At 43.8% G+C, this 144179-nt stretch overlaps 3 protein-coding genes and 1 non-coding gene across 8 annotated transcripts in view; all 4 read left to right on the top strand.

Moving 5' to 3' along the window:
• Positions 1-18536: 18536 nt before the first annotated feature.
• Positions 18537-59108, top strand: LOC139186646 (ankyrin repeat domain-containing protein 26-like). The gene is made up of 7 exons (XM_070801943.1): positions 18537-19677; positions 20401-20568; positions 37072-38279; positions 41175-41245; positions 41995-42088; positions 51636-51778; positions 58669-59108. Exons 3-7 carry the CDS (start codon positions 38181-38183, stop codon positions 58670-58672), a joined length of 411 nt encoding a protein of 136 aa, XP_070658044.1. The 5' UTR covers positions 18537-19677; positions 20401-20568; positions 37072-38180; the 3' UTR covers positions 58673-59108.
• An 8070-nt stretch (positions 59109-67178) lies between these two features.
• NANP (N-acetylneuraminic acid phosphatase) lies at positions 67179-75413 on the top strand. The gene is made up of 2 exons (XM_070801942.1): positions 67179-67353; positions 74099-75413. Exons 1-2 carry the CDS (start codon positions 67264-67266, stop codon positions 74753-74755), a joined length of 747 nt encoding a protein of 248 aa, XP_070658043.1. The 5' UTR covers positions 67179-67263; the 3' UTR covers positions 74756-75413.
• A 4282-nt stretch (positions 75414-79695) lies between these two features.
• On the top strand, positions 79696-79767 carry TRNAE-CUC (transfer RNA glutamic acid (anticodon CUC)). The gene has a single exon. It is a non-coding gene; the product is annotated as a tRNA-Glu (tRNA).
• Positions 79768-90971: 11204 nt separating this feature from the next.
• Positions 90972-144179, top strand: part of LOC139186644 (ninein-like protein) — a 96657-nt gene continuing 43449 nt past the window's right edge. Inside the window, exons 1-4 of one of the 5 annotated variants that reach the window (XM_070801939.1) lie at positions 90972-91148; positions 101920-102107; positions 128287-128700; positions 136653-136749. In XM_070801939.1, the coding sequence (XP_070658040.1) occupies positions 128518-128700; positions 136653-136749 (280 nt within the window). In that variant the 5' untranslated portion in view covers positions 90972-91148; positions 101920-102107; positions 128287-128517. Of the gene's footprint in view, positions 91149-101919; positions 102108-105325; positions 105371-128286; positions 128701-136652; positions 136750-142550; positions 143942-144179 lie in introns of those variants that run through there. The other 4 variants (XM_070801940.1, XM_070801938.1, XM_070801941.1 and 1 more) reach the window with 4 other exon arrangements.

Genomic DNA, 144179 nt, shown 5'->3' on the forward strand with positions numbered 1-144179 from the left:
AAGGCAATGCCAAAGAATGCTCAAACTACTGCACAATTGCACTCATCTCACACACTAGTAAAGTAATGCTCAAAATTCTCCAAGCCAGGCTTTAGCAATATGTGAACCGTGAACTTCCTGGTGTTCAAGCTGGTTTTAGAAAAGGCAGAGGAACCAGAGATCAAATTGCCAACATCCGCTGGATCATGGAAAAAGCAAGAGAATTCCAGAAAAACATCTATTTCTGCTTTATTGACTGTGCCAAAGGCTTTGACTGTGTGGGTCACAACAAACTGTGGAAAATTCTGAAAGAGACGGGAGTACCAGAACACCTGATCTGCCTCTTAAGAAATTTGTATGCAGGTCAGGAAGCAACAGTTAGAACTGGACAATCTGAACCAGTTAGACTAGTTCTAAATAGGAAAAGGAGTTCGTCAAGGCTGTATATTGTCACCCTGCTTATTTAGCTTATATGCAGAGTACATCATGAGAAACGCTGGACTGGAAGAAACACAAGCTGGAATCAAGATTGCCGGGAGAAATATGAATAACCTCAGATATGCAGATGACACCACCCTTATGGCAGAAAGTGAAGAGGAACTAAAAAGCCTTTTGATGAAAGTGAAAGTGGAGAGTGAAAAAGTTGGCTTAAAGCTCAACATTCAGAAAACGAAGACCATGGCATCTGGTCCCACCACTTCATGGGAAATAGATGGGGAAACAGTGGAAACTGTGTCAGACTTTATTTTTCTGGGCTCCAAAATCACTACAGATGGTGACTGCACCCATGAAATTAAAAGACGCTTACTCCTTGGAAGGAAAGTTATGACCAACCTAGATAGCATATTCAAAAGCAGAGACATTACTTTGTCAACAAAGGTCCGTCTAGTCAAGGCTATGGTTTTTCCTGTGGTCATGTATGGATGTGAGAGTTGGACTGTGAAGAAAGCTGAGCACCGAAGAATTGATGCTTTTGAACTGTGGTGTTGGAGAAGACTCTTGAGTCCCTTGGACTGCAAGGAGATCCAGCCAATCCATTCTGAAGGAGATCAGCCCTGGGATTTCTTGGAGGGAATGATGCTGAAGCTGAAACTCCAGTACTTTGGCCACCTCATGCGAAGAGCTGACTCACTGGAAAAGATTGTGATGCTGGGAGGGATTGGGGGCAGGAGGAGAAGGGGACGACAGAGGATGAGATGGCTGGATGGCATCACTGACTCGATGGACCTGAGTCTCAGTGAACTCCGGGAGTTGGTGATGGACAGGGAGGCCTGGCGTGCTGCGATTCATGGGGTCGCAAAGAGTCGGACACGACTGAGCGACTGATCTGATCTGATACACCTAGGTGAAACTCTTCCTCAATGTTTAAAAGAGATGAACACCTAACAAATGTTTACTTTCATGAAACTGAAACGCAGGATAGTATTTTGGGAATTGTAGGAACGTTGTAACTACAGATACAGCTTACTACACAAAGGGGAGAATCCTGTACCATAGAAAAATCAAACCTCTTGCACGCTGTGAGGACAGAATGAGAAGATGGCAGTATACGAGCCAGGAAGCATTCTCTTTAAGCACAGCATCTGCTAGAACCCTGATATTGGACTTTGCTCTAGAACTGTGGACAGCAGAGTGGGTGTGTGTGGATTCTCTGTATGGCCAGAGTGCAAACTCTCTTTTGAGAACTGATACTTCAAAGTACAATCAGACAACACAGATTCACAAATATGTTTACCATGGAAGGTAATGGAATTATATTCAGAAACGAAAAAAAGAGAAATTAACATCCAAATGAAAAGAAAAAAGAAAACAAACAAACCATACTCCTCCGCCAAACATTCCTGCTTAAAGAATGTCTCCGTTTTAGAACCAAAAAGCAGTGGGCCTTGGGGAGGTAGAGAGAGAGGTGGAGAAGTGACCTTGGTTGGGTGCAATCTCACACCAGGAGGGAGTCTTAGCAGCCATCCGGCCAGGGGTCATGACAGCACATGCTCCAGAAGCCTTGTCTAATCAGCTGCTTGCACTTCCACCGAGACAAAAAGTGCTGAGGGGAGAGGAGGAGGAAGAGAGAGGAATGAAAAGCATTTAAAATACATGTTGTGTCATTAAAAAGCAGCAGTGCACGATGAATATTTCAAACTGCACCAGTGAAGTAGTTAAAGGCTAAGCTTAAGTATATTTGCTATTTTCATCAACCAAAATTGATGGTACTTAGAGTTGTGCTAAAATCTGAATTTTATACACAAATTCATTCCTTGCTTAAGTTAAATTTAAACTAAAGACTTATGAATTCTAGTAGGTATTCTCCTCAGTGTTTGCATTTTAAGATTTAAACACAGGAAAGCCAGGTAGGTGATCTGGGCCACTGACCACAAAGGGTGTGGCAACAGTTCACTAAGAAGGCAAACAGAAGGAGTGTATTCTCCATTAAACCTCTTCGAGGATCTATGTCTGAACGGTCATTCCTCTTCTAACAGTGCAACTCTTCTCCCATATTTTTCAAGGATGAAAAGTCTTTGTAACCTAAGGATGCTGGCCACACACTGTGTGTGAGGAAGGTGGTGCCCGGTTAAGGCTCATCCTCCATATCTCCTGAGAGCACACTGCTCTCATTCTGAGGTGGAATGGCATCTCCAGGTCTCATTCCCTCCCAAACAGCAAGGCTTAACACAAAAGGGAACATTTATTAAATTCCGGTATGGGGAGGTGCAGGGAGTGAGGCAAGAAGACTTTTTAAGCTCACAGGTGACCAAAGAAATCTCAAAGACCAGACAGACATAGATACTTGAGTAAAAACGAAAAACAGTGCATTAGAAAGTGCAGCATAGAGAACTCTAGAAAGCAACCGAAGGAGCGAGTACAGCAAGTACTCAAGGAAGCGGATGCCATTTCAGCAGCACCGTGCGCCTGACAGTTCTCTACAAACTCAAAGGCCTCGCGTGGGACCAAAGAAATTCCTGCCAACCAGTCCTGAAGACCCATGGGCCGAGGACTGATGTCTAACTTAACTGAATTTTTAAGTCTTACAACTATGAAATGCAAGAGAAAAAAAAAGAAAAAAAACACAAAATGATGGAGTTGTTCACTGAACAGTTATTCCAATGTCTACTAAAGACATTTGTTTTCATTTCTGGGCGATGAGAAACATGCCCCATAGAGTCAAGAATAAAGGACTGTATGGTAGGAAAATGTCTCCCTATTAGTATTTCACATTATGTGGGTGATCTATAACAGATTTTATAGAAAACTTATTTCAGATGTGCTCAGACATGTTAGAAGCCCCTTGATGTCCACTACAGTAGATGATGCTTTTAAGTTACTCCAGTTTTACAGACTGATACTGAGAGACAAAGTCGCATCAAGGGGAAGGCTTCTGCCCACAAACCCTAGAATCCACATGCCACAGAGCCCACACGCCACAACTACCAAGCCTGCTGCCACAAAAGAAGCCCGTGTGTCTAGAGCCTGTGGGCAGTGGGCAGTCTGACTACACCCATTATCCCTACATGATGTTCAAGGGTCAACTGTATTATCCCTTTCTGACTTTATGCAATGTTTGCTTCAAGTTTTTAGAAAAAGGATAAAAGGATATTTTATGATAAACTTAATACCTATGACACAAATGATCATCGAAGGTGGTATTTAGTTTGCTACTGATTCCAACATTTCCATCATTTGACACCCTTACAAAATTTAAAGTATCCTAAGACGGTAAATACCTGGCTATGTTTTTTGAATAGCACTGAAGCACCATCCTCAACCTCAAATTCTCCGTAGTCTTTTAGACACCGCACCTGAAAAGAAAAACTGATGGTTTATCATATCTAAATTATTTTTTATTATGGAGTAACCATCAAGTAGCTGGGCACTGTACATGTACCTACAGCTCTGATGGGGAGGAAGAAAAATGCCAAATCTCTGAATATATGTGTAGGTCAGCACAGACAGCAAGGAAACTGAAGGAGATGCCAAAGAGAGTTTGGGTTGGTTTTTCACTTTGATTTCATTTTCTTTTAACAATGTGTAAAACACTTACATGGTTCTAAAGTTAAAACTTTAAAAACAGGTACAGCCAGAAATTTTTAATTGTTCAATCCTATTCCCACCACCGTCTACAAGCAAAAGTTTTGGCTTGGGTTTATGTTTCTTCTCTCGTTTGTGCTTTGCTTTATTGTGCTTCTCTAATACTGATTTGTTTTTTTACAAACTGATGATTTGTGTCAACCCTGCATTGTCAGAGAGCAGGATTTTTTAAGCAATAAAATATGTATATAATGCTAAGACATACTCAATAGACGAGTGCAAGCATAACTTTTACATGCACTGGGAAACCAAAAGATTTGTGTGACACGTTTTAGTGAATATTTGCTTTATTTTGAGTCAGAAACCAAATCCATGGTATCTCCAAGTTATATGTCTATATACACTAGTATATATTCATATACCCCCTCCTTTGGACAAAAGGCGATGGCACCCCACTCCAGTACTCTTGCCTGGAAAATCCCGTGGACGGAGGAGCTTGGTGGGCTGCAGTCCAGGGGGTCGCTAAGAGTCGGACACAACTGAGCGACTTCACTTCACTTAAGCACACTCTATGCATTAAAGAAACACCTTTTTTTTTTTTTTTTAAAGGTCTACTTACTTTTATACATAGGCTTTTTGGAGGTTTCATATCCTGTGTGATGTCCAAACCTTGGTCTCCTGCCAATGACCTCATGTAGGTAGCAAGGGACTTTTTGTAACCATTGAACCAGTCCATCTGGAAACATAAAGATGGCCATTTGACAAAGCTGTAAGAAAATAAACTTGCAGAAACTGTATACTAAGCCTTTCAAAAACAGCACACATGCTCACATGCATCTTTACTATGACCATTCATTCCAAATACAAATATTGATTGCCTATTATGAACCAACCACTGGTACCTAGAACAGTAGGTACTGGTCATTCTGCATATTGGTACCTAATAATGCAGAATGATATATCACTTTCAAGGACTGAACGATTCAGTATTATAATAATGTTAACTGATCTATAGATCCAAGTCATTCTCAATCAAAACTCCAATTGTTTAAAAATATCAAACTTGACAAATAAGGCTAAAATTTACATGGAATTCAAAAAGCCAAAAATAGTCAAGACACTTGAGAAAGAAGAACAAAATGGGAAAATTACTTAAGAAGTATTACAAAATTACAATCATTTAAGTATGAAATCGGTACAAGGACAAACAGACTAAGACAAAAGAAAGCCCCCCACCACCAAACACAGACATACAACTTGGCTCGTACATTATTCACAAAAATCTACTCCACTACCGTAGATATCTTGTGAAAAATAATACAAGATAACTCCGAAAAGACTGTACAGAAAAACATCTTCATGATCTTCTCTAGTAAAGTGTGTGCGTGCATATATACACACATACACCCCTCCCTCAGGTTTAATACTTTGCCAGAACGACTCACAGGACCCAGGAAAGCACTGTCCTGATGTCCACTGTTGTACTGTAGTGAAAGGACTACAAATTAGAACCAGCCAAAGGAAGAGACACCCAGGGTGAGGTCTGGGAGGGTCCCAGATGTGAAGCTTTGATTCCTCTCCCTGAGGAATCAGGACACACCACCCTCCCGGCACACTGCTGTGCAACAATGCACATGATGTCATGTCAACCAGGGAAGCTCACACAACCCTCGAGTGTCACGAAACAGGCTCCATCGATGGATCAAACTATGACGGACTGAATCACAGGTGACGGACCCCTACTTCTAGCTCCCCTCTCCTCTCTGCAATTATATCAAGAGGCTAAGAGCCTCAAACCTGAGGGGAGAGTGGGAACCTCTGAATTTGCAGCCAGTTGGTCAGAAGAGAGAGCGGCCCTAGGAACCCCCAAACCATAGCTGGTATCTGAAGTCAGGGCAGTCTTAACCTATGAAGTTTGGTCTAACTAGGTCGTTAGTGTCTGAAGTCATTGCAGCAGTTGCTATGACCTTCACTTTGCAAATGAGGCAATTTAGACACAGGGAGAGATGGAGTCACCTGCCTAGGATCTCACAGAAGCAGAGGCCACATTTCTACACGAGTTTGCTTGCCTTAAATCCTGTGTCCTTAAATCCTGTGCCTCAGTGACTGGACAAATCAAGAATTCATCACACATATTCACAAACATAAGCAAAGTACATGTGTGCCTGCTGAGTCTCTTCAGTCGTGTCCGACTCTGTGAACCTATGGACTGTAGCCTACCAGGGTCCTCGTCCATGGGATTCTCCAGGCAAGAATACTGGAGCGGGTTGCAAGCCCTCCTCCAGGGGATCTTCCCAACCCAGGGATCGAACTCTCATCACTTATGTCTCCTGCATTGGCAGGCAAGTTCTTTACCACAAGTGCCACCTGGGAAGCCCCAAGCAAAGTATGTACACACACATATTTTATGTAAAAATCTCCAAATACTAATGCCAGTTTTGAACTCTACTGATGGATCTCTAGCAACTAACATAACGGGACCCTTTATTTTGTTAATAGTAGTTTTCCATACAGCATTTAGAATTACTCCTACCATTCTCAAACAGACCAAAAACTACTGAAAAGCAAATGTTAAAACAAGAAGACAAATACTATAAATACTATTACAGAAGCTGAGCCAGAAGCTCAGCCAGTGTCTGAATTTACAAATTTGAACAAGTGCTAACTTACCTCTTCAGCAGACATGTGCAATCGTAAAGCACTTGGCAAGACACTGCAATAATCCCACCTGAGGGCTCTAATCCGAAGCAGCCGGTCATACCTAGAACATTAACACAGCATTGGAGCAGAAGTTGTCTTGATCAGGAGAGGCTTTAGACTGAACCACCGGAAAGGTAACACGTGGACTTTGATTTGGTTCCGGAGGCAAACAAACCACTGTAAGAGGACACCTTTGGGACAATAGGGAAAAGAGGAATAGACTGGATGGATGCTGTGAAGGGATGGTCACTGCTCTAGGCATGAGAATTGTACAGTGGTCATAGGTCAATTCTACAGTGAGAAAAGGCCCCAAAGGTCCTTATTTCTTAAAGATGCATACAAAACTATTCAGTGGTAAAATGCCTAATGTTTAGCCTAGACACATAAAACAAGATGAAGCAATTATGGCAAAATGTTAAGAACTGTTTCACCTATATGATGGCTCCATGGGGGTGGGGGTTGTAATATTATTCCCCAGTTTTAAGAATACTGCAATTTTCCATGATAAAAAATGTTTAAATGGAAACAAAGAGAAAATTCAGAATGCTCATAGAAGAGAGACATCTCGAAGAATTTCTGACACCCACTGGGATGGGAACCCTCCACTGCTCCCTGCCACCCCCACAAACACAGAGAAGCTCACAGGTAGGCTCCAGTGCAGCGCTGATTTCTTAGCAAAAACCAGTGTCGAAACTTGATGGCTGTTATCAAATCACCTCGTCCACTCGACTTTGTGTTATTCCTGATAAGACATTTAAGGAAAAGAATGCCTATTGAGTACAAGTCAAATTTTCAAAGCCAGCTAACAACTGACTCCATACTTGTTGTTAGGATTTGGGTTAGTAGTTAACCTACCTAAATAGTACTTAGCTCTGCCTCCACATCAGAGCTTTTGCTAATAGGATAAAATAGAAAAGAGTCAGGGAATTCCCTGGTGGTCCAATGTTTAAGACACTGCACTTTCACTGCTGAGGGCACAGGTTCAATCCCTGGTCAGGGAACTAAGATCCTGCAAGCTGTGTGGACAAACTTAAATTAAAAAAAAAAAGAATTTAAATACCTAACTAATTTGCCTAGGATCACATTCCCATTCTTGTGTTTAGCCATGTGGCACATTGGGTTTTGCACACTGATTAATTTCCATTGTCTCCAAAAGACAAACTTTTGCCTCACTTTTTGGAATCCCTTTTTCATGATGAGATAAGAGATCGAATATCACGGTGCATTACTTTACTAGCGTGTGAGATGAGTGCAATTGTGCAGTAGTTTGAGCATTCTTTGGCATTGCCTTTCTTTGGGATTGGAATGAAAACTGACCTTTTCCAGTCCTGTGGCCACTGCTGAGTTTTCCAAATTTGCTGGCATATTGAGTGCAGCACTTTCACAGCATCATCTTTCAGGATTTGGAATAGCTCAACTGGAATTCCATCACCTCCACTAGCTTCGTTTGTAGTGATGCTTTCTAAGGCCCACTTGACTTCACATTCCAGGATGTCTGGCTCTAGGTCAGTGATCACACCATCGTGATTATCTGGGTCGTGAAGATCTTTTTTGTACAGTTCTTCTGTGTATTCTTGCCATCTCTTCTTAGGTCCATACCATTTCTGTCCTTTATCGAGCCCATCTTTGCATGAAATGTTCCTTTGCTATCTCTGATTTTCTTGAAGAGATCCCTAGTCTTTCCCATTCTGTTGTTTTCCTCTTTCTTTGCATTGATTGCTGAAGAAGGCTTTCTTATCTCTTCTTGCTATTCTTTGGAACTCTGCATTCAGATGTTTATATCTTTCCTTTTCTCCTTTGCTTTTCACTTCTCTTCTTTTCACAGCTATTTGTAAGGCCTCCCCAGACAGCCATTTTGCTTTTTTGCATTTCTTTTCCATGGGAATGGTCTTGATTCCTGTCTCCTGTACAACGTCACGAACCTCATTCCATAGTTCATCAGGCACTCTATCTATTAGATCTAGGCCCTTAAATCTATTTCTCACTTCCACTGTATAATCATAAGGGATTTGATTTAGGTCATACCTGAATGGTCTAATGGTTTTCCCTACTTTCTTCAATTTCAGTCTGAATTTGGCAATAAGGAGTTCATGGTCTGAGCCACAGTCAGCTCCTGGTCTTGTTTTTGCTGACTGTATAGAGCTTCTCCATCTTTGGCTGCAAAGAATATAATCAATCTGATTTCGGTGTTGACCATCTGGTGATGTCCATGTGTAGAGTCTTCTCTTGTGTTGTTGGAAGAGGGTGTTTGTTATGACCAGTGCATTTTCTTGGCAAAACTCTATTAGTCTTTGCCCTGCTTCATTCCGTATTCCAAGGCCAAATTTGCCTGTTACTCCAGGTATTTCTTGACTTCCTACTTTTGCATTCCAGTCCCCTATAATGAAAAGGACATCTTTTTTGGGTGTTAGTTCTAAAAGGTCTTGTAGGTCTTCATAGAACTGTTCAACTTCAACTTCTTCAGGGTTGTGTTCAAGCTGATGTTCAAGCTGGTTTTAGAAAAGGCAGAGGAACCAGAGGTCAAATTGCCAACATCCGCTGGATCATGGCAAAAGCAAGAGAGTTCCAGAAAAATATCTATTTCTGCTTTATTGACTATGCCAAAGCCTTTGACTGTGTGGATCACAATCAACTGTGGAAAATTCTTCAAGAGATGGGAATACCAGACCACCTGACCTGCCTCTTGAGAAATCTGTATGCAGGTCAGGAAGCAACAGTTAGAACTGGACATGGAACAACAGACTGGTTCCAAATAGGAAAAGGAGTTCGTCAAGGCTGTATATTGTCACCCTGTTTATTTAACTCATATGCAGAGTACATCATGAGAAACGTTGGACTGGAAGAAACACAAGCTGGAATCAAGATTGCCGGGAGAAATATCAATAACCTCAGATATGCAGATGACACCACCTTTATGGCAGAAAGTGAAGAGGAACTAAAAAGCCTCTTGATGAAAGTGAAAGTGGAGAGTGAAAGAGTTGGCTTAAAGCTCAACATTCAGAAAACAAAGATCATGGCATCCGGTCCCACCACTTCATGGGAAATAGATGGGGAAACAGTGGAAACAGTGTCAGACTTTATTTTTCTGGGCTCCAAAATCACTACAGATGGTGACCGCAGGCATGAAATTAAAAGACGCTTACTCCTTGGAAGGAAAGTTATGACCAACCTAGATAGCATATTCAAAAGCAGAGACATTACTTTGCCAATAAAGGTCCGTCTAGTCAAGGCTATGGTTTTTCCTGTGGTCATGTATGGATGTGAGAGTTGGACTGTGAAGAAGGCTGAGCACCGAAGAATTGATGCTTTTGAACTGTGGTGTTGGAGAAGACTCTTGAGAGACCCTTGGACTGCAAGGAGATCCAACCAGTCCGTTCTGAAGGAGATCAGCCCTGGGATTTCTTTGTAAGGAATGATGCTAAAGCTGAAACTCCAGTACTTTGGCCACCTCATGCAAAGAGTTGACTCATTGGAAAAGACTCTGATGCTGGGAGGGATTGAGGGCAGGAGGAGAAGGGGACGACAGAGGATGAGATGTCTGGATGGCATCACTGACTCGATGGACGTTGAGTCTCAGTGAACTCCGGGAGTTGGTGATGGACAGGGAGGCCTGGCGTGCTGTGATTCATGGGGTCGCAAAGAGTCGAACACGACTGAGCGACTGAGCTGATCTCTGATCATGGTGCATAAGATTATGGCCTCATATCATGTTCTCATCCTATGGAGTCCTCTTTCTTTCTTTTCTTTTTATTTTATTTTATTTTATTTTTTAACTTTACAATATTGTATTGGTTTTTCCATATATCAAAATGAATCCGCCACGGGTGTACACGTGTTCCCAATCCTGAACCCTCCTCTCTCCTCCCTCCCCATACCATCGGAGTCCTCTTTCTATGGTATCAGTACTTTCAAATCCTCATTCCCATAAAGGGAGCAAAGGACTCTAAAGTCAAATCCTCCTCCACTCGTCCAAGAAATGGTTCTTGATCTTGTGCATGTTTGTACTTTAGGGTCCTTGACACAGAGAGGGAGAACATTGTGGTTTTCCCCTATAAAATATATGTCTCCTTAGATATCAGACAAGCATCACCCTTTCCAATCAGATCTACAATTGTTTCCTGGGTGTGGTGTTTCAGTTTTGTACAATGAAGAGTTCTGGAGAAGGTGGTGGTGGTGATATGACACTACAGATGTTCTGAATACACTCAGTGGTATGTGTGCTCATTCACTAAGTCGTGTCTGACTCTTTCTGACCCCATGGACGGTAGCCTGCCAGGCTCCTCTGTCCATGGAATTTTCCAGGCAAGAGAACTTGGGTGGGTTGCCAGTTCCTTCTCCAGGGGATCCTCCCGACCCAGGGAATGCACCTCCTGCACTGGCAGTCAGATTCTTCACCACTGAGCTACCTGGTGTCTACCTCTACCACAATTGAAAAAAAAAGGGGGGGGGGGGACAAAATAAAAGGAGGTGTACAAAATTACTAAGTATCTACTTTGCAGTTTTAAAAGGAAAGAGATAAGTACAAAATGTATGTGCCTGCTCTAGGCCCTGAAAATAGAGATAAATATATGTTCCCTGTCTTCTAGATCTGTACCACGTAGAGATGTACATGGACCATGTACATAGATGTACCATGTTTTCTAGATCTGTTCTAGATACTTCTGCCACTCTACAAACGTTAGGTTTATTCTTCACGCTGCTTACAATGTGCTCTTGATTATAATGAAACAGTACAAATAAAATACACCCAACTTAACATCAAAGTTCTTAATTAAGAACACAAGAACTTCCTTAAAAAGTCACATTTCCACATGAACAATTAAATAAGAATAGATTTCTTCCGACAAAGAATTTTAACCAGAAACTGGTAATAGTGACTGTCCTGCCCAGAACCAAACTAGGAGGATAGGGCACAGAATTCTGGATCCTGAATTTCCCCATGGTATGAATACAGGAAAATCATTCCCTTACCGGACCAAGGCCTGTTCAGTCACCTCCTAAACAGGTGTGTAAACTGCTCTCCTTTCCCCTAGTCTGGCTCACCCCTCCTGCCACCTCCATGACCACCATGCTTCCTCTCAGTACCACCATCCACTATCCACATGGGGCCAGGGTGGTCCTCAGAACACAAACATGCCACCACTGGCCCCACATGCTTAGAAATCTCCCCTGGTGTCGCCCTTAGCCTGCTGAGTTCCAGCCACACTGGCCTTTGGGAATGACCAGGTCCCTGAGCATCCCATCCTCTTTCAAGACTCAGGGCCTTTGCACATGCTATTTCCTCCAAAGAATGCTCTCTGCCCACAGTAACTTCGTTGCTAAAATCCACTTCTTCAGGCTCCAGCTGAAGAATCTCTTCCTCGGAGAGAATTTCCAGGATTTCTCAATCTACCAGTGTTTTCAGTGCATGACTCTCTCTTTCCCAGTGTGGTGTTTTCCTTCACGGCAGGTACTCGGATCCGCTTTACCTGCATTTAACCTCTGCCTTCTGCATGACACTGTTGAGGGCCACGGGGGCAAACTTCTTGATTCTGCTGTTTACAACTGAAACACCAGAGCCCTTTATCAGCTCATAACTGCTGTATATATCTGTTGCATGAACAAATGAAGGACTTGGGAACCTGAGTGCAGGACTTGCCATTTCCCTTACATTTACTGCAGACCTCTTGCAGATAAGTTCCTCGTTCACCAGTATCTATCCTTAAACACAGTCACTGCAAAGTGTTCCTACTGTTCTGTGTACTCCACACACCCTAACAACACGCTACTGATTTCTGTGCCCAACTAACTGATGAAAACACTACCTAACAAGGCCAGGGACAAAATCTCAAGTTGCAGACATACTTTTCTCCAGGATGAGCTCTCAATAACTCAATTTTCCTCCAGCAGTCAGTAGTCTTCTTCACCCAATCGCAGGTCTTCTGAAGTCTGTTGTTCAGCTCAAATTCTCCTCTGTGCCAACTACCATGCTTGGCTCTAAACAGTCTGCAACTCCAGAACCCTCTAACCTACCAAGCTGTAGTGTTCCGCAGCACGAGTTCCCAGGCAACTTCACTCAAGCTTTTGCAAGTCACTGCTACTCCTGCTAAATTTGCAAACTGCCTGTTCTCCCTGTAGACCCACTAAGACCTCACCTGATGAAAACAAGCAGAGGAAACAACACACTTCACTCGTCAGGTCTGTTACTTGCTCCCAGGTCATCTCTTTTGCATCCACCCTAATTCCTTTTAAGTCACACCAGTCAGACAAGAAGCATTTACCGAACAGCTACCATGGGCCAGCACTATTTGGTCCCTAGAGACATAACAACCATTAACACAAATCCTTCTACTTCTGCATAGCTAGGGTATGATCAGGCTCACAAAGAATTAAAAAAAAATCATATCTAAAAACTAATGTTAAGATGATATGACATCAATATCATATTTCTTAACCTGTTTTAAAAGATCAACTTACCAACTTACACATCAGGTAGGTTTTGCTCGTATAAAGCTTTCATCTCCTCCAGAACTTGCCTCAGTCCATCCTCCTGGAACATATAAAATTACACTCATTAATTCCCCCACCAAGTTTGTAGCAATACTCTACGCTTATGTACCTTATGAAAAACCACTAGTCCTTCCACACCTACTAAGATGGCTATAATGACAAGTGTTGGAGAGGATGCGGAGAAACTGGAACCCTTGTCCAGTGCAGGGAGGAATGTCAAACAGTACAGCCCTACAGAAATCAGCCTTCTGGGTCCACAAAAAGTCAAATTTCGAATTCCCATATTATCCAGCAATTCCTCTTCTAGGTATACACTCAAGAGAACTGAAAACCTATGTTCATACAAAGTATGTCTATTCAATGGAATATTACCCAGTCAAAAAAAAGTGCTGATACATACACAATACGAACTTTGAAAACACTGCTTAGTGAAATAAGCCAGACACAAAAGGACAAATATTGTATGATGCCACTTATCTGAAATGTCTAGAATAGGCAAACTCCCAGAAACAAAGTAGATTAGAGGCTACCAGGCTGAGACGGTAGTTACTGCTTAAAAGCAATAGAGTTTATCTGGAGGTATGAAAAAGCTTTGGAAACAGGGGTGCTGGTTGCAGAACAATGGGAATATAATTAATGCCACTGAAGTGGACACAGAAGAATGGTTAGAAATGGCAATGTTTAAGTTTTGTATCCTTTACCACTATTAAAAAAAATAAAAAGGAATGAATTACTAACAAAATACACAATCAACGTAGTCATGAGGGATACTCTTAAAGACACTGTACTGAGAAGTCAGACAGAAAGGAGCACACACTGTATGCTTCTCACTGGCCCTGTACAGAAAAGTTTGCAATTGCTGGCATGCTGACTGCAGAAATACAATACAAAAGACAAATATAATCTGTAGGGCAAAGAAAATCCTTGGCTGCCTAAGGCTGCAGATGGGAGGTGCCACAGAAGAGAACAGGGAATCCTTGGGATAGCAGAAATCTTGGTTGCGTTGCTGCTTACAAGGATTGTATACATTTGTCAAAACTCTATTAAAATGTGTATTGTGTTGTACATGAATTATACCTCAAAAAAACTAATGACAAAAAAACAATAGTCTACAGAAGTAATAACACAAGAAAAAGCATGGAAATAACTTATTATTTATTGGAAAAGGATCTTAAAAGGTTACTACCAAACAAAACAAAATAAAACAAAAACCTACACACTGCTAGGATAGAAAACAGAAAGGCCAAAGCAGTTTTTCTGCTACCTACTTTGGCAAATTTCTAAAAAAATTTCCCTTGGAAGGATAAAAACATTAGAATTATAAAATTCATAAATGCTACATAATGTCTGTCAACAAGCAACCCCTACACCTGAAACACTGTAAGTAAACTGTATTTCCAATTAAAATTTTTACCAAAAAACCCCCCAATAATGCTGTAACAATGACAACCAGGAAAGAAAAAACAACCTCAAAACAAAACAATGATAAGCAACTCATCTACTGTTAGAGCCAAAATAAATGCTTTAGCACTATGGGTATAACTACAAAATTACACTATTATGTTGCTTGGATGTAAGAAATGATTTCTAATGAAAAATGAAAGCATGACTTGTACCTACTTTTTCATCAACTCGTTAAAAAGATATCATGGAAAAGTATGATTTACTAGAATTCACTGAAATATTCCTTTTATCACATATATTATTTTAAGGGACAGCTGAAGCTCTTACACGATTAGGAGATCAGCAGGTACACAAAAGACAAGTATGAAATAAACTTGTAAAGATACAACTGAGTTTTCAGATTTAAATTTTTATTTTTTTTTAAGACTTAAAATTTTTTAAATTTACACTGGGAATTGCAACATTTTGTGCTCTCACCTCCAGCTGGAAGCCCCTGAGAACTCAAGATAATTTTCCTAAAGACTCAAACGATTATCAGTTCTGCAGATACAAAGTGCATCATTCCAATTGGCCAAACACAGCACCTAACCATGAGGGATTCTGGAATGAAAAAGGCAGAGTCCCTGCCCTAAACCAGCTACCATCTGCCAGGGAGGAATGATTCTCAAAAGCATGTGTGCGTCCAGGGTGTGAGGGGTCAATCAGATCAAGACCAATTCTTAGTCTAACCCAGCTCAGCTGTCCCAATGGCCAGCCCCCAAAGGCAGCCAGGACTGCAAGAAAAGGTGCACCGACGCCCTCTAAGACCCAGAAAAGCCAGTGATTTTACACTTCTAAGTTCACCCCTGATTCCCCCCCTCCACCCTGCCACTTCCCAAAGTGGGAAACCAACATTCAAGTCTGAGCGAAATAGACCGCTGGCCTCACACTCTGAAAAGCCAGCACCTGTGGGCACTGCGCCTTTGGGCTCCTTTCTTCCCACGTGGCCTAGTCTTCCCACCCTAGTGGGGACTTATTGGAAAGACTCCACCCCTCTCAAACATCTGGCTTAAAACTCAGCATTCAAAAACTAAGATCATGGTATCCGGTCCCATCGCTTCATGGCAAATAGATGGGGAAAAAATGAAAACAGTGGCAGAATTTATTTTCTTGGGCTCCTAAACCATTGCGGATGGTGACTACAGCCATGAAATTTAAAGACCCTGGCTCCTTGGAAGAAAAGCTACGACAAGCCTAGAGAGCGTTTTAAAAAGCAGAGATACCACTTTGCAGACAAAAGTCCCTATAGTCAAAGCTATGGTTTTTCCAGTAGTCATGTACGGATATGAGAGTTCGACCATAAGGAAGGCTGAGCACCAAAGAATTGATGCTTTTGAACTATAGTGTTAGAGAAGACTCTTGAGAGTCCCTTGGACAGCAAGGAAATCAATCCAGTCAATCCTAAAGGAAATCAACCCTGAATATTCCTTGGAAGGACCGATGTTGAAGCTGAAGTTCCAATACTTTGGCCACCTGATGTAAAGTCCTAACTCACTGGAAAAGAACCTGATGCTGGGAAAGATTGAGGATACGACGAAGGAGAAGGGGGCTACACAGGGGGAGATGGTTGGATGACATCACTGACCCAATGGACATGAATTTGAATAAACTCAGGGAGACAGGGAAGGACAGGGAAGCCTGGCGTCGTGCCTCAGTACATGTGGTCATAAAGACTGGGGCATGACTTAGGGACTGAACAACAAAGGCCCCTCTGAGTACTACTTCTCCAGTGAACCTCCCACTGTGGTCTCCTAACTTTTTAGATAAGGTAACTGCCTGAAGTTGCAAGAATAACAGACTGGAACTGAAGAAAACTGTTCAAGTTGCGGCTCCGCTTCCAACAGCTACAAGTTCAGACATGTCCTTTAACTTGATCCCTAATTCCTAGTGGCTCAGCTTCCCCATCTGTTAAATGGCCCAAGTGTCAGACTAAGTGCTTTGGAATGTTCAAAACAAAACTCACCTTACCCAAAGGCTCTTCCTGCTGACCGCCAGATGTTTACTCTGCTGCCTGAGAGAAGCCTCCAGAGACGCGGTCCCTCCCCTCCCCCGCTACTCCTCTCACCTCCACCCCTGTCCTTGTACCTACAAGTCCTGTCGTCTCAGGACACGGTGTTCAGTGACCCCTGACCGGGCTGTTGACCACATCCATCTCTCCTGCTGTCTATTATAACCCACTCAGAACCAGTCTTTCTTCTATCCGATCCATTCCCCAAAGTGCTGCCTGGTGGTTTAGTCCCTAAATCGTGTCAACTCTTGCAATCCCATGGACTGTGGACTGCCAGGCTCCTCTGTCCACGGGATTCTCCAGGCAGGAATACTGGAGTGGGTTGCCATTTCCTTCTCCAGAGGATCTTCCCAACCCAAGAATCGAACCCCGACTGAACTATGAGGGAAGCCCCTTATTTAGTGGGGAAGCCCCTTAATTAGTGAAGTTAAAGACGCTCAGTCTGACTTTTTGCAAAGTCTGACTCTTTGCGACAGTCCATGCCAGAATACTGGAGTGGGTAGCCTTTCCCTTCTCTAGGGGATCTTCCCAACCCAGGGACTGAACCCAGGTCTCCCCCACTGCAGGCAGATTCTTTACCAGATGAGCCCCTAGCGCTCTAACAGCTATCTAAACACAGAGTAATCCCATCGCTCCTCTGAAATGCCTTGGGAGTGAAGAGCGAGCCTCCCGCCCCAGAGCCCCCTTGCCGCCTGCCCTTCCCTGGTGGGGAGGGGAGGGTGTTTGCATGGCCGGCTCCCCGGTGGGGCTACACTCACCGCAGCCCTCAGGGCGCGGCTCTAATGCCCGGGCTACCCGGTCCCCACCTCCCTGGTGTAACGCGCACCTGAGCTCCAGCAGCCCGTCTCCCGGTCTCTCCGCGCGCCACCGGGGCGAGAGGCCCACCGCGCAGCCCGCGCGCACAGAGGCTTCGAGGACGCGGGGCGGCGGGGGTCGCTGAGGAAGTGGCGGCGTCCCCGGCGCGCGGGAAGCCGCCGAAACCGACCTGCCCACAGCCACGGAGTGGAACCACAGGCACACCCGCCATCTCGCACGCGGTTGTGCAGCCCCAGAGCATTGGCCCCGGGAGGCGCCCGCCCGCCCCCGCCCTCATGGCGCTCCGCCTCAGGCAGCCTTCCCTCGGCCGCGCGGGGCAGCTCCCGGGCCGGCTCCACGGGCTTCTCGGAGAACACGGCGCGGGCGCCGGGCGGAGAGTTTAGGCCGGGCCTCTTTGAGGGTTGGCGGCGCGCAGAGGGCGTGTGAGCGGCCAGCACCACGCCCGTGCCTGGGGGCGGGGTTGTGCGGGCGGCGAGCCGGGCGGGCGCCTGCGCGGGGGGCGTGCGGCCGGGGAGCGCGGGCCGGCGTCTTGGGTTGTGAGAGCGGGAGCGCCGCCCGGCGCACTGGGGTGAGGGCAGCGCGCGAGCGGCTAGCGGGGCCGTTGGGGAGCGGGGAGAGGGGTGCGTGTGAGCGGGGAGCTGGGCCGTTGGGGAGCGGGGAGAGGGGAGCGTGTGAGCGGGGAGCCGGGCCGTTGGGGAGCGGGAGCAGGGGTGCGTTTGAGCGGCGAGCCGGGCCTGCTCCTCAGGGGGCGTGTGAGCCGGAAACGGGGCCCTGTTGGTGGGAAACGCGCGCCGGCGCCCCGGGGCCCTGAGAGCCTGGAGGGCGGGCGATCACCCTCTGGCCTGAGGGGCGGCAGCTGGCGGTCGAACTCGGGCCCCCTCCGCGTGGGGCCGGCGAGGCGCCGGGAGAAAGCTGCCATGCACCAGCGGTGGGTTTGGCGAGTGCGTGCGGCCCGCTGCCACCGGGCTCCTAATTGTTTTTAATTTGAAGATAATGACAATATCCTGATTTTCCTAGCCTACACTTTGGGTTCTGAAGTGACGTTTATCTAAAAATTGCTGCATTATTCCAGGTCAGTCTGTAGCCAAATATTTGTGTCTCTTCCTTCTGTTCTCCCCTCGATTTTTATTGGAGTACAGTTGATTTACAATATTGTGTTAGTGTCAGGTGTGCAACAGAGTGAATCAATTATGTGTATATATGTATATCCGCCCTTTTTAAAAGCATTTTTTCCGTATGGGCTCTTACAGAGTGTTGAGTTCCCTGTGCTATACAGTTGGTCCTCATTAGTTATCTATTTCCTACACAATAGTGTGTAGTGTGTATGTGTCAGTCCCAGTCTCCCAACCAAATGTATGTTTCTTCGGTACATGTGCACGTGTAAAATTGCTAGAGAGCGTCAGAGAGCAACAGGCTGAATTGTGTTTTTTTGTTTTTTTTTACCACTTCGGCATTGAAAAGATACTTCTTGAAACTTGAAAGTATTACTGGGTTTGGATTGTCAAGTTGATCTTCAAGGAACATTTCAAGAGACAAAAGCATGGGGGGTAGTGATAAATCTGTGGGCTTATGACAACAGCAGTTTGCTTTAGTGATGTTTTAACAAGGGCTTCCCTGATCGCTCAGTTGGTAAAGAATCTGCCTGTAATGCAGGAGACCTCCGTTCGATTCCTGAGTCAAGAAGATCCCCTGGAGAAGGAAAAGGCTACGCACCCCAGTATTCTGGCCTGGAGAGTTCCATGGACTGTATAGGGCATGGGGTAGCAAAGAGTCGGACACGACTGAGCGACTTTCATTTTTACGCTAATAATACAAAGCATTTTGGATGTGCGAAGTACCTTTATGGCAGCCATACTTGAAGTAACAGAAAGTAAGGGTGCCCTGTTTGAAGGTGGCACCAATGGGAGGCGATAGGAAGGGCCTGCTCTCTTCGTTGCAGGCGGCTGCTGCCTGGTGATCCAGCACCGTGCCTGAAGTCAGCATCCTGGTTCTGACACTTAGCAGCTGTGGGATCTTGACAAAACCTGTCTTACCTGGGTTAAACGTGGGCAGTTTTTAAAAGCAGGGTATTTTCTTAGAAAGGGTTTAGGAAATCTTCATACAACTCAGTATTAATTTTAACAGAGTATCTCTGAGAGCCTTCCACAGAAGTATGTGGATCGTTTATCTGGAGCTGCTGATCAAAGAAGAAAAAAAGACATTAAACAGACAAGTAGAAGGTAAGAACTGGATTTGATAGAAAAGTCATTTGACAGAACGTTGAATTAAAACGGGACTGCTGACATATTCCAACAGCCAGAGAAAATCACCTGTTGGACATGTAGTGACAAAAAAGACGAGGAGGGAGATAGTGTATCTTATCAGGTGTCAGCCACAGATTAAATTGAGATTGCCATTTAAGGAGGTAAATTATTAGTTCCTGGACTTCCTTGGCAGTCTGGTCCAATGGTTAAGACTCTGTGTGGTTAAGACTCTCTGATGCAGGGGGTGCAGTTTCAATCCCTGGTCAGGAAAGTAAGATTCCATGTGATCCATGGCCAAAAGAAAAAAATTATTAGTTCTGTTTCAAGATACTCTACAACCTCAGGAAGGTTGAGAAATAAGAGGAAAGAGGGAATGAAGGATGAGAGAGCCATAGGGTACAGGGAGGAAATGAAGGAAAAGGAAGCAAGGGTCTATGGGGGAAGGTGGCAAGAAAGAAGATAGGTCTTTAGAAAAGGGGAGAGTATTTGACATGGGTGATGAATTTGAAGTGAGCTTGTCCGAGAAGAACAGCAGAGTTTTCCTTGTCTTACTGTTTTTCTGGCTGTGAGAAGGCATTCAGGATTGAGGTCCCTGGGCACGCAGAGCTGTGTGTTAGCCTCTGTGCAGGAACATGGGCATAGGCGCTCAGCTGTAAATGTGTGCAAATTGATGTCATATGAGATGATGCTGTTTTATAGGATGGTGTCACTTAGGCCAAAACAAGAGAACTGGAAAGGAGAGAGCAGAGACTGTGATGGGGAGATCAAGGAACCTACAGCCTGATACAGTGACCACTGGCAAGTTTCCAACTTCTAATGCAGTTTCAGTTTGGAGGGAAGTGTCTCCAAAGTGAAGGCAGAGTGAAGGTAAGTTGCTGCTGCTGCTAAGTCGCATCAGTCATGTCCGACTCTGGGCGACCCCATAAACGGCAGCCCACCAGGCTTCTCCATCCATGGAGTTTCCCAGGCAAGAGTACTGGAGTGGGTTGCTATTGCCTTCTCTGGAGAGTAAGTTGAGGCTAAGATTTAGAAGAATAAATCAAGTTGAAGTCATGTAGAAGCAGACTCAGTGTAGACCAGAGTTTCTCACATTTGAATTAGTTGCCTGGGGATCTTGTGGGAAGTGCACTGGCTGAGCCGAAGGTCTGAGATTCTGTGTTTCTAACAGGCTCTCTGAGTAGCAAGGGTGTAGCCTTGTCTTTAGAGAAATCTGGAAGAAGAGCATTGGATAGTGTGAGACATAACAGGGTCAAGAAAAAGCATTATTTTGTTTTTCTTTCTGAGTGTGTTTATTGCCAGAGGGAAGCAAGGAGTTGAAGTAGCAATTACAGGTGTAAGATACCATTGCTAAGCAGAGAGGGAAAAAGAAGTGGTGGAGATGATCCATAGAAGGAATGTAAAGGGGGAGGAATTCAGACCGCAGATCCAGAGATTACCCTTTGGAAAGGAGAGATTCTAGTGACAGGAGGAAGGGAGGAAAGTAAGTCCTTAGGGAGGTGAGTTTGGAGTTGATGAGGACACTTGAGAGAATTCCTTCTACATGGCTCCAGTGTATTTCCACTGAAAAGAGAAAAGATCATTGTTGCTCCAGAGAATACTGGGGGTGGGGGAGAAGGGTGGTGGTGCTAGAACTAGGGGAAACCCCACCCCTCTAAGTAACTCTCAGGCATCAGACGTATATGTTGTACTGGTATTTATTATTTGAAGTAGACTAATTTGAATATGGAAGGCATTGACTTTCTTTTTCTTTTTTTTTGAGATAGCTGATTTTTTGGCAGTTGTTTCACAGAAATCCTCTGAAGCATTAGCATGATGTAGCAAACCAAACTAAGTTTTGAAACAAAACAGATTAATAGAGTTCATTCCCTAAATGCTAGAAGTGTTATTTTCAATAAATACCACACTGATTTTGAAACATGCAAGATTTTTAATATCTAATAATTCCGTGGCAATTAAATTATTCATAAAGTTCTTATGGAATACAGAATAGGGAACAGATTGAGTGAATCGATGTAAGTAACACTAGAAAAGTAAAAAGTAGAAAAAATGAGACGCACTGGTTAGCATCTCTTCATGAATGGCAGTGATGTGTGAGATACAATAAGCTGTGAAGGAGCAGTGAGTTTAGGGGACAGGAGGTCGTGGAAGTGATTCTCTGAAATAAGTTTGTAGGAGGTCCTCAGAGTTGCATTCTTCCTCACATTCTAATAAATGGAGACTTTGTTTCCAGATTTTTCAGGTTGGGATTCTACTAGTTTGAGCCTCAGTAATGAGACTTGTCAGAGAGCTAGGCATTTGCAAGTTGATGTTCAGTGTCTGTTGATTTCACAATCAATGACCAAAAATCAGTCAGCATCCACAGAATTGGGACAGATGACCTTGTTAGGTAGTTAGAATAGGAAAAAGGAGTCCAGAATGGCGGTGGCTAAAAGACAAGGAAGGGTAGAGCCTGCAAAGATAGAACAAAGGAAGGTCCGAGGACCGGAGTGAGGGCCTCAGGTAGAACAAACAGCACTCCTGGCTAGCCCAGTTTACATGGGGCAAGTCCAGGGGGAGGAAAAAAACATAAAAAGAGGGGCCAAAGGGCTGGGGGTCTCTCTCCCGTGCGTGCACACTCTCTCTCTCTCCCTCTCTCTTTCTCTCTTCTCTTCGTGTCTTTTGGGTTGGCATGCCCTCATGCCTCGAGGATGTATTTTCCGTTATTTTCTAAGTAAAACTGAGCTGTAACATGGAGCTGTAACACTGTCCAAGAGCTGTGACGCTGAGGGCTTTAATGTCCGTCGCTTCAAATGTTTGCTGTGACAAGACAAAACCAAGGAAATTACACACTCCCCTGACAACCTTAATAGATAAACAAAAGGTGAATATTGGAGTGGTGTTTCTGGCAGGGACTTACACGCTCCATCAGCTGTGCAAGTCTCAGCTGCCAGAAAACAGAAAGCAAAGAAGGTAGTGAAGAAGCCCAGAGCACTCAGTCCTGGGCCACCTGGGCACTGACGTTTCCAAAGTTAAATGTTGTGGGAAAATCTACCGTGTGCTGACTCCTTTTATGCAACCTACAGCCAAACAGCATTTCTTAGGAAGGTGTTTGCATTCTTCCTCTGACCATAGTAAGACAATCATACGTGACAAAGAGAGTTAGGAGAAACTCTCCTAACTTTTAGGCTAGTATGTAGCATACCTGAGAGTGGGTAGCAGGATTATATTCAGAATTTTGCATCTAGTTGGGAGACCTAGGTAGACATCTAGAGATTGCCTTCTCAAATTGTGGCTTCCTAGCTATATTTTTACATAGCTGTTAATTCATAAGTATTTGTTATAAATTATATTCAGTATGACTGCAAGAGCACCTGTGAAGCCAAATGCTAAAATATTTCTTGTGTTTTCTATGACTTTATGTATTTTAGAATTGACTTTCCCAGTGATAATGGGAGTCATGGGAAATTTGCTACATAGTACCTCCTCAGTTGTATCCATCTAATATATCAACTTGTTTTATTATTTGTAATAAATGAATAGTTCAGAAGGAATGTTGGTTTTAAGGAGTGCTGTATCATTTAAAAGCAGTATATAGAAAACCAGTTCTTATTCTACTGGGATGCCCAGTCTTTTGAGTAATCACATCTAATACGTGCTGTCCATAAATACCAATTAATTTAGTGCCTTCAATCAGTCATACAATCAGGGCTATGGTAAGAAATCATACACTGTTTCTTTTTTCACTCCTATTTTTTTTCTTTTCTTTCCTCACCTGTAGAAGTTACCTTTGCATTTACAAGATTCTCAGTTATCTCCTAGAATAGTGACTACAAGCTATAAACTCAAAGTGGTTTTTTTGTGTGTTTTTAACATCTCTACAAGTGCCTTGTTTGCTCTTTTTTCCCAATGAGCTTGGTAGGTCCAAGAAGCATAGATTCAAATAAAACACCTACACAAATCCTTTCAACACTGAAAGATGAGACATAGGAAAACCACCAAATAAATAGAAGCAACTTCAGACAGTTCATGCTGATCATTTCTCTTGTCAGTCACTACCTTTTATAGAGTAACTGGCAGAGTCTACTCCTTCAGGATCCCAGGATTTGTACATGTATTGATTTCATACAGATTTATTCTGTACTCAACCCAGAAAGTTTTATATCCTAAATATTTCTGGAAACACTCCCCCAGTTCAGGCCTGCATCACCTTTTTTTTTTTTTTTTTTCATTATTAATGCCTTCAGATTCTTCTCCCCCCATTTATTTGTATGCCCTTCAAATTCCATCTCCTGTAGTATTTCGAGTCACCTGTCTCAACAGCACATGTGACCATGAACCACTCATCAAATCACATTAATATCTAGACATCTGAAAGTGACACGTGATGCTTTCATAATCTGACTTCTGCCTGACTCTCCACCTCTCGTCCTTTCTGTCCTTTGCTCGGGAATCCTGAACCACTGCTGATGCCCTCCTCACCTGTCCCTGTACTTTGAACAAATATTTACCCTTTCGTGTGTGTGCTTCTCTCCCCATCTTGCTACAGCCTTCCGTGCTCTACCGCACCTGCCCTCTGTTCCCTTGAACTGCGTAAGTCTGCACTCAGGCAGTATCTCTCGAAAAGCCATCCCTGACACCTTTTATGTACATTTTTGTTTAAACTCCAGTGTCTCGTACTGAGCAGGAACCCAAAAAACAATTATTGAATAAAAGAACTAAAGACTTATGTATACCAAGGTGATTTTTAAGAGCTTCTCCTCTGCAGTCTAAGGGCCAACAAGGTAGACATGTACATTCAGGTGATAAAGATACACTTGAAAAATCTATAAAGTCCTAAGGTAGCTACAAGGAAAGAGAGACCTGTTTATCTGGGGAAAGACAGCTGTAATCAAGAACAACTTTAGAAAGAAGGATGAGTTTTAAAAGGTGAAAAGTAATTTGTTGGGAAAGAAGCATTTCAATTTAAGAAATTGAGAAAAGGAAAAAAAGTGACAGGAATTTTGTAAACCGTGAATAATGTTGCAGTTGAAGCTTGGCAACTTGTTATAAAGGTCCTGTTATGAAGTAGAGAAGAGAAGATATTGTGGCTTTACATGTCTGTCTCATGATTGTCTAAGAAGAGCTCTCTAAATTTTACCTATTTACCATTAGTGTATGCAGCATGAGTGAAGTAAGAGGCTTATTTTGTATTGATATGTTTGTACTAGAGAAGTAACTGCGGTTTGATGTAAGAGGACTAGTAGAGTCAGAAGACCTGGTGAAAAACCTGCACCTTACTTATATTTCTAACTTCTTCCTTTCCAGAATCATTATAGCTAATGAGTTAACTGATGTTTGTAGAAGTGCTTAGTGCAGCTATCAATAAGTATAATTCTTGTAGTGGACTATTACAATGTTAGAACGGTAGCATATTCTCAAGAAAAAATTTTTTTACAAAATTTAATCTGTTTAGATATGTACAGAGCTAAGGCTCTTACTTTGGGGTAGCTGTATAGGTTAGGCATCAGATGTATTTTTTTTTTTAAACTAGCAAGTGGTGGTGTTTATTGGAGGTATTTGTGATATTTCTTGGGATAATTTTTCTTCGTGTCAATTTAATTTGGGAAATATTTCAGCCTTGAATCATTTATTCTTATGGCCTGTCAACTGTTTAAAGGCATCTACTTGTCATTCAGTCATAATTTGGGACTCAAATGGTGAGCTTTACCCAAACACTTCTTGATTTGCTCTTCCATCTGCTATTTATGATTTACTTAGAACATTTTTGCAAAAAATTTGCTCCAATTCTCAATTTCAATTCAGTCAATTCAGTTCAGTCACTCAGTTGTGTCCGACTCTTTATGACCTCATGGACTGCAGCACGCCAGGCCTCCCTGTCCATCACCAACATTTGGAGTTTACTCAAACTCATATCCATTGAGTTGGTGATGCCATTCAACCATCTCATCCTCTGTTGTCCCCTCATCCTCCTGCCCACAATCTTTCCCAGCATCAGTTCCGTTCAGTTCAGTCACTCAGTCATTTCCGACTCTTTGCGACCCCATGAACTGCAGCATGCCAGGCCTCCCTGTCTATCACCAACTCCCGGAGTCCCACAAACCCATGTCCATCGAGTCAATGATGCCATCCAACCATCTCATCCTCTGTCTTCCTCTTCTCCTCCTGCCCTCAATCTTTCCCAGCATCAGAGTCTTTTCCAATGTGTCAGCTCTTCGCATTAAGTCGCCAGAGTATTGGAGTTTGAGCTTCAGCATCAGTCCTTCCAATGAATATTCAGGACTGATTTCCTTTAGGATTGACTGGTTGGATCTCCTTGCAGTCAAAGGGACTCCAAAGAGTCTTCTCCAACACCACTGTTCAAAACCATCAAGTCTTTGGTGCTCAGCTTTCTTTTTTTTTTTTAATTTAAATTTATTTATTTTAATTGGGGGTTAATTACTTTACAGTATTGTATGTATGGTTTTGCCATACATCAGCATGAATCCGCCATGAGTGTACACGTGTTCCCCATCCTGAACCCCCCCTCCCACCTCCCTCTCCGTACCATCCCTCTGGGTCATCCCAGTGCACCAGCCCCAAACTGCATCATACCTGGACTGGTGATTCGTTTCATATATGATATTATACATGTTTCAATGCCATTCTCCCAAATCATCCCACCCTCTCCATCTCCCACAGAGTGCAAAAGACTGTTCTATACATCTATGTCTCTTTTGCTGTCTCGTATAAAGTGTTATCGTTACCATCTTTCTAAATTCCATATATATGTGTTAGTATACTGTTGGTGTTTTTCTTTCTGGCTTACTTCACTCTGTATAATAGGCTCCAGTTTCATCCACCTCATTAGAACTGATTCAAATGTATTCTTTTTAATGGCTGGGTAATACTCCATTGTGTATATGTACCACAGTTTTCTTATCCATTCATCTGCTGATGGACATCTAGGTTGCTTCCATGTCCTGGCTATTATAAACAGTGCTGCGATGAACATTGGGGTACACGTGTCTCTTTCACTTCTGGTTTCCTCGGTGTGTATGCCCAGCAATGGGATTGCTGGATCATAAGGCAGTTCTATTTCCAGTTTTTTAAGGAATCTCCACACTATTCTCTGTAGTGGCTGTACTAGTTTGCATTCCCACCAACAGTGTAAGAGGGTTCCCTTTTCACCACACCCTCTCCAGCATTTATTGCTTGTAGACTTTTGGATCGCAGCCATTCTGACTGGTGTGAAATGGTACCTCATTGTGGTTTTGATTTGCGTTTCTCTGATAATGAGTGATGTTGAGCATCTTTTCATGTGTTTGTTAGCCATCTATATGTCTTCTTTGGAGAAATGTCTGTTTAGTTCTTTGGCCCATTTTTTGATTGGGTTGTTTATTTTTCTGGAATTGAGTTGTAGGAGTTGCTTGTATATTTTTGAGATTAGTTGTTTGTCAGTTGCTTCATTTGCTATTATTTTCTCCCATTCTGAAGGCTGTCTTTTCACCTTGCTTATAGTTTCCTTTGCCGTGCAGAAGCTTTTAATTTTAATTAGGTCCCATTTGTTTATTTTTGCTTTTATTTCCAATATTCTGGGAGGTGGGTCATAGAGGATCCTGCTGTGATGTATGTCGGAGAGTGTTTTGCCTATGTTCTCCTCTAGCAGTTTTATAGTTTCTGGTCTTACATTTAGATCTTAAATCGATTTTGAGTTTATTTTTGTGTATGGTGTTAGAAAGTGTTCTAGTTTCATTCTTTTACAAGTGGTTGACCAGTTTTCCCAGCACCACTTGTTAAAGAGATTGTCTTTTCTCCATTGTATATTCTTGCCTCCTTTGTCAAACATGAGGTGTCCATAGGTGCGTGGATTTATCTCTGGGCTTTCTATTTTGTTCCATTGATCTATATTTCTGTCTTTGTGCCAGTACCATACTGTCTTGATGACTGTGGCTTTGTAGTAGAGCCTGAAGTCAGGTAGTTTGATTCCTCCAGTTCCATTCTTCTTTCTCAAGATTGCTTTGGCTATCGAGGTTTTTTGTATTTCCATACAAATTGTGGAATTATTTGTTCTAGCTCTGTGAAGAATACTGTTGGTAGCTTGATAGGGATTGCATTGAATCTATAGATTGCTTTGGGTGGTATACTCATTTTCACTATATTGATTCTTCCAATCCATGAACATGGTATATTTCTCCATCTATTAGTGTCCTCTTTGATTTCTTTCTCCAGTGTTTTATAGTTTTCTATATATAGGTCTTTAGTTTCTTTAGGTAGATATATTCCTAAGTATTTTATTCTTTTCGATGCAATGGTGAATGGAATTGTTTCCTTAATTTCTCTTTCTATTTTCTCATTATTAGTGTAAAGGAATGTAAGGGATTCCTGTGTGTTGATTTTATATCCTGCAACTTTACTATATTCATTGATTAGCTCTAGTAATTTTCTGGTGGAGTCTTTAGGGTTTTCTATGTAGAGGATCATGTCATCTGCAAACAGTGAGAGTTTTACTTCTTCTTTTCCAATTTGGATTCCTTTTATTTCTTTTTCTTCTCTGATTGCTGTGGCCAAAACTTCCAAAACTATGTTGAGTAGTAGTGGTGAAAGTGGGTACCCTTGTCTTGTTCCTGACTTTAGGGGAAATGCTTTCAATTTTTCACCATTGAGGATAATGTTTGCTGTGGGTTTGTCATATATAGCTTTTATTATGTTGAGGTATGTTCCTTCTATTCCTGCTTTCTGGAGAGTTTTTTTTTTTTTATCATAAATGGATGTTGAATTTTGTCAAAGGCTTTCTCTGCATCTGTTGAGATAATCATATGGCTTTTATTTTTCAATTTGTTGATGTGGTTTATTACATTAATTGATTTGCAAATATTGAAGAATCCTTGCATCCCTGGGATAAAGCCCACTTGGTCATGGTGTATGATCTTTTTAATGTGTTGTTGGATTCTGATTGCTAGAATTTTGTTAAGGATTTTTGCATTTATCTTCATCAGTGATATTGACCTGTAGTTTTCTTTTTTTGTGGCATCTTTGTCAGGTTTTGGTATTAGGTTGATGGTGGCTTCATAGAATGAGTTTGGAAGTTTACCCTCCTCTGCAATTTTCTGGAAGAGTTTGAGTAGGATAGGTGTTGGCTCTTCTCTAAATTTTTGGTAGAATTCAGCTGTGAAGCTGTCTGGACCTGGGCTTTTGTTTGCTGGAAGATTTCTGATTATAGTTTTAATTTCCGTGCTTGTGATGGGTCTGTTAATATTTTCTATTTCTTCCTGGTTCAGTTTTGGGAAGTTGTACTTTTCTAAGAATTCGTCCATTTCTTCCACGTTGTCCATTTTATTGGAATATAATTGCTGATAGTAGTCTCTTATGATCCTTTGTATTTCTTTTTTTTTTAATTTTTATTTTTTCTACCTGCACTATAAGCACTTTATGATCCTTTGTATTTCTGTGTTGTCTGTTGTGATCTCTCCATTTTCATTTCTAATTTTATTGATTTGATTTTTCTCCCTTTGTTTCTTGATGAGTCTGGCTAATAGTTTGTCAATTTTATTTTCCTTTCAAAGAACCAGCTTTTGGCTTTGTTGATTTTTGCTATGGTCTCTTTGTTTCTTTTGCATTTATTTCTGCCCTAATTTTTAAGACTTCTTTCCTTCTGCTAGCCCTGGGGTTCTTCATTTCTTCCTTTTCTAGTTGCTTTAGGTGTAGAGTTAGGTTATTTATTTGACTTTTTTCTTGTTTCTTGAGGTATGCCTGTATTGGTATGAACTTTTCCCTTAGCACTGCTTTTACAGTATCCCATAGGTTTGGGGTTGTTGTGTTTTCATTTTCATTCATTTCTATGCATATTTTGATTTCTTTTTTGATTTCTTCTGTGATTTGTTGGTTATTCAGCAGCGTGTTGTTCAGCCTCCATATGTTGGAATTTTTAGTAGTTTTTCTCCTGTAATTGAGATCTAATCTTACCACATTGTGGTCAGAAAAGATGCTTGGAATGATTTCAATTTTTTTGAATTTACCAAGGCTAGATTTATGGCCCAGGATGTGATCTATCCTGTAGAAGGTTCCGTGTGTGCTTGAGAAAAATGTCAAATTCATTATTTTGGGGTGAAATGTCTTATAGATATCAATTAGGTCCAACTAGTTTATTGTATCATTTAAAGTTTGTGTTTTCTTGTTATTTTCTGTTTAGTTGATCTATCCATAGGTATGTGTGGGGTATTAAAGTCTCCCACTATTATTGTGTTATTGTTAATTTCCCCTTTCTACTTGTTAGCATTTGTCTTACATATTGCAGTGCTCCTATGTTGGGTGCATATATATTTATAATTGTTATCTGTTCTTCTTGGATTGAACCTTTGATGATTATGTAGTGTCCTTCTTTGTCTCATTCTATTTTATCTGATATGAGTATTGCTACTCCTGCTTTCTTTTGGTCTCTATTTGCATGGAATATCTTTTTCCAGCCCTTCACTTTCAGTCTGTATGTGTCCCCTGTTTTGAGGTGGGTCTCTTGTAGACAACATATATAGGGGTCTTGTTTTTGTATCCATTCAGGCAGTCTATGTCTTTTGCTTGGGGCATTCAACCCATTTACATTTAAGGTAATTATTGATAAGTATGATCCCATTGCCATTTACTTTATTGTTTTGGGTTCGAGTTTATACCCTTTTTTGTTTCCTGTCTAGAGAAGATCCTTTAGCATTTGTTGGAGAGCTGGTTTGGTGGTGCTGAATTCTCTCAGCTTTTGCTTGTCTTAAAGCTTTTGATTTCTCCTTCATATTTGAATGAGATCCTTGCTGGGTACAGTAATCTGGGCTGTAGGTTATTTTCTTTCATCACTTTAAGTATGTCTTGCCATTCCCTCCTGGCCTGAAGAGTTTCTATTGAAAGATCAGCTGTTATCCTCATGGGAATCTCCTTGTGTGTTATTTGTTGTTTTTCCCTTGCTGCTTTTAATATTTATTCTTTGTGTTTGATCTTTGTTAATTTGATTAATATGTGTCTTGGGGTGTGTCGCCTTGGATTTATCCTGTTTGGGACTCTCTGGTTTTCTTGGACTTGGGTGATTATTTCCTTCCCCATTTTAGGGAAGTTTTCAACTATTATCTCCTCAAGTATTTTCTCTTGGCCTTTCTTTTTGTCTTCTTCTGGGACTCCTATGATTCGAATGTTGTGGCGTTTAATATTGTCCTGGAGGTCTCTGAGATTGTCCTTATTTCTTTTAATTTGTTTTTCTTTTTTCCTCTCTGATTCATTTATTTCTACCATTCTATCTTCTACTTCACTAATCCTATTTTCTGCCTCTGTTATTCTACTATTTGTTGCCTCCAGAGTGTTTTTCATCTCATTTGTTGCATTATTCATTATATATTGACTGTTTTTTTATTTCTTCTAGGTCCTTGTTAAAGCTTTCTTGAATCTTCTCAATCCTTGTCTCCAGGCTATTTATCTGTGATTCCATTTTGATTTCAAGGTTTTTGATCATTTTCACTATCATCATTCAGAATTCTTTATCAGGAAGAATCCCTATCTCTTCCTCTTTTGTTTCGTTTGGTGGACATTTATCCTGTTCCTTTACCTGCTGGGTATTCCTCTGTATCTTCATCTTGTTTATATTGCTGAGTTTGGGGTGGCCTTTCTGTATTCTGGCATTTTGTGGAGTTTTCTTTATTGTGGAGTTTCCCCGCTGTGGGTGAGGTTGTACGGGAGGCTTGTCAAGGTTTCTTGGTTAGGGAAGCTTGTGTCGGTGTTCTGGTGGGTGGAGCTGATTTCTTCTCTCTGGAGTGCAATGAAGTGTCCATTAATGAGTTATGAGATGTCAGTGGGTTTGGAGTAACTTTGGGCAGCCTGTATATTGAAGCTCAGGGCTGTGTTCCTGTGTTGCTGGAGAATTTGCGTGGTATGTCATGGTCTGGAACTTGTTGGCCCTTGGTTGGTGCTTGGTTTCAGTGTAGGTATGGAGGTATTTGATGAGTCGATTAATGTTCCCTGGACTCAGGAGTTCTCTGGTGTTCTCAGGATTTGGACTTAAGCCTCCTGCTTCTGGTTTTCAGTCTTATTTTTACAGTAGTCTCAAGACTTCTCCTTCTATACAGCACCATTGATAAAACATCTAGGTTTAAGATGAAAACTTTCTCCACAGTGAGGGACACCCAGAGAGGTTCACAGAGTTACATGGAGAAGAGAAGAGGGAGGAGGGAGTTAGAGGTGACCGGAATGAGATGAGGTGGAATCAAAAGATGTTCACGGAGTTATACAGAGAAGAAAAGCCAAAGGAAGGAGACAGAGGAGGCCGGGAGAATAAAAGTGGGGAATCCAAAGGAGAGAGACAGATCCAGTCAGTAATCAGTTCCCTAAATGTTCTCCACCGTCTGGAACACACAGAGATTCAGAGAGTTGGGTAGAGAAGAGAAGGGGGAGGGAGGAGACAGAGGTGACCTGTTGGAGAAAAAGGAGAGTCCAAAGGGGGAGAGAGCAGTTAAGCCAGTAATCTTGCTTCCAAGTAAAAATGGGTACTGAAGATTGGGTTCTTAAAGGTACAAAATTGATAACAAATACCAAAAAGCTAAGATTAAAAATCTAGAGTAGTGGTTGTATTTTCAAAAATACAATATTAAAGAAAAGAAGAAGAAAAAGAAAAAAAGAAAGTCACAAAAATTATAAAAGAAAAAAAACATGTATATGAAGTTTGCTTTAAAAAATAGGGTCTTTTTTTTGGCAAAGTAATAGTAGGTTATAAAAATGAAAATTAAAGGAGTAATAGAGAACTTAACATTTAAAAAAATAAAAATAAAAGAATGATCGTAAAAATAATAAAAATATATCTAAGACTTTCTCTGGTATTGTGGGCAGTGTGGGGTCAGTTCATTTTCGGATAGTTCCTTGTCCCGATTTATATTTCTCAAGATCTGTAGGCCCCTTCCTATGTAGTCAGTACTAACTACAGGGTTTTAACCTATTGCCCCTGTCACTTCCAAGGCGGTTCCCTCTGTTTTAGCTTCTTCGGTTTGCTGGTCTCGTCAGTGCCTGATTTCTGCCCTGACGCAAGGGGGCAGTGGTGGACACTTTTTTAGGCTCACTTGTTCAGTCGCGCTCTGGGGAGGGAAGGACGCTGCAAACAAATAACTCTGGCGTGTGCTCGCAGTGTCTCAGCCATACTGGGCCTGCCCTCGCTCATGGAGCGTGTGCCCTCCCTGCCCAGACTGCTCAGGCTCTAGGTTGCTCAGCCAGGAACCGTCCGAGGCCTGCCCTGAGCTGCATGCACGTCCCAGGTCTGAGCTGCTCAGGTTCACGCTCTCTGGTAGTCCTCAGAGGCGCAGACTCGGTTGGGCCTGAGTTTTGTGCCCTTCCCAGGTCCGAGCAGCTCAGGGGATGAGGTGTTTGGCGAGCACGGTTGCTGCGACTTATCGCCTCCCCCGTCCCTGCCGCTCGGTTTTCTGGGTGTACAACCGGTGCACCTTCTCAGGCAGATGTTGACTGTCCAGAACTCCAAGAAGTCTTAGTTAGCAAAGAAGCCTGCTTGCAGTTTGGTAGATAATGTCTCCCTGGGGCTGCGATTGCCCCCTTCCGGCTCTGGCTACCTGTCACAGGAGGGGGATGGTCTGCAGCCGCTAGTTCTGTTCAGTCCTTTGTTCTGTGCGGGGGCCTGGTGGTTTCTTAGGTTAGGGCTTTTCGCGTCGTAGCTATCCCGCAGTCTGGTTTGCTAGCCCGTTAGTTCCCTCAGATTGCCCTCAGGGCACTCAGGCCCCGGTCCTTACTCTAAGCAATGCAGCCTGCACCTCCCTGCCCAGCCCCCGCTTGCTAGTGGCAGGTGCAGGTGTCTGCGCTGTTTCACCGCTGGGGGAGTTACCGTTGGGCTCGTAATCTGTGGGTTTTAATTATTTATTTATTTTTCCTCCCTGTTATGTTGCCCTCCGTGCTTGCAAGGCTCGACACAGACTCGGCAGTGAGAGTGTTTCCTGATGTTTGGAAACTTCTCTCTTTTTAAGTCTCCCTTCCCAGGACGGAGCTCCGTCCCTACCTCTTTTGTCTCTGTTTTTGTCTTTTATATTTTTTCCTACCTCCTTTCGAAGACAATGGGCTGCTTTTATGGGTGCCTGATGTCCTCTGCTGGCATTCAGAAATTGTTTTGTGGAATTTACTCAGCGTTTAAATGTTTTTTGATGAATTTGTGGGGGAGAACGTGGTCTCCCCGTCCTACTCCTCCGCCATTTTAGGACCGCCTCTGCTGGGTGCAGTTTTTCGATCAGAGGAAGGAAGAGGTCACGTCAGTAGCTCACACAATAGTTACTGAGAAACCACAGGGTTGAGATTGGTGTAGAAACTGGAGGCTAAGCTCTCCACTCACCTCAGGCGACAGATCCTTCTGCCTTGAGGGACCATTGGTGAGTGAATAGGTCTAGAAGAGAAAGGGCATGGGGAGGGAAGATCGTGCCTAATTTTACATCAAGTTACCTCTGGCCTTCAATCCGGCAGGTGGCTGAGAGTCATGGACACGCTCCCTCTATGCCCGTCAGCCCTCCAGGCCACTTGCCCCGTGAACAGCTCAGAGCTGGCTCCACTTTCCCAGCTGGGTTCTCCCTCACAGCAGAGTCCTCAAAGACAGGTGTTAACTGGCATCCTCTAGAAGTGTGAGAATGCTCCCCATGAGATTTTTTTCCAGCAACTGGTAGATACCAAACACTCTCGAAGTTGATTGTCCTTCATTCTGAAGAGTTGTCGAGTGGCATCTCAAGCAGAGGAATTCACTCCCCCAGCCGATATCCCTCTCAGACACGGACCGGATCCCATCCCTGAGGTCCTAGCAACAGATCTCCCACAATGAAAACCTCTCAGGCAGAGCTCGGGAAAGTACTATTTGTAATTCAAATCCATTTGTCTACCTCAGTCAGGTAGGGACATACAATGGCCTCGTCCAAGGAGAGGCCTTCAATATTTTCCATAGGAATTGATCTCAGATCCTTCACGACTGTGTCAAAGGAGCCAGGACCCTGATTGTGGTTTAGTCCAGGCAGACCACGTGTGCGTCCCCATCGACTGCACTACCTGACCAAGTCCCTCTAATTTGGGGTGAGCGTGTCTGTCCCTCCATGCACGTCGTCATCTTCAGTGTCTGAATCAGAGTCTGTTCTTGGCTCCACTGTCATTTCTTTAACCAATATCCTGTCAGTGACACTTTCACATCATTTACAGGTTTTCAGTTTGTAAAAGCTGCAACATTAGTTGTAAAAACACTTTTGAATGCTTTAACAAGGTGTTTTTTTAGAATAAACTTTTAAAAGTCCCCCTCCCAACAAGAGAATAAAAATCAAAAACTCCCATTACTAATAGATATTCTAGTATTTGGTAGTGATTTCCCTTCCTTGATAGATGATTAGGTTAGTTTATCACTTCGAAGATAAGAAGGAAAACTATAGGCAGTTCAGAGACCATACTTTGGAAGTCATTCTTGTGCTTGTGAGAAAATTAACCCTCTGCTCTGTGTAGTGTCTTGTTTCAGTACAAGGAACTTTTGGAAACAGTGATAGATATGCCATGCTATGCTATGCTATGTTCAGTCACTTCAGTCGTGTCTGACTCTGTGCGACCCCATAGACGGCAGCCCACCAGGCTCCCCCGTCCCTGGGATTCTCCAGGCAAGAATACTGGCGTGGGCTGCCATTTCCTTCTCCAATGCATCAAAGTGAAAAGTGAAAGTGAAGTCGCTCAGTTATGCCCGACTCTTAGCGACCCCATGGATTGCAGCCTACCAGGCTCCTCCGTCCATGGAATTTTCCAAGCAAGAGTACTGGAGTGGGGTGCCATTGCCTTCTCCGAGATATGCCATAGTATACATTTAGTGATAATAATGTTTCTCATTGTATTTCCCCCATCTTACTATTTTAAACAGTATGAAGCTATAATGAAAGTTATTTCAGCAGCAAATAATCTCATGACTCTCTAAGAAGAGCTCTCTGAATTTTACCTTATTTACCATTAGTGTATATACCATGAATGACATAGGAGGATTATTTTGTATTGATATGTTTGTACTAGAGAAGTAACTGTGGTTTGATGTAAGAGGACTAACAGAGTCAGAAGACCTGGTGAAAAGCCTGCAGCTTACTTATATCGTTTTAACTTCTTCCTTTCCAGAATCATTATAGCTAATGGGTTAATTGATGTTTGTAGAAGTGCTTAGTACAGTTGTCAATAGGTATAAGTCTGTAATTGCCTATTAAAATGTTAGAGAGGTAGCATATTCCCAAGAAAACAATTTCTGTACAAAATATAATCTATTTAAATACATATAGAGCTAAGGCTCTTGCTGTGAAGTAGTTGTATAGGAGGTATCAGATGCCGTGTTTTTAAAGGTAGCAAGTGGTGTTTATTGAATCACAGGTGATTTACAATATTGTGTCAGTTTCAGGTATACAGCACAGTGATTCATACATATATGTATATATGTGTGTATATTATATAAATGGGGCTTTGCTGCTGGCTCAGACAGTAAAGAATCCACGTGCAAAGCAGGAGACCTGGCTTCGATCCTTAGGTTGGGAAGATCCCCTGGAGAAGGAAATGGCTGCCCTGTCCAGTATTCTTGCTTGGGGAATTCCATGGACAGAGGCGCCTGGCAGGCTACAGTCTGTGGGGTTGCAAAGAGTTGGACATGACTGAGTAAGTAACACAGATACACACACATCACACACGCATATTCCTTTTCAGATCCTTCTTGTAGAATATTGTGTAGTTCCTAATGTTGTACGTAGATCCTTATTGGTATTTTATGTGCACTTGTCTATATATAATGGTATATGTTAAACCCAACCTCCTTGTTTATCCCTTCCCCTACCCTCCTTTCCCCCATGGTAACCATAAGTTTGTTTTTTTTATGTTTGTGAGTCTCTTTCTGTTTTGGAAATAAATTCATTTTATATTCCACATATAAACAGTATGATATATTATTTATCTTTGACTTACCTCACATAGTGTGATAATGTCTAGGTCTATCTCTTGATGCAAATAGCATTATTTCATTCTTTTTTCATGGCTTAGTAGTTTTGCATTGTATAAATATTCCACATCAGATGCAAGTTTTAAGTGTAGTCAAATTTATAAATCTTTTATTTTAAGCCCTCTGGGTTCGCTGTGGTTCAGAGAAAAGCCTTTTCAGTTCTGAGCTTCTTGAAAAGTCACTTGGGATTTCTTTTTCCTTTCATGGATTCATTGTCTTCAATTAAGTTTTTGAACCTTTGGAAGTTTCTGCTTATGAAGTTTGAGGTTTGTATCAAACCTTTATTTTTCTGTTTGGAGAGCCACTTGTTGCAGTCTTTTCACTGTATAAACATACAGGTTAGTGTTTCGTTTTTAGGAAATAATGAAATGTCATTTTATTGAGTACTAACTAAAAGTCTCCTTTGTTTCACTTAGGTTTCTGATAGTGGGAGAAAAGCAAAAGATCTGTTATGCAAAAACCACCTGCTGCAGGATGAAACTGCCAGCCTAAGACTGGAAATAGACACAGTAAAAAATCAGAAGCAGGAAAAGGAAAAGAAATATTTTGAGGATATTAAAAATCTTCAAAAGGCAATGAAATCGAAAGAGGAAATATTAACAGAGACTATATTCCAGTATACTGGTCTGCTTAATGTCCTGATAGCTGAGAATACAATGCTCAAATCTGAGCTGGAGAACAATAAACAAAGCAAACAAGCACCGGAAGCAGAAGTGGAATCATACCGTTCTAGACTGGCTGCTGCCACACACGATCATGATCAAGGTCAGACATCACAAAGAGACCTGGAGCTTGCCTTCCAGAAGGCAAACGACGAGAGGTTATGCTTGCAGGACCAAATGAAGTTCGATGTGACTAAGCTGAGAAGTAACAGTGAGACAGCTTCCCAGCAACTTTCTAAAGTGGAAAGTCAATTCAATAAGCTAAAAATCAAGCTGCATCAGATGAGAGATGATCTCAGAGAAAAGACTTCAATGTTAGAATGTGTCCAGAGAGACCCACTACTAGATATAAAATAGATAAGCCACAAGGGAATGGCCTCATTTTTTTGCTGGGATAGGAATCTGTTGGAAAGATCTGAGCACTGGTTAGAATATGTGAAGATCTCTGAAGTTAATCAAAGCCTCTAATAAAGAAAGAGGGAAAATGCTGCACAGGGTGGAATTTTCCACCACTTGTTGGACATTCACACCCATTTCTTTCTGGTTGTGAGGTGGTGAAGCTCTGCAGATTTATCGGGAGGGGCAGGGTGTGGACAGCGGGTCTGCATTTTTGTCTGAGTAACTTAATATCAGGAAGGCCAGAGGGTGGCCCCTTCTGTGTCTGTAACCAGATTCAGTGAGGAGGGAAAAGAAGGTGAGCTGCTGTGTGTGGTGATGGTTTTCAAAGTCCATGTGTTGGCGTTATCTATTATTAGCACAACGTCGTAGTAAAGTGATTTGATAAACTTAGTGACAGAGAATCTTATTAGGCAGTTGTGAGATGACTTTGGCGAGAACTGACGGACACCATAAAAAAGCGGTCTATGACGGAGGCTTCACTGGAAGTCACGGCACGTAACTGTGCCAACTTAGAAGATGAGGCACAGGATTTAAAGAGCAAGTTACATCAACTCCCAAGTCAGGTACGTGTGAAATTGAATGTGTTGACAATTAATATGTAGGATAAAGTGTTTTAGGACACTCATTTTCATAGACAGCTTTCTTTTGTATTTTCATTACAAGTAATTTACTATAGTTTTATTATCTGTATAATGCACTCGTTTCTTAAACTCTGACTTTCATTCTGCCATTTGCATTATATATTTTTTATTTACCCTTAAGAAAGTGGAGAAATGTGCATCATTTTTCACACAAGTTGAGAGACTTTTTTTCCTATTGAACAATATTTTTTTTTTAGTGATAGCTGTATTATCATGCTGAAGCAAGCCAGATAAAATCAGAGGATAATGTTTAATGGAAGGTTCCAGAAAATTATAATTTCCCATCTTCCCTTTGGTGAATGGCTGTAGAGTTCTGTATATATTTATTTCATGAATTTCAGAATAACTTGTGCAGAGAGAGTATTATACAAACCAGTTGAATTTAGGCATTGCCTTCCTTTCTCTTCATTTTAGATATATTGTAAAAGCAAGGAGGTACTCAGATGGAGTATAGTATGTACATCCAGAATAAAGAACATTATCTAGATTGTGCCTTTGGATTTTTTAAAAAGCTATTGAGATATAATTGACGTATCATATAATTCACCCATTCCAAGTGTGTAGTTCAGTTTCTCTTAGTCTAGAGAGGTGTCATCTGTGACCACAGTCAATTTTAGAGCATTTCCATCAGCCCCCCAAAGAAACCCTGCATCCCTTAGCCACCACCTATGGCCCCCTCCTCTCCCTCAGCCCCAGGCAACCCCCAGTCTAATAGCCGTCTGTGTAGACATGCCTGTTCTGGGTATTTCACATAAATGGAATCACACAGTGTGTGTTCCTTTATGGTTAGCTTTTCTCATTTGATGTCATGTTTTTGAGGTTCATCCATGTGATAGCAAGTATCAGTTCTTCCATTTCTGTTGATTATCAAACAAGAAACAGTATGTGGCTAAGCCAGTTATCCATTCATATGTTGATGGAGATTTGCATTGTTTCCACTTTGCAGCTAGGAATAATGCTGCTGTGAGCATTATTCTGGATGGACATGTTTTTATTTCCCTGTGGTTGGATTTTATCCTCCGAGTTAACTGGCTGATTTCTCCTTTTTTTGCCTTTGCTCAGACTGTCCTTTCTGTCTTTACAGTTTCTATTCCTCTTGGGTAGTCCTCCATTTGTTCAGACCTGCTGCCCAGTCTCTCCTTCTCCAGAGCTTTCCTGACTGTCCAGCTCTCATCGAGCCTTTTCTCTTCAGCCCTGTCATCCCATCTGTGAAGAACAGTTTAGCCCTTCATTTTACATTGTTGTCATTTTTTTCGTGAGGGAGAATCTTGTCTAAGTATACATTAGTCTAACGGAATATTTCTTAATATGCACAGCACTTGTCTTGCATAAATGGAAAATAGCTTAACAATTGTTAAGACACAACTAAGTACTTCATCCATACAATAATTTCTTCTTGGAGATGCTGGTATAGTAAAACTTCTATTAAAGTATATTTTAAGTAATTAAATGTAAAATTGAAAGTGCTTAGTCTAATAGAGGAGAATTGTTCAATTAAATGCTCATATTTTTCCCCTGACTCTGGTAGTAAAATGTAAATTTGCCTTCCTTCATTATACAGCCAGAAGTGGGATTTATGGATATCTAGCCTTTCAGGCCCCTATGGATTTATAACCTTCCCAGCCTAAGGTTCTGGGGATGGCTTCTCTGATACCCATACCTGGTAACCTTACTTTTCTCATCCGAGTACTTGCTAGACATTAACAGTTGCTGGGAATGAATTGATTCAGAACTTTCATTTAGCAGTAGGGTAATATTTCCATGGCAGTCACTTCACCCTTCCTCTGACAGTCATGTAATGTTCTGTACCACTCTGTCCAGGAGGTGCTATTTGCATATTAACCGGTGGTCATTGTCCACTGAGTAGTACAGAGAGAAAGGAAGTTGCAAATTACTGTAAGTGGAGAAAAGTACTAGAGTACTAGTTGGTTAGTGGAGTCAGTGAACGTTTTTGAAGTCTGGACACGTGTGTTCTGGGCCTCATGCTCCCCCTTGCTGCCCCTTGCAACGGTATGGAGAGTGAGTTCACTGTGATTGTGTAGAAGACCACTTCCGTTGGCATGCCGTCTGCCTGAAGTATCAGATTGTTTTGCAGGTAAAATACAGCAACCGTAATAATGCCAGTTACAAACAGCTCTTAGTATCTGCCACGTCCTCTTCTAAATACATTATGTATGGTCCCCAGTTTAATCTTCCCAGCATCCCACTGAGGTTGATGCTACCATTATCCCCATTTTATGGATGGAGAAACTGAGATACAGAAAGGTTAAGTAATTTGCCCCAGGACTCATAGCTCAGAACTGATGGAACTGGAACACAGGTCCACGGATTCTGGCTCCCATGTAGCTACTGCCTCTCACAATAGTCCCTGAAGCATCTGGTTGTCACCAACAGCAGTGTTAGCTCTCATAATCACTGGAAGAGCCGTGGGCATTCACATATGTGGATATTTAAACTGATGGCTGATGTGGAGCTTGGAATAAAAAAAAAAAAATGCTACCATAAGGTAATTTTCTGTCTTTCCCCATTTGGCCAGTTTATACATTTGTGTGTTTATTTGAGAAAATCTATTTTAAAGCTTGTATTTGATGATGTATTTGAGTGCTAGAGGAGAGGTCAGTAATGTACAAAGGGCAAACAGTAAATATTTTCAGTTTGTGGACTGTAGGGTGTCTGTTGTAACAACTCAACTCTGCCGTATGGCAGGAAAGCAGCTGTAAACAATATGCAGATGAAAGAGACAGAAAGTGATGATGGCGGATTCGCTAGGTTATCAGTAGTTAAAGCAGTTGTTTTTCCTTTTTTTTCTCTTTTTAGTTGCAAGAAGCACAGGATCAACATATAGAGGCCGTGAGATGTGCTGAAAAAACACAGGATCACATCCAAAAGTACGATTTAAAGCAGCACAGAAAACAAGTATAGAGCCGATAAATAATATAATACAAGAATTAAATCAGTAATGATAATAAACACAACACTGTGAAGCTGGGTAACATTTTGGCTTTGAGCTGTTTTGAGAGGCATATTTTCCTCCCATTATTTCCCTATTTTGCACATTATCCACAAGTGAAAAGTGAAAGTGTTAGTCACTCAGTTGCATCCAGCTCTTTATGACCCCATGGATATAACCCACCAGGGTCCTCTGTTCATGGAATTCTCCAGGGTGCCAGGAGTGGGTTGCCATTTCCTTGTCCAGGGGATCTTCCTGACCCAGGGATCGAACCTGGGTCTCTTTACATTCTGAGCCACCAGGGAAGCCAATTGTCCACAAAACACAACTCAAAAAACAGTACAGTTACAAAATCATGTACTTTTCTAAATTCTAAGATCCTCTACAATTGAACTGCAGATGTTTGTTCAGAAAGAGTGTGGTATTTTAAAAATCTATGTGTGAAGGACTTCCTTGAGAGTTCAGGGGTTAAAACTCTGCCTTCCAAGGCAGAGGATGTGGGTTTGATCCCTGGTCGGGGAGCTAAGATCCCACATGCCTCACAGCCAAAAATCCAAAACATAAAACAGAAGCAATGTTGTAGCAAATTCAATAAAGACTTTAAAAATGGTCCACATCCAAAAAAAAAAAAACCTAAAAAAAAAAAAACCTATGTGTGAAAATAATTATTTTAAATCTGCATTTTAGGCTTGAAATTGAAAATGCCAAGTTACAAACTACAGTCAAAAAGCAAGTGGACAAAATTGAACAACTTCAGAAAAACCTGTTCAGTACAAGATTGGTAAGTCAACCTCTTAATTTCTGTTATACTGAGGAAGAATTTTAATTTTTTTTTTTTTACTAGTAATATACGACAATATTTTGGACAGTGTGAAAAATCTCATTGATTAAAGAGTTTATTGTATTTTTACTGACATGTTTTGCTACTGGTAGTATAATTCCTCTTTATAGAAAAAGTGGACTGAGTTTATAAAATTAATGATTTTTATAGTAAGAATTTAAAACATTGTGAGGATCAGTCAAAAAGCAATATTTTATGTGGACCGTATCTTGTTTGTTCATTCCTCTGTCAATGAAATTGGGGTTTTTCCACTTTCTGGCTATTGTTAATAATGGTGCCATGAACATTGGTACACAATCATCTATTTGAGTCTGGAAATTTTAGCAATGATTTGATTGAGAATTCTGTATTTCTCTTGTAATCCAAATCCTTCTGTGAGATTTTAGAGAATGAATCATTTTTAATATTGCAGTTTGTTCTCTTCACCAGGAATGAATACTACATCTCTATAGAACAGTTCTTTCTGAAAGAATATATTTTTTCCTTTGTTGGATTTTTTTTTTAAGAGGTGGGCTTTGCATGGGATTTTTTTCAAAGATTATTTTAGTAAGATGTGATTTAAATAACCCTGGAATATCTTGAACCACTGGTGAAAATTACTTCAGAGAATCTTTAGAAAGTGAAATGTAAATATAGCCAACATTAAAAAAACTTTCATTCAGTTCAGTTCAGTTTGGTCGCTCAGTCATGTCCGACTCTTTGCAACCCCATGAACTGCAGCACGCCAGGCCTCCCTGTCCATCACCACCTCCCGGAGTTCACTCAGACTCACGTCCATCGAGTCTGTGATGCCATCCAGCATTCTGTCTCATCCTCTGTCGTCCCCTTCTCCTCCTGGCCCCCAATCCTTCCCATCATCAGAGTCTTTTCCAGTGAGTCAACTCTTCACATGAGGTGGCCAAAATACTGGAGTTTCAGCTTTAGCATCATTCCTTCCAAAGAACACCCAGGACTGATCTCCTTTAGAATGCACTGATTGGATCTCCTTGCAGTCCAAGGGACTCTCAAGAGTCTTCTCCAACACCACAGTTCAAAAGCATCAATTCTTTGGTGCTCAGCATTCTTCACCGTCCAACTCTCACATCCATACACGACCACTGGAAAAACCATAGCCTTGACTAGACAGACCTTTGTTGGCAAAGTAATGTCTCTCCTTTTCAATATGCTATCTAGGTTGGTCATAACTTTGCTTCCAAGGAGCAAGCGTCTTTTAATTTCATGGCTGCAATCACCATCTGCAGTGATTTTGGAGCCCCAAAAAATAAAGTCTGACAGTTTCCACTGTTTCCCCATCTATTTCCCATGAAGTGATGGGACCAGATGCCATGATCTTCGTTTTCTGAATGTTGAGCTTTAAGCCAACTTGTTCACTCTCCACTTTCACTTTCATCAAGAGGCTTTTTAGTTCCTCTTCACTTTCTGCCATAAGGGTGGTGTCATCTGCATATCTGAGGTTATTGATATTTCTCCCAGCAATCTTGATTCCAGCTTGTGCTTCATCCAGCCTGGCATTTCTAATGATGTACTCTGCATATAAATTAAATAAGCAGGGTGACAATATACAGCCTTGACATACTCCTTTTCCTATTTGGAACCAGTCTGTTGTTCCACGTCCAGTTCTAATTGTTGCTTCCTGACCTGCATACAGGTTTCTCAAGAGGCAGGTCAGGTGGTCTGGCATTCCCATCTTTCTCAGAATTTTCCACAGTTTATTGTGATCCACATAGTCAAAGGCTTTGGCATAGTCAATAAAGCAGAAATAAATGTTTTTCTGGAATGCTCTTGCTTTTTTGATGATCCAGAGGATGTTGGCAATTTGATCTCTGGTTCCTTGCCTTTTTTAAAACCAGCTTGAACATCTGGAAGTTCACGGTTCACGTATTGCTGAAGCTTGGCTTGGAGAATTTTGAGCATTACTTTACTAGTGTGTGAGATGAGTGCAATTGTGCGGTAGTTTGAGCGTTCTTTGGCATTGCCTTTGTTTGGGATTGGAATGAAAACTGACCTTTTCCAGTCCTGTGGCCACTGCTGAGTTTTCCAAATTTGCTGGCATATTGAGTGCAGCACTTTCACAGCATCATCTTTCAGGATTTGAAAGAGCTCATCTGGAATTCCATCACCTCCACTAGCTTTGATCGTAGTGATGCTTTCTAAGGCCCACTTCACATTCCAGGATGTCTGGCTCATTAGCATTTAGTATTTTATGTTTCAGTTCAGTCACTCAGTTGTGTCCCATTCTGCAAACCGATGGCCTGCAGCAAGCCATCTTCCTTGTCCATCACCAACTCCTGGAGCCTTCTCAAACTCATGTCCATCGAGTCAGTAATGCCATTCAACCATCTCATTCTCTGACATTCCCTTCTCTGCCTGCCTTCAATCTTTCCAGCATCAGGGTCTTTTCCAGTGAGTCAGTTCTTCGCATCAGGTGGCCAAAGTACTGGAACTTCAGCTTCAGAATCCGTCATATGAATATTCAGGACTGATTTCCTCTAGGATTGACTGGTTGGATCTCCTTGCAGTCCAAGAGACTCTCAAGCGTCTTCTCCAACACCACAGTTCGAAAGCATCAGTTCTTCGATTCTCAGCTTTCTTGATGGTCCAACTCACATATCCATCTATGATTACTGGAAAAACCATAGCTTTGACTAGACAGACCTTTGTCAGCAAAGTAATATCTCTGCTTTTAATATGCTGTGTAGGTGGGTCATAACTTTTCTTCCAAGGAGGAGGCAGCTTTTAATTTCATGGGTACAGTCACCATCTGCAGTGATTTTGGAGATCCCAAAAATAGTCTGTCACTGTTGCCATTGTTCTCCCATCTAGCTGCCATGAAGTGATGGGACTGGATGTCAAGATCTTAGTTTCCTCAATGTTGAGTTTTATGCCAGGTTTTTCACCTCCTCTTTCCCTTTCTTCGAGAGGATCTTTAGATCCTCTTTGCTTTCTGCCATAAGGGTGGTGTCATCTACATATCGGAGAAGGTGATGGCACCCCACTCCAGTACTCTTGCCTGGAAAATCCCATGGACGGAGGGGCCTGGTAGGCTGCAGTCCATGGGGTCCCGAAGAATCAGATATGACTGAGCGACCTCACTTTTGCTTTTCATTTTCATGCATTGGAGGACATAGTAACCCACTCCAGTGTTCTTGCCTGGAGAATCACAGGGACAGCAGAGCCTGGTGGGCTGCTGTCTATGGGGTCGCACAGAGTCGGACACAACTGAAGTGACTTAGGAGCAGCAGCAGCAGCAACTGCATATCAGAGGTTATTGTTATTTCTCCCGGCTATCTTGATTCCAGCTTGTGATTCCTCCAGTGTGGCATTTCTCATGATGTACTCTGCATATAAGTTAAATAAGCATGTGACAATACACAGCCTTGATGTGTTCTTTTCCCAGTTTGGAACCAGTCTGTTGTTCCCTGTCCAGTTCTAACTGTTGCTTCTGAGCTGCATACAGGTTTCTGAGGAAGCAGGTGAGGTAGTCTGGTATTCCCATCTCTTTAAGAATTTTCCACGGTTTGTTTGATCCATACAGTCAAAGGCTTTGACATCGTCAATAAAGCAGAAGTAGATGTTTTTCTGGAATTCTCTTGCTTTTTTTTAAGATCCTACGGATGTTGGAAATTTATACTCTTGTTCCTCTGCCTTTTTTACATCCAGCTTGAACATCTGGAAGTTCTCAGTTCATGTACTGTTGAAGCCTCACTTGAAGAATTTTGAGCATTACTTTGCTAGCATGTGAGATGAGTGCAATTGTTCAGTAGTTTGAACATTCTTTAGCATTGCCTTTCGTTGGGATTGAAATGAAATCTGACCTTTTCCAGCCCTGTGGCCTTTGCTGAGTTTTGCATATTTGCTGGCATATTGAATGCAACACATTCACTGCATCATATTTTAGGATTTGAAAGAGCTGAACAGGAATTCCATTACCTTCACTAGCTTTGTTCGTAGTGGTGCTTCTGAAGGCCCACCTGACTTTGCACTCCAGGATGTCTGTCTCTAGGTGAGTGATCACACCATCATGATTATCTGGGTCATGAAGATCTTTTCTGTATAGTTTTTTTGTGTTCTTGCCACCTCTTTTTAATATCTTCTGCTTTCTGTTAGGTTCATACCATTTTTGTCCTTAATTGGCCCATCTTTGCATGATATGTTCCCTTGATATCTCTAATTTTCCTGACGAGATCTCCAGTCTTTCCTATTCTATTGTTTTCCTCTATTTCTTTGCATTGATCGCTGAGGAAGGCTTTCTTATTCTTTGTTTTGGCTATTGTGAATGATGCTGCAGTGAAGCATAGTGTCCAAATCTCTGTTTAAGCCCCTATTTTCAGTTCTTTGCAGTATATACCTAGGAGTGGAATTAGTGGGTTGTATGATAATTCACTGGTTAGCTTTTTGAAGAAGCACCAAACTATTTTTCACAGAGGCTACACCATATTATATCCCACCAGCAATGTGTAAGTTTTCCAATTTCTCCACATTCTAACCATGATTATCTTTTTAATGTGTCTATTGGTTATTTGTATATCTTCTTTGGTAGTGCAGAGGTAGAGAATCTGCTTGCCAGTGCAGCAGATGCAAGTGACTTGGTTTCGATCCCTGTGTTGGAAAGATGCACTGGAGAAGGAAATGGTAACCACTTCAGTATTCTTGCCTGAAAAATTTCATGAAGAGAAGAGCTTGATGGCTATGGGTCACAAGGAATCAGACAGCTGAGTGACTGAGGTTACACACACATCAAGTCCTTTGCCCTCTTTTTGCCTGTGCCCCAAGGCTTGTAGAATCTTATTTCCCCACCAACGGTTCAACTTGCGCCCAGGCCCTTGGCAGTGAAAGTTCAGAGTTCTGACAACTGGATTACCAGGAAATCCCCACCTTTGTTCATTTTTAGTGAAATTGTTTGTCCCTGATTCATGGGGTCGCAAAGAGTTGGACATGACTGAATGACTGAACTGAACTGAACTTGTTGTTTTATTCTGTTGTTGATGAGTAAATGTCTTAGATATTAAATCCTTATCACGTTATATAATTGGCAAATATTTTCTCTCATTCTGTAGATTATCTCTTTACTTTCTTAATAATGCCCTTTAATGTACAAAGATTTTAATTAAGATGAAATTCAACATGTTTGTTTATTTTTTACTTCTGTTTTTGGTCTTATATCTAAGCTTCCATCAACAAGTAAGGTTGTGTGCATTTACTTTGTTTCATTCAAAAGTTTTATGGTTTTAGCTGCAATATTTAGGTGGTTGCTGTTTTTAATCATAGTTGTGTATGATGTGAAGTAGGGGTCCAACTTCATTCTTGTACATGTGGAAATCCAGTCATCCAAGTGCCATTTGTTGAAGAGACTGCTCTTTCCCAGTTGATTGGATTTGGCATCCTTGTCAAAAATCAGTGGGCTGTAGATATATGGATTTATTTTTGGAGGCTCAGTTCTACTCCATTGGTCCATATGTCTGTCCGTATACTAGTACCACTCTGCTTTAAATACTGTAGCTTTGTTACATGTTTTGAAATCTGGAAATCTCAGTTGTCCATTTCTTTTTTCTTTTTAAGGTTATTCTGGGATATCCAGGGCTCCTTTAATTCCATATGAATTTGAATGTTGACCTATACATTTCTGAAAAAAAGCTGTTGAAATTTTGATAGAGATTGTGATTAATGTGTAGATCACCTTAGGTGAGGTTGTCATTTTTGACAATATTAAGTCTTCCTCCCCATGGACTGTGAAAATCTTTCCATTAATTTAGGTCTTCTTTAGTTTCTTTCACCGATGTTTTGTAGTTTTCCATGTACCAGTCTTTTACTTGTTTGGTTAAATCTATTCCTAAATATTTCATTATTTTAAACTCTAAATGAAATCACTTTCTTTTTGGGATTGTTCATTGCACATGGATAGAAACAACTGAATCCTGTGTGTTGATCTTGTATCTTGCAGCTTTACTGAATTTGTTTACTAACTTAAGTGGCTTCCTTTGAATTCATTGGAGTTTTCATACATATGATCATATAATCTGTAAAAAGATATAGTTAAAATTCTTCCTTTCCAGTTTGAATTTCTTTAATTTCAACGTCCTGTCTATTTACTCTGATTAGCACTTCTAGTGCATCTTTGAATATCACTGATGAAAGTGGGCATCCTTATCTTGTTCCTGATCTTAGAGGGAAAGATTTCTTTTTCTTACCATTGAGTATAATGTTAGCTGTGCAGTTTTCATCATTGCCTTTATAATTTTGAGGAACTTTCCTTCCATTTGTTGTTTTTGAATTTTTATCATGAAAAGACATTGAGTTTTGTCAAGTACCTTTTCTGTACCTTTTGAGAGTCATATGGTTTGTTATCCTTTGTTCTGAAAGTGTTCTGCATTACATTGATTGATATTCTCATGTTGAACCACTCTTCCATTCCTGGGTAAATCCCACGTGGTCATGATGTATACTCCTTTTAATATGCTTATTGAATTGTGTTTGCTCGAATTTTATTGAGGATGTTTGTATATATATTTATAAGAAGTATTATCTGTAGCTTCCTTGTGATATCTTAGTCTGGCATTGATATCAGTGTAACATGGCCTCATCAAAAGAGTTAGGAAGTGTTCCCTTCCTTTCAGTTTTTTTGAGGTAGTCTATGTTGTCTGTTATCAGTATAGGCACTCCTAGCCTCTTTTGGTTAGTATTCATAGGGAGTTTCTATTTCATTCCTCTTATCTTTCAATCTATTTAAGTGTTTGGATCTAGAGGGAATCTCTTGTAAATAGCATATAGTTGAATCATGCTGTTTTATTCATTATGACAATATCTGCCTTTTTATTGGAAAGTTTAATCTGTTTAGATTTAAAATAATTGCTGACAAGGAAAGACTTACTTCTATTGTTTGGGTGTTTATATTATGTATATATTATAGCTTATTATCCTTCATTTCATCCACTGATGCCTTTTTTTGGGCAAACCCAGGCCCCAGCTGTGAAAGCACCAAGGAGTCCTAACCACTGGACCACCAGGGAACTCCTGATTTATGCTTTCTCCAATGTGTAGTATCTGTTTTTCTAGTGAGCTGTTTTGATTGGTCATTTTGCTGCCAGTGATGCCCAAGTCCGCCTGAGCAGTGGAATCACATGTAGAAATTTTTAGACACATGGATTCTGCAACTTCTCTACAAACTGTAGATCAGAGTCTGCAGAGCTATGTTCCAAGATTGCAGGAATCTAAAGTTCTAAGACTCTCCTAAGTCATTCTGAGAAACTGCTTAACCAAAGTCCTTCTTGGGGACTAGAAAATCTTCAAGTGTTTTCACTAGTGTTCTACATACACGTCTTCCCTTCCATTGCCTATTGAACATTAAAATAAAGGTCATTTAGAGAGAATCATGGAGAAGGCAATGGCACCCCACTCCAGTACTCTTGCCTGGAAAATCCCATGGACGGAGGAGCCTGGTAGGCTGCAGTCCATGGGGTCGCTAAGAGTCGGACACGACTGAGCGACTTCACTTTCACTTTTCACTTTCATGCGTTGGAGAAGGAAATGGCAATCCACTCCAGTGTTCTTGCCTGGAGAATCCCAGGGACGGGGGAGCCTGGTGAGCTGCCGTCTATGGGGTCGCACAGAGTCGGACACGACTGAAGCGAGTTAGCAGCAGCAGCAGCTGAGAGAATCAACACAGCAACTAGTCAAAGTCAAATAATCACTCTAGCCAGTAATATACTTCACTCCCCCATCCTGTGAAGAATTTATATCAACAATCCAGAGACCTGAAAGAGGGAATAGAGCTAAACATGTCAGATGTAGGTTTTATCCTGTTAATCTTTCTGATTTCAAGGTTCATCTGTGGTACTTTTATCTTAAACTCCTGTAAACCAGTGTTGTTGCTTTAAGAAAGTATTGGTTGCAATCAAATTTTTTTCTGTAATCAAAACAAAATATTTTGTGAATGTGTGTGTATGTGTGTGTATGTTGATTTGGGGCCCTGAGTTTAACTGATAACACCAGCAATTTGAGAAAAAGTGAAATACAGACACACATAGCTGTTTTAATAAGAGGAAAGTTTAGTTATTTCAATGTGGCCTGGCATGAACAAGGTCTTAGTTATATTCTTGCTCTTTGGGAATCAGTAACTCCACTTCCATAGTTGACTTTGCTAGTCTTCAAACCAACTTAGTTTCTCTCTTCTACTAAAAGTTTCTAGAGGCAGTTATCAGTCATTTCTTTTGAAGAAGTTAGCAACGAAGTAAAACAGAAACCTAGAGATTGTTGTCAATATTTTAAGATGGAAAGTTGTGCTTGTTGGGGAGTTTAAGTATTAAATCCAGTCTTTTTAAAATGCTGTGTATATATTCCCATTTTTGTTGGTCCAACCAAGAAACAGGTATAGGATGTTATTCAAAATGGGTTACATGTTACTTTTTTTCCCGTAATTAAGTAGCCACCTTTCTTGGGCTTCCCTGGTGGCTCAGTGGTAAAGAATCTGCCTGCAATGCAGGAGACACAGGAGATTCAGGTTTGATCCCTGGGTGGGGAATATCCCCTAGAGGGAGGGCATGGCAGCCTACTCCACTAATTCTGCCTGGAGATTCCCATGGACAGAGGAGCCTAGTAGGCTAGAGTCCATAGGGTCACAAACGGTCGGACATGACTGAATCAACTGAGCACACACACACACAGCCTCTTTTCTGGAACACACGTCTCTAGCAGAGGAGAACCACAAAAATCTTTTAGAAGAAGGCTTTCATTCTTTTGGTTAGCGACAATATATATTAAACCAGCTTTGACATACAGGAGATATTTAGGATTGTCTTTATGGCTAACTGGACTCATAAGTGGGTGAGAAGATCCCTAGACCTGGGCACTTTCATACTGCTTACTTCCATTCATGCTCCTTTGAAGATCAGAGTGGAATTAGCTATTTGCAGTGCATGGCAACCCACTCCGGTACTCTTGCCTGGAAAATCCCATGGACAGAGCAGCCTAGTAGGCTGCAGTCCATGGGGTCGCTAAGAGTCAGACACAACTGAGTGACTTCACTTTCACTTTTCACTTTCATGCATTGGAGGAGGAAATGGAAACCCACTCCAGTGTTCTTGCCTGGAGAATCCCAGGGACAGCGGGGCATGGTGGGCTGCTGTCTATGGGATCACACAGAGTCAGAGACGACTGAAGCGACTTAGCAGCAGCCGCAGTATATCTTTGTTGTTTTGAAAGTCCAGTCGGTGGATTGATGCTTGGCTCGCTGCATAAAAATCAACCAGTATAGTTTGGTAACAGCACAGATTCCCAACTTTTCTGTCTGTGCCTCCCCCCTCTCCCCATCTTCTGTTCAGTTGGTCTGGGTTAGTGCCTGGAAATTAAAGTTCTCCAGCAGACAGGTATGGGAAATACTGTGCAAGAGGGCTCTGAAGAGATGTCTGAGTAAAGAATGTTATGGGTTGCTGGAATTTCAGTATGGAAGCTACCACTGCAAGTTCCATGACTTGTCCCTCCAAATTTACAGGTGTGTCTGTGTACGGAACAAAATGTGGGTCGCAGCCTTTGGAGTCATTTCTGCTGCCTTGGCAGTGGTGAGTGGCTTTGGCCTGATGTACATTGGGGTGCCATTTTTGATCATCATTGCAAATTCACCATTTCTTATTGTAGGTGAGTAAAACAAAGCATGAGGCTGCACACTGTGTATGTGGGGGTGTGGGGTGCGTAAAGGAAGGATATTGTGTTAGATTAGGCAAAATAGTTATATATCAGTGACTCTACAGATGCAAAATGAGGAATCAGGAGAAAAAGAAAATCAAATGGAATTATGTGCCTTTCAGTTCAGTTCAGTTCAGTCTCTCAGTTGTGTCCAACTCTTTGTGACCCCATGGACTGCAGCACACCAGGCCTCCCTGTCGTCACCCACTCCTGGAATTTACCCAAACTCATGTCCATTGAGTTGGTGATGGCATCCAACCATCTCAATCTTTGTCTTATGTACCTTTAAGAGTTAGAAAAATTTAGTACCCCAAATGGAAAAACACAGACCAGGGACATGAACAGGCAGTTCACACACACATACACACACACACAGAATCCAAAACACTAATCATTGAAAATATAAGAAAAAAATATTTGACCTTTCCATTAATCAAGGGATGCAAGTTAAACCAAAAGTGAGACACCTTGTCCTTTTATTAGATTAATGAATATTACAGCAAGACTGAAGGTTTGGGGAAGGTTGTATGCAAATAAACACACATTCTGCTGAGGGAAATTTGTAAATTGGTACACGTTTAAAATATAACTTTGCAACAAATCAAAAGACTTAAAAATTTTAAATGGAATCTGACCTGCCAATTCCACTCCTGGTAATTCGTCCTAGTTATTGGACAGGTGCTCACAAAATAGAAGACGTATGTTCATTTCAGTGTGATTTAGAATAGGAAAAAACAAAAACAGGCTAATTGTATGATAGCGTACGGTGAATGATGTTGGATTCGTGATCTCCAAAGAAGAATATTTAGCTTCTTCTCCACCAGGGACCAGGCTTGATCACTCAAGAGCTTCTGTGTAGCAGAGTTTTATTAAAGTATAAAAAGGGACAGAGAAAGCTTTTGACATAGACATCAGAAGGGGAGGCAGAGTGCTCCCCAAGCTAGTCTTTTCAAGGCCTTATATACTTTTTTCAGACCCACGCCCACAACATACATCTTAAATGAACAAGATTAGAATGAACAATAGAAAGATATTACCAGACCCACTCCCATAATATCCATTTTAAGATGACAGGATTAGTCAGAAGGTTCTTGTTAAGGAGAAACATGTCCTTGAGCAAGAAGCATTGTTATATTCACTAAGACAAAGCAATGTAGAAAAGACCGTTTGTCCTTTTCTCCTTGGGAGTCTCAGACCCCTTTCTCCTTCTTGAGGGCTCAGGACCCCTTTCTCCTCCTCAGGGACCCTGGTCTTCTTATCAACCTACCTAGGAATTGACTTTCTCATTCCCCCCTTTTCTTTTAGGAGGATCTTGTTGCCAAGGGAAAGGGCCATCGTTTTCATTCCATAACTACTTCCTTCTGTTGAAGGGCATTGTCCCTAAGTTGTTGAGGCAATATATTCTCCTAACTGTCATATTGAGGGTCTCTGATCCAGGGTCCCCAAGTAATAGTTGGAGGAGGCTGTGGCACTCGTAGGAGCCTGGACAACCATTTGTAACTTAGAAGCTTTCAGATGGTTAGAAACAAACCCCATTTTACAGTTACAGATGTAAGGCAAAATACCCATTAAACCAAGTTAAATCATAATCAAAATTAAAAGTCACATTATGTCCATAGTTGAATCAGTCCATTTTAGGGTTGTTAGAAGTCATCAGTGGAGAAGGCAGTGGCACCCCACTCCAGTACTCTTGCCTGGAGAATCCCATGGATGGAGGAGCCTGGTGGGCTGCCGTCTATGGGGTCGCACAGAGTTGGACACGACTGAAGCGACTTAGCAGCAGCAACAGAAGTCATCAGAAGAAGACAAGATATCATATATGCTTGTTGTCAGTGCAGGTATTCACAGAGCTGAAGAAAGTCCTTTCCTTGTAGTGGAGAAACCCACCATGCGAAGCCTTTCCTGACAAGGTTGAAAACCTGAAAGCTGAGTCACATAGTTAATTCTAAGGTTTCAGGATGTATGACAAGATCTGTGCATGAAAACAGTCTCATAGAGACAGTCCCTTCTTCTTAGGGGCAGTTCAAGCCCTCGTTAAAGTCATGGGTAAAACTTTAAACCAACTGTCTTGTGTTTCCTGAGTTAGCTCACATGGATGGCCTTTAATAATGGCACTCGCCTTTCCAGCCTTTCCTGAAGATGGGGGTCTCTAGGAACAGTGTAAGGAATATTCTATTCCTGGAAGTCTTGACACCCCTTGAGTTACAGTAGCTTCAAGATGGAACATTGTTGCTCCGAACTTTAGAGTTTAAGATCCCCCTTAACATCATGAGAAGTCAGTATAGTAAGGTTTCGCCCATTCCTTAACCTCAGGCTTTAGTGGATACTGCTTTTCATGTGAAAATAAGTGAGGGGTTTTGAGCTTGATAACAACAGGAACAGCATTTTGTGCTCAACCCACAGTTTTTCCATCAGCGCACACTCTAGGATTTACATTTTGTTCACTTAAAAGAGCAGGCTCCATATTCATGAAAACAGAGGCTGGACCATGTTCAGTATATGCCTCCCTAGAAGGGGTGAGGGAGACTCCAGCTTGATCAGAACCTCGTGAGAAAACAGCACGGAGACCCAGTTGCAGCTTAAAAGATGACTGAAATAATAGCGTTTGACTCATCCTGACAGTCCCATAACAATAGTGCATCAGGAGGAAAGCGGACCAGGGGCTTCAGTGAGCACAGAGAAAGTTGCCCCAGTGTGCAAAAGAAAATCTATCCATTGGCCCCCCACAGTTATTAATCCCCAGGGTTCCACAGGTGTAATTAGAATGGGAGCTTGTATGGGGACCCCCAGGCACTTTCAGTCCCGATTGCCTTGAGAGTCCAACCCCTGGGGCCTATGTCTCAGAGGGCGGCCTCTCCTCAGGTGTGGTCATTTTATAGACCGGACGTGGAGCCGGGCACAGCTTAGATGCCTGAGGGCAAATCCAGCTAGAGATGCCTCTATTTCCGCCGTAATAACAAGTCCACCCCTTTTCACCTAGGTTACTCTGGGCACTTTTCCTCAGTCTGTTTCAGAGTTGATCTAACAGCCATTGTCGGGGCTTCATTCTTTTGTCAGTTTTTTTTCTCCTACTTTCCTCCTTGTATTCTTTACTATGATATACCATCTGAGCCAGCTTTAACAGTCTTTTAAAGACTGATTTGGTCCAAACGCCTGTTTTCATCACTTATGGCAGATATCTGGAGCTGACTGAGTGAGAAATCTATTTTTCAGATTATTCCTTCCTCTGTATTTTTGGGATCAAAGTCAGTAAACTTGTGGAGAGCCTCTTGTAGTCTATCTAGGAATTTTTCAGGAGATTTTTTCTCTCCCTGTTCTGTGTCAGCCAACTTAGCATAGTGTAAAGTCTTAGTGCGCACTGGCATGAATCCTTCAAGAATACACCTGGAAAAGTAGTTCTGATCCCACCTTCGTTTAGGCATGCTGTAGTCACAGTCTGGCTTGTCATGGGAAGTGCTTGGCTCCCAGGAAGGAGGAGAGCTATTTTGTGCTTCCTCTTTCCCCTTGTCTCATCCTCAAGCCATTCATCTTCAAAAGTAGTAGCTTCTCCCAAAACTCGAGTTCTCGAGTCAGGAGTCAGCATCTGTCCCAAGACATACGTTACATCTCTCCAAGTAAGGTCATAAAGTTAGTCCTCTAAAGGCTTTTATGAAATGGGACTGTTTGAGTTTCTACTGAGACTGAGGCATCCCCTTCTGGAAGGGTGCCCTGAGTCAGCCTGTTTAGTTGGGAGCCCTAGATACAGGAGCAAAGTAAGAGAAGAGGAGGCTGCTGAAGGTTTCACAGCCAAATCTGCACCCTGAGGACATAAGTCTTGCATGTCTCGCAGAGAGATAAAGAGCAACACATATGGCAGTTCTACCCATTTCTCTTGTTTTCTACAGAACTGATCTAATTGTGAAACAGTATTATAATTGAGACCCTTCAGCTGACCAGTGTTCCCCATCTTCCAAAGGCTACCATGGCCATTTGGTATCAAAGACAAAGATCAGGCATGTCTTTTTTAAACTCTGGGAATCAAAATTGTCCCCATTTAAAAAAATACATTTTAAAGAGGTGGTTCTGGATCTGCTAGCTCCCATCTGTGAAAGTGAAGTCACTCAGTCGTGTCCGACTCTTTGCGACCCCGTGGACTGTAGCCTACCAGCCTCCTCCATCCATGGGATTCTCTAGGCAAGAATACTGGAGTCAGTTGCCATTTCCTTCTCCAGGGGATCTTCCCAACCCAGCAATCAAACTCGGGTCTCCCGCACTGCAGGCAGATGCTTTACCCTCTGAGCCACCAGGGAAGCTCCCATCTGTAAGAGAGAAAAAAGCAGCATCCACAGCCGTGGCTTCTTTCCACCGGAGGTGTCCCTCCCTGCTCTAGATTGGGGTGTAGACAGACGTTCCACCGAAGCTTTCCTTCCCTGCTTGGACTTAGTCTGTCCCTTACTGACAAAGGTGACTTATCAGTCCCTCCCAGTTCCACCACCGAGGTAGGGTGGAGATGCACCAGGGGTAGGCCTGATGGCATCCCAGACTGATGTCCAGTTCCTCACCATGAAGACCTTTGTCTGATTTTCACTCCTCCTCTGATGCCACCTGGGGTGGAGCAGAGTAGCTTTCCTGGAGTGTTTCCCAAGCTCGTCTTCTAGGGGAAGCATCCATGTTCCATGTGTGTATACACATTCCCGAGTACAGTCCTGAACACAGTAGAAGCTTTGGGTTATAAAGAGACGAACAAGAAATCCAAGATGTCTCTTTTTAGTGTTGCCACACCAGTGTATGTGACAGCAAAAGAGAGACTGGAGGGTCAGCCAGTGAGGAAAAAGTGATTTCTGTGCTAAACTTACTAGGGCCAATCCTTCCAGTTCATTCCCAGAGATTCCACAAAAGGAATATCTAGGGAGTTGAGAGACAAGCCATTGGAGAGCTTTCTCTGGTCTGCTGAGAGCTAGCACTACCAAAGGAAGCCCACTGCACTTCCAAGTTGACCAGATCCTGCAATTCCCAGTCTATGTCTTCAAAAACCTCATGATCAGGGGCAATGCTTCTACCCACATAGATCAGAGGCATAGCCATGACAAAGACTTACTTTTAGGACTCTGGACTCTGGGCCCTGAGGTAGCCAGCCAAGAGAATGACCTCTAGCCTGAGAGATGTTCCTGGAACTAGAGCTCCACCTTGCTCCCAAACGTGCCCTTGTAACTTTCAGCTCCTAGCAAGGCTAGGCGCTTTCATCCATATAGTTTGATGTCTAAGTAAAAGTACGGAGTAACGGCATGGATCACAAGTCCCTTGAAAGTCTATGATCTGACAGGTTAGGTTAGTAGTTCTAATTCTCCACACAATTATGGAATGGTCAAAGAGACCAGGAAAAGCTGACCAAGAAAGGAAAATTTGGTCCACACGCTTCACCCATTTCTGGCCCTTCCCCTCACAGGGATGTTGGGTGTCTCTTGGCATTGGGAGGTCGGTTTATAAACCCCGACAAACCTTTCATTTTGGGGTCTGCCTTCAGTCATTATAACGCACCACAAAACCCCAGTGCAGGGTTCATCACTTGCTTTGCACAGGACATGTCATTCATTCACACAAGCACACTGCAAGATCAGTGAGACCTTGAGAGACAGGCAAAGAAAACCGTTTGAATTCATCTTGTTAATTTTAAATGGATGTTTAAACAATGCAGAGACTCTGTTTTTTTCTCTAACAAGTGTTGGAGTTGACGACATGTTTATTATGATTTCTGCCTGGCAGAAGACCAGCCTCATGGATAGCTTAAGCGAGCAGATGTCCGATGTCTATTCAAAAGTGGCAGTATCCATTACAATCACCACCATCACCAATGTCCTGGCCTCCTATACAGGAATTATGACCTCTTTCATAATAATAAAGAGAACGTGACCTCTTTCAGGTCCATGCAATACTTTTACATTTATATAGGAACAACCCTGCTCTTTTGTTATTTTCATAACATCGTGTGTTTTGGAGTGTTTATGGCCATGGATGGTAAAAGAGAAGTAGTCTATCTACGCTGGCTGAAGAAGCAGGAAACTCCTGACCAAAAATGTTCCTCATTAAAAAAGTCCTTTTGCCTCCCAGGTAATTTTCTCCAAGCTGAACATAAAGCTGATCTCCATCCAATGAATCTATTCTTTTTTCAATTTATTTTTTATTGAAGGGTAATTGCTTTACAGAATTTTGTTTTCAATCAAACCTCAACATGAATCAGCCATAGGTATACAAATGTCACCTCCCTTTTGAAACTCCCTCCCATCTCCCTCCCCATCTCACTCCTCTAGGTTGATTCAGGGCCCCTGTTTGAGTTTCCTGAGCCATACAGCAAATTTCCGTTGGCTATCTATTTTACATATGGAATCCAGTGAATCTATTCTTTAGAGAATATTTTAGTCCTTTTCTCACAAGCACCGAGTCCAGGTTTTTTGTAGTGCTCCTATACTTTGTACATCATAAGTAGTATATACGGGTGTTTCTGAGTGCAGGAAGGTTTAGACTTCCGAAATTTGGCAAGTGATGACTCCTACACCACACAATATAGTAATGTAGAAGAATATTTTTCAAGTTATGGTCCCAGGGTTATGGTTATCATTACTGAATCTTGACTATTGGGATAAAAATACTAGGCAAAAATTGGAAAAATGTCTGGCACATTTTGAAAACAGTGAGTATGTAGATAAAAATCTTACAGAGTTTTGGTTATGAGAATATATGAAATATATGGAAAACCTCCATCAAGATAAAAATGGTGACAGCTTTTCTGAGCAATAAATGCACTTTTTAATTGGAATTTCCACTTTAAATGGAATGTGTATAACATTAATATTACATCATCACAGGTAAACATTTGTTCCCAGGCCTTCATTCAAACCATGAGTATGTCTTCTTCAAGCAATAAGAAACTGATGTTACACCAATTCCGAGACATGGCCGAGAAGTGTCAAGTTCCCCTAATGGTATACAACCAGGCTTTCATATATTTTCATCAGTATTCTGCAGTATTAGAAAACACTGTTCAAATGTGACTGTTGCATCAACAGCTATGTTCATTGTTTCCTTATTGTTAATTCCTCATCCCGTATGTTCTTTGTGGGCAACTTTTGCTATTGCTTCTGTGATTATGCGCCTCTTGGGTTTTATGGCCTTCTGGAATGTCAATCTTGATTCCATAGCCATGATTAATCTTGTCATTTGTATAGGGTTTTCTTTTGACTTTTCTGCTCACATTTCCTGTGTGTTTGTTTCGAGTTCAGAGCCCTCAGTAAACTGAAAAACCATTGAGGCGTTGTATCTGCTAGGCTACCCTGTGTTACAAAGTGCATTTTCAACAATAATAGGCGTGTGTGTCCTGTCTGCAGCTAAAGCATACATCTTCAGGACATTTTTTAAGATTGTTTCTTGTGGTGGTATTTGGAGCTGCTCATGGTCTAATTTTGTATCCCAGTATTCCTGTTTTTTGAAAGTTAGTTTGAACAAGCACTGACAAATCAAAGACCAATTATAGAATTCCTGATTAGCCCAGCCCAATCTGATGAAAACGCACCATTAAGAATAGTCAATAAACTAAAAGCAAAGGCATGTTTCCTTGGCTTGGAAATACCGTTTAAAAATGTTACTTAAAATATCCTGAGAGAGGAGAGAACAACATGGTGGAGGAGAGGTGGACGTGGAGTACATCTCTCTCCACATATATATCACCAGTACACCTTCAGACACAGAAGTGCATGCAGAACACCAGCTGAGAGTGGACAGGAGTACCTGACTGGTGGAAAAGAATACATAGACCCATGCAAAACTTGGTAGGATGAAGGAACTAGGGGGCAAAACAGGAGTGGGAGATCACAGATGCCTATTCAGGACTACAAATGCGTGCCATTCTAATCATAACCCCCAAAATTAAGTTTCTGGGGATACGATTTCTCAGGATAGATTTAAACAGCCAATACTGCTTGGCAGGGGTTGTACTCCAAAATAGACAGGAGATAGATCTCCTGATCCCTGAACAAGGAGGAACTTGAACCATCTTGAATGAGACGTGTTGTTTCTGGGTAAATATCTCCAGCCAAGTTAAAGAAAGTCTCACAGTCCTCAAGAAAAACATTCAGATCCTACAGGATCTCAAAGAACGAGCTGCAGAGTTTTTGAGGTGGCTACAATCTCTCTTTGGGGGCTCTTCTCCTGGCGATGGGGAATTTGGAGTTGGCTAATGCCCCTACTAATCTCTGTTATCACCATATTGATGCTGCCTATGATTGCTCCGTGTATTATTGATTAACCCATTTAGTCTCAACATGCAATGCCAGTTCAACAAGAGATTACACCCAACCACAGAAAATATCACTTACTCTTAGATGAACACCACTATAAGGACTCTGAGGCTTCAGACTAGCAAGAGGGGGAGGTCCAGTGCCCCTCGCTATCCCCACTCAGCTGGAAGTAGCCAGAGAAAGCTTGACGTCTCTATTCCCAAAGAAATGGGCCTCCTATCTCTTGAGGTGGGAATGTTAGTTAGAATAGGAAAAATAGGAAAAAGGAGTCCAAAATGGTGGTGGCTAAAAGACAAAGAAAGGAAAAAGCATGCGAAAGTGGAACCAAAGAAAATCTGAGGACCGGAGTAAGGATCTCAGGTGAAAAAAATAGCCCCCTGGCTCACCCAATTTCCATGGGGCAGGCTCAGGGGCAAGAGACAGATGTATAAAAAAAGGAAACCAAGATGGATCGAGGCCTCCCCTTTGGGATTGGCCTGCTCTCACACCTCGAGGGTGTACTTTCCTTTGCTTGCTGAATAAAACTCTGAGCTGTAAGCGAGCTGTAACACTGGTCCGCTGTTTCAAATCTGTGCTCTGGAAAGACAGAACTTAGGAAATCACATATTTAAGCGACATATCTACACATTTTATTTATTATCACAATGAAACCTTTTTTAGAGTTTACTAATAAAATTGTTTTACCTGTAGTATGATAGAATTGTAAATAATATGATTAGAAGGCATGCCAATTGAAACAAGGGCACCACTGTCATAGAATTTGCCTCAAATTCCAGTTGTCTGGAAAGTCATGTAGAGGACCTGCCACAAAAATATATTCAGGTAAAGAGCTTTCAATTTTGATATTGTGTGTGTTACATATGATATTGAAACACTACAGCTTATTGATTTAAATATTAAAATTCAGTAAAAAATCAAAATATATGGATTATGATTTTAGAATAAGAAGGTAATGAAGATTTTCTTCTTCCCACAAATCTCTGGCATGCTTTTCAAACTTTCTTTCAAAAATCTAACGTTTAAAACTCCTGAATATACAAAATCTGAATCTTACACAAAACTGTGAAAGCACTAAAAACTGTGACATTATTTCTTTTTCTACACTTCTATTAGATTGTTATTTTTTACTATTTTCATTGCACAAACACCATTTCAGAAAGGCCTGAGTATTAACAGGCTTTTTCCAGAAGGTGTCTTCTCATTTTCACCAGTTTTATTCAGAGTATTACGTGTGCCAGCCCCAAAATTACTGAACAGATAATATGTCCCTATAATTTACTTTTAAAATGCTCATCTTTCTTTCTCAAGAACACCATGAAACTTTTGTTTAAAGTTTTGTTTTTTTATTCCAATGAACTTCAAACAAAGTTTAGGGGGCTCCCTGAAACAGCAAAGGCTTAAACTGGAAGTAAGAATTGCAGAGTAATTTGACCACAAAACCAAACTAGACCTGAAGATCAACATCTGTACTGAGCAGACCTCCCCTGAGAATGTACAACTTGTGTTTTTAACCAGAATGTTACCAAGGATTTAAGATTTGTGGCATTTTTTGTTTGTTTGTTTGTTTTACATCCTATCTCTTTTTACTTAAAAACAAAATGATTGTAGTATAGTTGCTTTATAATGTGTTAGTTTCATGTGCACAGCAATGTGAATCAGGTATACACATACCCACTCTTTTTTTAGAATCTATTGTGGCTTTCTTCACTGTTCTATTTTAAGAAAGTTGGATTAAGGATCAAATAGAGCAGAGCACACCTAGCTTCCAGTCACGGACTCTATCTGATAATCTGGGAGTGCTGCTGCTATGGTCCTTGGAACAAGTCTTATCCTTCCCACCTTCTCCTGGCCTCCCTATTAACCCCAGCTGCTGGGTACCTTGATCTTCTTCAAGGCCAGACTCTGTTCAAGGCTGCCAACCTTCATTAGGAAATGGATCATCCACGCCTTGCTATGTTCATTTTCCTCTCCTTCACCTGTCTTCAGGTAGTACTGCAGCCGCAGGGCTTTGGCCTGAAGGAGTACCTGGATCAGCCCCATACTCTCGCCTAAGACAGTTCCTCCCAGGATGTTGGCCAGGTTGATGATCTGACTGGCTAGGCTGTAGATGGGGAAGGTGATGCTTTTCAGGTTGAGGCCCCCTGTTACTTTTTCAGGCGAACAAGAGTGGGTTGGGGGGACACAGGAGCCCTGGTTTTTAGTGCATACCTTGCTGTAGGGGATCTGGGTTCTGTTGTCCTGTATCACAGTCAAAGCCTGCCATGCACCTTCCACCTTGCTAATTTCTTCTAAGATTTCTGGCTCCAGTGGTGTCTCGGTGTTGGAGACCACTAGGATGGAGGCATAATTGACCTCGGTGCACTTCCTGGAGATGAAGAAGATGAGAGAGTTGTTGGCAGTGAAATGTTCCTGCACAAAGCATTGCTCAGCCTTGGCAGGGCTCCCTACCGGGGTGTACTGCTGCTCGAGGTCGTCGTCTTCATCCTGGGGCAGGTAAATCAGGCCAGTGCTGAGAACAGCCATTAACACCATGGACAGCAGCAGGAAGAGCCAGGGGTGCGAGCCCACCTTGCAGCCCAACTGAAGGCCCAAGACAGTGGTGGCTCCAGGCAGTCAGTGTGGCAGTGGGGCCGCTGGGCCATTTGGTTCTGTCTGTGATACTGGTGGAAGTAGTGGAGTCTCGACCGCAACTCGGGAAGGGGCTCTGTGCTCTGTCCCGCCGCCCAGCCAAGCTCGGTTCCTTGTCTTGACCCGAGGCCAAGGGCGGCTCAGGCTCTAGGCCAGGCCCTGTGGAGAGACAGATCTCTCTCCCCAGGTCAGGCCGGGACTCCAACCTGGGCCCCCAGGACTGGACACAGGCTCTTATCCCGCCTCGCGCTGAACCTCTGGTGCAAACTTGAGGGATTAAGGCTCATTTCCAGGAATAAAGACCAGGTTCCCATACAGCACAGAAGATCAGAAAAGAGCTGTTGGACAGAGTGCCCGTCTCCAGCACCCAGTGGTTTCCTGGAGAAGTTCCAAGCGAGTCTTTGAACCCGGGCTGGTCACACCTGAATGCTAGAGAGTCTGTGGCAGTCACATGGTGGCCTCAGTTCAGTTCAGGTCAGTTGCTCAGTCATGTCTGACTCTTTGCGAACCCATGGACTGCAGCATGCCAGGCCTCCCTGTCCTTCACCACCTCCCTGAGCTTGCTGAAACTCATGTCCATGAAGTAGTGATGCCTTCCAACCATCTCATCCTCTGTTGTCCCCTTCTCCTCCCACCTTCAATCTTTCCCAGCCTCAGGGTCTTTTCCAATAAGTCAGTTCTTTGCATCAGGTGGCGAAGTATTGGAGTTTCAGCCTCAGCATCAGCCCTCCCAATGAATATTCAGGACTGATTTCCTTTAGAATGGACTGGTTGGATCTCCTTGCAGTTCAAGGGACTCTCAAGTCTTCTCCAACACCACAGTTCAAAAGCATCAGTTCTTCAGCAGTCAGCTCTCTTTTTACTCCAACTCTCACATCCATACATGACTACTGGAAAAACCATAGCTTTGACTGGACAGACCTTTGTTGGCAAAGTAATGTCTCTGCTTTTTAATATGCTCTCTAGGTTGGTCATAGCTTTTCTTCCAAGGAGCAAGTGTCTTTTAGTTTCATGGCTGCAGTCACCATCTGCAGTGATTTTGGAGCCCAAGAAAAGGAAAGTCTCTCTTTTCCATTGTTTCCCCATTTATTTGCCATAAAGTGATGGGACCACATGCCATGGTTTAACTAGCCCCAAATTTGTCTCTGGCACCCACCTTCTCAGTGTTTAGTTAGTACAAGAAGCACTTCTTAAAGGCGAATGAAATGAGTGCTTACATGACTCAGAATTGACTGGGAGAATCTGGCTTGTTCACAGACAGAGACACTCACACACATACCCGCACACAAAAGGCACAGATTTTCCCTGTGTTCTAAGTGGCAGGTTTTACCTTTGAGGGGATCATCCAGAAGCATGGTTCTCAGGTAAGCATTTGGTGAACTGGTACACATCATTTAGTTATTCTTTACAGACACGTTCTCCTTGTAAAAATTTCAAAGTAAATGCATAAAATAAAAGTGGGAATAGAAGAACCCAAACTTCCTTCTATCATGTTCCTCTTCTTTTTTTTTCTTCACGTTCCTCTTCTTAATGGAAGTGTTAAAAAGTGGGAGTTTATCCTTACCATTTTCTTTGCATTTGCAAGCAGGTCCAGATATATGCAAGGGTATCTTTTTTATATTATTGTACTATCTGTGTATGTATCAAACCCAGGTTCAAGCCCTGGGTTGGGAAAATCCCCTGGCAAAGGGAAAGGCTACTCAGTCCGGTATTCTGGCCTGAAGAATTGCCCGGACTGTATAGTCCATGTGGTGGCAAAGAGTCAGACAGGACTGAGCAAAAAAGAAAAAAAAAAAAAAAAAAAATCTCTGTATGCAGGTTATATTTTTCACCAAATACATCAAAGGATCATAACATGTGGCTGTATATAGGTTTACCTTATTCTTTTGAATAGCTTTATTTGGCCATAATGCTATTTAGAGATCAGTAGATTGTTTATGGAATTCCAGTTGAGCTATTCCAAATCCTGAAAGATGATGCTGTGAAAGTGCTGCACTCAATATGCCAGCAAATTTGGAAAACTCAGCAGTAGCCACAGGACTGGAAAAGGTCAGTTTTCATTCCAATCCCAAACAAAGGCAATGCCAAAGAACGCTCAAACTACTGCACAGTTGCACTCATCTCACACGCTAGTAAAGTAATGCTCAAAATTCTCCAAGCCAGGCTTCAGCAATACGTGAACCGTGAACTTCCAGATGTTCAAGCTGGTTTTAGAAAAGGCAAGGAACCAGAGATCAAATTGCCAGCATCCACTGGATCATGGAAAAAGCAAGAGAGTTCCAGAAAAGCATCTATTTCTGCTTTATTGACTATGCCAAAGCCTTTGACTGTGTGGATCACAATAAATTTTGGTAAATTCTGAAAGAGATGGGAATACCAGATCACCTGACCTGCCTCTTGAGAAACCTATGTGCAGGTCAGGAAGCAACAGTTAGAACTGGACATGGAACAACTGACTGGTTCCAAATAGGAAAAGGTGTATGTCAAGACTGTATATTGTCACCCTGCTTATTTAACTTCTATGCAGAGTACATCATGAGAAACGCTGGGCTGGATGAAGCACAAGCTGGAATCAAGATTGCTGGGAGAAATATCAATAGCCTCAGATATGCAGATGACACCACCCTTATGGCAGAAAGTGAAGAGGAACTAAAAAGCCTCTTGATGAAAGTGAAAGTGGAGAGTGAAAAAGTGGGCTTAAAGCTCAACATTCAGAAAACGAAGATCATGGCATCTTGTCCCATCACTTCATGGGAAATAGATGGGGAAACAGTGGAACAGTGTCAGACTTTATTTTTTGGGGCTCCAAAATCACTGCAGATGGTGATTGCAGCCATGAAATTAAAAGAGGCTTACTCCTTGGAAGAAAAGTTATGACCAACCTAGATAGCATATTAAAAAGCAGAGACATTACTTTGCCAACAAAGGTCTGTCTAGTCAAGGCTATGGTTTTTCCAGTGGTCGTGTATGGATGTGAGAGTTGGACTGTGAAGAAAGTTGAGCGCTGAAGAATTGATGCTTTTGAACTGTGGTGTTGGAGAAGACTTCTGAGAGTCCCTTGGACTGCAAGGAGATCCAACCAGTGCATTCTGAAGGAGATCAGCCCTGGGATTTCTTTGGCAGGAATGATGCTAAAGCTGAAACTCCAGTACTTTGGCCACCTCATGCAAAGAGTTGACTCATTGGAAAAGACTCTGATGCTGGGAGGGACTAGGGGCAGGAGAAGGGGATGACAGAGGATGAGATGGCTGGATGGCATCACTGACTGAATGGACATGAGTCTGAGTGAACTCTGGGAGTTGGTGATGGACAGGGAGGCCTGGCGTGCTGCGATTCATGGGGTTGCAAAGAGTTGGACATGACTGAGCGACTGAACTGAATTGAGATTGTTTATTACCTAACTTGCCTAGGATCACACTCCCATTGTTTTGTTTAACCACGTGGCACATTGCATTTTGCACACTGATTAATTTCCATTGTCTTCAAAAGACAAATTTTTGCCTTCCTTTTTAGAATCCCTGTTTCATACTGGAATAAGAGATCACATATCACAGTGCATAAGATTATGGCCTCACATCATGTTCTCATCCTAGGGAGTCCTGTTTCTATGGTAACAATATTTCCAAATCCTCATTCTCATAAAGTGAGCTAAAAAAAAGTCAAATGCTCCTCCATTCATCCAAGAAGTAGTTCTTCATCTTCAACTATGTGCATGTTTGTACTTTAGGGCTCTTCACACAGAGGGAAAAAATTTTGGTTTTCCCCTACAAAATATGTCTCCTTAGAGATAAGTATCACCCTTTCCAATCAGATCTAAAATTGTCTACAATTGTCTCACATCCATACATGAGTACTGGAAAAACCGTAGCCTTGACTAGATGGACCTTTGTTGGGAAAGCAATGTCTCTGCTTTTTAATATGCCGTCTAAGTTGGTCACAACTTTTCTTCCAAGGAGTAAGCGTCTTTTAATTTCATGGCTGCAGTCATCATCTGCAGTGATTTTGGAGCCCAAGAAAAGAAAGTCTCTCACTGTTTCTATTGCTTCCCCATCTATTTGCCATGCGGTGATGGGACCAGATGCCATGATCTTAGTTTTCTGAATGTTGAGTTTTAAGCCAACTTTTTCACTCTCCTCTTTCACTTTCATCAAGAGGCTCTTCAGTTCCTCTTAGCATTCTGCCATAAAGGTGGTGTTCTGCATCTCTGAGGTTTCTGATAGTTCTCCAAGTTAAGCAGAAACATGCACAAAGGAGCGATAGGCGCCCCCGACCACCCCACACACGCCCCACTCAGAAGAGCCGTAGCACGGTGAGGAGTCCTGAGGTGCGCGATGCCGGGGTCTCGCGGGACCTCAGCGTTCCGGAGGGTTCAGGTCTGCAGACCTCTCGCGGGAGCTCAACGCCGGTGCGGAAGGTTCGGGGTGCCTCTCGGCTCCGCCCTCGCCTTCCCCGTCCGCGGGCCAGGTTCGCGCATGCGCGCGCGGTGGCAGCGGCTGTGGCGGCGGCGGCTAGTTTGCGCGTCGCGCTGGCGGCGGGGGTATGGGGCTGAGCCGAGTGCGGGCGGTCTTCTTCGACCTGGACAACACGCTCATCGACACGGCCGGAGCGAGTCGGAAGGGCATGTTGGAGGTAACGTCCTGTCTCCCGTTTCCCTTCGGCGAGCTCTGCGCCCCGCGCCCTCTCCCCTCGGGCCCCTGGCACTGCCCCGTCTCCCCCTTGGGCGTCGGGGCCCCTCACCCCGGAGGCCCCGTGTGCCGGCCGCCCCGCGCGGAGGGCGAGGGGCGTCTGCGAGCGGACGGCGCTCGCGGCGCGCGGGCTCCCGGAAGGGTGTCGCTGAACTGCCACGAGGGCAGGGTTGCCGCCGCGCCGAGCGGCTGCCGCGCGCGGGGCGCCTGGCTTCCTGTCGGGGCGGGTTTGGAGCTGCCGATACGCGCGCGCACCCAGCTCTCCCGGCCTGGCCGCGGGAGTGTGGACCCCCGGTGCTGTGTGCGCTGGACCTTGGAGCATGAGCGCTTCACCCAGGTGTCCCCGCGGTGAGTGTAACCCTCAGCACGTTTACTTTCACGAGGTCTTGCTCAGAAGCGGCACCCTCCGCTTCCCGTACCCACTGATGCTCTTTCAGCCTTTTCCCATTCCTTTCAAGACCCGAAGCCACCCTTGCTTGGGTTTTTCTGCATTCAGCTTTAACGGAAATAAACGAAGGATTACCATATCTGAAAAGCCCACTTTCGGAACCTGATCCTTCCAACCCTTCGTGCCCCGCCCACTTCATGCTTTGTTAAGTTGTATCTCCCCGGATCTTCAGCTTCTTCGTCCTTTCTTGGTGCATTACACTCCTGGTGCGTTTTCGGATCTGTCCAGTACTCTTGTTTGTCTTTTTTTTTTTTCCAATAAAGATGTCTTTATTTAATATTCTCTTATTCTCCATAAGAGTGTAATCAATCTTTAATCATCTTGGCGCCACAGTTTGCTCTGAGATCTGGGGCAGATAATTCAATGCAGAGCCTGAGTTTCTCATCTGTGTTACAGTACAACACTAGGGCCAACTTCAAAAGACTACTTTTGGGAATTAATTGAGTTAATGTGTATAATAGTTTAGCAGAGTGATTCTCCAAAATATGCATTGGAAAAATGTTAACAATTTTTTATACAGTTTTTGCAAAAAACAAAGCAATGTCCATTTTTTAAGTAAAAAAAAAAAAGCAATCATTAGGCACCTCCTAAACTGATAGAATCCTGGACATTTTAAGGCTATTTTAATAACTGTACTGAGGCATTACACAGTATTGATTGACCTTTCCATCTTCACGCCTTTGGTCATGACCATCCCCTGATACATTGTCTCCAGTATCTCCCTGCAGACTGTACATATTTACCTGTGTTTTCTCGGCAGGCCAAGTCCAATGTGTTGTAATTAAATCCTTGTTTTAGTCCAATTCTTGCTATAGGCCAAGAGTGTAGGCTTTAAAAATCAGGCAGTTGAGGGAATTCCCTGGCAACCTAGTGGTTAGGACTCTGTGCTTTCAGCCAAGGGTTGGGGGCTCAATCCCTGGGCAGGGAACTAGGATCCCACAAGCCATGTGGCTTGTCCAAAAAATAAATATAAATAAATAAATACATAAAATGAGACAGTTGAGTTTGAATCACAGTTTTCCTCCATACCTAGCTGAAAGCACCCAGACAAGTTATTTAACCCCTCTAACCCTCAGATCTTTCAATAGTGGTATTTTGAGTAGTGGTATTAGTTCTCAGAAACCCTATCTGCTAGGTTTAATGTAATGTATGAGAAGTACATGGAGTCCAGTGTTCCAGAATTGTACTACTGTCCACTCTGTCTCTAAGTCTGTGCCCTCCTGCATATTCCCGATGCCCTTGTCTTAGTTAAAGCTGGACTTGTTGCTTGTCTAGACTGTTGCTGTGATCTTGATTCCAGGCTTACTGTGTCCTCTTCATCCTCCACATTCCTACCACAGCGAAATTTTAAAAACGAAAGTCAGATTGTATTTCTCCTTGGTCTTTACACCCTCCCTTATACCAGCTCTGTATTTTGTTCATATGTCTTTTAATGTTCTTGTCAAAGGATACTACAATTAATTTTGCAACTCAGATGTCCACGACTAAATACTGAGTTTCCTTTTTTAGTGGGGAGCGGGGCGGCTCACTGTGAGGCTTATAAGATCTTAGTTCCCTGACCAGGAATTGGACACTTGCCCCTTGCATTGGAAACTCGCTTTCTTAACCATTGGACTGCCAGGGAAGTCCCAGTAATGAGCTTCTAAAGAGGAGACAAGCTGTCATATTCATCTTGTTTGACACATGGTAAATGTTGAATGAATGTTGAATGGATGGATAAAAGTTCATTTTTCCAGACTTGTTTCTCTTTCTGTTTCCTTTGTAAACATCCTGTGAAATGCTATTAACTATACAAGGATTAACTATACAGGGATCTAGGATCGCTTTATCCCATAAGAATACAACAGCCACAGATGTTGGCCTAGTTAAAAGAAACATGCCAGCTTTCTGAGTCACTCTGAATGCCTTATGAAAGGAGGAGGGGGAAGTCCAGCAATGCCATTGCTTTGGGCTTGAGGAGAAGGAATCATGTCCTGACTGTGTGTGTGTGTGTTAGTCACTCAGTTCTGTCCAACTCTTTGAGACCCATAAACTGTAGCCCACCAGGCTCCTCTGTCCATGAGATTCTCCAGGCAAGAATACCAAAGTGGGTTGCCGTTCCCTTCTCCAAGGGATGACCCAGGAATGGAACTTTGGTCTCCTGCATTACAGGTGAATTCTTTACCGTCTGAGCCACCAGCGAAGCTCATACTGACTAAATATCAGCTCTAATATTTTTTCTTTTTCCAACCTCTTCTTAAAATTTTTTATACAGGTTTTAAAGGTTACTTTCCATTTACAGTTATTACAAAATATTGGCCATCAGCTTTATTACTGTTTTTTTTAGTCATCTGGGAAAGCTACTTTTTTTCCACCCACTTCAGGCCTGTATTTCAGTGTCACCACTCAAGCAGAAATCCATGGACAGAGGAGCCTGAAGAGCTTCACAGTCCATGGTGTTGCAAAAGAGTCAGATTGAACTTAGCAACTAAGCAACAACTCAAGCGGAAGCCTCCAGAAAATTGGGGTTTCTCAGAGAACAAAGCAAAAAATATTCCTGCATTTTTGAGTTTACTTTCCAATGGGAATGACAGGGAACATAATAAATGTGCTTTTATTTACAAATGTGTTAGGTGGAGGGAGAGAGAATTGCAGTTTCAAAATAGGTTGGTGAGGTTAGGCCACATGGAGTACATGATATTTGAACAAAGTCTTGAACTAAAAATAACAGGAAAACTGGTTGACTTGGTTAGTCTGTATGCAGCCATCATGTTTTGTGAGCATGTATTTGTAAGTTAGTTTTATTTAGAATTCAGCCACTTCATATCTTAATCATATGTGTTATATGGCTCCCACAGTAGGCCTCAAAAAAGTCTTTTAAAATCATATCTAAACATGAGTACTCCCTGGAGTGAGAAATGGCAACCGACTCTGGTATTTCTCTTGCTTAGAGAATCCCATGGACAGAGGAGCCTGGCAGGCTACAGTCTATAGGGTTGCAAAGAGTCGGGCACGACTGAAGCAACTTAAACACACACATTAGTACTCATGGTGGTAACTTTAATTCTGGGTCTGGAAAGCAGGAGGTAGGGCAGTGTTTGCTTTCTATATGTGTTGGGATATAACCTGAAATAGAGTCTGGAAGGAGATGGAGTTTGAGTTTATGTTGCTCTCCCGTCTCTCCCTTCTTCGGGCCTGTAGGTGTCTAGAGGCCTCATTCTCCGCAGAACCCTCCTCAGGCCTGCCCAAGATGCCCTTACACAGACTGTAGGCCCTTACACAAGATGTCGTCATGCCTCCAAATTAGAGATCTTTTTTCTTCATCTCTATCGAGTTCAATTAAAACTTCCCTTTTCTCAGTGCAGATGTTTGGTGAGTTTGCACCAATAATGTGGACTAATTCACTTCAGATGTTATTTCTGTTTGAACTAATAATAATATGTAAATGACTGATAAACTTTTTCCCCCAAAGATGCTAATACTGTTTAAATACCACTGGTTATTCCAGATGAATATGTAATTAGTCATTGTGGCAAAGTTAAATCAGGGAATATAATGGGAAGCAGTTTTGAAACTTGGGATCCATACGCCATGCCTCTGCAAGAATCTCCCTTTAAGGTGAGCGGATTGGCTTTTTCACATCCCAGGAATGTATTTAATGAATTGCCAATTACAGTTTACAGGAAACTGGATCTTTATTGGGAGCTCTAACCCAATGAACAGTGAGCCAGTTCCTGTTGAATCTGGAGTACTGTGGAGTCCTCGAGGGCTGTGTCCTTTTATTGTATAGCAGTAGCATTGCTGAAACTATAGTGACCCTCATAGCACTGGAGGAAGTCACTTGACATTGCTAGACAAGATGGTGACTGAAAAGGCTTGATTGGTTCATTGAAATTTAATTTTATAAAACAAAACATTTCAGTGTTTTGCCTTTACCTAAAATTCTTAGGGTTGGTATATTTTCATTGGACTAGTAAGGCTTTTCTTAGCTATTACAGGAAGAAGGGGTCTACTCAGCTCTTTCCCCTTTTCAGCAGGTGAACTGAGTGTCTGGCATGAATAGCAGATCATTTATTCCTTGTAGAGTTTAGGAAACACTTGTTTGACTGCTTTGCTTCGACAACAAGAAGATTTTAGCCCCAATCATGTGTATTGCGCTCATCCTCAAAGATCCAGAAGTGCCGCGGCTGATCGACTTTCCCCAGAAGTCCCCAGTACATCAAGTAATTGAATTATTTACACTCCCAAGTGCAAGTAACTCACTTGGCAAGTGATCTTAGGAAGCGCTGCAGGGGATGGTGGAGTCAGACGGGAAAGGGGAAGAATCTAATACGAACCCTGCTGAGGAGCAGGTAACTGTGCGCACGGCTTGGGACTCTGGGAGACACATGCAGACATATTCCACTCTCCCTCCTAAGGGGCAAGGAAGCTGTGATATCTACCCACTAATTTCTGCTTTTTACTGGTTGAGACCTACTCCTCGGGCTGTCCTCTGGCTCCAGCCCATGTGCACCGGTGCCCGTGTGGAGAGATGCGGCTCTTGGGCCGAGAAGCCCAGGCCCTTGTGGAGGAGGCCAGTGGCACCTGTGGGCGTGAGGTGTGCCAGTGCATCTGGCAATGCCGTTCCAGCCTCACCTGGCACCCTCCCTCACATGGTCTCCACTGCAGCCGAACTCAGCTTCTAGCTTGCCCAGCTCACAGAATCCCAAGTACTGGGTCTTTGTGCTGTTCCTTCTTTCTAGAATGCTCTTATCCTCCTCCCATCCCCACCTTTGGGCTTGGGAATGCCTTGGTTTAAATGTTTCTTCCTCTGCCTGCTTTACCCAACAACTCTGGGATTGCTTCTTACCGTTGAGTTCCAGTTTTTCATGTGACTCTCAGGGCACTCAACCCAGCGTTTGTGATGATTATTGTCCTTATCAGATAATGTCATGAGAACAAGGGGACCAGTCTCCAGCACTGAATACATAGTATGAAGGTACACATGTGGCCTGTGGAGGTAGGCAAGTATGGGCTTCAGGCTCAGCTGGGGCAAGTTCTTTATCAGTTCTAAACTTCCTTTCTCTCGTCTCAAGAAGGAAGCTCCCTCGGGGAGTTGTAGAAGAGATTAGAAATAGCATATGTGAGCTTTGAGCATAATGCTTGCCACATCGGAGTCTTAGAAAATGTTAGCAAACAGGCCACATGGTAAGAACCTCATATAATGAAAAGCCAAGGTAAAGAGCTGTGGGATCCTAAGAGGGATTATGATAAAGGATTCACAACCAGTGTGACAAAAAGGGAGACTCAGAACTACTTGAAGTTTTTTATCTGGAAAAGTAAGTTAGTCATTTTGATATATGGCAAAACCAATACAATATTGTAAAGTTAAAAAATAAAATAATAATTAAAAAAAAGAAATTAAGTTAGGAAGAACCACTGTCATTAGACTGCTGAAATCACAGAACATGCTTGATTCCATGCGAACTACACACATATGTTTTTAAAAGTACAGAATTGAGTCCCCTATTATATGGTGGTTAATTAAACTAGGCCTTCAAAAGATAAAATAGATATAGATGAGGAGAGGTTAGGTGAACTAGCCTTATATCTGGGAAGAGTCTAAATACTGGTTGTTAGAAATTCTCTATTTCACTAAATATAAGCGCAATTTTATTTTCATGTCTTCATGAGCAGAATAAAGGGTGACAGACTTAAACTGACAAATGAGGGATTTCTATAGCTGTTGTAAAGAATCTCCTTAGGAGGAGTCTGGGGGCGGGGAGGGAGTGTGTGTGTGTGTGTGTGTGTGTGAATGAATTGTCTGGAAATGTTGAGAAATCTTCACTCTGGTGTTTGTTTGTTTGTGTTTTGAACTTTTAATTACTTATTTTTGGCTGTGTGGGTCTTCGTTGCTGTGAGTGGGCTTTCGCTAGGTCGGAGAGTGGGGGCTACTCTCCAGGTGTGGCGCACGGGCTTCCCATTGTGGAGCACATGGGCCTTGTTGCCCCACGGCGTGTGGGATCTTAGATCCTGGACCAGGGATTGAACCCCTGTCCCCTGCATTGACAGGCAGATTCTGAACCACTGGACCACCAGGGAAGTCCCATGGTGCTCTTATAGTAAGACAAATTCCCACCGGAAATGGTGTGGCAATAGAGCATCCCAAGTCAGGAGTGGAGTTAGAATCTGTCTTTGCTCTTGGTTTATAGGCTCACAGCTTCTGAGGACATGGGTATTGAAGACATGAAGTGTGTTGATGGAGTTATTTTCCTTTATTTAGGTGATAAAGCTCTTACAATCAAAATACCATTACAAAGAAGAGGCTGAAATCATCTGCAACAAAGTTCAAGTTAAACTCAGCAAGGAATGCTTTCATCCTTCTAATACGTGCATTACTGACCTCAGGACTTCACACTGGGAAGAAGCAATCCAGGAAACCAAAGGCGGTGCAGCCAATAGGAAATTAGCTGAAGAATGTTATTTCCTGTGGAAATCTACACGTTTACAGCACATGACGCTGGCCGAAGAGGTCAAAGCCATGCTCACTGAACTTCGAAAGGAGGTCCGCCTTCTCTTACTGACAAACGGAGAACGACAGACCCAGAGGGAGAAAATTGAGGCTTGTGCCTGTCAGTCCTATTTTGACGCTATTGTTGTGGGTGGAGAGCAGAAGGAGGAGAAACCGGCCCCTTCCATATTTTATTACTCTTGTGACCTCCTCGGGGTACAGCCTGGGGACTGTGTGATGGTTGGTGACACGCTGGAAACCGATATACAAGGAGGCCTCAATGCAGGGCTGAAGGCAACAGTCTGGATAAATAAAAATGGGGTGGTGCCCCTGAAGTCATCCCCCACACCGCATTATATCGTTTCTTCTGTGCTAGAGTTACCTGCCCTCTTACACAGCATAGACTGCAAAGTCAGTGTGTCCACTTAAAGCACAGAAAACGGTATACTTAAGAATTTTAGGGTCAAATAACAGGGTTACAGCTAAGAAAAGATAAAGCATTCTCTATACTGTGACCCAATTCTAAGGATAATTACAGTTGTCATGTAATGGCCAACCAACCATTGACTGGTATTTATATCTGAAAATCCAGAGTACATTAATACAAGTAACTTTTAGTAGTGTCATCCAGGAAACTTTGAAGAAGTATATTTGTTAATCTGTGGCTTGAGATTAAAAAAAAAAAAATTATTTTATTAATCTGTTAGCATCTTGGATCTCTGAAGATACCAAGGAAGATGATTTGTTCATGGATGTACAAATACAGATTTTATGTTTTGGCTTAAAAATAGATTTTTTTTTTTTAAATAGCTATTTTGAAACATATAATAGAGATTTATTAGAGCAGTTGGATCTGGTTGATATGAAGTAAGTACCAAGTTACATGCCAATCAAAGCATTTCATAGTGAAATTATTTTCATATTTTTCTGTTTTAAACACATGCATCATATTTTTGCCTACTTTGAATGTATACTTCTCTTATGAATCTAATTTTTCTGCCTTACCTTTTTGTGGGGGGAGGGGATAGTTTTCCTCTGGTGTGTATGTGACCAATAAATTCTTCCAGTAAAAAAGCTGTTAAACTCAGCATACAGTGCTCCTTTTCCGTAACGTTTTCCCAACTTTCCAGAGTGAGTGTGTAGGTTCCTGTTAGTCTTCCTCGCCTCTTAGGGAAGTACTTGCACTGTCTTTTCCCAGGAGTGCGGCGGGGTTGAGGGGCCGGCCAGTCTCGCTGTGCGGAGTGCAGGCCGCGTGGCCCCAGGCTGTTGCCCTGTGAGCACATCAGAGGGGCTCGCCTTGGCGCGTCCTAATCGTGCTGTGCCTCCTCTGTTGTCTCCTGACGGATAGTTTCACCATGTGGTGAAAACTGACGGAAGAGTAGATTGTACTCTTAACCATTTCCAGGGTGCCATTTTAATACTTGAACTTTTGGAAACTGTCATTGTTTCACAAATTTCTATACCCATTTCAGGGTTTGCTTTGAGCTTACTCTTAAGTCCAAAGTGAGGCATCCTGCAACTTGAAAAACTTCTCTCAAGACCAGGAGGCTAGAAAGTCTCATGATTTCGCCAACCAAAGCTGGAATAAAAAGGTTAATTAAGGAAAAAAGAAATACTGATCTGGGTTGTTTTTTGGTGGGGTACCTTTTTTACCTTTTGTATAGGAAACTACTAATGTAAAATGTTCCATTGTTTGGATATATATAGAATGGCTCCTTCAGGTATTCTCCCAAGAAAGGGTTCTCAGGCATTGTGCAAGTGCCTGTTACGCATCCCACTCGTAATTTTTTAAAATGTGATTGTGCCCTTGACTGTGAAGAGCATTGTTGTGGCTCTGAAACTGAACGCCTGTGAACAGGGAATGTTTGTGTAAAACTCTTCTAGGTGTGGTGCCCATGTGACCTCAGTTGCAGTGTAGATGTTTTAAATTGTTAAGTTGAAGGCTGTTGATAGGAAAATGGTTGTGTGTGTGATTTCTCAGTGGGGGGCGAGTGTGGTGCTGAGGGTTTGTCCTTTCACTTCGCCCATGAGACAGTCCAGCACTTGCGTTCATTATGCTGCCTGAGAAGGCTCACTGCTCCCAGTTCCTGGGATCTCTAGCAGATCTCAACAGGTGGGCACCTCAGTTGCTAAGTGAGCAGTTCTTCAACAAAAGTGATCTGGTGGGGAATGACATAATTGCGTTACTTGTAATGTGTTATTACTTTCCATTTGCACCCATCCTTAGGGAAGAACTTTGGCTTTCTGCATTCTGAATGGAATGTTACAGAAGATATTAAGAAATCTTGGAATAGACCTATTAAATAATTAAATTTATTAATTTTTAGGGGGGTTTGTTTTAAAATAATTCTTTATTGTTTTTCATAGTTGCCCACATGCCTAGAAAGCCACAGATTCTCAGTTGTCCAGAGGCTCACCCAAACACTGTCGTTATGGAGGAATGCCTCGTAGCCACGAGCGGGCCGTGCCCGTGGAACGCTGACACAAGGCTGGCTGTTTTCTGGTTCCATTCACACACTCGCCCACTGGCACACACGCATCCTAGATACAGTAGTGCCCAGGACCCAGTGAGCGTGGTATTGCAGGAAAGATAGTTTTTTAGTTGCAGAGGTGCTCGATTTAGCACTGTCAGATTTCTTTGCGGCCCACAACAGGAAGCATTTTCTGTCACAATCCATTAGACACATGTATGGTGAACACTGACTCAATGTGTGTACATTAGGCATAGTTTTACCTGTTTAACAAACAAAGCTACTTCCTTGCTACGCATGATGCTCAGGATTTTTTCATTCCATCCTTTTTTAAATGGGGGAATGTATTTTTTTCATTTTGGAACAAGTCCTATTTGTGGTGCACAAGTCAAAGAATGAACGTGTGAATAGCAAAATGTCCGTCTCATCTCTTTTCCAGCAGCCCGCCTACCCTAAAAAGGCCTCTTCTGTCAGCACTTTCCTGCGTATCTGTGTATATAGGTAGGTGTGAGTGTATAAATTCCTCTGATTCAGTCAGCTTTTTATTTCTGCTTTTTTGATTTTAGAAAGCAATGATCTTGCTAAGATACTGATTTAAAAAGCCATGAAGCTTCTGTAAGTTGTTCCTGTTAGGAGCATCCGCCTTTGAGCTCAGCCATCCACTGCTAATAAAGGCGATGGTTCTGCTGACTTGCATGGTGTCCACTTTGAGGTCGGGACAGCTGTGAAGCCCTTCCTCTGCTCCATCTGCCTGCCTTCTTGTGGGGCATACCCCATCTCAGTGAGTCTCTTTACCTCTTAGGTTAGATGTCCTGAGCCCTGTGTCATCCCTTTCTTGACTTGTTCCCCCTTTGGTGGCATGCATCCTTGAGCAGTTTCCCTGTAAAGATGAGATAAATCTCAAGCGTCTGAAAATGCTTTTATTCTCTTCTCCCAGCATTGATAGTTTAACAGCATGTAGCCAGAGGTCACTCAGAGTTTCAAAGGCATTGCTTTGTGGCCTAGCGGCCACGTTGTTGTGACACTTTTCTTTTTCTCTTCAAGCTCTTAGAACTCTGTTTCCCGCCCCCCAGTGGTCTGTGAAAATTTCCCTTGCTGTGTTTGCATTCTCTGTCCTTGGCGCTCTTGAACCTTTTCAAACAAAACCTTACGTTCTTCAGTCCTAGAAAAATGTCCTTACTTAGTTGATAAGCGCTCTGCTCCTGTGTTTCCCACTCCGTGGACCTCCCACCCTTCAGGACCTCCTCTCCTGACATTCCACTTTGTTTTCTTTTTTCTCCCAAAATCTCTTATTTTGTTCTACTTTTTGAAAGATTTCTTCAGCTTTACCTTTCAGTCTTACTGATTTTTTTCCTGCCTGCCATTATGTATTTTAATTTCCAAGTTTTTTTCAGTTTTAAGAAAATGTTCTTAATAGCATTTATTTTTGGTTTGAGTGGAATATCACCCCTAAAGTTTTTTTTTTTTTTTAATGTTTTTGAAGAATCCAAGAATCCACTGTATCTTCCATGTTGCTGTCTTCTGTTTATTTGGGTCTGTTTGTGCACATTAGAGGCTTTCCTTAAATGCCCAGTGAACCTCATGTATCACGAGTAAGAGAAAAGGGATGAAAATGCACGATTGGGAGCTCTGCATGAATGGATGGGGCTTGTATACTCAGAGGTTCCTTTTCTGTAGGGTGCTTGGTAGGCAGTTACTTGAAAAACCCCTGGGGTCAATGTTTTAAGGTCTTTGCTCTTGGTCTGGTTTCCTGGAGAGGAATCTCTGACTCCTGACTGAGTGGAGGTCTGATGTGGGCCCCTGGGAGCTGAGTGGGAAGGTATGTCACACGAGGGGACAGCCGTATGGTCACTTAATCTCTGGTTGTTCCTGAGCCCATTGTGTGTGGTGCCCCTGTCTAGAGACCCTCTGTTTTTATTCCAGAGAAGCATCATGACTTCTGTTGAGTGAGGACCAGGTTGGAGACGGCAAGGATCCAGGGATCTATTTGTATCTGCATGTTTTCTTTACCACTTTTTTTTTTGCTTTTTTGAGGGGGGTGGGGCTGTGCTGCGTGGCTTATGGGGTCTTAGTTCCCTAACCCAGGGATCGAACTCTGCAGTGAGCATGCCAAGGCCTAACTGCTGGACTCCCAGAGAGTTGCCTCCATTGGTATTTGGAGCACCTTTTCCCCATCACCCTTAGCTCAGCTCGCTCTCTTCCGTGAGGACTGAGGTATCTGGCGGTTTCCGTGCCTGAATGTTTGAAGGGGTAGCTGTGCACCTCGTGGTTCCTCAGCGTTCCCCATTGCTGCTCTCGTCTCCGCTTGCTTGCATCACTAAATCCTTTGCCACTTGTCCCCGTGCTTTTTGGCTTCCGTAATTTTGCCGTCGGTGCCTGTTTGCCCAGTTCGCGTGTGGGTGTTTAAATTCCTTTATGATACATAGTTTGCATTGGGTTTGGCGTAGAAGCAGTATTGCCGTTATTATGGAAGCCTATCCAGTCGATGTTCAGTGTAGGTCAGGCCCCACAAAACTAGTCCTGTGCCCCACAGTCACTACCCACAGTTTGAGAAAAGCCGCTCATTTGAGCTGGAGATTTACAGCATGCCTGAAACTTAAAAAAAATTATATATGCAGCTTATTTCTTAAGATCTCTTCCCCAACTTCCTCATTCTCTATATTCTTATTCTTGTATACATTTCTTCTTTGACTTTGATTGTAGTGGCAGGGCTCGTTATGATCCTGTGTTCCTGAATTTTCAAAGTTGCTTTATACATAAGATATTTATTTTGATAGGCAACTATGTTCCTATGATCACTTCTAAGACTTAAACTCAGATTTCTTCATAATAAAACCCTTCTGAATATAATCCATTCGATTTATACTTTTACAACGAAGTTTAACAGTTAACAAGTATTCCCTGGTGGTCCAGTGGTTAGAACTTGGTGCTCTCACTGCCAGGGCCCAGGTTCAATCCCTGGTCAGGGCACTAAGATTCTAGAAGCTGCATGATGTGGCCAAAAAGAAAGGTACAGAAAAGTCACGTGACCTTGGTAGGTCAAAACTGTCTATTTTAAACCACTCTTCACATATATGACATTGACAATACAGTTATTTTCATGGATTGCCTGGAAGATGTCATGATTTTTTTTTCCTGGGCATCAGGCTGATCAATGGATAAGATCCTCAACCCAAGCTTTTAATAATTTCAAAGTTAAATTTTGTGGTGGTTTATTTGTTGGTTTAATATCACCCATGTAATACTTGCTGAGTTCCTAATAATTAGAGATAATCTTTTTGTACATCTCCTAAGCTTGAAATGTGTGCTTGAAAACATAATAAAGTAAATAAAATAATAATTGAGAAAATACACTCTGAAAATCACACATATGGTTCTTCACTGAGTGTCCAGCAGATGTCGTTGAAATAAGATTTACAGTGCTCCTCTGAAAACAGCACTGTTTGTTACATTTAACTCCTTGGAATGTGCAAATTTTGTGGATCAGTCGGCTGACTCCTCCCTGTAGGAATGATAAACATGGAGCCAAAGCAGAACAGTCAGTACCCTGGGTGCACACCATAGTGGGCGAGACAGTCTGGATGGCATGGTGTGAGAGCCTGGCCCCAGCCAGTCCCCCTACCCAGCCCGGCAAGTATCTCCCCAGGCAAGTGTTGGATAGTACGGCAGATCAAAGAAAATGCAGGGACCACGTTTGAAGCACCAGGTAGTCAGACATAAAAGAATTTGAGGAAACATGCGTGTAACCAGCACGCTGAGCTCGGATGACTCTGGAATGTAATCAAGATGAAACTTTCCTGTCACCTATTGTTTTTTAACTTCTACTTAGATGTGAAAGTTTCTCCCTGCCAGTGCATTGAGACTAGTGCTCAGACTTGCAGAAGGGCTAGCCTACCAGATGAGTCCACATTGCCATCTTTGGTCAAGAACAGGACCCCAGCACCCTGCCTGTCCCCTCAAGGCCTGAGATTCCTGGAGCCTCCCAGTGGAGATGAAGCCAGGCTGGCTCGTGCGCTCATCTCCTTGCAGCCAGGGGTGGGGCAGCGAACGGTGTGTGGACAGGGAGGAGGTCGTGTGTCTGGAGCCTTTGCCGTTGTGAGTTGGCCCCACGGCCTGCAAGCCCAACAGATGCCGCACATGGCTACCTTGTGGGCTTGCCCAGGCCTCTTGAGGCCCCCACTGGCTCCTGCTGCTGCCGGACCCCTTCTCCAGCGGGCTGCCCCCCACCCCCACCCAAGTCCTGGTTCTCTGCCAGACCTCTTCACCACCGACCTTGACGAGTGAGACCCTTCTCTCCCAGGCAGTCCTGGATGAGAAGGACTTCACATGGGTCCAGATCAGCCTCTTTCCCGTGTCTTTACCCCACCATCCATGAATGGAGTTACACCCCCACCCACCTCCCTCCTCTGTTCTGACTGCTGCCCCAGGACCCTGGAACTTGTGTGCTTTCTGCAGCAAATGTATGTCACCCTCTCTGAATTTCCTCATTGGACCCGACTCTGTAAGTTTGAGGTCAAGGAGATAGTTGTACCGTTCTCCAGGGGACTGGGACACACAGGCTGCAGTTACTCCACAAAGAAACCCCATCAAGTCCCTTCCACCTCCAACTCTACTTTCTCAACTTTTATGCTCTGAAAACGGGGAGGAGCCTCAAAAATCAGGAAACTAGTTCTTAACTAATTACCTTGAAAACTTCAGGGAGCCTCACACTCACTTTTGATGTCTGATATCTACTGACTTAGTTTCAATTTTGACATCCTGGTACATAAGAAAGAAGGAGTATATTGCAAAATACACGACCCCTTCCCGGGACTTCCCTTGTGGACCAGTGGTTAAGACTCCAAGCTCCCAATGCAGGAGGCCTGGGTTCGATCCCTGCTCGGGGAACTAGATCTCACATGCTGCAACTAAAGATCCTGCATGTGGCAAAGAAGGTTCCACATGCTAAGACCCAGTGCAGCCACATAAAAAGTTTTTTAAAAAAATAAAAATGCCCAAGTCAAAATATTTGCACAGAATTCAGTTCAACACAAAGTTATCAGACCCCTACTGAGTGGCAGGCAGTGAGTGCTGAGCAGTCAGGAGGAGTTCACAGCCTCCAAAGAAGGAAAGTGATCAGCCTGGCTGAAGAAAGGGATCTGAGTAGGGAAGGGGACAAATGCAGCTTGGACAGGTAGGAAGGACACTCCTGGATATGAGGCTCAGGGGTGTGGAGAGCGTTGTCATCAGCATTTTAGAATAAGGAGGGGTAAAGCTTGTGTGTGTGAGCTTGTGGGTTTGTGTGCATGTGTGTAATGGGGTGTGTGAGTGTGGATATGGGGGGGGTGTGGATAGTGGAGCGAAAGTGTGTGTGTAGAGGTGGATAAATGTACAGAGAGTTGCATGTGTAGTGTGTGTGCAAGTACGTGGAAGGGGTGTATATATGTGCACACTGAAGTTTTGTGTGGTGGTGTGTGTGTGAATAGTGGGGAGCGAATACAGTGTTCTGGGTGCGTGTGCATGGGTGTGTGAGGAATATGGGTGTAGTGGTCTGTGTTCATGTGGATATGTGAGTCGTGAGGTGAATATGGAGGGTTGTGTATGTACGTAGTGGGATTGTGTGTAAGCATGTAGTTTTTGTAGGAGCGTGTATGTGAATATTATGTGTGTTGAGTACTGCAGTATATGTGTGTGAAATTGTGCATGTAGTGGAGTGCTCATTAGCGGGGCGTGTGTGAATGGTGGGGTGCATGCAGTGGAATCGTGTGAGTGGTGGGCTGTGTGTTGTGGAGTTTGTGAGGCGAGGGACTGCGGTGTCGATGTGAGCAGTGGGTATGCATGTGCTTGGTGGGATGTCTGGTGGGATTGTGTGCAGTGGGGTGTTTTGATGGTGTGTGTGTGTGTGTGCAGTACTACTGTGTTAAGTGTGTGTGTGTGGTGACTGAATAAAAATGACGTGAGAAAGAGTGATTCCTTGACCAGGTTAAAACATGCTTGGGTGAGAGACGGAGACAGAGGCTGGGAATCTCCTTTAAGATGTGGGCCAGGGTGCGATTGTCCATCTGTCAGGCATTGTCTGAACTCCCGCAGCTTCGAGGGGCTCCCACCCCTGACTTCTCTGAACTTCTCTGCCTGGTGGGACCAAGGAAGCCTCAATGTGCAGGTCTTACAGTTTGGGACTGAGAGGGTCTAGTTTGGGGGGTCCACTCGTGAATTCCCAGGGGGGCCAGACCCCCTAAGGAGGAGCCAAGGGGGCCAGGTCGTGGGGGCACAGGGAGGGTGATGACTGTAAGAAGCCCAATGTGGGAGAGAGTCACCCACAGGAAGGGTCCTGGTCATCGAGCCAAGCAAAACAGGCCTGAGGTGAAACCACGGGTCCAAGGACTGTGAACTCAGCACATTCCACTCTCCTGAGTGAACACTTAAAAGGGCAAATGAGTTAAAACCGCAGAAAAAGAGAAAGTGGATCTGTAGTGAGAGAAGAGAAGGAGGTAGGTATGTAAGGAGGAGGGTGAGGGACCCACAGATGAGGAGAGGTGTCTGCACTGAACTGTGTCCCCCCGCCCCACCCAGATTTCATATGGTGAAGTCCTGACCCCTAATGTGACTATTAGGAGACAGGGTCTTTAAAGAAGTGATTCAGGTTAAATGAGGCCATAAGGGTGGACCCTTAATCCTCTAGGACTGGTATCTTTATAAGAAGACACACCAACCATGCATGCCCTCAGAGGAAAGGGCACATGAGGACACCAGGGAGTGGAGGGGAGGACATCCTTCTGCAAGCCAAGGAGAGAGCCTGCAGGTTCCACCAACCCCACCAACACCTTGATCTTGGACTTCCAGCCTCCTAGAATTGGGAGACAATCAGTTCAGTTCAGTCGCTCAGTCATGTCTGACTCTTTAGGACACCATGGACCACAGCACACCAGGCTTCCCTGTCCATCACCAACTTCTGCAGCTTGCTCAGACTCAAGGCCATCAAGTTGGAGATGCCATCCTGCCATCTCTTCCTGTCATCCCCTTCTCCTCCTGCCCTCAATCTTTCCCAGCATCAGGGTCTTTTCAGATGAGTCAGTTCTTTGTATCAGGTGGCTAAAGTATTGGAGTTTTAGCTTCAGCATCAGGCCTTCCAATGAATATTCAGGACTGATTTCCTTTATGATGGACTGGTTGGGTCTCCTTGCAGTCCAAGGGACTCGCAAGAGTCTTCTTCAACACCACAGTTCAAAAGCATCAATTCTTCAGCGCTCAGCTTTCTTTATAGTCCAACTCTCACATCCATACATGAGTACTGGAAAAACCATAGCCTTGACTAGACGGACCTTTGTTGGAAAAATAATGTCTGCTTTTGAATATGCTATCTAGGTTGGTTGTAACTTTCCTTCCAAGGAGCAAGCGTCTTTTAATTTCATGGCTGCAGTCACAATCTTCAGTGATTTTGGAGCCCCCCAAAATAAAGTCTGACACTGTTTCCACTGTTTCCCTATCTATTTGCCATGAAGTGATGGAACCGGATGCCATGATCTTCATTTTCTGAATGTTGAGTTTTAACCCAACTTTTTCACTCTCCTCTTTCACTTTCATCAAGAGGCTCTTTAGTTCTTCTTCACTTTCTGCTATAAGGGTGGTGTCATCTGCATATCTGAGGTTATTGATATTTCTCCTGGCAATCTTGATTCCAGCTTGTGCTTCATCCAGTCTGGCATTTTGCATGATGTACTCTGCATAAAAGTTAAATAAGCAGGATGACAATGTACAGCCTTGACATATTCCTTTCCAATTTTGAACCAGTCCATTGTTCCATGTCCAGTTCTAACTATTGCTTCTTGACCTGCATACAGATTTCTCAGGAGGCAGGTAAGATGGTCTGGTATTCCTGTCTCTAAGAATTTCCCATAGTTTATTGTGATCCACACAGTCACGGGCTTTAGCATAGTCAATGAAGCAGAAGTAGATGTTTTTCTGGAATTCTCTTGCTTTTTTGATGATCCATTGGATGTTGGCAATTTGATCTCTGGTTCTCTGCCTTTTCTAAATATAGCTTGAACATCTGGAAGTTTTCAGTTCAGGTACTGTTGAAACTTAGCTTGGAGAACTTTGAGCATCACTTTGCTAGCATGTGAAATGAGTGCAATTGTGTGGTAGTTTGAGCATTCTTTGGATTGTCCTTCTTTGGGATTGGAATGAAAACTGACCTTTTCTAGTCCTGTGGCCACTGCTGACTTTTCTAAATTCACTGGCATATTGAGTGCAGCACTTAAAAAGCATCATCTTTTAGGATTTGAAACAGCTCAGCTGGAATTTCATCACCTCCACTACCTTTGCTCATAGTGATGCTTCCTAAGGCCCGCTTGACTTCACATTCCAGGATGTCTGGCTCTAGGTGAGTGATCACACCATCATGGTTATCTGGGTCGTGAAGATCTTTTTTGTATAGTTCTGTGTATTCTTGCCACCTCTTCTTAATATCTTCTGCTTCTGTTAGGTCCATACCATTTCTGTCCTTTATGTGCCCATCTTTGCATGAAATGTTCCCTTGGTATCTCTAATTTTCTTGAAGAGATCTCTAGTCTTTCCCATTGTATTGTTTTCCTCTATTTCTTTGCATTGATTATTTTGGAAGGCTTTCTTATCCCTCCTTGATATTCTTTGGAACTCTGCATTCAGATGGATATATCTTTCCTTGTATCCTGTGCCTTTTGCTACTCTTCTTTTCTCAGCGATTTGTAAGGCTTCCTCAGAGAAGCATTTTGCCTTTTTTCATTTCTTTTTCTTGGGGATGGTTTGTACAATGTCACGAACCTCCGTCCATAGACACTCTGTCCGTCAGATCTCATCTCTTGAATCTATTTGTCACTTCCACAGTATAATCAAGCTGAGTTAATAAGCTTCTTTAGTTCTTTCTTTAGTTCTTAGGTTCGTGACATTGCTACATACGTTATCCAGGCTCATCAAAGTGTAATGAAGCAACAGTATCCACAAATGAATATGTTTTCCAAAAGTACTGAGGTCAGCACTTAGCCATGACTCCCAGTGAAAAAGAACCTGAATACGGCAACTCTTTCCTTTAAAAGGATTAAAGGATAAAGTACTCCGTTAAGTCATCTGATTGCTGTTGTTTTAAGTTGAAAACTGACTATGAAAAATCTGTGAGTCAACACTATAAAGACAAATGCAGTATTTTGTGGCCGTTTGCCAAAGCACAGCCGTTTGAAGGTTTGCTGGCCATTCTCAACTCTCTGAAAGACATTGGAATTCATAGATAGCAATTTCATGATAGGTTATCAAAGAAAAACTAGGATATCTCTTCACAGAGAAAAACCACGCTTTTCCCCACTCGGTACTGAGACAATTGCCAGAAACATAGCATCAACATGAGAATCCAATAAAATAAGGAATCCCCCTCCCTCACTTACCAGGCTTTCTACTAATGTGTCTTGGGGGATATAAAGGTGAAAATTACTATGTCTGACTGCAAGAGTTTATAATCTAGGTGGGATTCAGAATTCCTGGAAGTCCCTGGTTAGGACTCTCTGCTTCCACTGCAAGGGGCATGGGTTCTATCCTTGATTGTGGAACTAAGATCCTGTTAGCTGCTTGGAGTGGCCAACATATATACATAAATATATATATATATACACACACATATATATATATAATACATTATATATATAGCTATAGCTATAATCTTGGTGGGACTCAAACAACAAGGACTTACCAGGGGAACTTCAGATAATGATGTAAATAACAGATCAGGACACCAGAATGATTGGCACAAAGCAGAAGAGGACTATTACTGGATGACTTGGACAGATGGTCTTGAGGGTGTCTTCTCCAAAGTGATCAGGCTGGAGTGCAACCTTGATGAATGGATCAACTCAAGCAGAGAGAAGCCTTTCATGTCAAAAACACGAAGGCAGGAGTGCCAAGGGCATTCTCAAGAGGCAGCCAGTACATGGCTTTGCTGGAGCCAGGGCTTCATGAGACAAAAGATAGAAGTTGGAAAGGTGCACTGGGATGTCTGAACAACCCTGGACTAGGGTTTGTGAGCCTAGATTCCCTTGCCTAGTAAATGTGGAGCCATCAAAGCCTTGAGTAAAGGAATACATGGTTATGGGATGTTTGTCATTTGTCACAACACATAAATTGGAGGAGAAACATTGGGAGGTGGGGGCTTTGGGTGTAACCTGATAAGGTGCATCTTATGTTGTGAGTGGTCTTCAGAACTCTAGGGCCCTAGTTTCTCCCTCTCATACCTTAAAGTTATGCTGATCCCCACCCAACATGTCCTGAATGTTCTTTCTCTTGCATCATTGTGCCTGCATGCTAGGTCACTTCAGTGGTGTCCAAATCTGTGATCCTATGGACTGTAGCCCGCCTGGCTCCTCTGTCCGTGGGATTCTCCAGGTGAGACTACTGGAGTGGGTTGCCATGCCCTCCAGGGGATCTTTCTGACCCAAGGATTGAACCCCTCATCTCTTATGTCTCCTGCATTGGCAGGTGGGTTCTTTACCACTAGCACCACCTGGGAAGCCCCTTGCATCATTAGTCTCTCCAGACATTAAGCATGCTCTAGAGACAGAGAGCGGAGAAGGTGATGGCACCCCACTCCAATACTCTTGCCTGGAAAATCCCATGGACGGAGGAGCCTGGTGGGCTGCCGTCCACGGGGTTGCACAGAGTCAGACACGACTGAAGCGACTTAGCAGCAGCAGCAGCAGCAGCAGAGACAGAGAGACTGAATGTATTTCTCATAGGATAAGATTACAAACTAACAAATAGAATTTGGGGTTAGTTTTTCTTCTAAATCCAGACTGTGGGTAAGATAATATCTTTCGAAAGGAAAGCACTGGAATCTACCACTGAGCCCAACTGCTGGTTAAATTTAAACAATACTGAGTTTGTAAAACAATTACAATCAATATGCCACTAGTAAGTAATGGTGAGAACAGAACACCTCATTTCTCCCTAAAGTGTTGGGTAATGTTTCAACTTCATCTTCCACCTAAGCAAGATAAGCTGGAAATATTTCTGATTTTTTGAATACGGCCTTTAGTTAATAGTAATGTACTGATGTTAAATTCCTGATTCTGTTAACCATGATTGTATTAGATGTTAATTTTAGGGGAACCTTGTAAGAAGTATATGGAAACTCTCTGTACTATTTTTGTAAGTTTTCTATAAATATAATGCTAATTCAAAATAAAAAAATTTAAAGTAGGAGAGCCACATGGATGTGGAGGGTCAGCTTTTGGACAAGAATCTGCTCTCCACTCCCCACCATGGGTTGCCAGCATCTGAAATAAAGCAAACTAAAATAAAAAAAAGCGAAATAAAGTTTCCTTTCCACTAACCTTGCCTCTTTATTGGTTTTTGAGCAGCAAGCAGCAGGACTCCCACTTTCGGTTACAGTAAGATATACCCATTGGCATTTATTTACTTACATATTTAAGACATCTAATTCTTTTACTTATTTAAGCTGTGTTTTGTCTTAGTTGCGGCATCTTCGTTGCAGCACTCAGGCTGTTCAAGGGCTTCTCTGCAGTTGCAGTGTGTAGGCTCAGTAGTTGGAGGCTCCACAGCCTGTGGGATCTTAATTCCCTAACCAGGGATGGACCCAGTGCCCCCCCTGCATTGTAAGGTGCATTCTTAACCACTGGACCACCAAGGAAGGCCTCCGACTAGCATTTAATTTTTAAATATTCAAGGTGAAGGATTCCTGGTCTCCCTGCCTCCTTCAGATAAGTAGCCACTGATTAGCTCATTTAAACGTGATACATGCTTGTTGGGCTTCCTAGGTGGTGCAATGGTAAAGAATCTGCCCACCAATCTGGAGACAAAAGAGATTCAGGTTCAATTCCTGGGTCAGGAAAACCCCCTGTAGGAGGAAATGACAATCCACTCCAGTACTCTTGCCTGGAAAATTCCATGGACAGAGGAGCCTGGTGGGATACAGTCCATGGGGTCCCAAAGAGTCAGATATGACTTAGCACACATGCTTATCCAGTGACTATTTTTAAAATTTCTAAATTACAGATGAGGGAACTGAGGAAACCAAAGGTTAAATGACTGGGTGGTTCACAAGCAGCCAGTATATGGCACTATGATTCCCATGTTGTTATTGTTGTTATTCAGTCTCTAAGTCGTGTCCAACTCTTTGTGACCCCATGGACTGCAGCATGCCAGGCTCCTCTGTCCTCCCAGAGTTTGCTCAAATTATATCCATTATATATACAGCTTTGACATACTCTTTTCCCAATTTTGAACCAGTCCACTGTTCCATGTCCAGTTCTAACTGTTGCTTCTTGAGCTGCATACAGGTTTTGCAGGAAGCAGGTAAGATGGTCTGGTATTCCCATTCCTTTAAGAATTTTCCACAGTTTGTTGTGGTCTACACAGTCAAAGGTTTTAGCATAGTCAATGAAGCAGAAGTAGATGTTTTTCTGGAATTCTCTAGGTTTTTCCATGATCCAGCAGATGTTGGCAATATGATCTCTGGTTCCTTTGCCTTTTCTAAATCCAGCTTGAACAGTTGAAAGTTCTCGGTTCACACACTTTTGAAGCCCAACTTGAAGGATTTTGAACATTACTTTAGCATGTGAAATGAGTACAGTTGTGCAGTAGTTTGAACATTCTTTGGTACTGCCCTTCTTTGGGATAAGGGCAAAGGAAAATACAATCTGTCACTGCTTCCACTTTTTTCCTTCTATTTGCCATGCAGTGATGGGACCGAGTGCCATGATCTTAGTTTTTTAAACGCTGAGTTTCAAGCCAGCTTTTTCACTCCTCTTTCACACTCATCAAGAGGCTCTTTAGTTCCTCTTTGCTTTCTGTCATTAGAGTGGTATCATCTGCGTATCTGAGATTGTTGATATTTCTCCTGGCATTTTGCATGATATACTCTGCATATAAGTTAAATAAGCAGGGTGACCTTAAACACCCTGGACCTACCCCTTTCTCACTTTTGAACCAGTCCATTGTTCCATGTCCAGTTCTGTTGCTTCTTGACCCACATACAAGTTTCCCAGGAGACAAGAAAGGTGGTCTAGTATTCCCATCTCTTGAAGAATTTTCCACAGTTTGTTGTGATCCACACAGTCAAAGGCTTTAACATAGTAATGCAGAAGTAGATTTTGGGGGGCATTCTCTTGCTTTTTCCACAATCCATCAAATGTTGGCAATTTGATCTCTGGTTTCTTTGTCTTTTCTAAACCGAGCTTGTATATTTGAAAGTTCTCAGTTCATATACTGCTGAAACTTGAAGGATTTTGAGCATAACCTCGCTAGCATATAAAATGAATGCAATTGTACATTAGTTTGAACATTCTTTGGCATTGCCCTTTTTGGAATTGGACTGAAAACTGACCTTTTCCAGTCCTGTGGCCAGTGCTGAGGTTTCCAAATTTGCTGACATATGGAGTGCAGCACTTTAACAGGATCATCTTTTAAAGTTTTAAATACCTCAGCTGGGATTCTGTCACTTCCACTAGCATCATTTGACATACAATTTATTCACCAGCTGGTGAGTGAGAGAGAACCCAAGCAAGCAGAGAGTAAGGAACAGGAGAGGAAAGACAGTCTTCACTCTGGCAACACGCACCGTTGGGAATTTAGGGGAATTTCCATCAACTGGAATCGACCAGGGTCTTGGCAGCTTGACCACCTCGGCGTGGCCTGACTTTCTGCTGGTCCCTCCCTGTCTGGGAAAGGTCACAGGCACAGCGTAAAGGCTCTGGCATCACCCCGAGCAGCAGAGCATGGTGCTCAACTTGGGTTTAAGGTGTGTTGCCTGGTTTGCTTCCAAAAGAGGATGCTAGACCGACACCTGAGAACAGGGGTGCATTGCTCACAGAGATCAGCAAGGTCAGCCCCTTGGTTCATCCCTTGAGGCTCTAAATTTTCCCAAGATGTTCCCGGGGCAGCGCGTAGCCCTCTCGTCCTTTAGGATCCCCACCCCGCGGACTCCAGACGGGGCCCCACCCACTGCGGGCCCGCCCACCGACCCCACCCACTCGGCACGGGCCACGCCCCTCTTGAGGGGGCCCCGCCCCTGGCTTTGCCCCGCCGCGGAGGGTCCCGCGATCTCTGGCCCCGCCTCTCCGCCCCGCCTCTCCGCCCCGCCGCGCCCCTCTGGCTCCGCCTCTAAGTTGGGGCCCGCCCCCGACTCAGGCTCCGCCTCCCCTGGTCCCGCCCAGGGCTCGGCCCTCGTTGCCCCGCGCCAGGAGCAGCCTCAGCGCCTGCAGGCGGGGAGGAGAGCGGCTCCCGGGCCTCCAGACACAAAGAGCGGCGGCGAGACGCGGCTAGGAGCGGAGCGCACGCTCGCGCCCTTGGTCTGTCCCCGCGCGGACGGGACCCGAGACGCCGCAGCCCAGGTGAGCCGAGCGCGGGGGTAATCGCGCACCCGGGGGCGTACAGTGGCGGGCGCTGGGACCGCGGGCCGGGGCTCCGCGCCTCGCTCTGCCCCCGGGCCTGGGGGCCCCTGAGTCAGTCCGGAGGGAACTCGCTTCCCTCGAGACCCTGGGGCGCGGGGCGGCTTCGGTAGAGCCAGGCCGGCCCTCTCGCGGGTCGCGTCTGGGTTGCCGCTCCAGGACCTTGGCTCAGGTGGCCGGCGGGCGATCGGCTGGGGTCCCAAGGCGGCCGGGCCGGTCCTCTAGGCGGCTGCTGGCGTCCAGTTACTGCTCGGGATGAGCTCTGAGTAAGATCGCCTCACTGTGCAGAAGCTCTGCTTCCTACCTGCTTCCTTTTGCTGTATTACGAGTTTACACTTGAAAAAATTGTTAGAAATAAGGACTCACGCTCTGGGGCGGAAAAGTTTGTTATGAGTTTTGTATGCTGTAAGTAGTTTTTGCAGAAGCGCGGCTTTCCTCCCGCGGGTGCGCTTAGTCGCGGATCCCATAAATCATACTGATAACTGGAAACTCCTTGTTGAGCTGTGTATTTGCACAAGATGGAAGTGAGGAAGTTCGCTCGGGTCCTTTCTGCTCCTGGAGACTTAGGCCGAGCTGTGGAACGGCCCCGGGGGTGGTGGTGCAAGGGAAGGGGGGGGGGTGGGGGCAAGAACTGGGAGCCGGTGGTCTTGTGATGGTCCAGGCTGGAGGATCGAGTGATGCTCGCGGTCCCACCGCCAGCATTGTCAATAGGACGGAGCGACGGTAAGATGCTCTTGAGGGGCTGCTGCTGAAATTATAGTTCAGGTTCAATAAAAAAAAATAGATAATCGTTTTTGCAGAATGGTAAAATAACAGGCCATCTCCAAAGCACCTGAATCTCAGATAACATTTTACGTCATCAAACTAGGAGAACAGTTTATCGAAAAGTTAGGGTTTTAACATTTTTTAATTGAGGAATTTATCTTATTTACCTTTTCTTTTTGGCCACTCCGCTTGTGGGATTTGAGTTCCCCTGACCAAGGATCCAACCTATGCCACCTTCCTGGAGTCCTAACCACAGGACCACCAGAGAATTCTGTTCAGTTGAGGAGTTTATATAAACTTTGATGGATAGCTGTTTTTCTCTAGCTCATGTTTGCCCCAGACATTGCAGTTTGCAGGGCTTCTCGGAGGTGGATGGGCTGTGTCATTGTGCACAACATGCTGGGGATTCATCCTTTAGTGTTACAGTAGTACCCTTACATATGAACCTTCAAGTTGTGAACTTTCAAAGATGCAAATGTGCATCGCATCACCATCAGGCAGGAGTGAAATTGCAGGTTGTCCTCCATCTGTGGCTGATGATCCTTCACCTCTACCATCTCCCACCTCCTTTAGTCAGTAACTCTTCTTGCCTGTTGTAACTCTCCTTGCCTGTTTAGTCAGTAACTCTTCTTGCCCCTGTGTGCCAGCTGTTGTACTGTAGTTTTTCAAGGTACTGTACTGTAAGATTAAAAATGTTTTCTTTATTTTTTTTGTGTTTGTTTCATTTGTGTGAAAAGTATTGTAAACCAACTATAGCACAGTGCTATATAGCCGATTTTGTTAGTTGGGTACCAGTGCTAACTTTGTTGGACTTATGAACAAATTGGCTTTAAGGACATGTTCTTGGAATGGAGCTTGTTCATATGTAGGGGATTTACTGTAGTTTGATTGTGTGTCTTGAGTCCTTACGAACATCTGGTGGTGGGAAATAGAGTAACAGAAGAGTTGCAGAGTTCTATCTGAGTATTCAAGGTGTTCAGATCCTGCCCTTTTATGGTGAGTGGCTTTAGGTGCTGGTTGCTGGTTACTGGATGGTTTGTTTCTTTTTTTTGAAGATGGCGCATGTGGTGTTTGGGGCATGTGATAGATCCCTCTGTCCATGTTCTTTCTACGTTGGACACTTAGCTTTGGATCTTGCCACAAGCAGGCAGTTGCTGAACATCTCTCTTCTTCTCTGACTCAAGATAGGTCTAGAAGAAGGAGGCAAAAACAGTGTCTGGTGTGCCTTGAAGTAGAAGTTTCAGAGGTGGAGTCACTTGCGTGGCATGGCTTCTGACTGAAGGAATAGTGCCCTCCAACTTGGAAGAGTGTTTCCAGTACCCAGGCCACTTTGCCGTCTGATTCCATGGTCATTCCCTAAAAAGTTGAGTGGCAGTAGCTGTAACTTAGGTTTTAACTTAGTCCTTGGCTTCAAGTGCAGTGAAGTGAAATGAAGTGAAGTCGCTCAGTCGTGTCCGACTCTTTGTGACCCCATGGACCGTAGCCTACCAGGCTTTTCTGTCCATGGGATTTTCCAGGCAAGAATACTGGAGTGGGGTGCCATTTCCTTCTCCAAGTATGAATTAGGAATTCAGGCTCAAGGCCAGCAATTTGGTTAATCACAAGCAGGAGGCCAGACTCTACCTGGAGCTATTTGGCGGGTGGTGGCAGCAGAAGGTTTTCCCTGCCCCAGCCCCAAGGTGACCTTGAGCCCGCTGGTGAGACCTCTCCACCAGGGGATTCTGACTGTCAGCATTGTTTGACTTGTGAACTATGGGACCAAGGGGTTCTTTTGGGCATTCTGTATTTTTAGTTTCTTGGTGGAAGTTGGAGTTTGCATCTGCTCTGATAGTTGCACACTTCTTTCTCAACTCTGGATGGCCCTTCCTTAGACTTGGGGGCTGAGGTACAGGCTTTGGGTGGGCTTGTGTGGCTCATTGCACAGGTGGTGTGTCCCTGGTACCTGGGCCCCATGCCACGCTGAGCTACTGTCAGAAATGGAGCCGATTCTCTTGGTGATTTCTGTTTAAGTTGTGCCTAAGCACTCACTGTGGGCCAGGCTCTCTTCTCAGTGCTTCGGGTAAATTCCTTTGGCTGGTGCTCACAGCAGTCTGCTGAGCTGGCTGTACTGTGATTCCCATCTCGAAGACTGGTACTTCATTGCCTCAGTGACAACGTTGTTTCTTTACATTAGAAAGAAAATGAGGGTTTTTCAGTGTTGGTGACTGAAAACCAAAACCAAAACAAAAAAACCCCATGAAGCTGTGACTAACATCATCTGTCTAGTCATCCTAAGTGCGGGACAAGAGAGGAACTGTCAACCAAATTCCATCTGTGAACAAGAGTGTAGATGGCTTAATAAACTGGCCTTGCATTCTGTGGGCCTCCTGGATGTGTCTGTCCTTGGAAGTAACAATAACAACTAACAATAGTAACAAAAGAGCTGGAGTGTAGGAGTGTGGTTCACGCCAGGTGGTGGCCTTGCTCTCAGGGTCAAAGATGGCGTGAATTTAAGAGCCAGCATCACATCATGTAATGAAACATTCACAGATTTGGGGTTCAGTTTCAGGGCACAGGGGTTTCCTTGCGCCCTAGTAAAGAATCTGCCTGCAATGCGGGAGGCCTGGGTTCGATCGCTAGGTTGGGAGGATCCCCTGGAGAAGGGAACCACTGCCCACTCGTGTTCTGGCCTGGAGAATTCCATGGGCAGAAGAGCCTGGCAGGCTACAGTCTATGGAGTCACAAAAAGTCAGACACGACTGAGCGACCTTCACTCTCTCACTTCAGGGCACAGGAATTTTGTCAACGATTGTAAATTCTCTAACAACCAACAAGACAGTCTGCTCAGTGGAGAGTTTGATGAGCAGGCAGGCTGTCATACCCCAGGGAGAGCTCCCTGTACCTGGACCATCTCCACCTGCCCTGCGCTCGGGGGTCTAGAGGCGCCGCTCCATCCAGCCACCTGGCCTCTCGGCTTCCGGCTGCGTTCCCGGAAGTGGGCAAAGCCAAGTAAAAGTGGGCAGCGTCACCAGTTCTCCAGCTGGGGCCGAATGACAGAGCCGGGGGTAGACCAGACTCTTCCGCTCACACTGGGGGACGCTGACCCCGTGATAACAGGAAGGGCTGTGCCGCCGCCTCCCGGGCGTGATACTGCTGACTGCAGCGACCACTGAGCCCCCTGGGCCCAGGTGACTGGTTCTGTGGTTCGGCTCCCGAGAAAGCCGCTGCTGTCTGAGGACCTAGATTAAGAAAGGGACAGGGCGAGTTTGCCCCTGGACTGGGCCACTGTCTGCATCAATGACCTGTGCTCGCTGCTGGTCGCACTCTAACAGGTTGTTCACAAGGTTCTACATAATTAATCAGACTTAGTCGGTCCTGCTCTGTGGCAAAAAAGTAAAAACATAGCTGGTAGTTACATGCAGCAGTGTGACTTCAAAATTAAGCAGTTCTTGATACATTTTTAATTCTTTTTGAATACTCATTATTTCAAGTTGAACACACAAAATAAGGTGTTGACTGCCCTGCTGTGGATGCCCCTTAACTAAGTGACTGATCAAAGTTATGGTCCCAGATAACCTCCTGATAAGAGGTGCAGAGAAGGACACAGCCTTGCTTGGGGTATTGCTGCGGTAACCTGAATCTCGTGTGGGAAACAAACTACATTTGAGTCACATTCTACAAAGTAACTGGCCTCTGGCCTCTTTTCTGGGTATGCTAGGTCTTCGGTTGCTGCTCGGGCTTTTCTCTAGTTGGGGCAAGCGGAGGCTGCACTCTGGTTGCGGCGCGCAGGCTTCGCACCTCTCTCTGCAGAGCCCGGCTCCAGGGCCTGTGAGCTTCAGCGGCTGCTGCTTGTGGGCTCGAGAGCGCAGGCTCGGTTTGTGGCTCACGAGCTTAGTTGCTCTGCAGCATGTGCGGTCTTCCTGGATCAGGGATCGAACCTGTGTCTCCTGCATTGGCAGGCGGATTCTTTACCACTGAACCACCAGGGAATCCCTGGCCTCTGTACTCTTAAACTTTCAGGGTCAAGAAACACAAAGAAAGATGAGGAACTATTCCAGTTGAAAGAGTGCTAAGAGATCTGAGAACTATATACAGTGCTTAGCTGTGGACTGGATTCGGGGGAGGGTAGCTGTAAAGGACATTATTGGGTCAGTGGGCAAAATTTGAGTGTGAAGGTGGATGGGCCAATAGTATGCTAGCAATATCATGTTTCCTGAGTCTGATAACAGTGCTGTGACCATGTCCTTGTGTTTGTAAATACATGTGGAAGTAGGGCGTTGACCAAAAAGTTCATTTGGGTTTTTCTGTTACATCTTGTGAAAAGCCCGAACAAACTTTCTGGCCAATTCTATGTTTAGGAATAAGACGGCACATAGTCTAAAACTTCATGGGGTAAGGGGGAGGGGAGAAAATGATCATATGGACGTAGGATCAATGGGGCAAAGTGAAAGCAAGACATTGGTGAAGTTATCTAGGCAAAGAGTGTTGGCGAATTCTTTGTACTGTTCTTGCAACTTCTCTATGCATTTGAAATTGAAAGTACATCAGAATAAAAAGTTACAAAAACAAATGTCTGCCCTGGATTCACAGCAATGTAAAAATCTGCCACTGATAAAAGCTTACACTATTTCATCTTTTCTAAGATGCATTTTTTTCATCTTCTCACTTCTCTGAATTTGGGTTGAATTTTTTTTTTTTAATTGTTGTTGTTGTGCTGGGTCTCCGTTGCTGCACACCTGCTTTCTCTAGTTGAGGTGCATGAGGCCTGGTCTTCATTGTGGTGCACAGGCGTCTCACTGTGGTGGCTGCTCCTGTCGTGGAGCACAGGCTCTATGCTCACAGGCTTCAGTGACTGCAGCACTTGGGCTCGGTGGTTGTGGCACAGGGGCTTAGTTGCTCCGTGGCATGTCACATCTTCCCAGCTCAGGGATTGAATATGTGTCCCCTGCATTGGCAGATTCTAACCCACTGGACCACTAGGGAAGTCCTTGCGGGTGCATCTTACGATCAACGCTGTCTTAGAATTCATCGTGTCAAGTTTTGACAGAGTTTTCCTTTCTTTGTCCTTTGTCTTAGCATCAGAGGCACCTTGAGTTTGATGAAATGTGGTATTCTCTCTGGGCTCCCCTGGCGGCTCAGACAGTAAGGTATTCTCCCTGGCTCTGTTGTTTGAAGAGGTGGGAAAAGAAGATGGTGCTTTGAGTAGCTTTTTGTGTCAAGTTTCGCTCACAGGAAGTTTTACTCAGCTAGTGTCTTTGCCCCAGGCCAGATATCTAGCTGCCTTTGCTCATTTCCACTTCTGTGCCTGCTAGGTATTTCAAACTCAACACATTCCAGGCTGGATTTCTGTGTTCACCTCTACCCCCAAACTGCTCTTCCTCTGGGTTCCTGTCTCAGAGTGGAACCTGACTTTTAGCCAGAGTTGGCTCAAAATGGGCCCCTGAGAGGAGCGCAAGGACCCGTCAGTGCTTACAGAGATGGGGTGTGGGTGCATCCCGGTCTCACCTGGGACACAGGCTGATTTTAGACTGCCTAGTTTTTGTCTTTGGGCTCCAAATATCTGTGCCTCGTTTCCCCCATTTGTCAAATGAGGATATTTTCCTCAAGTCTATCAAGATAATGGACAAGCAAGTTCAGTAACCATAAAACTCTGAAATCCTGTGACTTAAAACAGGAGAGCATTTTAGGAAGACTTTTATAGTATCATTCAAAGTGAGCTCCCCGGAGAAGGCAATGGCACCCCACTCCAGTACTTTTGCCTAGAAAATCCCATGGACGGAGGAGCCTGGTAGGCTGCAGTCCATGGGGTCACTAGAATCAGACACGACTGAGTGACTTCACTTTCACTTTTCACTTTCATGCATTGGAGAAGGAAATGGCACCCCACTCCAGTGTTCTTGCCTGGAGAATCCCAGGGACGGGAGGCCTGGTGGGCTGCCGTCTATGGGGTCGCACAGAGTCGGACATGACTGAATCGACACAGCAGCAGCAGCAGCAAAGTGAGCAGCAGCAAAGTGAGCTCCCATGAAGCAGACCTGCTCTGAGCTCCCATGTCAGTGAGGGCAGGGGTGTGGGCAGCCAGTACTTCCTCCCAGGCTTCTTTCCCGAATGGAGTCCGGTTCCTGGGTGAGTCAGGGTGGTGTTGGTTTTACACCGGATGCTGGCAGGCGCCACCAGGAGCAGGGCTCTTTTATAGAACTGGCCGTGCCTGGTGCTCCCAGGGTCCTCTCCACCCTGGGGCCACTGGTCAGTGTCACTGGGAACTTGCGTGGCATCGTATTGTCTCACTAGTCTTGAACCGCTCATGTGTCAGACTTGGTAATGGCTCCATCTGAACCTTTTTAGCCCCGTTTGATTTAGGAAACTGCATCAGCTCAGGATGATAACACTTTACTATTTTGTTTGGCATGGACTTCAAGCAACTGCAATAGCAAAATATGGTGATTTCCCCATGGCCTGGTTTCTTCACTGCTGTGTTTTGTCTACATTTTGGGTGATTGCTTCTTGGCATTTTTTGTACAATAATTTTATTTATTTGTTTGTTTCTGGCTGGGCGGGGTCTTTGTTGCTGTGAGGCCTTTTTCTCTAGTTGCAGTGTGCAGGCTTCTCTTGCGGTGACTTCTCTTGTGCACAGGCTCTAGGGCGTGCAGGCTTCAGTAGTTCCGGTATGGGGGCAGGCTTAGTTGTTCTTCCGCACGTGGGATCTTCCAGAATCAGGGATGGAACCCATGTTGCTAGTGGACTCTTTACTGCTGAGCCACCAGGGAAGCCCACTTCTTGGCATCTCTGAGTCTGCTGCTGGGCCACTGAGTTGTTGGTGTTGACAGTGACCTTCACAGCAGGCTCATTCTTCAGAAGGAGAAACCCGGGGTTTCTGAGTTTTGCTGAATTCTGCGGACTTTTAAATATGTGTAGAGAACAAAGAAGATCAGCAATTTTGTGTGATTTGCCTTTAGGCTCCTAACGGCTTGGCTGGAATTTAAGATAAGAAAGTTGGATAACACTGAGCAGGGGCAAATTGTTCCTGCCACTGCTAAGTCACTTCAGTCGTGCCTGATTCTGCGACCCCATAGACGGCAGCCTACCAGGCTCCCCCGTCCCTGGGATTCTCCAGGCAAGAACACTGGAGTGGGGTGCCATTTCCTTCTCCAATGCATGAAAGTGAAAAGTGAAAGTGAAGTCGCTCAGTCCTGTCCAACTCCTAGTGACCCCATGGACTGCAGCCTACCAGGCTCCTCCGCCCATGGGATTTTCCAGGCAAGAGTACTGGAATGGGGTGCCATTGCCTTCTCCGAAATTGTTCCTAGGGTTTTCTAAATAGATTTTGTAGTCTTTGTTATTTTATTCTCTTGTGTTCTTTATTGCCAACACAAAATGAGAAAGGTTCTGGCAAAGGGAAAGTTTCTTAACAGATGAATAGAAATGGACCGGGACACAGAGTGTTTGGTTAAAGTAATGCTTTTAATTTGGGGGACTATCCAAGTTAATGTTCTTTCCTTATAATTAGGTTTCCTAATAGAAAATTCTTGCGTAACATTAGGACATTCTTGGTTTGGTTTCGAGCTAGAAGGACGTTTTCTCATATATTCTGGATTTCAGATTCCTGAACTTAGTCATGGAAAAACTTTTTTTTTTTTTGGTATTTAAAACTGCTTTGTGGGTTTATATGCTATCAGTAGGCATGAGGCAGGATGTACAAGTTGGTAGTTCTGTGTAGTTAGACCTCAGTATGTGTTCACTTACCAACTCTGTGACTTTGAGCAAATTACCTAACCTCTCTATGCCTCAGTTTCCTTGCTTTTAATATAAGGATGATAATATATATACATACATATATATATATATATATATGGATGATAACAGCACCTCCCTCACAAGGCTAAATTCCTCAGTTTTAGGAACGTGCCCATTAAAAGATGAGTGCTCAAGAAATACTAGTTTTGTATTATTAAAAGTTTATTTAGCAAGAGCGAGCATTCTGTGGAGGTATCAAAGGTCGAGACATCTCTCCTGCGGCTCTGGCTGTCCGCGGAAAGTAGACTCCAGTGCCTGCAGGCTTTAAGAAAACCTCCTGGAGCCTGTTTTACTTTTTCTCTCTCAACGTTTAAGGTCACTTGACTGAAATAAAAATAAATTGCAACGGTTATCCTACAAAGAGAAACTACTCAGAATGGCAAAATATGCAAACATTTCAAAAAATGATGAACACAGATTAACTTTAAGGAAAGAGTATATTCACCAGGATGCTCTCATTACCCTGCAGGCTCCGTCCTTGCCTCCGCTGTGGAGGAAAGCAGCATGTGGAGTCGAAAGGTGTGCTAGATTTCTGCTTTGTTCTGCTAATTTCTGTAGTTTTTTTTTTTTAAAGATGAGGTTTGTGTGATGATACAGTTTGCAGGTCTGTCCATTTTCACTGTTGTTGAAAACACACACCTGGTGACTTCCTGGTGGTCCAGTGGGTAAGACTCTGCTTCCAGTGCAGGGGCTTGGGTGCTGTCCCTGCCTGGTTGAAGAACTAAGATCCTTCCTGCTGGGCTGTGTGGCAAAAAAAAAAAAAAAAATACACCTGGTGTGCTGAGTTGTTGTTCCCTCTGGTTAGGCTTCTAGTTTTTTGCTGAACAGTTAGGAACTTTCACATAGCATTCTATGAAAAATTTTAGGTTTCCTCTTGTCTTTCTCTTTGGATATGAAAGCACACCCCTTGGTTTTTTCTTCCAGTCCCACCTCTGCTCCTTTATGTGGCTGGTGGGATGGGTGTCCAGTGGGGTCTCTGACCAGAACATCCTCAGTGGCCCTTCCCTGGGAGGTGGGTGGGAGTGTCAGCCCTCTCCTCCCCACCTCTGCCCCGGGCCAGGGAGGTGGAGCCAGCTCACCTGCACCCTGGGTGGAAACCTGTTGCTTGAGCTGTTTCAGTCTGGTTTCTTTAGTGATTAGTGAGAGATGGAGTATTTCCTGCCATACCAGTAAACAAGGCTGTCACAGCCATCAGCAATTCCAGCCCTCCAAATATGAATTTCTGAACTCTGAGGGCACCCGGGAAGAACAATGCCTGCAGTAAGGCAGCCATGAGGTTGCACCATTCCCTACGGTGAGCACTGAGGAAACTTAGGACGTGAAAAAACGTAGGATACTGACCCCAGATAGCTGAGCTGCGTGTGAGAGGAATGATTTTAGTGGGCCCAGACTCTTGCATCTTCCTATATGTAGAAAAGTGCTAAATTCCTTGAGATATCTGGTTTTCTTTAATTCAGAAAAATAACTTTTGATGTTCAGACTACTTGCGCTTTGTTGCAAACCTATATAACCTGACACCCTCCCCCCCTCCCCCAGGGTTACTTGAGATTACTTTAGGCTTGAAGTCCTAAAAATTCCCACCAAAAACCCGTAACTCTCAACTTTTAGGCTGTGACTCTTTTTTAAGTTGACATTAGCAAGATTGTGTCTATTAAGTGTTTACTTATTTGATGAAGAAAAGCAAGATCATGCCTGTCAGAATCAGCCTGTCTTCCTGGGTATCCTGAGGACATTGCTCTGGCAAGTGAACCCTGCAGACAGCAGCAGGGGTGCTTTGTGCCGACCTTCTGGTCTGTTCTTGGACTAACCCTAGGGAAGTTTTTTAAAAAATGACCTCTCTCGCTCATTAGTGTGAGCAAGGAGCCGTCACACTAATACCCACTCACTTCAACACTGAGATCTCAGACATTTTGGAAATGAAACAAAACGGTTTATGTGAAGTCTTTCTGGAATTTCTGGCTTCGATAGAGAACCAAACGCTGATAAAACTAGCCGGTTCTGTGACCAGTAATAACATTTCTGTAACGACACGTGTCCTGGGACCTGCACCCTTGGGTCTGCTCTGCCTGCCTCACTGCTGGCTGCAGCGTGCTCTCGCCTCTTACTTCGGACAGAGAAATATAGGTTACTCATTTGTTTCTGGAAATGTACCTGCACCCACATCTTTCCTCCACAGTGGCGTCCAGGGAGGAGGCGACCCACCCACCTCTGTTTACTGGGGCTGGTCCCGTTCCAGTGCTTCAGAAGCTGTGTGCAGGCTGCATGTGGCACAAAAGGGAATTGCAGCATCACATTCCACACTTGTGTTGCTCAGGTGGGAGGAAGGCTGAGACTCCTTGGGAAGTCAATGACCGACCCTCTGAAGTAAGCTGAAGTGATTTTGTTTGATCAAACTAGCTATATATGCCTTAGCATTTATAAACCTGCAGCAGGATAGTGTATTGAAATTCAATGTATATTTGTTCTGTTTTTTCCATTTTAAGATGGTACCAGATCTTGGTGTTCCCTTGCCTCCAGGATTTTTTTTTAAATTGGAATCAAAGGATGGAGGTTTTTTTTGTTTGTTTGTTTAATTTGGCTGCACTGAGTTTTAGTTGCAGCATGGGGGCTCTTTAGAAAGATCAAAAAGATTGTCTTTAGAAAGAATCCTAACATCGTCCATCAGGTGAATGGCTGGACCCACTGTGGCAACCCTCACCTGGAACACTGCCCTCCGTGAAATGACAGCCATCCGTGCAGCCTCACCGATGCTGAAAGAGAGTCAGTTCAGAAAGGCCATGTGCTGTAAGGATCCATTTATATGACATTCTGGAAAAGGCAAGACTGTGGGATCAGCAAACATGGGCAGTGTTAGGACTGTTTGAGGTCAGCACGTGTTTTTGGTGATGGAACCCTTCTGTGTTCTCATTGTTGTGACAGTTAATACAAATCTGTACATGTTAAAACTCTTGGAACCATATATATGCATGCATACATGGGTCAATTTTTGTGTAAGCAGTTTTTTTTTTTTTTTTAAAGGGAGAGAGAGGTCATTTTTAAAAAAACTTCTGCCTTTGGCCCTGTAATATAACCCTCTAGGGGGACTTCCTGGGTAGACCAGCATTTAACACTCTGAACTCCCAATGCAGGGGGCCAGGGTTTGATCCCTGGTCAGGGAACTAAATCCTGCATGCTGCAATTAATTTTTTTTAAATGAAAATAAAATGTGTTTCTTGTAGACTGCATACAGTTGGGTCATATTTTTTTAATCCATTCTAACAGACTCTTTTGATTGGTGTATTTAGACCATTCACATTGAAGGTGATTATTGATATAGTTGGATTAATATCTACTCCATTTGTAAAGGAACCTTCCATTCATTGCACTTATTCTTTGTTACCTTTTTAAAATATACTCCATTCTTTTTTCCTGTCTTCTCTGACTTTAATGAGCATTTTATATGATTTCATTTTCTCCTCTTAGCATATCAATTCTTCTTTTGAAAAAAAAAATTATGGTTGGCCTGGAGTTTGCAATATACATTTGCAAGTAATCTATGTCCACTTTCAAATAACTCTGTTTCACTTTACAGATAGTGCAGGTACCTCTTAACAGAGTATTCCCAGTTCCTCCTTCCTGTTCCTTATAATGTTGCAGTTGTTCATTTCCCTCATTCATAAGCTATGATCACCAGCACATTGTTGCTATTTTTATTTTGAACAGTTATATATTGAATCAGCTAATAATAAAAACATGAGGGAATTCGCCAATGAACTAGGGGTTAGGGCTCTGTGCTCTCACTGCTGAGGGTGTGCATTCATCCCTGGTCCGGGAGCGAGGATCCCACAAGCCACGAGGCGTCGCCAAAAACAAAAAAAGAAAGAAAAAAGAATGAGATGCTTTATTTTACCTTCATTTATTCTTTCTCTAATGCTTTCCCTTTTTAAATGTTGATCTGAATCTCTGACCTATTAGTATATATTATTTTCCTTTTCTCTGAAGAACAACAGTTTTTGCAAGGCAGGTCTCCTGGCAATGCATTCCTTCAGTTTTTGTCTGAGAAAGTCTTTATTTCTTCCTCACTTACGAAGGATAATTTCTTTGGATATACAACCATAGGTGGGTGGTTTATTCATTCAACTCTTCAGATGTATTACTTCATTCTCTTGCTCATGTTTTCTGACAAGACATGTGATTCTTTACTTTGTTCCTCCACAGGTGAGGTGGTTTTCCCCCCTCAGGCTTTCCTTAAGGATTTGTCTTTGGTTTTCTGCAGTTCGAATATGATGTGCCTAGGTGTAGTCCTTTGGTGATATATCCTGATTGGTTGTTCTCTGAAATTCCTGGATGTGTTCTCTGGGATCCGCCATTAATTTTGGAAAATTCTCAGCCATTGTTACTTCAGATGTTTCTTCTGTTAATTTTTTAGTTCATCGTCTCATATTTCAATTATGCATATATTACACCTTTTGTAATTGTCTCACAATTCTTGGATACTCTATTCCTTTTTCTCCCCCTCCCCATTAGTTTTTCTCTTTGTTTTTTAGTTTGAGACGTTTCTAGTGATATAAATTAATTGCTTACTGAATTCTTTCCTCACCCATGTCCAGTCTAGTGATGAATGTATCAAAGGCATTCTTTATTTCTATTACTATATTTTTGATTTCTGGCATTTATTTTTGCTTCTTTATTAGAGTTCCCATATCTCTGCTTATATTGCATGCATGCTCAGTTGCTTCAGTCATGTCTGACTCTGCAACCCCTTAGACTATAGCCTGCCAGGCTCCTCTGTCCATGGGATTTTCCCAGACCAAACCTGTATCTTCTGCATTGCAGGTGGATTCTTTACCACTGAGCTTCTGAGGAAGCCCCTGCTTGTATTACCCATTGGTTTTTTTGTAGGTTGTCCACTTTTTTCCCTTTACAGCCCCTAACATGTTAATCATAGTTAAACTCTCAGTCTAATAATTGCAAAATCTTTGCCATATCTGAGCCAAGTTCTCATGCCTGCTTTTTCTCAGGCCTCCTCAAGCTCTGCTTTTTCTTGCCCTTAGTTTGCCTTGTAACTTTGTGTTGAAAGCTGGACTTGTGGTAGATATCAGGCTTCAGATGCTTCAGGTGTCTTCTGTGGTCTCCCTGTTGTCTCTGGGTTTTCCCAGAAACTCTATCTGAAACGGAGTCTGTGTCTGGCAGTGCCCGTGGTATAATGCATGGCTTTCCTACCAGGGCCCTGTGCATGTGGTGGAGAGGTGCTGGGTGAGGGAGGCATTCCTGTGAGGCAGACTGTTTTGTGGTCATGAGGTCCTGGACTGTGCCCTTCAGAAGTTTCTTAGCTCCCACTCATCCTTTTTTTTTTTTTTTGCCTCTGTCCCAGTTGTAAGACAGGAAGGCTAGAAGAGATTCCAGTTGTCAAGTTGCTCTTTGCCCTTCCCCCATGTCTGATAAGGCTCTGTCTGATAAAATAGTTTATTCTGAGGCAAGACACACCCTTTGGTATGGATGTTTTTGAAAATGGTTACTTTTCTCTGGGTACATTTCTAAACTGTTAGTTTTCTTCTCGTCCCTGTCTAAATAGTGAAAGTCTAATTCTTTTTTTTCTCCAGTCTTTATCATGAAGACCCCATGGGGCTCCTGGAAGTAAAACTCATGTAAGTGTGTCATCCCCTTTCCCTCCCCCTAGCTCAGGAGTTTTAAGGTTGATCTCGCCACCTCTAGCCTCCAGCATTTGTCAACTACTGTTTATGTGGTTCTACCAGTTACTGGCTTTCGGAGGATTCTGCCCCAGGAAAGCTGTGAAACTGAAAAAGCAGTTGTTCTGTCCATTTTTGCTTTGTGTTTTTTGTTGAACTATTTTTAGGTATGCTGCTAAGTCGCTTCAGTTGTGTCCGACTCTGTGCGACCCCACAGACGGAAGCCCACCAGGCTCCCCCGTCCCTGGGATTCTCCAGGCAAGAACACTGGAGTGGGTTGCCATTTCCTTCTCCAGTGCATGAAAGAGAAAAGTGAAAGTGAAGTCGCTCAGTCGTTCCCGACTCTTAGCGACCCCATGGACCGCAGCCTACCAGGCTCCTCCGTCCATGGATTTTCCAGGCAAGAGTACTGCAGTGGGGTACCATCGCCTTCTCCGATTTTTAGGTATATCTCAGTTCAATTCAGTCGCTCAGTCGTATCCAATTCTTTGTGACTCCATGGACTGCAACATGCCAGGCTTCCTTGTCCATCACCAACTCCTGGAGGCTGCTCAAACTCATGTCCATCAGGTCAGTGATGCCATCCAACCATCTCATCTGCTCTTGTCCCCTTCTCTTCCAGCCTTCAATCTTTCCCAGCATCAGGGTCTTTTCTGATGAGTCAATTCTTCACATCAGGTAGCCAAAGTATTGGAGCTTCAACTTCAGCATCAGTTCTTCTAATAAATATTCAGGACTGATTTCCTTTATGGATGGACTAGTTAGATCTCCTTGCAGTCCAAGGGACTCTCAAGAGTCTTCTCCAACACCACAGTATATCAATTATCAACATCAATACCACAGAGTATCAGTTCTTTGGCACTCAGCCTTCTTTATGCTCTAACTCTCACATCCATACATGACCACTGGAAAAATCATAGCTTTGACTAGACAGACCTCTGTTGGTAAAGTAATGTTTCTGCTTTTTAATATGCTGTCTAGGTTGGTCGTAGCTTTTCTTCCAAGGAGCAAGCATTTTTTAATTTCATGGCTGCAGTCACCATCTGCAGGGATTTTGGAGCCCAAGAAAATAAAGTTTCTCACTGTTTCCATGGTTACTCCATCTATTTGCCATGAAGTGATGGGACTGGATGCCATGATCTTAGTTTTTTGAATGTTGAGTTTTAATCCAACTTTTTCACTCTCCTCTTTAACTTTCATCAAGAGGCTCTTTAGTTCTTCTTTGCTTTCTGCCATAATGGTGGTGTCATGTGCGTATCTGAGGTTATTGATATTTCTCCTGGTAATCTTGATTCCCGCTTGTACTTCATCTAGCCTGGCATTTTGCATGATGTACTCTGCATATAAGTTAAATAAGCAGAGTGACAATATACAGCCTTGATATACTCCTTAGGTTTATCTACATTTAGGCTTATTATATCTTCTTGGTGAGTGGACATTTTGAAATCATTTAATGCCCCTCTTTATCTCTCGTAATTTCCTTCCTCCAAAGTCTACTTCTTCTGGTGTTAATATAGTCACTCTACATAAAGAAATATCGTTTTGTATGGCTTGTTTTACCCATCCTTCTACTAAAACATGAAGCAGATTTCCTGAGGAGAGCATGTATTTGGGTCTGATAGTCCCTTTCTTTTAGTCTGTGCATTTAGACCATTTACATTTAATGTGACCATTAATATATTTGGGTATAAGTCTATCATTTTATTATTTGTTTTCTCTTTGTCCCCGTGTGTGTTTATTGAGGTATAGTTGACATATAACTATCCTCTATATTTTTATTTCTATTTTTTTTCTTTCCTGGATTACTTGAATGTTGCTCAGTGTTCCTTTTTTTTCTATTTCATTTTTTTCTTCCAGTTTTATTGAGATATAATTGACATACAACACTGTATAAGTTTAAGGTCTATAGAATGATTTTACTTACATACATCTTGAAATGGTTACCACAGTAGGTTTAGTGAACACTTTTCATTTCATATAGATGCAAAATGAAAAAAAAGAAAAATAGTATTTTTCCTTATTAGAACTGTTGAGATTTACTGTCTTAACAATTTTCATATATAACATAGAACAGTGTTTATTAATTGTATTTATTGTATTATAGATTATATCCCTAGTACTTATGTATCTTACAACTGGAAGTTTGTACCTTTTTTTAAAAGAATGTATTCATAGATAAGGTTTATTCCAGTGTTTACATAAAAATGAGTTAATGTAGAACAGGAAAAGGTTTTTCCAAAGGGTTAAAATGTATCAAACAATAGAACTTGGTCCTTCCATTTAGTTTGAATTCAGTTGGCTGACTGCATCATTATTAATATCCACCCTCACTGATCATTTTCATCACACACAATATCAAAAGTCTTCTGGTGGCACTTCCTATTTCCCTGGAAGTCTCTTAAACTACTTTCAGTTACAAAAGAAGGGCAAGGATTTTATCAGCTCACACTCTACTCCATTGGAGACAAAAATACATCCCTCAATTCTCTTGTTTAAATTGTGGCTCTTGGAAAACAGTGTCCGAATGAAGAAATTAGCACTAACACACAAAGAACACAGTATAATCTCTCTATAACAGTAACTTTGCTTCAAATTTTTTTCATTAAGAATTATTTTTATTATCTCTCCACAAGGAAGTTATAAAAATACCTGTAAAAACATTGAAAAAGCTCTTTAAAATCCTGGAATGAAGAATTCTGAAGTATGAATTATGATACGTCTATGATTTGCAAATAAAAGAATCAAATAAATTCTACAAGTTGGAATTTCTGAATGACTTTGGTAGGAGTTTACCAGAAGGAGCTAAAACATCAGACCTTAACAATTTTCCGTTTTCATCTCAGTTGAATCTTTGATCTGTTGGCAGGCACAGTGCACACAGGAACCTGCTTCTGCCACTAATGATGGAGTCAGTCTGAGGGACAGATATTTGTATCCTGCATGCACCAGGCTCTTCCATGCAACTGACTGGAGTGGTCTTCCCTTATTTGTTCCATCATGTTTTAAATAAAAGTAAATATACATATGGTAAAACATTTAAATGGTACAAGAGGATTTAAAATAATCAGTAAATATCCTTATCTCCTATAACCTAGAAAATCTGATGTTTTCCAAATCATCAAACAGTCATATGAATAATTTGCAAAGTGAAGTCAACCTTAGAGTCTCTTCATCTGATTCTCAGGATTTATGGAATACCTTGATTCTCTCATATTTTACCTCTGGTACAGAGGAAAGCCATGCAGTCTTCTCCTTCTCAAAAAAACTAACTAGGAAAGCAACTCACACACTCTGCTCAGAGACAGCAAGTGCAGGCAACACCTTGTACCCCCTGGATCTGGTCCTAGCCACGGGCAGGGGCTCTGGTATCCACCAGAGACACGGGCGGGTGCCCGAAGCCCTGCCGTGCCCTTGAATGCCTCTGATCCTCCGGGCCAGCTGAGCATCCTTTGAGGAGAGCTCTGCCGCCTCTTGCAGGGCCAACAGGGCCTGGGTTTGCCAACTGAAGTCCACACCACGAGTGAATTTACCACGTATTTCTCTTGCCGGTGAAGGAGCGGGGATGGGGGGAGGAGTGGAGAGGAAAAGGAGACTCAAGAGAAGATAGATTGTCCGCGAGTCTCCGTGAATCTTCACCTCTGTTCTTCTTTCCTGGTGCTTACTCTTGGGACCTAACTGGTGGCTGGTGTCAGCTGCAGGGAGCTTAGAGACGACGGGCACGGCTCTCCTGGTCTCGGCGGTGGGAGAGGAGGAGACAGTCTCTCGGGGCAGGGGAAGGGACGGGAGGCTGGTTGGATGAGAGAGTTGCAGGCGGCAGAAGGGGCTCTTTCTTAGCAGCAGGCGCGTGCCCTTCTGGAGCGCTCGGATCGCCTGCAGGAGCGCATGTCTCCAGCGAGCCCGTGAACGGGAGGACGCGCCTGGACAGGGGCCGGCGGGCGGGCAGCGGGAGCCGGGCTCGCGGCTCCGGTGGGCCGGTGGCAGGCGCGCAGAAGGTGTTTCGGCCCCGGGGCTCCTTCTAGATCTGGGTCGGGGGCAGAGGCCGGGAGGGCTGGGTCTCCCCGCCTCACCCGGCTGGGTGGTACTCTGGAAGTTTGTACTCTTTGACCAGATTCTTCCAATTCCCCTCCCAACACCCCTCTGCGTACCTCCAATAACTACAAGCCCCATCTTTTTTTCTATGAACTTGTTTATTTTTGAAGTATAATTGACTACAGCACTCTGTTAGTTCCCCGGTGCACCGCATAGTGATTTGACATTTCTATACATTTCAAAATAAATCTGTCACCATGAAAGGTATTTCTTTGTTACTGACTATATTCTTCTACATTATTATTGACTGTATTGTTGATTATATTCTTAGTGTTCCATTTTAATAATTTTTATTGATGTTTTTCACCATGTATCTCTATTTTAGTAGTTGCTCTGGTGATTATAGTATTCATATTTAGCTTTTCTCTGCTTGGAAATAAGACTGTGCCACGTCAAGGGGAACATAGAAGCCACACCACCACTTAGTGCTATGTCTTCATGCATCAGAAACTGCTTCAGACAGTGTTAGAAATTTTGCTTTCTGCTGTCATACATATATACATACAAAACAGTCTCGGGACTTCCCTGGTGGTCCGGTGGCTAGGACTCTGTGCTCCCAGTGCACGGGGCCTGGGTCTGATCCTTGGTCGGGAAACTAGATCCCACCTGCTGCGATGAAGATGGAAGGTCCCAAGTGCCACAGCTAAGACCTGGCACAGCTACATAAATACATAAAAATAAACATTTCTTAAAAGTAAATGAGAAGTATAAAAAGCTGACTGCTTTAGCCACTTCTTAAAAAAAAAATTAGGGACTCCCTGGCAGTCCCGTGATTAAGACAAGGGTTCTACCCCTGGTCAGGGAACTAAGATCCCACACATTGGATGGCACAGACCAAAAAACCATAAGTCTCATATTTACATAGTTATTTGCCATTTCTATTTCTCTTTCTTTATTCTTGAAATTTGTTTCCCTCTGGTATTTTTCTCTTTGAACCTGAAGAATTTCCTTTAGCCTTTCTTTCAGAGTGGGTCTGCTAGAGAGCTCCCTTCTTGCTCTAATGCAAATGGTACAGAAGGTGAGGATTCAGCGTAGCACTGCTGATCAGTGAGTGTCCAGGGTGCCCGGTCACTGCTAAATTGCCTTGTGTGACCGTCATGGTTAGTGTACTGGAATTGCCTGGTTTCAGTCACACGACATGCGCACCACACGGCAGACAGCTGCCCTGTCCTGGGCCAAACAGGCAGAGGCAGCTGAGCTGGGATGAGTGCTGTCTGATAGCCGCCTTTGCTCCTTCTGACTCAGTGGCCCACCTGTCTTCTTGAAATTTGTGCTCCCCTTCCCTTGTGATGGAGCAAAGTCCAGACACCAACCATACGCTTCCATGGGCGCCTGGTGACACGGGAGCCCTGTGCATCAGCTTTTCCAAAACCATCAGATATTTCTCTCTGATAGTACAGAATTAAATAGGAATTTAATAGAATTCAGTGGAATTAAATAGGTGTCTTTCCCCCCTCATTAAAGAAATTTCAGGCTTTAGAAGAAGGCAGGGGAATACTCGGGGGTTTAGGGACCTCTTGAAATCATTTGAGGCCAGGCTGGCTTTTCAAAAATATTTAGTATTTATTTATCTATTTGGTATGTCGGGTCCTGGTTTCCACACGCGGGGTCTTCGTTGTGACTCTCTAGTTGCGGCTTGTTGGCCTAGTTGCTCCATGGCATGTGGGATCTTAGTTCCCCAACCAGGAATCGAACCTTTGTTCTCTGCATTGCAAGGCAGATCTTAACCACTGAACCACCAGGGAAGCACCAGGCATATGTATGCAGACCAAGATACACGACCTTCAGACACACAGAGAGGTCCCCTTCTCAGGAAGGCCTTCCCCATCTGCCCCATTTCAGGCTGTGAGTTGATGATACCCCTGCTGCTCTGTTTCTCTCATGTTACTTATCACCGTTTAAGACAGGGTTTGCTTATTTGCCAGGTTTGTCTGTTCCGTTAGTTGCAGTGTCCTAAGTGCCTAGAATGGTGCATGCTCAGTAAATTTTTTTTTTTTTTTTTTTTACCTTGCTGCACGGCTTGTAGGATCTTAGTTCCCTGACCAGAGATTGAACCCGGGCCCTCAGCAGTGAAAGCATGGAGTCCTAACCACTGGACTGCCAGGGAATTCCCTCAGTAAATAATTCTGGGATGAAAGAACAGTTTTGCAACTTGCTTTTCTTCCTTTTTAAAAAGAAGTTGTCCCTGACATCCTCCCATGGTGTACATAACCACACCGGGCATCTCCTCTCTTTTCATGATCCCCCTGCTATCCTTGGGCTTCCCAGGTGGCGCTGGTGGTAAAGAACCTGCTTGCCAAGGCAGGAAACATAAGAGCCCCAGCTTCGATCCCTGGGTCAGGAAGATCCTCTGGAGGGAATGGTGACCTACTCCAGTATTCTTGTCTGGAGAATCCCATGGAGAATCCCATGGACAGAGGAGCCTGGCAGGGACTGTAGCCTGCCATACAGTCCCTGGGGTCACAAAGAGTCAGACACAACTGAAGTGACTTAGCACACATGCGCACTGCCATCCTAGCTTGGTCCTAAAGCTACAGAGTGTGCTGTTACTGCCTGCAAGTGATTTGAGGGAAGTGACATGCTCTGGGACCCTTGAGCTTTAGGATGGAGAAGTACGGGCCCCTGACGTGGCCTCTTCTGTGTGAAGGAAGGCCGTCTGATATGCTGACGCCCCGACACAGGCCTGTCCTTTCAGGTCTTATGCGGGTCATTATATGATAGTCCCTGGTGCCTCACACAGTAAAGAATCTGCCTTCAGTCGAAACCCACTCCAGTATTCTTGCCTGGAGAATCCCCATGGACAGAGGAGCCTGGCGGGCTACAGTCCATGGGGTCGCAAAGAGTCGGACACAACTGAGTGACTAAGCACAATCTGTTGAAGGAGGTTGTACAGGTCTCATGAGTCAGAAGCTGGCAGGTAACTGCTGAAAAGCAACCGTGCTATGGAACCTAAGACCCTGGAGAGCATCACAAGGCGTTGGCAGTGAAACCACCTCCTGGGAAAAGCGGGAGGCTCCAGCTCGTGCCTCGCCTTTGCTGCTTGCTGATAGGAAATGAACAAGTGCCTGCCAGGTGCCACTGCTGTGTGATGACACGGGGGTGCAGACCAGGTCCATCTCCTTTGCTGTGCTTTTTGCAGCACTCCAAACCCACCCGCCTGGATGCTGTCTATCTCTGGCTGATGGCTTGTGATTGGCCCCCAGCACATTTCTGCAGGGGAGCAGGGCTTCTTGTCAAAACCACCTGGGTTCCAGGGAGTAGAGAATTAAAACATCTAAGAGGAAAGAATACAGGGATTGTGTCTTGGAGAAAATGGGATGGTTTTGAATAAGTCTTTGTGTTTGGAAAGGGTGTTAAGAAGGAAAAAGGCATCTGTGCAAATTACTTTGGTCACCTCCTTTAAGAAGACCGCCTTGATGGTTCATCTAGTGGTTAAGAATCTGCCTATGGTACAGGTTCCATCCCTGGTCCAGGAATATTCCATATGCTGCAGGGCAATGAAGCCCATGTACCACAGCCTCTGAGCCTGTGCTCTAGAGCCTGCGGGCTGCAGCGTCTGAAGCCCGTGCATCCTAGAGCCAGTGCTGCACAGCCAGAGAAGCCCCCGCAACGAGAAGCCCGCACACCGCAGCCAGAGAGCGGCCCCCATTTGCCGCAGCCAGAGAAGGCTCATGTGCGGCCGCGGAGACCTGGCACAGCCCAGAGTAAATACATAAATAATAAGAGCAAAGAAGATAATAGTAAATCTTAAAGAAAGATTTCAGACCACTGAAAGATTTTTAGAGGTTCCAAGGAGACAAAAATTATTATGAAATGAATGCTTAACCACTGCTTGTTATACTCAACATATTTTAAAATTAAGTTTTATTGGAGTAGAGTTGCTTTGCAATCTTACTTTAGTTTCTGCTGTACAGCAAAGTGGATCAGTTATATGTATACATATATCCCCTCTTTTTTAGATTTCTTTTCCTACTTAAGTCACCACAGAGCATTGGATAGAGTTCCCTGAGCTATACAATACGTTCTCATTAGTTATCTCTTTTATACATCAGTAGTGTGCGTGTGTCAATCCTCAACATATTTATTTTCGACAAGGTGGTTGATGGTATTGTGTACATTATTTATATCCTCGCCCCCCCCTACTTTGGATCTACTTCTATTACCTGTTAAGAAACTGGTGTTTAAAATTTCCATCTGTTTCTAGCTTTGGTTCCTTCAGTTCTTGCTTTGTTTGTTTTGAGGCTCTGTTGTTAGGCATGTGGATATTTATGACATGCCTTCCTGCTGAATTATCACTATGAGAAGTCTATCTTCTATCTCTAGAAGTCGAGAGACTTCTTCAGTATTCTTCAGCATTCTAATGTTTAAAGTATGCATGCTATGGGTTCTAACCAGTTACTTTTAAAAAATTGCAGCTTTACTTAAGAAAATGACAGTTTATTGAAATACAATTCACATACCATCAATTCACCCATTTAATATGTGTAATTCAGGGGTTTTTAGTATATTCACAGGGTTGTGCAACCATGGCCACAACAACTTTCAGAACATTTTCATCATCTCGAAAGAATCCCGCATTAGCAATCATTCTCCGTTTCATTCAGACACCCCACCCCCATCAGCCCAGGGCAACCACTTATTTATTTTCTGTCTCTATACATTTGCCTCTTCTAGACATTTCATATACATGAAATCATACTATATGTGGTTTTTATGACTGGCTTCTTTCGCTTGGTATAATGTTCTCAAGAGTCCTAAGTATTATAGCATGTTTCAGTATTTTATCCAACCATTGTTTCTGTTTTCTTTAAAAAAACTAATAGACTTTCTGTTTTAGAGCACTTTTAGGTTTGCAGCAAAATTGAATAGACAGTGCAGAGAGTTCCCATATATTGGGTTAGCCAACAAGTTCGTTCATGTTTTTCTGTAATATCTTATGGAAAAACCCAAACAAACTTTTTAGCCAACCCAATACTTCTCCCACCCCATAGCTTCTACTATGGTTGTAGTTGACAAATCTGAATATTCTGTAATATCTTATGGAAAAACCCAAACAAACTTTTTAGCCAACCCAATACTTCTCCCACCCCATCCCTCACCACTGTGGTTGTAGTTGACAAATCTACATTGATACCATGATCACCCAGAGTCCAGAGTTTACACTAGGGCTCACTCCCTGTTTTACACCTTATGGGTTTTGGAAATGTGTAATAACATGTTTGCACCTTTACAGTATCGTGCAGAGACGTTTCAGTTCCTTAAATCCCCTGTGCTCTGTCTGTTCATCCATGCCTTGTCCCCACCCCTAGCAACCACTGATCTTTTTCACTGTCTCAACAGTGTTACTTTTTCCAGAATATCATATATTTGGAATTATATACTATGTGGCCTTTTTAGATTGTCTTATATTCAAAAGCAGACACATTACTTTGCCAACAAAGGTCCGTTTAGCCAAGGCTATGGTTTTTCCTGTGGTCATGTACGGATGTGAGAGTTGGACTGTGAAGAAGGCTGAGCGCCGAAGAATTGATGCCTTTAAACTGTGGTGTTGGAGAAGACTCTTGAGAGTCCCTTGGACTGCGAGGAGATCCAACCAGTCCATTCTGAAGGAGATCAGCCCTGGGATTTCTTTGGAAGGAATGATGCTGAAGCTGAAGCTCCAGTACTTTGGCCACCTCATGCGAAGAGTTGACTCATTGGAAAAGACTCTGATGCTGGGAGGGATTGGGGGCAGGAGGAGAAGGGGACGACAGAGGATGAGATGGCTGGATGGTATCACTGACTCGCTGGACATGAGTCTGAGTGAACTCCGGGAGTTGGTGTTGGACAGGGAGGCCTGGCGTGCTGCGACTCATGGGGTCGCAAAGAGTCAGACACGACTGAGCGACTGAACTGAACTGAACTGAATGTGCATTTAAAGTTCTTCCAAGTCTTTTCACGTTTGCTAGCTCATTTTTTTAAAGTGATGGATAATATTCTGTTGTATGGATGTACTCCAGTTTATCTTTTTTTTGGCCATGCTGTGTGTCATACTGGATCTTGGTTCCCCAGCCAGGGATTGAACCCTTGCATCTTTGTCCCTTGCATCTGGAGCATGGAATCTGAACCACTGTACTGCCAGAGAAGTCTCTCTATTCACTTACTGGAGGGTATTTTGGTTATTAACAAGTTTTGGCAATTATGAATTAAGCTGCTCTAAACATTTGTGTGCAGGTGTTTTTGTGGACTTAACTTTTCATAATTTATTTGGAATTGATATTCTGCCACTTCACATGTAATATAGAAATCCTGCAAATGTGTACCCCCATCTCACCCACCTTGATAGTATAGATGTTACATGGATTACATCCACATATCTTACAAATTTGACAAGACAGTGGTTTTTTTTTTTAACTTTAGTTGTATTTTTTCCAAGTTTACAGCTTTTTTCTCTCATTTTAATCAGATATTTGGTTTTTTGGATTCTGTTTATTCCTTTCTAAAAATATAAATTTCCATCTGGCATAATTTCTCTTCAACTAAAGCATTTCTTTTAGCACAAGGCTATTTGCAGTTCTCTCAGTTTGTTTTTTTAATTGAAAATGCATTTGAGGACTTCCCTGGTGGTCTGTGCTCCCAATGCAGGGAGCCTGGGTTCCATCCCTGGTCAGGGAACTACATCTCACATGTCACAGCTAAGAGTTCACATGCCGCAAAGAAGACAAGATCACTTGAAGGATATTTTTGGTGTACAGAATTTTAGTTGGACAGAGTTTTCTTTTTGTTGTTGTTTTTAAGCATGTTAAAGATGAAGTTACACAGTCCTCTGGAGCCCATTATTTCTGAGAAGTCAACAATCATTTTGAATTATTGTGTCCTTATATGTGATGTGTTGTTTTTCTCTGGATGTTTTCAAGGTTTTCTCCTTATGTTGCTTTTCATCAGTTTGGCTGTGATGTGCCTGGGTGTAGTTTTATTAACTTTTATGCTAAATGGGGTTTACTAAGTTTCTTGAATCTGTACATTTTTGTTTTTCACCAAATTTGGGATAATCTTTGCCGTTTGTTCTTCAGTCTGTTTTTCTGCCTAATTCCCTCTCTTCTCCTCCTAGGATGTATGCTAGACTTCTGAAAATTATCTTTTTAATCCCTGAGGCTAATCTTTAAATAATTTCCTTTTCTCTATTCTTAAGATTGGATGATTTCTATTCATCTGTCTTCAAGTTCTCTGACTTTTTCCCTCTATCATATCCATTCTGCTATTAAGCCCTTTATTTGAATTTTAAAATTTCAGATATTACGGGTTTTTTTAGTTCTCAAATTTCCATTTGGCTGTTTTATTGTTTCTCTTTCTCTGCTGAGGTTTTCTATGTGTGCATTCATTAGGAGAATCTTTTTTTTCACATCCTTGAGTATAATTAAGCTGGCAAAGGATTCTAAGGCAGCTGATTCCAACATCTCACTCATTTTGAGGTTAATCTCTGGTTTTGACTTCTCTTACTCTGTCCTGGTTCTTCATTTTTGTGAGTGATTGTGGACTATGTCCTGGACATTGTGAAGGTGTATCATGGAGAGGGAAGTTTCTGTTATATTCCTCTGAAGAGTGTCCATTTGTGTTGTTTTAGTAGGCAGCGCTATTGGATTCATACTGAAAACTCTGCCTCTGGGCAGCAGCTCAAATCTCATTTCAGTTCTTTTATTCTTTTCGTTAAAAAGTATTTATTTATTTGGCTGTGTTGGTCTTAGTTGTGGCATGCAGGGTCTTTCACTGTGGCATGCACGCTAGGTTGCCCATGGCATGTGGGATCTAGTTCCCCGACCAGGGATCGAACCCAAGTCCCCTGTGTCGGAAGGAGGATTCTTAACCCCTGGACCGCCAAGGAAGTCCATCAGTTCTCTTATTCTTGACTTAGCTGCTTGGCGGTTGCTCCACACACGCATAGTTGGGTTGTCTGGTGAATTAGGTAGCATTTGCAGAATTGGGGGCTTTCTGTCTTTCCTTCTCTTTTTTGGGGGGATTCCTCACTCATTTTTCAGTTGCTATGGTTGCCCCAAACTTGGCAAGCTATCAAAACTGTTTTTTTCTATCCAAGTTTTAGCTGCTCCACCTGGTGTGTGAGTGAACTGGAACAAATTGGCCTTCTTGGGAACCAAACAACATCTGTATTCATCTCAACCTGTGGTTTTGACTTAGGATGTTGTCAGCAAGCTGAACTATTAATATTCACAAGGCTGTAATAGCTTATAAAAGAATTAACTATAGAAATAAAAGCTGTAATAAATAACATTAACTTAGTGGGTATGTTTAGAGTAGAACAGGCACCAATGAAAAGAACATTAAGTTCCGGCATAAAACATCCAGCCCTTCTCCACCCAGGCACACACAATCTGGGGTGCACAGCCTGTGTTTTTCTTTAAAAGATTGAGGTCTCATCCTGGCTTTCCTCGTGACCCATGTTTTCGTGCGAACCCAGTTGGATTTACTTCAGGCCAGTTTGCACCGCCACTGAATCAGAGGGAAGCATCTTTGCCATGGGATGATTCTTTTTTTCAAAGTTGTCTCTAAGTGGACTTCCCTGGTGGTACAGTGGATGAGAATCTGCCTGCCATTGCAGGGGAACCAGTTTGATTCCTAGTCCGGGAGGATCCCACATGCCGAGGGACAACTAAGCCCACAAGCTGTAACTGCTGAAACCCGTGCACCTAGAGCCTGTGCTCTGCAACAGAAGCCCTGCACTGCAGTGAAGAGTAGCCCCCGATTGCCGTAAAGAGAAAGCCTGCACGCGGCATCGGAACCCCAGCACAGCTATTGATTAGTTATATATAAAGTGTCTCTCATCGTAAAGGCAATGAGAAAATACCTTCCCTGTTGTTGCCCACAGGCCACCAGTTAGGGACACAGATGCTCAGAGAAGTCAGGACCCCCGTGGCCCGTCAATGCACGGCTCCCTTTAAAATGCCATTCTTCCAGCCTGTGCCTTAGATCACGCACTTCTTTTCCCAAAGTACTTCTGAGGCCAGTTTCTAGCGTAGGGACTTCCCAGGTGGTCTAGTGGCTAAGACTCTGAGCTTCCAATACAGGCGGCCCAGGTTTGATCCCTGGTCAGGGAACTTGATCCCACATGCCGCAACTAAAGATCCTGAGTGCTGCAGTGAAGACTGAAGATCCCACGTGCCTCAACTAAGACCCAGCACAGCCAAATGAATAATTAAAAAATAATAATAATTTAAAAAAAAGAGATTCTAACATAAATCAAGGATGGGAGATAACATCCGACAGCAGGAAGGCACGTCAGGTCCCCGAGGCCCTCATCCTTCCATGCAGAAGTGGGGAGATGAGTCAGTGTGGGGCTGCCCTGTTTCAGGGGGCTCTTTTCAGAGGTGAAGTTGCTCATTTGCTGGGTCCCCAGGTTAACAGTGCACCGGGGGGGGCGCTTCCCAAACCTGCCGCCGAAGCTGTGAGGATCGACCAGAGGACTGGTTGAATTCCTCTGTGTTTCCTTCCTTTTCCCAGGACCTGCTCGTCCCCTGTTCATCTCTCCTGGGTGTAGATCTTTCCAGGAGGCCTGTTCCAGTCTTCTAAGGGAGCGTTTCCAGGCCTGGCTGAGTAAGCTCCACCCCAAAGGCCGTGGCTGGGCATGGAGGCCTCCTGATTCCCACAGAAGATCGTGGGCAGATGGTGTCTCTCTTGAGTTGTGCCAACCCAGCTGGAATAAAATCTCTGGAATCCACTTCAGTGTTTGATTAATAGGGTAAAGGAGCAGTCGGCCTTACAAACCCAGAGGATCACACATTACATTTTACATATTACATATTCTTCTGGTAGATTTTTTACTTGAGTGGGAAAGGGAGAAAAGAAAAGGCTTAAGGGCAGTGGCTTTGTGCATTCACTTTTCTGTGTCTGTTGGGCAGTCCCTCTTCTTTCTTTCTTTTTTTTAGGCTCTTTTGAGTAAATGTGATATGATCCAAAGTGTTTGGAAAAGAGAGACCAGGGCCCTCTGTTACATTACATTGGATTGTTTATTAATATATGTTCTTTTTCACTGTTCTGTCAGCTTTGATTCCATTTCTGATCCACATCATTTTCATCTTTGGCTACGTGTTTGTGGATGGCCATGTGTACAGTGAGCTGGGCTAGAGTCTTATAAATACTGTCATTTGTGTCCTGAGACTGACCTGGCTTTCAACATTTTCCACGTAGGCACATTTTTAAAAACATTTCAGTGCGTTGAGGACACTGTGAAGTTGGTTGGAAAGAATGACACAAATGTAGTTGAACAGGCAACTCTGGAGCTCTGAAGTGTCAGGGCGTTTCCCTTTTGATGTTTGAGACAGGTCTGTTTGGCCGCCATGCACTGTGCACTGTACCTCTGGTTATATAATTGGTTTGCTGCTAATGGTGCATAATGCACTTCTGCCAACGTTTGCGTGGATGTCAAAGAACAATTCATGTTGCCTTCTCTCCAGTCCAGAAAAAGAAGGGAAGAGAGAACGGGAGACTGAGCAGATGTTGACCCAGACTCTGTGCAAAGGCCAGAGGGAGCCAGGAGACAGTGTCTGTGGTGAGACTGGTTCCAGGGTTCTAGGTGTAAGAAGTGTGGCCCCTGAGGCCTGTGTCCCTGAGACCTCATTCCCTGGACTCCTGCTCAGTGATGAATGGAGCCCAAAGATGTGGTGATGGACCTGAGAGAACCAGGATGTCAGAGGATGAAGGTGCCTTGGGCCGTGAGGTTTGGCCTCCTTGTCTGATGTCTCAGGAAGCCCAGGCTCCAAGAGCTGAAGCACTTTAACTGAGGCCTCACAGCTGCTTCGTGACCAGGCCTACTAGCTGGGTCATCCCAAGAGTGGCAGCAGAACTCCTGAGGACCTTGTGCTTCGGACTTGAAAGGGCCTCTGTCCGATACACTGTAGATGTCTCCATCATTGTATCTGCGGTCTTTCTTTGGTCCCACAGCTGAGCTACAGGGCCTGTTGGCCTCCAGGTGCAGCCCAGCAGGTGGCCCTGGTCTGGTGTGACTGTGTCCTTGTAAGAAAAGGAGATTAGGATCCAGACACATACACACAGGGACGCCCACATGAGGACACAGCAGGAAGGACAGACATCCCAGAAGAAACCAGCTCTGCCAGCACCTTGATCCTGGACTTCTAGCCTCCAGGACTGTGAGAAAATACATTTCTGTTGTTTTAAGTCACCCAATGAATAGTACCTTGTTGTTTTGTTGTTGTTGTTGTTTGGCATTTATCTTCTGACTTTATTATTTTGTTCATAGAAATTTTGACTTTTAAGCAAACTCCCCACACTTCCCACTCTTTTAAGGATGATGAAGAAGCTGTATTTCATTCTAGATGTTTCATAGATTACTTTTTTTTTTTTTTTTTGGTTAAAATTTCTGATTCTTCTGGAATTTGCTGAAAAGAATGAGATGGGTATTCTTTTTTTTTTCTTTTTAATATGGCTAATCAATTTTTTGGATAGCATTTTCTTTCTTCCTTTTTTTTTGGTCAGTGCTGAGTTTTCATTGCTGCTAGTGGGCTTTCTCTAGTTGTGGTGAGGGGGGGCTCTGCTCTCTAGTTTCAGTGCCCAGGCTTCGCACTGTGGTGCCTTTTCTTGTTGAGGATTATGGGCTCTAGGGCACGCGGGCTCAGTAGTTGTGAAGCATGGGCTCAGTTGCCCTGTGACATGTGGAATCTTCCTAGATGAGGAACCGAACGCATGTCCCCTGCATTGTCAGGCGGATTCTTAACCACTGGACTACCAAGGAAGTCTCGCTATCTTAACTTCTAACACTGCAGGTTAATTTTTTCTTCTCTTCAACTTAATGCAAGTGGAGTCTTGCAATATCTGCTTCTTCCATCATGTTTATAAGATCAGGGTTGTTATGTGGCTCATTCCTTTCCATGGCTTTACAGTTTCCCAGAATATGCCTCAAATTACTTATTTTTACTTTTGTTTGTTTGGTTTTGGCCACATGGCTTGAAGGACCCTAGTTTCTCCACCAGGGATTGAACCCACGTCCCCTGCAGTGGAAGCACAGAGTCCTAACCACTGGACTACCAGGGAAGTCTCCACTTATATTTTTACTATTGATGGATGTTTGGATTGCTTCTGGTTTAGGGTACAATGAATAATGTTGCTTAAGAAAGCATGTCTTTTGGTGCACAAATCTATGGTTTCTATTGAGTTGGATCCTCGGTGTCGAATTGCCATGTTGTAGGGTGGATATGTATTTAGCTTTGGAAGATAAAACTGAGCAGGTTTTTAGAGCTGTTGTGTCAGCTATACCCCTACTAACAAGTTCTGAGCATTCCAGTTGCTCCACGTCTCTATCAAAGCTTGATATGATCAGTCTTTACATTTTAGCCAGTAATGTGGTATACTAACAGATCTTTCCCACTGTCCCCCAAAGTCCTACTTTGAAGCATTTTCCAATGACTGTGGTGTAAATAGTCCTCCCAGAGCAGATTTTAACCTACTAACTTGATGCCATTGAGACAGAGGATGGAGCTGTGAATGGTCAGCATGAGCAGCTCCAGCTGCCTGGGTTTACCTGATTGGTACATCTTGAAAACCATCAAAGTCTAAGACAGGAGAAGAAGACAGTGGGGAGTCCATGGGGCTGCTCCTTGGTCACTGAGCTGTATACAGTGTATACAGTTATAAGCATCGGCAGGGGTTTCCCTGATAGAGGGTCTCACCTTGAGGCTAAGGAAGCACCACACACTTGGAGCGGCAGGAGATGTTCCCTTCCCAGCCTGCCTTCGCGCTTGTCCGCTCCATCCACGTTCTTCAGCCGACTGAGGAAATCTACCTCTGTACTTAAGTGTATGATACCAGGTCCTCATGTGTGAAATGGGTGATTGAATGGCACCCTTTGGGACCACCCTTTTCTGACTCTGATATTCTGTAACATTATTCTCAGATTGAGGGTCACAGGCAAAGTAGATTATCCTTGGGAAATCTGGACTGAATAACAAGGTTACAGAAATCACTCATAAAGCAGCCAATAAGAGTCCACGTGAGGAAGACAGCAAGGGTGGACCGTGACTGCCAGGCCTGCTCGGTGTTGAAAATTCAAGTTTATGCTCATTGAGATAACGAGCTGTTACGTACTACGTTGGTACAATGGCCATCTACTATAACAAATGCAGCTAGGTGACAGATTTCTTTAAAAATTCATGGTACTGAACTGCCATATGACCCAGCAGTCCCACTGCCGGGGATACACACTGAGGAAACCAGAACTGAGACAGACACACGTGCCCCAGTGTTCATCGCAGCACTGTTTACAATAGCTCGGACACAGAAGCAACCTACATGTCCATCAGCAGATGAATGGACAAGGAAGTTGTGGTACATATGCACAATGGAATATTACTTAGCTATAAGAAGGAGCACATGAGAGTCAGTTCTAATGAGGCAGATGAAACTGGAGCCTATTATACAGAGTGAAGTAAGTCAGAGAAACAGCAATACAGTATACTAATGCACATATATGGAATTTAGAAAGACGGTAATGACGATCCTATATGCAAGGCAGCAAAAGAGACACAGATTAAACAACAGACTTTTGAACTATGTGGGGAAAGGTGAGGGTGGGATGATTTGAGAGAATAGCATTGACACATGTGCATTACCATATGTAAAACAGATGACCAGATCAAGTTTGCTGCATGAAGCAGGGCACTCAAAGCCAGTGCTCTGGGACAACCTAGAGGGATGGGGTGGGGAGGGAGGTGGGATTGGGGTTCAGGATGGGAGGACGCATATGCACCCATGGCTGATTCATGTCTATGTATGGCAAAAACCACCACAATATTGTAAATCCTGCAATTAAAATAATTTTTTTTTAAACCTTGAAAAAAGTCATCATGTTGAGGGAGATTGGGCAGCAATGATTAAACTGGATAAACCCCAAATTATTTTGGGGGTCTTTAGAATCAGAAGTCTGTTTTAGCAAATGCCCTTCCATTGCACTCACTGTGGTTCCTTCAGAAGGAAAATTTATCACTGCTTATACCATGCAACTGCTGTTTAATATTTGGGTAGAAGTGCAGAAAGTTAAATTTAGAAATTCTAGTATAGGGAATTCCCTGACAGTCTAGCAGTTAGGACTCTGTGCTTCCATTGCAGAGGGATCAGGTTCTATCCCTGGTCAGGGACCTAAGATCTCACAAGCCGTGAAGTGCAGACAAAATTAAATTAAATTAAATGGACCACACTGCCTTAAATAAAAAAATTCTACTGTAAAAAAGACTCCAGTATGTGTGTGTCTTTGTATGCTATGTAAGTTTTTGTTGAAATCTGGACGTTCTGATTCTCCCACACCTCAGACATTAATGATTTTTATTAGTCGAGGACTACAGTTGTCTTTGTGACTTTTCGAAGCTATTTTTGCAAAGTGTGTTCTTTGTTGTGCGTGGTGACTGACGTTTCCATTCTGCGATGTCTGCAGCCAGTCAGTGACCTGACAAACGCCTCCCCTGCAGTCTTCCTGCTCGTCTTAGCCTTCTCCTAGATGCTCTGAGGGCTTCCCCTGTGGCTCTGTGATAAAGAACCCGCCTACCAATGCAGGAGATGCAGGCTCCCTGAGTAAGGAAGATCCCCTGGAGAGGGAAATGGCAACCCACTCTAGTATTCTTGCTGGTAAAATCCCATGGGCAGAAGAGCCTGGCAGACTACAGTCCATGGGGTCACAAAGAGTCAGATATGACTGAGGGACTAAACAGCAATAACAGAGATGCTCTGAGGGAAGTACTGCAGCCCAAGGAAGCTGACCCCAAGGCCAGAATCTGCTCCACGTCCTCAGTCACCAACAAAACACACAATTCCAGATTTTGGGTGACATGGTCCAGATTGCCCGCTCTTGTTCCAGCCAAAGGACTCTGGGCTGCTGTCCTCATGGCTCTGGTCCCCACGGCGTCGAGGGTGGTGACTGGCTCCTGCTCACCGCTCTCTTACAGAGATCAACAGCCTGTTTTCACCACCTTGCTGTGTCTGATCTGGTTCTAGAGTTTCAAATAGTTCCTTCCAGTCCCTCTTTACAGCTCAGTTTTGCTCTGGTGGAGTTTCCTCCCCTGCCACTTTGCATGACATCACCATTCCCCCGTTTCTCATTTAAAAATTTTTTTGGCTTTGCAGTGTGGCATGTGCCCCCTGCATTAGGAGTCTTCACCCCTAGGCCACCAGGGGAGTTCCCCCCGCACCAGCTGTTTTTACTCACACATTGATGATCTGTAGCCTATCGGCTCTGACACTAGGGATTCAAAATTGTAGTATTCCAGTTCCATCATTTCTTCTACACTGCTACTGGCTACTTTTAGTAAAGAAGAGAAACTATTGCTTTCTTTATGGTAGAATTTGCTAGTTGAATTTAAGGTAGAAGCTGATATTGATACTGAGAGTAAGGTTTTCTGTATTTGCATACATATAGTGATACACATAGAGAAGCTCATTTTTATATGTAGAACCTTATGTGGATAACCTCATGTATGCTGCTGCTGCTGCTAAGTCACCTCAGTTGTGTCCGACTCTGTGTGACTCCATAGACGGCAGCCCACCAGGCTGCCCCGTCCCTGGGATTCTCCAGGCAAGAACACTGGAGTGGGTTGCCATTTCCTTCTCCAGTGCATGAAAGTGAAAAGTGAAAGTGAAGTGGCTCAGTCGTGTCCAACTCTTAGCAGCCCCATAGATTGCAGCCTACCAGGCTCCTCCGTCCATGGGATTTTCCAGGCAAGATATATATCAACTAATTATGTAGATGTTTTATAACCACTGGGAGTATGGCTATAATCCCAGCATGAATATAAGTACATGTGATTATAAAAATCTTTAGGGAGACTTCCCTGGTGGTCCAGTGGCTAAGACTCTCTGATCCCAAGTCCAGGGTGCCTGAGTTAGATCCCTGGTCAGGGAACCAGATCCCAAATGCTGCAACTAAAAATTCCCATGTGCCACAACTAATACCTGGTGCAGCCAAATAAATTAAAAAAAAAAAAAATCTTTTGGAAGTGCGAAGTTTTTGCCCAGTCTAAATAACTACTTTGTAGGAAGAGCAAAGACTGTGTTAATCGCCAATTAAATGATGCATCAGCTTTTTTTATATTGTTGGGATTGGAAAATCCCTTTGATAAAAGTGATGGCCTCTCAAGCTTTATCGCTGAGATGGGGCTGACCTTGGCAAAGTAAGTGAATAGTATATGTTTTGAAAAATAAGAAAAAAAGCCATGAAAACAGCTAATGCAGAGATTAATCCTTAAAGCTCAGAACTGCTGAAGTGTGAAGTTTGATTACCAATCCCAAGGCTATTTGACATGGTGCCCAGACCTGCTTTTCTGGAACCCAAGGCTGGGCTTCAATATTTAATCAGAGTTGTAACATCTCTCCAGATACAGAACATGCCATCTAGAATGCGACCTTGGTGCTGCTTGTTCTGGGTTGGCACACTTTTACAGGATTTTTTGGAGGACCTTGTTTGGAGTTGTTCTGGGTTGCAATGCTCTGGTTTCACACAGCACACCCAGCTGCTTGTGAGAGGCCATAGTCCTTCTCCCTGTCTTGATACCCAGCAGATTTCCAGGGCCATGGATTAAATTCCTTCATCGCTGTGCTCCAGTTAAATGCAAACCTACACCTTCCCTCATGGCCTCCAGAGGGCTGCGTGGTCCTGCAGAGTGCTGGTCAACCACTGTTTCTTAACCAGTGTTCAGCTTGTTTGAGGGCAGGTTTTTCTCCCCAGGATGAAAACAGGGTTTTTGCCTCACCTGGTAGCAAAGTTTATGCTCCAATTTTAAATAAAGTTTTATAGCATTCAAATTACTGAGAATCTACAGATTCCAACTTCAAAATAATCAAACCGGAATAAGCCAATGGCTCCTCTTTATCTGGAACGTTGAATGTGGCTGGTCTTTCTAGTGATTTCCATGCGCGGACCTTTATGTATTTGTAGAATCTAGAAAGGATTAAATAATTTAGCTTGGGTGAAGAGAGAAACTGAAGAGGGCCTTGGACGTTCTATTATTTATAAGGATCACTTGGCTGTGAGGCCTGCACTTCACAGGTGAGTAGGCCTGGGTGCCAAGGGTGGGCAGTGCAGGGCACTGGACCCCGCCTGAGGGTCCCCTCTGTCTCCCTTCCAGGGTCCTGCGTGGGGATTCTAGGGGACAGCGTTCTTTGACCCCATACACAGGCTGGGGAGTCTGAACAGAGTTGGAGTAATATACTCCTGGCTCCCTGCTGGGAGGGACAGGGTAAAGCCCTTCTTCTCACCTTCTTGTTCTGTGTTTGGGTTGATCCCTTTTCCCCATCAGGAGGGAGGGAGGGAAAACATTTCTGGAAACAGGATTTGAGCAACTGGGAACCTGGGGACCCGTGTGCAGGATGGTGATTCTGCTGTCCTTTGTGGTGTGATGAGCACAGTAGAAAAGATGTCATAGTTCCGAGGTGTTTAGAGTGTCCAGTGACTTGTCCTGCCCTTTTCTAGGACTCTCGAGTCTTGGGGAGGCCAGGGACATCAGCGTGGTTGATGAGCCCTGGCATACATCCCAGGTGGAGGCACCCTTTCAGTTTTTCCAAACCTTCCTGCCCCATCTCAGCGCTGAGGTTTGCCATGTTGAATCTTGGCTGAAAAAAGACCCCCATCCTGGGGTAGAAGGATGGCTCCTGTGACCCGAAGCAGTGACTCCTTTCTCCCAATAGTTTTCCCAGCGTTTTGAAATCAGTATTGTGCTGTGCTTAAGTCACTTCAGTTGTGTCTAACTTTTTGCGACCCCTTGGACAGTATATAGCATGCCAGGCTCCTCTGTCCATGAGGATTCTCCAGGCAAGAATGCTGGAGTGGGTAGCCATTTCCTTCTCCAGGGGATCTTCCCAACCCAGGGATCCAGCACACATCTCATAATTACATCTCCTGCATTGGCAGGCAGGTTCTTTACCACTAGCATCACCTGGGAAGCCTAAAGCCAGCATAAGGAGTTGGGGCAGCGGCAACCCACAAAGCGAGGAAGTGGGGAGGCATCACCAGGGACCCAGCTGACCCTCCCGGCCTGTGGCGAGGACAGTCGATCGCCCACGCTTGGTCCCTCGAGGGGCGCAGCACGCCACAGGGGCGTGGAGGGACGAAGGGGTGTCCCCCATCACGGGTCCCCTCCCCAGCGGCCGGGGAGCAGGTCCGGGATGCCAGCCAGTCTGGCCCTTATCTTGGATGGAGGTTAGGAAGTATCCTAGCAAAGGGCGCCTGAAGGGTCTTTTGTGCCTGACCTGTAGGATGCTGGTCTGAATCACCAATGGCGTATGCCTGGATGGCCGAAGACAAAGCACCTGCTCTGTTGGGTCAGGGTCTCAGTTTCCTAGGGATGAGGGAAAGGAGAGGAAAAGAAGTGTTTCTGAATGGCCAGGACTCAACTGTGATGTGCAAAGCTGGCATGACCGGGGTGACAGTGGGCCAAGGGTGGGGGCCCTCGCCCCTGAATCAGCCCGTGAGTGGAATTGGGAGGGGGCTATGGTCCAGCGAGCCCCCTCAGGATAGGGCTGGCTCATCACTTCTCTTGAGAGGGCTTTCGGTGCCCTCTGACCTCCAGCCCCACACCTGAGTTCTGCCCAAGACTGGAATCCTAGGGCAGGAGTGCCAGGCACCCAGCAGGTCCTGTGTGTAAGTGCATAGAGAAAAACACAGAGTGAATATTTGCCAAAATAGTAATAATGATATTTTTTTAGGTGATGAAATTTTGGATGACTTTGGTCCTCTTTATACTTACCTGTTTTTTTCCTGATTATTCTGTATTAGGTACTTTTTTTTTTTTTTTTAACAGAACAAAGTAATTCTGGTTTTTCAAGCCAGTAGAGGATGGATTCCCTGCAAACACGTCTCTAGCCTCACTGACCTCCTCCAGCCTTGCGCACCCTGAGCAGACCCTGGTGCCCACACCCCAGCTCTTACCCTGCCCTGGACCACACTGCCTGGCGCCCCAGGACAGTGGAGGGAGGCGAGGGCCAGTCCAACGGCGCGGCGTCTTCCTGTCCCGCACGTGGCCTGCGATGGGATGGACAAAGAGGAAGAGAACCACTACGTTTCGCAACTTAGGGACGTCTACAGCAGCTGTGACACCACGGGGACAGGCTTCTTGGACCGGGAGGAGCTGACCCAGCTCTGCCTGAAGCTCCGTCTGGAAAAACAGCTGCCTGTCCTCCTGCACACACTTCTCGGAAACAACCAGTTTGCCAGGGTGGGTACTGGACTTCATTCTCACAGAGAAAAGCATGGAGAGCCCGTGGTGACAGCTATGGGCGTCTGAGAAACACCAGTTGACTAGAGATACTCATCAAAGCAAAGTTAGGAGGAAATGGGATGCTATTTTTCCTTTTATGGAACTCTTGTGTTGTAGAAAGGGGTTTCTTAAGATTGCCCTTTTTTAAGCGTAGTAACTTCCAGAGATTTGTTTTTGTTCCGTTTTTCCAGAAAGATGTTTAACGGCTGATTTGTCCGGGGAGTGGAAGGTTGTTATGGATGGTTCACAAAGCACAGTGGTCTGTGTACAGCTCACGTGCTGGGTCATTCAGAGGCAGCTTCGAAGTACCTCGAAGGCAGATTGTCTCATAAAATTGCCCAGTGTGAAATTTGTCCAGCAGCTGGACAAAACATCGTGCGTTGCTGTTGCAGGAACGAAGGCTTCCTGCCTTCAGAGGTGCCCTCTGAGTGTATCTGTCCCAGATAGGAAGAAAGTGTGCGTGGAGTTCTTTTCTCTAGGAAGTTCAAAGTCGCCTAGAAAGGTCATCTGAAGCCTGGAGCACGCCTTGCTTTCCTGAGGGGAACACTGAGAAGCTTCTTGGTGTTCTGTTTCTTAAATGTGTCCAGATGTAACATATTCATTTTATGCTTGTAATAATGAATTTTTTTTTTTTTTTTTTTGCTGCCCTCTGTCGTTGCTGCATGTAGGCTTTCTCCAGTTGCAGCAAGTAGGGGCTGTTCTTCGTTCCTCATTGCAGTGGCTTCTGTTGCAGAGCCTCGGCTTGAGAGTACAGGCTCAGTAGTTGTGGTGCTTGGGCTTAGTTGCCCCACAGCATGAGGGATCTACCTAGACCAGGGATCGAACCCCATGTCCATTCCGTTGGCAGGCGGATTCTTAACCATGAGACCACCAGGGAGGTACGCATGTTCATTTTAAAACCAGAGCCTGGGAATTCCCTAGTGGTCCAGTAGTTAGGAATCTGGGCCCGGGTTCAATCCCTGGTTTGGAAATTGAGATCCCACAGACTGAAAAAAAAACAAAAAACAAAAAACAAATAAAAAAGCAGTGCCTATAATTACAGGCACTTCATCTTACCTTTGAAGGAAGAGTATTTTTCCCCCCACAGAACTTAGTAAAACTGGTCTCATTTTGAATGAGAAAAAAAATTCCAGCCTGAGTTGGTTCTTGAAGAACAACCTAAAACCCCTCTCTGCTGGCCCCGGGGGAGCTTCTAGGCGAATCTGACTCCTGTTACTCCCCCAGAGCCCGGGTGGTCAGTGCTGTCAGCAGAGCTGCTCCTGCGGCGAGGAGGACTCTGCCTCACACGCCCGCCTTACCCTGCTCGGTCACCTTCCCCTCTACTGCTTTTTCTTTATGGACTTAAGGCTCAGGTGTGGGAACTTCCCTCATGGTCCGGCGGTTAAGACTCCGTGCTTCCACTGCAGGGGGGACTTGTTCCATCCCTGGCTGGTGAACTAAGATGCCACATGCCATTCGTGGTGTGGCCAGGAAAAAAATCAGGTGTGATTTTGATCGCTCATGTCCTAGCCCCTCTTGATATCACCTGGAATTGCATTCAAGGGCTAGGTGAGCAAAAGGCACATTTGTGAAAATCACCACTGGATAAAACAGCATAAACAAGTTATCTGGTTTCCTTGATGTTTTTTATCCTGGCCCCTCCTCCGTTTGTGAGCTGTGATGGGAGAGGACACAGAAACACAGTCAAATGGTATCAGATAAAACAGCAGCACACTCAGCCATCAGATTCCCTCCTGCTTTCTTTTTTGTTGTTGTTGTTAACGCTACACAGCTTGTGGGATCTTAGTTCCCCAACGAGGGGTTGAACCTGGGCTCTTGGCTGTGGGAGTGCAGAGTCCTAACCACTGAACCACCAGAGAATTCCCAAATCCCCTCCTGTTTGATGGCTCAGAAGAAAGCTGATAAGTATTATCAAAGATGCAATAGAAATCTGAGATTGGATCAGACAAAATGGCCGTTTCATTCTGCTCCCATGTAGTCAACAAGGTGTTTTTTTAAAATATTTATTTATTTATTTCGCTGCACCAGTCTTCCCTGTGACATGTGGGATCTTTAGGTGGGGCATTCAAACTCTTAGCTGCGGCATGTGAGATCTAGTTCCCTGACCAGCGGTGGAGCTGGGTCCCCTGCATTGGGAGCTTGGAGTCTTAGTCACTGGACTACCAGGGAAGTCCCTCAACAAGTATTTTTGAGCACTTATTATGTGCTAGGCAACATCTAGAAGGTAGGAGTGTAAAATGAAAGCAATATAATATCTCTGTGAGATGAAAGCTATGCAAGAATATTCTTTCTAGTATTGATCCACATGGCAAAAGTCTGGACACAGCCTTTTCAGTATGAGCTTAGTTAAGGTCCATATAGTCAAGGCAGTGGTTTTTCCAGCAGTCATGTATGGATGTGAGAGTTGAATCATAAAGAAGGCTGAGTGCCAAAGAATTGATGCTTTTGAATTGTGGTGCTGGAGAAGATTTTTGAATCAAAAGGAGATCAAACCAGTCAATCCTAAAGGAAATCAACCTGGAATATTCATTGGAAGGACTGATGCTGAAGCTGAAGCTCCAGTACTCTGGCTACCGATGGGAAGAGCCAACTCATTGGAAAAGACTCGGATGCTGGGAAAGATTAAGGGTGGGGAGGAGAAGGGGACAACAAAGAATGAGATGGTTGGATGGCATCACCGACATGACATGAACTCGGGCAAACTCTGAGAGATGGTGAGGGACAAGGGAAGCCTGGTGTGTTGCAGTCCATGGGGTCGCAAAAATTTGGACATGACTTGTGACTGAACAACAATACATTAATAGATCCACCTGATGAAATTGATGCATCATCCTAAAAAAGAGAGAAGAGGCTTCAGACTTTGTCATATTAGCAGTTTAGCAAATTCATGCCCACCTTCCAGTGAGGGCTACTAGAATGGTAAGTCCATACAGCACAGGGAAGAGTAGCCCCCACTCGCCACAAATGGAGAAAGCCTTCAGGCAGCAAGAAGACCCAGCACAGCCAAAAGTAGATCAATAGAACTTTTTTTTAAAAAAGAAGAAGGGTGAAAGAATGTCTCCTTGAGAAGGTGAATTCTGCTCAGTTTTGAAAGGATATAGAGATCAACACATCTGATAGACATTTGTTGAGTATTTACAATGTGTTAGCTAGTTGGGGAGCCAGAAGATGAACACACATATGAGCAGTCCACCTTCAAGTCTGATACGTGTGTAACCCAGGTAGAGACGTTCCACAGCCAACAGCTGCGTTTAGTGCTCAGAGGCAGCAATAGAAATGTGCTCATTCGAGTTCTGTGCCAGGTGTGGGAAGCATGCTTGGACCTACAGCCCCAGGCCTGCTTTTCTAGCATATTCCGGTGACATTTTGACCTACAAGTATCTCTTGTGTTGATTTCTTTCTGTGTGACTTCAGGTGAAGCACAGGTAGAGAAAAGAGTTGGGAAGTGTGCAGCTCAGTGAACATCCGTTCCAAGCATACCTGGGCCCCCAGCATCCTGCATCCCTCCTCAGGTGCCTCTGTAGTCCCTCTGGCCATCTTGATGAGAAGAGCATAGATTTGTTTGCCTGTTTCTGAACTATATACAGGTGGATGTATACAGCACATGCTCAGTGCATCCTCTGGTTCTTTCACTCAGTATCATGTCTGCAATCTATATTCAGATAGTGTCGGTCAGTGTCAATATGTTGTCTCTGTCAGTGTTTTATTTCCCCCTGTTGTCGTCTTTCATTGTCTGACTGAATCACAGTTTATTTACCCATTTTCTTTAGGCACATCTGGATCATTTCCAATATTCTTTTAATAAATTATGTTTTTGCTGAAAAAAGAATCAAAGTGAAATTAAAACATTTCAGACAATCACACTAAAAGAGCTTAGCACCAGCATACTTAAGAAAACACGCAAGTCTCAAAGATCTATTTCAAATAGATGGAGAACTATCCCAGGCAGAAGGTTGGAAATGAAGGAAGAAATGAAAAACAAGGTGGAAAATATTTGAATAATTCTAAATGAACACTGACTATATAAAACAAAAATATCTTGTAAGGAGTTAAAATAAATGATAACAAAGGCACAAAAGTATCAGACAGGCTTTGTGTTGTCCCTGAAGAGGGTAAAACTGGTTAATATGAAAGCTTCAAGCTCCATAAGAAAGCTAGTCTCTAGGGTAAAAAGCATTACTGAACTGAAGAGGGTCGGCATTGTATAGTGACAAAAGATTCAATTTACCGAGAGGATATGAATGTATATTCTGTGACTCAGCAATCCCATTCTTAGGTGCGTATACTCCAGAGAAACTCTTGGGACATATATGTGACTGTTCAGAGCTTTTTTTTGCCCCCAGTGTAGGGGCGGGGGATTTAATCAGGAAAGGAACCTTGGTGGAGGACTAGCCTACATGCTGGCATGTTCTCTTTCGTGGTGGGTAGTGAAGGCATGGATATTTCTTTGTGTGTTAATGTTTGTGGTCATCAGACACGTCTTTTCTGCACCTTTTTTCTAATTATGTTATCTAACTTCCTTTTATGGAGTTGTTAATAGTGTTTTTTGGTGAAGGGCTTATGACTCACTCTTTTTTTAAAATTTAAATTTATTTATTTTAATTGGAGGCTAATTACTTTACAATATTGTATTGGTTTTGCCACACATCAACATAAATCCGCCACGGGTATACACGTGTTCTCCATCCTGAACCCCCCTCCCACCTCCCTCCCCGTACCATCCCTCTGGGTCATCCCAATGCACCAGCCCCAAGCATCCTGTATCCTGTATCGAACCTGGACTGGCGATTTGTTTCTTATATGATATACATGTTTCAATGTATTTCTCCCAAATCATCCCACCCTCTCCCTCTCCCACAGAGTCCAAAAGACTGTTCTATACATCTGTGTCTCTTTTGCTGTCTCATATACAGGGTTATCGTTACCATCTTTCTAAATTCCATATATATGCATTAGTATACTGTATTGGTGTTTTTCTTTCTGGCTTACTTCACTCTGTATAACAGGCTCCAGTTTCATCCACCTCATTAGAACTGATTCAAATATATTCTTTTTAATGGCTGAGTAATACTCCATTGTGTATATGTACCACAGCTTTCTTATCCATTCATCTGCTGATGGACATCTAGGTTGCTTCCATGTCCTGGCTATTATAAACAGTGCTGCGATGAACATTGGGGTACACGTGTCTCTTTCAATTCTGGTTTCCTCGGTGTGTACGCCCAGCAGTGGGATTGCTGGGTCATAAGGCAGTTCTATTTCCAGTTCTTTAAGGAATCTCCACACTGTTCTCCATAGTGGCTGTACTAGTTTGCATTCCCACCAACAGCGTAAGAGGGTTCCCTTTTCTCCGCACCCTCTCCAGCATTTATTGCTTGTAGGCTTTTGGATCGCAGCCATTCTGACTGGCGTGAAATGGTACCTCATAGTGGTTTTGATTTGCATTTCTCTGATAATGAGTGATGTTGAGCATCTTTTCATGTGTTTGTTAGCCATCTGTATGTCTTCTCTGGAGAAATGCCTCTTTAGCTTTTTGGCCCATTTTTTGATTGGGTCTTTTATTTTTCTGGAATTGAGCTGCAGGAGTTGTATATTTTTGAGATTAGTTGTTTGTCAGTTGCTTCATTTGCTATTATTTTCTCCCATTCTGAAGGCTGTCTTTTCACCTTGCTTATAGTTTCCTTTGTTGTGCAGAAGCTTTTAAGGTTAATTAGGTCCCATTTGTTTATTTTTGCTTTTATTTCCAATATTCTGGGAGGTGGGTCATAGAGGATCCTGCTGTGATGTATGTCAGAGAGTGTTTTGCCTATGTTGTCCTCTAGGAGTTTTATAGTTTCTGGTCTTACGTTTAGATCTTTAATCCATTTTGAGTTTATTTCTGTGTATGGTGTTAGAAAGTGTTCTAGTGGGAGACTTTAATACCCCACTCACACCTATGGATAGATCAACTAAACAGAAAATTAACAAGGAAACACAAACTTTAAATGATACAATAGACCAGTTAGACCTAATTGATATCTATAGGACATTTCACCCCAAAACAATGAATTTCATCTTTTTCTCAAGAGCACACGGAACCTTCTCCAGGATAGATCACATCCTGGGCCATAAATCTAGCCTTGGTAAATTCAAAAAAATTGAAATCACTCCAAGCATCTTTTCTGACCACAATGCAGTAAGATTAGATCTCAATTATAGGAGGAAAACTATTAAAAATTTCAACATATGGAGGCTGAACAACACGCTGCTGAATAACCAACAAATCACAGAAGAAATCAAAAAAGAAATCAAAATATGCATAGAAACGAATGAAAATGAAAACACAACAACCCAAAACCTGTGGGACACTGTAAAAGCAGTGCTAAGAGGAAAGTTCATAGCAATACAGGCATACCTCAAGAAACAAGAAAAAAGTCAAATAAATAACCTAACTCTACACCTAAAGCAACTAGAAAAGGAAGAAATGAAGAACCCCAGGGCTAGCAGAAGGAAAGAAGTCTTAAAAATTAGGGCAGAAATAAATGCAAAAGAAACAAAAGAGACCATAGCAAAAATCAACAAAGCCAAAAGCTGGTTATTTGAGAGGATAAATAAAATTGACAAACCATTAGCCAAACTCATCAAGAAACAAAGGGTGAAAAATCAAATCAATAAAATTAGAAATGAAAATGGAAAGATCACAACAGACAGCACAGAAATACAAAGGATCATAAGAGACTACTATCAGCAATTATATTCCAATAAAATGAACAACTTAGAAGAAATGGACAAATTCTTAGAAAAGTACAACTTTCCAAAACTGAACCAGGAAGAAATAGAAAATCTTAACAGACCCATCACAAGCACGGAAATTGAAACTGTAATCAGAAATCTTCCAGCAAACAAAAGCCCAGGACTAGACGGCTTCACGGCTGAATTCTACCAAAAATTTAGAGAAGAGCTAACACCTATCCTACTCAAACTCTTCCAGAAAATTGCAGAGGAGGGTAAACTTCCAAACTCATTCTATGAGGCCAGCATCACCCTAATACCAAAACCTGACAAAGATGCCACAAAAAAAGAAAACTACAGGCCAATATCACTGATGAACAGAGATGCAAAAATCCTTAACAAAATTCTAGCAATCATAATCCAACAATACATTAAAAAGATCATACACCACGACCAAGTGGGCTTTATCCCAGGGATGCAAGGATTCTTCAATATCCGTAAATCAATCAATGTAATACACCACATTAACAAATTGAAAAATAAAAGCCATATGCTTATCTCAATAGATGCAGAGAAAGCCTTTGACAAAATTCAACATCCATTTATAATAAAAACTCTCCAGAAAGCAGGAATAGAAGGAACATACCTCAACATAATAAAAGCTATATATGATTCACTTTTAATTGCCTTACTATATCTTCAGTTTTTTAAAACCTTAAGTAAATATTTGCAAGGATATCCAACCAGTCCATTCTAAAGGAGATAGGTCCTGGGTGTTCTTTGGAAGGAATGATGCTAAAGCTGAAACTCCAGTACTTTGGCCACCTCATGCATAGAGTTGACTCATTGGAAAAGACTCTGATGCTGAGAGCGATTGGGGGCAGGAGGAGAAGGGGACAACAGAGGATGAGATGGCTGGATGGCATCACTGACTTGATGGACATGAGTTTGAGTGAACTCCGGGAGTTGGTGATGGACAGGGAGGCCTGGCGTGCTGCGATTCATGGGGTCACAAAGAGTCGGACACAACTGAGTGAATGAACTGAACTGAACTGAACTGAACTGAAATATTTGAAAAAATAAATGTCCTCAGTGCTGAAGGCAATATAAGATCTTCCATCTGAGAAAACCTCAAAGCCCAGTGTGTTACGTATGTGGCTTGTGGAAAGCAGTGTTGACCACTTTTCTCAAATTCACAGGTTAACTTCGAGGAATTTAAGGACGGTTTCATAGCTGTGTTGTCATCCCAGGCTGGTCTTGCCTCCTCAGATGAAGACAGTGGGTCTTTGGAGTCAGGTAAGAGGCCTTTCTGGTCTTCTTTACATCTTTTTCTGTGATTCTGTGACTTCTGGAGTATGAAGTTGTACCTGAACAACGCAGCAGGTCTATGTTCCCCAGCTGCATGGACTGGGACCAGCACCTGGGTGTTTTCTTATTTGGCTTCCTTATTTGTTCAATGGTTCTGTAAGGGGAAAGTCTTGTGTTTTCTTCTGCACTGCACAAAATCCTCTGCATACCCTGGCACTTCTGGTCACTAGATCTCTGTAGTTTCCCCTGCATCAGGCCATTTTGCAACACCAGCTAGGTGTACTGCAGTTCAACTCCATTCTGACACCATCTCCCTGGACACAGCTGCAGACCCCACAGGCTAAGACCGCACTGCCTTCAGACAACAATCTCAAGCCCAGCTTGTCACCTTGTGCTTCTGACCCACTGGCTAAAGATTGGAGGTGCCCATGGCCTCCTTCAGTTCAGTTCAGTTCAATTAAGTTCAGTCATTCAGTCGTGTCCAACTCTTTGTGACCCCATGAATCGCAGCACACCCAGCCTCCCCGTCCATCACCAACTCCTGGAGTTCACTCAAACTCACGTCCATAAGTCAGTGATGCCATCCAGCCATCTCATCCTCTGTCGTCCCCTTCTCCTCCTGCCCCCAATCCCTCCCAGCATCAGAGTCTTTTCCAATGAGTCAACTCTTCGCATGAGGTGGCCAAAGTACTGGAGTTTCAGCTTTAGCATCATTCCTTCCAAAGAAATCCCAGGGCTGATCTCCTTCAGAATGCACTGGTTGGGTCTCCTTGCAGTCCAAGGGACTCTCAAGAGTCTTCTCCAACACCACAGTTCAAAAGCATCAATTCTTAGGCACTCAGCTTTCTTTACGGTCCAACTCACATCCATACATGACTACTGGAAAAACCATAGCCTTGACTAGACAGACCTTTGTTGGCAAAGTAATGTCTCTGCTTTTTAATATGCTATCTAGGTTGGTCATAACTTTCCTCCCAAGGAGTAAGCGTCTTTTAGTTTCATGGCTGCAATCACCATCTGGAGAGATTTTGGAGCCCCAAAAAATAAAGTCTGACACTGTTTCCACTGTTTCCCCATCTATTTCTCATGAAGTGATGGGACCAGATGCCATGATCTTCGTTTTCTGGATGTTGAGCTTTAAGCCAACTTTTTCACTCTCCACTTTCACTTTCATCAAGAGGCTTTTTAGTTCCTCTTCACTTTCTGCATAAGGGTGGTGTCATCTGCATATCTGAGGTTATTCATATTTCTCCCAGCAATATTGATTCCAGCTTGTGCTTCTTCCAGCCCAGCGTTTCTCTGGGTGTACTCTGCATATAAGTTAAATAAGCAGGGTGACAGTATACAGCCTTGATGAACTCCTTTTCCTATTTGGAACCAGTCTATTTTTCCATGTCCAGTTCTAACTGTTGCTTCCTGACCTGCATATAGGTTTCTCAAGAGGCAGGTCAGGTGGTCTGGTAGTCCCATCTCTTTGAGAATTTTCCACAGTTTATTGTGATCCACACAGTCAAAGGCTTTGGCATAGTCAATAAAGCAGAAATAGATGTTTTTCTGGAACTCTCTTGCTTTTTCAATGATCCAGCAGATGTTGGCAATTTGATCTCTGGTTCCTCTGCCTTTTCTAAAACCAGCTTGAACATCTGGAAGTTCACAGTTCACGTATTGCTGAAGCCTGGCTTGGAGAATTTTGAGCATTACTTTACTAGCGTGTGAGATGAGTGCAATTGTGCAGTAGTTTGAGCATTGTTTGGCATTGCCTTTCTTTGGGATTGGAATGAAAACAGACCTTTTCCAGTCCTGTGGCCACTGCTGAGTTTTCCAAATTTGCTGGCATATTGAGTGCAGCACTTTCACAGCATCATCTTTCAGGATTTGGAATAGCTCAACTGGAATTCCATCACCTCCACTAGCTTTGGCTTTCTAGGGCCCACGTGACTTCACATTCTAGGATGTCTGGCTCTGTGTGAGTGATCATACCATCGTGATTATCTTGGTCTTGAAGATCTTTTTTGTACAGTTCTTCTGTGTATTCTTGCCACCTCTTCTTAATATTGTCTGCTTCTTTTAGGTCCATACCATTTCTGTCCTTTATCGAGCCCATCTTTGCATGAAATGTTCCCTTGCTATCTCTAATTTTCTTGAAGAGATCTCTCGTCTTTCCCATTCTGTTGTTTTCCTCTATTTCTTTGCATTGATCGCTGAGGAAGGCTTTCTTATCTCTTCTTGCTATTCTTTGGAACTCTGCATTCAGATGCTTATATCTTTCCTTTTCTCCTTTACTTTTCACTTCTCTTCTTTCCACAGGTATTTTTAAGGCCTCCCCAGACAGCCATTTTGCCTTTTTGCATTTCTTTTCCATGAGGATGGTCTTGATCCCTGTCTCCTGTACAGTGTCACAAACCTCCATCCATAGTTCATCAGGCACTCTATCTATGAGATCTAGGCCCTTAAATCTATTTCTTACTTCCACTGTATAATCATAAGGGATTTGATTTAGGTCATACCTGAATGGTCTAGTGGTTTTCCCTACTTTCTTCAATTTAAGTCTGAATTTGGCAGTAAGGAGTTCATGATCTGAGGCACAGTCAGCTCCTAGTCTTGTTTTTGTTGACTGTATAGAGCTTCTCCATCTTTGGCTGCAAAGAATATAATCAATCTGATTTCGGTGTTGACCATCTGGTGATGTCCATGTGTAGAATCTTCTCTTGTGTTGTTGGAAGAGGGTGTTTGCTATGACCAGTGCATTTTCTTGGCAAAACTCTATTAGTCTTTGCCCTGCTTCATTCCGTATTCCAAGGCCAAATTTACCTGTTACTCCAGGTGTTTCTTGACTTCCTACTTTTGCATTCCAGTCCCCTGTAATGAAAAGGACATCTTTTTTGGGTGTTCATTCTAAAAGGTCTTGTAGGTCTTCATAGAACTGTTTAACTTCAACTTCTTCAGCATTACTGGTTGAGGCATAGACTTGGATTACTGTGATATTGAATGGTTTGCCTTAGAAACGAACAGAGATCATTCTGTCATTTTTGAGTTTGCATCCAAGTACTGAATTTCAGACTCTTTTGTTGACCATGATGGCTACTCCATTTCTTCTAAGGGATTCCTGCCCATAGTAGTAGACAGAATGGTCATCTGAGTTAAATTCACGCATTCCAGTCCATTTTAGTTCGCTGATTCCTAGAATGTCGACGTTCACTCTTGCCATCTCTTTTTTGTCCACTTCCAATTTGCCTTGATTCATGGTCCTGACATTCCAGGATTACAATACAATATTGCTCTTTACAGCATCAGACCTTGCTTCTATCACCAGTCACATCCACAACTGGGTATTGTTTTTGCTCTGGCTTCATCCCTTCATTCTTTCTGGAGTTATTTCTCCACTGATCTCCAGTAGCATATTGGGCACCTACTGACCTGGGGAGTTCCTCTTTCAGTATTCTATCATTTTGCCTTTTCATACTGTTCATGGGCTTCTCAAGGCAAGAATACTGAAGTGGTTTGCCATTCCCTTCTCCACTGGACCACATTCTGGTCTTCTTAGGTTCAGTTAATTTGCTAGAGCAGCTCATGGAATGCAGGGAAACTCATTACTGGATCAGCTGTTTATTACAAAAGAATATAACTCAGGGTGAGCAATGTATGGGCTTGTGGGAAGAGGCTCAGAGCCCCCACCCCCTTTCCAGGCTTCACTCTTCCCCAGTCTCCCCCTGTTCACCAACCCAGAAACTCTCTGAATCCCGTCCTTTTGGGGTTTATGGAGGCTTCATTACACAATCATGACTGATCCAGTGATGGGGCATCAGTTATTGAACTCAACATCCAGCCTCTGACCGGGGTAGGGCTGAAAGTTCCAACCTCTAATCGCATCATAGGTTTCTCTAGCAACCAGCCCATCTCAAGGTATGGTTCTCAAAGTCACTTCATCAGGATAAACTTGGGTGAGGTTGCTCTCATCACTTAGGAAATTCTGAGGGTTTTAAAAGCTGTGCAAGGGATGGGAGGAAGACCAAATTCATATTTATTATAAGTCACAATCTCACAAACGTCAAGTAATATCAAGTGATGTCCTTAGAGCAAAGGGTGTGAACAAGATAAAGTGTATATGGAGGAGTGGAAGAATTTGGTCATCAAAAGTGCTGTGCAGGTGTAAGGTGCTGGCCAGGCTGGGAGGCTTGTGGAGCAAGCAGGATGCCACCAGCTGAGCCAGCCTTGCGCCTGTCTTCTGTCTCAGACAGTAGTGCTCTGTGCTCCTTGGACTTGTTAGAATCCTGGTTTCCAGTGGGGCCAGTGGAACAAAGGTAATATTTCAAAACAAGTGAAGAGGGGCTTTGAAACTGGTCAGGAGGTGGAGGGAGAATTCTGGAGGGAGGCCTGGTTGGAGGTATGGACTGTGGGTCCAGTGGGAAGGTGATGGCGGACGTGCTCCTTAGAAGATGGGCCAACCCCTTGGCTGGCAGCGCCTGCTGTGCTCTGGCCGGATGACCGGTCGGGGCTGCATCTGAGGAGTGCTGGGAGGGCGAGTGCAGTGGCCAGCGGGTCCCTCCCTCCACCACCAGTCAGGGTTATGAGGCGTCTGCCCCACACAGGCCCCTGGTCTGTTCCCACACCCCGGTTGGGGCCTTGGTCGGGAGCAGGTGTGTGACTGGGGCAGTGGGTGCCATTGGGAGGTTTGGGGGTTATGTACCTTTCATGTAGATTCCAGTGAGGGCCCCCAGCCCACCCCAACCCCCAAAATCCTGTGGCTGATCGTACCCATTACTCAGGTGAGGTTTTCTAGTCTGGAGCTTGGCCCTTGGGGAAGCACTTGCGGCCTCCCCTGGGGCTGAAATCCATTGGTGTCCCACCGCCTCCTGCTGGAGCCATGTGGGAGCCCTGACCTGGGGGAGAGGAGCCTGACGGGGGAGGAGTCTGATAAGGGGGTGGAGTCTGACCAGGGTGGAGTCTAGTCGGGGGGAGGAGTCTGATAAGGAGGTGGAGTCTGACCAGGGGGAGGAGCCTAACAGGGGCGGAGTCTGAAGGGTGGAGTCTGACCGGGGGAAGAGTCTGACCAGGGGGAGGAGCCAGCTTGTCAATGGCTGCCCTGGGACCTGAAGGGTCGGGTCGTTGGTTGCTTTGTCTCAAGTTTACCTTCCGTGAGGTGGGAAGAAGGCCACTTGCGTTTCCTGACTTGGGATGTGATCGTGTGATCCTGGGCATGAAGGTGCCTGAGAAAGGCCACGCCCGTGTCATTTCTCCCTTTTCTGTGCTGGAACTCCTGTGAGTTGGCAACTTGTGTCCTCTTCGTGACTGGTGCTTTTCTGTACCAACCCCGGTTTTGTTTTGTGTTGTTTTTCTCTTCTTTCAGTTTTCAGAGCTTTCCTCAACTACCCAGTCAGTTGGTGGGTCAGTCATAGGCCTGCCTGAGGTGGCTCGGCCAGGGCTGGTGCACACAGGCGGCCCCTGTGGTGAGAGCCCAGCGAGCCCTGCCCCCGCCGTCCTGGGCTGTGTGCTTCCCAGGAGGCCACCCTCCCGGTCTCCCCCATGGGCTTCACCTGCTTCCCCGGCCAGTCCACAGCATCCCTCTCTCGGGCTTTCTAATCTGCCTGCTGGTCCTTCCCACCAACTCAGGCCACATGATTGAAACATATGCTTTGATGCTCCAGGAATGTGCGTGGCACCCTGGGGCCAAATGCCTGGGGTTTTGAAGAACATTCTGCTTCTCAGTAGTTCTACTCATTCAGTGAAGGCCATCACAGAACACATAACCAAAATATTTTTGTTGGTTTTTTTTTTTTTTTTTTTGCCTGTTTAATCTTTTGGCTGTGCCTCTCAGCATGCTGAGATATTATTTCCCTGACTGGGGATTGAAACTTTGCCCCCAGCATTGGCAATGCAGAGTCCTAACCACTGCACCATCAGGGAGATCCTAAACCGACGTATTCTTAACTTGCAGAGTCTGGTATTCTGCTCCTATGAATAAATACGCGCACACAGGAGGCACAGGGCGCGGCTCACCTTGTGGTCTGCCGGCTGTCTGGGCAGCGGGTGAGGACTGGCCGAGACCCCCAGAGCTTCCCACTGAGAGGCCACAGCTCTGTGCTCTGTGGGTGGTGAGACGCTGCCCCCTCCTGGCCAGATTTGCCGCGTGGACACGTTCCTGAAGACGCATTGCCCCCTGGTGGAGGGAGGAGGTGACACTTTCGGAGAACATTTATGAACCGGTTCCAATGTGTGTGATTTCTGGGCGTCTCATTGCTCTGAGGAAAGTGCTGAGCAGCTGAAACAATGAAGAATGCGGGGACCACAGCAAGGGCAGGTGGGCCTCCGGACGCGGACTGAGGGATCTCAGGAGAGGAGAGGCCGAAGCCCAGTCAGGCCAAGGGCGCAGGTGCGGTGCTGGCTCACGACTTCCTGTGAGTGGCGAGCGCGGACCCCCAGGCGGGGGTCCATGTGCCGTCAGGCCCCTCTGGTTTCCCGAGTGTGTCCCCGCTGCCCACGCCCACCTGGCACGGCCTTTCTCTTCCCGCTGCTCCCTGCTCAGCAACCAGCCACAGCCTGTGTGTAGACAGAAACCAGCGCAGGTGCAGAGCCTGCGTGCAGGCCCCTGCTCCCTGAATGGGGTGCTCAAGCCTCCCGTTTTCTCCCTGTCAGTGGGAATGCCGTCTCCTCACCAGCAGCCCCAGGAATCCCACATGGGGAGAGTTTACAGGGCCAGACCCTGCCCATGATAACCTCACAGGGACATGGTCAGCCTGCCCTAGATGTCCTCTGTCACATGGAACTCAGCATCTTCCGCCCCAGACTCCTCCCTTGTCCTCAGTTTCTGTGGGTCGCCGGCATCACTGTTTCTCCTGGAGGCCTGGTTGGTCCCAGCCTCCTCCTCTGATGCTCCCAAGGTCAGGGGCTGCGGGCCAGTTTTGGGTGAGGAGGAAAGAAGGGAGGTGGTACTTGGTCCCTGGGAGCGTGACCACCTGTGTCAAATGGTCTGTTTTCCTGGCCTGGCCTTGCTTCCTGGGACCCTATGCCTTTCTCTCCCACTGGCCCCTTCTGGTTCCTTCCCTTCGAACCTGTGTTCTCTCCTGTCACAGCCCAGGCCGCACCCCCACTCCCCAGTCTCTCTGGCCACACAGGTTCCTGCAGAGGCAGTGTCATTTCTTCTCTGCCTGCGGAGTCCCCATTGCTCCACAGATGTGGGCAGGTAAGGAGGGAAGAAGGAAGTGCAGGGGTGTATTAGGGCTTAAGGGAGCCTCATGAATCCCTAGCTGAAGTCCACACCTGCCTCTGCCCTGGACTTTAGACTCATGCAGAGTCTGAGCCTCCCTGACTGTGCTGAGGTCCTTGCCTCTGTGTCCTGTCCAGGTGGGGTCCTGTAGTGGGGTGGGGTCAGGTGGGTGGGAAATGACCTTCTGGTCTCCAGAGCACTTGGATTATTGGAA

Source organism: Bos indicus, chromosome 13 (assembly GCF_029378745.1).
Source record: "Bos indicus isolate NIAB-ARS_2022 breed Sahiwal x Tharparkar chromosome 13, NIAB-ARS_B.indTharparkar_mat_pri_1.0, whole genome shotgun sequence".
Lineage (NCBI taxonomy): Eukaryota > Metazoa > Chordata > Mammalia > Artiodactyla > Bovidae > Bos > Bos indicus.

Bases quoted from the DNA above. Each gene is read 5' to 3' on its own strand.
- NANP (XM_070801942.1), top strand. From the start codon at position 67,264: ATGGGGCTGAGCCGAGTGCGGGCGGTCTTCTTCGACCTGGACAACACG. The intron at 67,354-74,098 runs GTAACGTCCTGT...TCCTTTATTTAG, and splicing joins GTCGGAAGGGCATGTTGGAG to GTGATAAAGCTCTTACAATC.
- LOC139186646 (XM_070801943.1), top strand. From the start codon at position 38,181: ATGACGGAGGCTTCACTGGAAGTCACGGCACGTAACTGTGCCAACTTA. The intron at 38,280-41,174 runs GTACGTGTGAAA...TTCTCTTTTTAG, and splicing joins TACATCAACTCCCAAGTCAG to TTGCAAGAAGCACAGGATCA. The intron at 42,089-51,635 runs GTAAGTCAACCT...CCAAATTTACAG, and splicing joins ACCTGTTCAGTACAAGATTG to GTGTGTCTGTGTACGGAACA.